The sequence below is a fragment of the Maylandia zebra genome, linkage group LG17 (assembly GCF_041146795.1).
Source record: "Maylandia zebra isolate NMK-2024a linkage group LG17, Mzebra_GT3a, whole genome shotgun sequence".
Classification (NCBI taxonomy): Eukaryota; Metazoa; Chordata; class Actinopteri; order Cichliformes; family Cichlidae; genus Maylandia; species Maylandia zebra.
This window is the reverse complement of record NC_135183.1, coordinates 4,535,098-4,665,605: the sequence shown is the minus strand read 5'-3', so window position 1 is coordinate 4,665,605 and position 130,508 is coordinate 4,535,098. Positions and strand designations below refer to the sequence as shown.

Here is a 130,508-nt window from a genome sequence, read left to right as displayed (position 1 = left end):
ATGCACGGATGTCGAGAGGAAGGTTATTCCACAGTACCGGGGCAGCCAGAGCAAACGCACGGTCACCCCGGGACTTCAGCTGAGATCTAGGTTGGGTCAGAAGTAGTTGAGTGGCAGATCTAAGTGTTCTAGCAGGAGCATGTGGTTTGAGAAGTTCACTAAGATAACTTGGCGCTAATTTATTAATAGTTTTGAATGTAAGGAGTAATATTTTAAATTGAATATGGTACTTTATGGGCAGCCAATGCAAGCTAGCTAGAACAGGAGTAATAGGGCAAAATTTCCTGGTACCAGTCAAGAGGCGGGCTGCTGCATTTTGGACTGTTTGCAGTCTAAGAAGAAGAGAAGAGGGAAGACCGTAGTACAAGGAGTTACAATAATCCAACCTGGAGGTCACAAAAGCGTGAATAAGCTTCTCCAGGTCCTCATGCGGAACATAATGCCCAGCCTTAGAGATAAGGCGCAGTTGGGGGAAGCTAGATATCACTACAGCAGACACTTGCTTATCGAGTTTGAGCGAGCTATCCAGCAGTACACCCAAGTTACTGACATAGTAACAGGAAGAGCTAGCAAAGGAACCCAGAGCAGCACAGAGTTGGGCATGAGGGATTTTACTGTTAAAAACCACAATCTCAGTCTTCTTATCATTTAAAACAAGATAATTACTCAGGAACCATTCTTTGACCTCCCGCATGCATTCTTGAAAGTAGTATAGGGACACAGCAAGGTCGTCAGTAAGTTCAAAATAGATCTGTATGTCATCGGCGTAACAGTGGAAGGCGATATTGTATTTTTCAAAGATTGCGCCTAGAGGGAGCAAATACAATGAGAAGAGAATGGGCCTAAAACTGATCCTTGAGGCACACCACAACGGAGGAAGAGGAGAAGGTGCCTAAGTTAACTGAGAAGGATCTATCAGCAAGATATGATTTAAACCAGTCGAGGGCAGTGCCTCTAATACCCACAATGTGCTCAAGTCTTAGTAATAAAATGTTATGGTCCACCATATCAAAGGCCAAAGAGAGGTCCAGTAAAACTAGGACCATAGAACATCCAGTAGCAGTGATTACAAGAATATCATTAAGAACTCTAACCAACGCTGTTTTAGTGCTATGCAATGGCTTAAAGGCAGATTGAAATTTCTAAGCAATATTGTTCGTGTCCAAGTACGCCTGGAGCTGGGAGAGAACTAGTCTCTCCAGGATCTTGGACAAGAATGAAAGCTTAGAGATCGGTCATAACAGTCAGAGTTTCTTTTTTTAAGAATCGGGTGGACTGCAGCATGCTTAAAGGCCAAAGGAGCACAGCCGGAGAGCAAGGAAAAGTTAATAAGAAATAGGATACTAAGCGAGATAGAAGAATGTCAAGCACAGTATTGGTGTTATTCATTTGAACAACTAGCCACTTAAGAGTCAAAAGTGACACAGGCTCAAACTGGTGGAAAGTTGAAATGCATTCAGGAATGGGGAGAGGATATAAAAAAGGGGGAAGGGGGGACTTAAGAGATGTGGTCTTATCTAAAAAGTGAATTTGAAAATAGCCTGAGAATAAATTAATGGCATGTCCGGTGATGGGTTAACCACAGAGTTAAAAATTTTAAATAAGGTACGGGGGTTATGGTCATTGGCCAGGATGATTTTGGACAAGAAGGACGCTTTGGCCGTTTTAGCAGCACTTTGGAATTTTAAGTCCGTAGCATGTCATGAGAAACCTGAAATTTATCTTCTTTTCCACCTTCTCTCAGCACGCCGACACACGTGATGTAAAGCGTGCGCAGTGTCACTAAGCTAACACTGAGAGTAGGCTCTAGGGCACTTCATCTTAATGGGGGCAACAGTATCAAGGATTGAAGAAAGTAGCGATAACAAGGTATTAGCACAGTCATCAACCAAGCGAAAAGAACAACAGTCGAGAGTGACAGATGCAGAATCCAAGAAAGACATAGAGAAGTTTGACATCACTTCAACATTAATTACACGCAGCGGGCGAAGGGGAGCCGCAGGATGTAGTTCATTAGTGCATAAGCCAGTATCAAATATAGCTGGGAAATGATCCAAGATCCCAGCGTCACTTATATCCTTGATACAAATGTCTTGATACAAATGTCAATCAATCAATCAATCAATCAAGGCTTTATTCGCCACGTGCAGGTTGCCCTGCAGTGAAATGAAATAGGACACCCCCCCACCCCCCACCCCCGACCTTACACACACAACACAGACATCACATGGGGATACAGGTCGGAGATCGGTAGCATTACAGAAAAATAACACTGAAATATACACTACAATGGGAAAGTACAAGAGGAAAAAAAAGAGACGTCTACAGGAAACAAAAAAACTCCTCTGCACAAAAAAGCACATAAATGTCCACAGCACAACAGTATGGAACACGTGTTAAGCCACAGGGTCAGGTGGGGGGTGAGGAGTAATCCGAAGCAAACACAGCAGCCATCCTGCCCAGCGCTACCATTCCAGCACGGGCTCAGGAGGGAACAAGCATTGAAGGCGTTTGGAAAGGGAGGGGGGATGAGTGTGTGCATATCAGTGTATATGTATGTGTGCGTGTCCAGAGTTCAGCTGAGACAGTGTCCTTCGCCCTGCTAGGCTAAGTAAACAGTCTTCCAGCCAACCCAGGTGGCCTTGAATGGAATGGGAAGGAACAGACTCAACACGTTATCAGGGTGCCTCACCGAGATGGTATCCAATTTGCGCTCAGAGATGTTATTCGGAGTGAGCCCTTCCAAGATGTATCCAGTCTGCACTCAGAGATCTTATTCTGAGTATTCACGGCAGCCGTAAGCCTTTCCAAGATCTTATCCGTGCTGCACTCAATGAGCCCATTTTGAGAAACTCACGCCTCTTCCCATTGTTCCAATCCCAGCGGGCAGCCTTGTGGGGGTTTGAACAGCCGGTTCCACTTTCTTAATTCTTCGATAAGTCAGGGCCAAGCCAGCTCCGATCAGCCAGAACCCTGTTACCATGGTTCCGAATAGGTAGATATCTTCAGCACTCAGGCTCACCCAAGCCCAAACTTCTCGTTGAGAAAGGGGTGTCAATTGCATTTAGGGACCAGTTGATCAAATCCATAATTCCTCTTTTAGGTTTTAGAGAACATACTGTGGGAGAGTGTTCCAGGGAAAAGTAATACAAAAAAACACGAGACTAGACAAGGACATAAGAGGCTAAGCAGGGAAGCTAAGGGAGAGGAGGAGAGGAGAAAAGTGCGACCGCCTTCAGGGGGTCATATGATTGTTGGGTTTTTCTCTGTATCTATGAAGTGCCTTGAGGCGACATATGTTGTGATTTGGCGCTATATAAATAAAATTGAATTGAATTGAATCAAGATCAAGAGCATATGTCCAGACCATATGAGAAAACCAAGTCCAAAGTATGTCCTTTAACATGCGTTCGGTCATTAACCCACTGAGCCAGATTAAAAGAGTCCGTTAAAGTAAGGAAGTCTTTAGCAAATGGGTCATCCTTACAGCAAGTGTGTATGTTAAAATCACCGGCAATGAGAACACAACCATACTTAAAAAGAAAGGAGCCTAGGAGATCAGCAAAGTCCGTGATAAAATATTTGCTATATTTAGGTGGTCGATAAACCAGAGTGTGGTCGTGGATGCAGTCATCTCCAATAATTGGACTTCAAAGCTAGAGTAGGTAGGTGAGGGTAGCTGCCGAACTGCATAAGAATTTTTAAAGACCGAGGCTACACTGCCACCCCTACCAGTAAACCTTGGTGAGCTAAAAGCGACACAGTCCGATGGAAGAAATTCGGTAAAAGGGATAAACTCTCCAGGTTTCAGTCAGGAATAAAGCATCAATCCCATTATTGGAGAGGAAGTCATTTAAGAGAAAGGTCTTATTGACCAGCGACCTGACATTAAGCAATACCATCCGTATCCTAGGGGCTAAGTCGCCACGGGTGGTGCGTCATAGGACACTTAGGTTGCTTCGGCAAACGCCGTGTCGGAGCGATGTCTGTGGCTCTGGCTTTAAAGTAGACCCTGAGGCGAACGCGACTGCCGCTCCTTCTACCGCGTTTCCTATAGCGTTTCTTGTGTAGATTCGGAATAGGTAGGTGGAGGAAGCCGGTTGGAGGGTCCGGTCGGAGGGTCCGGTCGGAGGGTCCGGTCGGAGGGTCCAGTCGGAGGGTCCGGTCGGGGCGCGGTGGCGTCACCCAGGTTCCAGCAAGGATCAGGCCGAGAGGAATGAGAGAGTCTTAGATTTAAAAGTGTTTTCCTGTCGTATGTAATCAGTGCACAGCCATTAGATGAGCATACAACTAAAAGGATAAAAAGATACAATGCCAAGGTCCATAAAGAGCATAGAGAGGGTAAAAAGCAGCGAAGCAGATATAGCCGAGGACGGCAAGCCATGTACACCGGCGCCATCTTGGAATAATACTACATTACTTGCTTTTCTCCAATAAGTGTGGCAATCGCCTGAAATGCTGGTTTTCTTTCTGTGAGAAAAATATCACAGCTTGCAGGGTGGGAAAAAATGCATGTAAACTTTTATTTATCCTCAGTAGACACAGGTGTTACGACTTGCAACAGATACTGCTTAGCGGTTCCTTAGTACTTCCAAATACGTAATCATGTTGGCTGCTCTTACAGCTACCTTTGCCAAGTTCTCCTACTAATATTATCCTTAGATGTACGTTGTTGTGACATCACAGATTAGTCAAGTTGGTGATGTACTTATAGCTCTGACTCTAAGGCAAGGAACAAAAGCACCAAGGTGTTGCTGATCGGCTCTACTCTGCAGCCTGACAAGTGGTAAGCTGCTCTTAGAATAAGAGATTACAGCCTCAGATCCCAGCTCTGCATGCATGTACATCTCCTTAAGCTAGCTTTACCTCTCAGTAAAACCCAGTGTCATTAGAAGTCACACATTCTGGCGCTCCTCTTTCCACTTATTTCACCTGCTACTGATTAATAACAAATTACCGAAGGGTGATGGGTAACCGTTGGCAGTCTAACTGCTGGGACTTTTAGTGAACACTTTTAGAGAGAAAGGATTTGCAGTGGATGACCTCATGACTTTATTTGGACTAGGTTCACCTGATTAATTCACCAGTCCTCCAGATCAAAAACCTGGAGGACTAATACTCAACAGCACTTTAAAAAAGTACACAAAATTCTTGCGCTTTGGAAGCAAAATACAACACAGTACTGTATTTGTGTTAAGAGTACGGTGGGTTTAAGCAACCACACGCTTTGTTTTGATGGGGTGAAATAATGATATAGGAAGTAAATTTTCTCAATACTCTAATCTCATTACCCTTTCTTTTCCTTTACATAAAGCCCACTGCACACCCAGTGTCACCAGAAGTAAACAGTCACACCACCAGTGCTGGAGTTGGCTGCAGAAAACATCTGATAATGACTCACACAGTTTCAATTTATAACACCAGAAGCCCTTTAGAATCAAATAAAGTTGAGCTGAATGAATGATATTCAGTTGAATTTCTGTGCCTTTTGGGCAAAAATCAAGGTCAGTCAAGGTAATTGATAGTAGTGTTTCTTATGTTATCTGTGACTTTTAAAACCTACCAGTACATTTTCCAAGTCATTTATTTCAAATTGACCACATTATGTATAATTAGTTCAAGTAATGATATTAGCCTGTCAATTATTTTTGATGAATGTTCAGCATCAGTACAAGCTCAGTATCACCTATCAATACTTGGAACAAATATCAAATGAAGGAAAAGTTTTGTAGTTTCAGTGTGAAATTCGAAGGGCAGCATTAGTGGGTATTATATGTATCATAATCCGTCATTTGCCAGTTATGAGAATAGTGACAGCAAGTGCAATATTAATCCACTAATATAATATATATATTTATTTCAGTTAACTTTAGAGAACACCAGAACTTGTGGGCTCCTGTCTCTCTTTTATCATTTCTTCATCATGTTTATAGTGCTGGTCTTCATGTCTTGCTGTTTGGTTGTCTTTTGACTGTTTCCTGTTTTATTTTGATATCTGTTTTTCTCAAGTTACTTTTTTTGGTTTTTATTTCCTGTCTTTGTCTTCACACCTAGTTGATTTTCTGCCCTGCTCTCTTTTGGAGTTTTGGAATACGCTGTGCACTATATATGCAGCATTATCAGTTACCACCCTTTTTGTTTTGTTATACGGAGTCTGCTTAATCATTTTATTCATCACAACATTAAAAGAAATGTTGCTTATCGTCTTTGTGTTTCTTTCTTTCTGCTTGTGGGCATGTTTTTGTATTGGTATCTCTTACATTTTTGTACCACTCATTTCTCTTTCCTTACCATTAAAGTGCAATTGCATCTTCAGCAAAAGGCTCTTACACTTTAATTATGTTTCAAACATCAGATTGTAATATTACATGTCCCACAGAAAAACCTTTAAAAACAAAATGTATGCAGCATCTAGTTTTTAGCCTAGCATCAACAGCTGTGACCCTTTAGCTGTTGGATTGCTTCATTACAGAATTGTTTACTCTAGAAAATGAGTCCAAGCCACAGGTAATGTACAGGATGGGCCATTTATATGGATACACCATAATAACATGGGAATGGTTGGTGATATTAAAGTCCTGTTTTTGGCACATTAGTATATGTGAGGAGGCAAACTCCTCTAGATGGGTGGTGACCATGGTGGCCATTTAGAAGTCGGCCATCTTGGATTCAACTTTTGTTTTTTCAATAGGAAGAGGGCCATGTGACACATCAAACTTATTGGTAATGTCACAAGAAAAACAATGGTGTGCTTGGTTTCAACGTAACATAATAAATAGCCCACCCTGTACTCTCACAGCGTATGCTTCTTGAGGTGGAATCTCTTTCTTATCATCTGAATCATTATGATTTCACACAACATACTTTTAGCTTTAGTATACACGTTCCTGTCTGCAGTGACCGCACAAGAATTTGATAATGACTGAGTCACATTTTTGACAATCACGTTGCCTCCGGTCTGTTTCTGTAGCGTTGCTTGATTTGATTTTTTCATGCCCTTGTTTTGGTGCCATTCTGTCTGTACTGATCTCCTGTTTATTATTTTCAGCATCAAGGCTGCAGATTGTTTGTATCAACTGTTCCTATAATTACCCTATGTTTAGTCTGAGGAAATAATGACTTAAAATATTTTGATCTTAAGTTTTTGCCCCTTAATACAGCCTCTGCAATGACTGTTTTTCCAGCCTCTGAATACTATAGATGATATCATATGGTGATAAGTATCAGATAATTTTATCCTGCATTTGTCATATCATTACGATTTCATCCATTGTGACACTTAAGTTGATTCTTTAGATATTTGGACCTGCATCTTTTTTTGTTTCAGTTCTTTAACAAATAATTTTGACTACCTTATAAATTTTGTTCTGCAATTTGAGTAAAACGGCTTAAAGTAAACAGATACATTTTTTTAAACTTTTAATGTCCATATTGTTAAAATCTGAACATTGACCCCACCAGATGAAGCTTTGATACCTTTGTTCTCTCTCTCTGCTGCAAAGGAAATGTAAAACATGTCATTAGTGAAAGCAATAACCATTTATTAAACCTTTACTAAACCCCTTTCTTTCCCCCTCTCTCGACATTAGTCTGTCTTGTGTGCACTGATTTGTGTCTAATTACACAAAATGCATATTTTTCAGTTTGGAGGGATTGGTCAGTCATTTTGCAGTTTAGATACACAGACACCAAAATTTGTGTCATACATGTCAGATCATTTTAACATATCCTTTGTATCATTTTTAATCAAATGCTTAAAAAACAACAACAACAACAACAACAAAACGTTTAGGCATTACCAATAACTTGGTTAGAATCTGGCATTAAAAATAAATTAGTTGAGGTTAGTTAGGTTAGAACTAAAAAAAAAAAAGATCTGTTTTTGGATAAAATAATTGTTTTTTTGTTCTTTTTCATACAATTTAATTTAAATTTATATATTAAAAATGCTGATCGTTTTGAAATTCGAGTCATTTCAAGTTACTGTAGTAGAGTAAAATATCCATTGAACTGGAAAATTTGCAAACTAGCTCTGATATAAAGACAAGGATAGTAAAAATCTATAGGCTTGCTTTTATTAAGACAATACAAAAGCTAACCATACATGTGTTTTAGGTTCCAGTTTGTGACACTCAATAGCTAACTTAAGACAATCATCCTTAAAGTGTGTCCTAAAAATATGTTGTAATTTTTCTTTTATAAAAAGGCTGAATAATTGTCTGTAACAGTGGTTCACCATAGTTTCAGCTGTACTCAACAATGTTACTCAATGTAACAATCTGATAAAGATCCAGGGGAGCCGTAACTGGTTTGGCGACACAGACATTTCCTTTTACTGGAATCAATCCATTGTTGGTTTTGTCGTTGTAACAAAACATTTTTTTAAAATGTGAAAAATACAAATGCTCTATCTTCAATCATTAGTGAATAAACATAACAGTCTGTTTAGTCTGAACTTCAGTTTTCTGTGTAAAAGATGACAAAATAAAGACTTTTGCCACGTTTTATTTCTTTTCTGGCTTCTCTTCTTAAGAGGGTGTTCTTCCTCCCCACAATCACCAAACTCATAGAGTTTCTCTTAATATTGCAGGGTTATGTTATGAGATGATTGGCATTATAAGGTGAACTGAATAACTATAACACTGAATCTTTTTATTTTTATCAAATTTTAGAGACATTACATATAATGCATAAATGCTAATAAATAAACCCAATTTCCCCCCTAAATTGAAGTAATTAAGGAAATGTTTATTTGGATAATTATAGACTCTTGTTAGCTCTGTGGGTTTACAACTAACAGTTTGGAATTGGCTGCATTTGTTGTAAAGAGGTAAATAATGGTATAAGTCAGAAAAACTGGAAGCGTTTCATATTAGCATTTAAATAATGAAAATGTTCCAACTTTAAGAAATATACATTTTTATTAAAAGGAAGAAACAAAAACAGCTCAAGATACCAGTTGAGATTAAAAATTGGTGAACAAAGCCAAGGTGGTCTGTGAATCTTGAATCTCCAGTCACTGCCAGCAGGTTCCACAAGAAGTTTTTTTTATTGGTCAAAATTGTCTCCCATATGAAAGAATGGGCTTGCTGTGCATTACATCATAAAAGTAGTGTCAATTGTGAATGCAGTGTACATGTCTATGATCACAAATGTCAAATCGGTCAGAATTTGGGCTCCATATTGGTCAGTAGGTCCCTGCTGTTCTGTCATTTTTTTAGGTTCGCTCACCAAACCATTTGCAGCAAATGCTGTCTGTGAGTTACCACGTCCTATTGCTCAGCTCTGGAGCCACACTGGTCAAGGCACACATAAAGTCTTACTGTGAAGCACCTTTGCAGCCCATCTCAGTATTACAGTCTCTGAATGAGTTCCTAGATTGTTTTGTTCCTTTTTATAAACATTTTATCCTTTTGAAGAAGACTTATTTCAATAAATAACACAAATATAGTCATAGATCATATATAGATAGATAAACATGTATAAACTACATGCATTTTTTATAATTTAAATAATTTATATATACAGTTCTCTCTCACACACTTATTGCCTCCCTCCCCACACCCATCCCCTTAAGTGAGTTCCTCAGTGCTGCACCAGCGTTTGGATTTAGAGCAGCACATTAATGTTGAAATATCATTTAAATGGACCTAAGATTCTTCAGTAGAAGCATCACTTTATAGCAGATTTTTGCTGGTCACCGGCATGACACATAATCCTGTGATGGGAAGCACTGTGAGCAGGAAATAAAATCCTATACAGGAAGTAGAATTCCCAACAAGTCTCTTACGTCCTGCGACGTTTCTTTGACAATGCACAGACACAGGAAGTGTTTATGCGTATCCACCTCCAGCTCACTTGATCTTGAAACTGTGTCAGTGCTCGAACATACGACTGCGCCGTCTTGCACTGTGAGTTCCAGTTCTTGTCGTCAATGCCCCTGCAGCCATCCTTGACAGGCTTGGAGGTCCGACAGTGTGTCTCATAAAAGAACTGTCTGATGTCTTTTGTGGCACTGGTTTTAAACTTGGCCAGAACAGTCACGCGCTGTCCCTTGATGTCGTATGCTAACGTTTTATTCATCACCCAGTCGCTTACACTGTCACAAACAGAATATTCCCCCCGGTAGCTCTTGTGCTCAGTGTGACGCTTCTTTCGTGTCTTGTTTCCTGCTACCCCTAAGACCGGTACACTGCTCACAAAATTATCAGAAAGGTACAATGGCGGTGGCTGCAGTGGAGGCCGGTCGCTCAGTAGCACTCGCGGTGAGTTATAGCGCTTGTGTTGCCTAAGGATGTCCAAGTTCAACAGCATCACCGGCTGATCCATCAGAAAATCATCACTGTGACGCGTTTCTAGCCACTCCTCTGCATCTCCTTTGTCCTCCAAAGGAAAGTTTTCAATCTTGACGGGAGGCAGAGTGTCCCGCGGCTCAGTGTCTCTGCTTTTCCCCTGCTCGCTCTGGTTCCCTCTGGTCTTCCCCCTTGTTAGGTCAGCCTGAAGTAGCTGGATTATGAGAGAGTTTAAAGGGTCTGGACTTGGCTGCTGCTGCTGTTGACTGCTACCCATGTTGGTTGCCTGAATACCATAGAGGTACACGAGGACCATCACATACAGCAGGATGGACATCACTAGATTCACCTGTAAGATCTGCAATGATAGAAAAAGAAGAAGAAGATACTATAAATGAAAGTTCTGTCCTCCTAAAACTCAGGACTTGATTGATTTGAAGTTTTATTCCTTTTCAGAGTGAAAAGATAGTCAAACAGAAATATATCCCACATAGCAAAATTGGTGTGGCCCGGATCTGGCCCACACAATGTGCTTACACATGGCCCACATACCGCAAAGAATGATGGCCCTTTGGTGGCCCAGATCTGGTTTGCCAGAGGTGGCCCACACATGGGCCAGCACAAAGCCAGTTGCAGACACACTGTTGGCCCTGCGCCGGCCCAGAACAGTTTCAGCTCTGGCCCCAGATGTCAGCCTAATGTGTACCTTAAACAAGCCATGTAATAACAACATAATAGTGCAAAAGTAACATGACAAAACTCTGTTCAGACAGTGAATCTCACATAGCACTTTTCTACTCTAGCAGATTACTCAAAGTGCTCTATACAGCATGCCACATTCACCCAATCACACACTTTCTTTAAACTGAGTGCTTCCTAACAACATTCATACAGAGTGGAGGAGCCAGGTATCAAACCACTAACATAAATAACATAAATATTGCCATCATTGCCAGACCTGGCCCACATCTGGTTGACATACACCCTGCCATGACACCAGTCAGTCAGAAGTGCCAGCTTGATGCCGGATCCAGGCCAGACCTGTTTTCTATGAGCCTGGGCCGCATAAATCAAACCACAATCGGGACAGATGTGGCATGTCATCACATAAACAGTGCCACCTACGCCAGGCCTGGCCCATCTGGATGACATACCACTTACCATGCCAGAAGTCAGCCAACAGTGTCAGCTTGACACCAGATCCGGGCCAGACTTGTCTGCTATAAGGGTTATCACTAATGTTTACCTGCGTTTAAAACTTGGGTTAGAAATCATAATAAAAGCTTTTCTACAAAGCTTGTCAAGTTATACCCTACAGCTAACGACAACCTCTTTCCTATTTATACAGAGCCAGTTTTGCCATGATGCCTTTTGAAAACCAATTCACACTTTGACAGGTTTAAGACCTGAATAGTAACACTAGCAAATTGACTGGTTCTTATATAATGCTTTTCTACTCGAGCACTCACGGTGCTTTCTACGATGTCTCATTAACCCATGCACTTTTTTCCAAATCTGAGTTCTGCTTTTTAAAATTCACATTATGGTGAACACATTGGCAATAACTAAGGTTTCAGTATGTTGTCCAAGGATACTTTGGCATGTAGATTGGAGCAGTCAAGGATTGAAGCACTGACCTTCTTAACAGATGACCTGCTCTACCTCATGAACCTCAGCCATTAAGAGAAGGACAAAATCTTTAAAAACCACCGCTGGGGGCTATTCCTAGCTCCAAATGGGCAGGGGTTATAAAAGTCTCCATGGACAACATGCACCAAGGGAAAGGGTGCGTAGTTTTCTTTGGGGGAATGTTAGGACTTCAGACTAATGTTAACTAGTTAAAAATGTTTCTGAAAACTTGAACATTTCAACAGTGTAAATAACAGCCAGTGTGCATGTATGTACGTGTCTCTAACTGAGCACATTACGGGAAATAACACGCCGCAGCATGTATAACATGTTTTTTTAGAAGTCCCATAATTGTCCTTTGACATAAAAAATGCCTGTAACATTCATTTGCATAATAAAAACCTCACTCCCATACATGCATTCATGGTTGTGTCCCCAAAAAGTGTCTTTGTCCTTTATAAACACATTAAACTAATGATAACGATCATGTAAAGAAAACATGAAACTATCAGTTGCTTTGCAGAAATGTAGAATAAAATTTAGTTTAGATGTTATTTGGTGGAGAGGCAGTTTTGTAATTGGATGGTTAACATTTTACCAGGAGAAAACACGCTGCTGCTTATTAAACAGTCTTGCATCACTGTCATATACTAACGAGCGATGACTAATTACAGAGATCCTTAAGGTCAAATTGTTTAGCATTATACTTAATTATGGGTTAGGCCTATGTGACAGAGGGCTTGGCTGTAAGAAACAAGTGAACTTAGTCATGATGTTGCCTTTCATTGTCAAATTATAAAAAGACAGAACTCTGTTTTCTGTCATCTCTTGGAGTCTTTCTTTATTAACTACGACTGTGGACTATATATTTTTAAAATTCGTGTGTAAATTTATGCATTTGCACCAAAAGCAGATTTTTCATCACCACATGACTTTCTCTACAAACAAAGCTGAAAGACCCTTACACGTATTAATAAAGTTCCTCATATGAACAGCGCTCTACTACAGCCACAGTCGTTAGCAGTTGGGCAAAATTTAAGCTAACACGTTTCAGCTTTTCATTTCCCCAGCTCTGCTCTGTAAAGTCATGGATCCATCAAACTTAAAAACAACAACAACAACAAAAAACTTTTAAAGAGAGAATTTAAAATTTAACATTTTCCGAAAAGTCATATTTTGGAATGACCATAAATACCAAAGTTGTGTGTAGTGAGTGGCTGAAGAAAGAGCAATTAAACTAACTTGCTGCATGCTCATCAGCTACAGTGTGATTGTGAGAATGCGATTAATATCTTTAAGATTAAGCAAAACTTTGAAGGACATGTCTAGATATTTCTTTATATATGCAAGTGCTGCCGAAAGGACACAAGCATGTTCACTAAGCCATCAGCTAATATTGCAATGTCTTAGAGGGAGAGGAGAAGAGGAAAAGGAAAGAATAGAGAGTAATTAGCTGACAGGTGGACCCAAACAAAAAGAGTTGACATGTTCCCATCAGCAATATTTTGCCCAGTTCATGTAGCTGTTGGAAGGTGGGGAGGAAGACGCACAGCAATGTCACCTTGTAATCACTGGCTCAGAAAAGACAAGCACGTGGACTGACACACACATTTCTTTGTTCTTACTACATCGCAGTTGTTTGCAGGCCCATTCAAAAGTATCACTGCAATGCTGCTGCAAACTCACACACAGATGACAGTCATGTGGGGACAAAGATGATCATATTTGTTTTTAACAGCAAACACTTTTTATTAGAGCTTCATCACAATATTCCTGTGTCCCCGGAACATATCTGAAATGCTCCTTAATGAATTAAGTGGAGTCTTTATTCAAAGAAACCTTTAGCTCTTGCACAGCCTTGAGCTATGGCTCCAAAATAGAACATGTATATTTCTAAGAAGCTGTTCAGCCTTTTCCCATCAGTCTCCCACTTCTTAATGCTGTAGCAAACTGAAACAGCTAAAACGACTATCATTACAAGAAGATTATTATTTCCACCTGTAGTAATTTATGTTAGTGGTATGGCTCTGTTTACAGCAGCATGAAAAGGAGAAGCTGGGGGTGATGTGGGTTGTATGGTGGCTTGCAGATCCAGAGCTTGCAAAGACACCCCCCCCCCCCCCCCCCCCCCCCCCCCCCAAAAGATAACACCATTTAATAACACATCTGGATACTCTATACAGTAATATTTGCTGGCGTCCTTTTTTTTTTTTTAAATGAAACTGTTTATACAAGTCAAAACCTCAGCAATTTGGTATTTGACATCACTTCCTTAAGATGCCATTCACTTAACCTTTGAGTTTTTCTTCCACTTTTCATTAGACCAAAACTCTGTGTGACTGGCCTGTAAACACTTGTGCATAAAAAAAATAAAAATGAACGTGAGAAATTAATCTTACCCCTGCTCTCATAATGACTACCATAAAAGCCCTGACTCTAGTAAATGAGGCTGCTTTAATGAGGTGCTGTCAGTGAGTGACCACTTTTTCAGCTGCTGGACTGATATGGAGACTGTGTGTCTGCTCTGTGTTCCTCTACAGGGAGTGCAGAATTGTTAGGCAAGTTGTATTTTTGAGGAATTATTTTATTATTGAACAACAACCATGTTCTCAATGAACCCAAAAAACTCATTAATATCAAAGCTGAATGTTTTTGGAAGTAGTTTTTAGTTTTAGCTATTTTAGGGGGATATCTGTGTGTGCAGGTGACTATTACTGTGCATAATTATTAGGCAACTTAACAAAAAGCAAATATATACCCATTTCAATTATTTATTTTTACCAGTGAAACCAATATAACATTTCCACATTCACAAATATACATTTCTGACATTCAAAAACAAAACAAAAACAAATCAGTGACCAATATAGCCACCTTTCTTTGCAAGGACACTCAAAAGCCTGCCATCCATGGATTCTGTCAGTGTTTTGGTCTGTTCACCATCAACATTGCGTGCAGCAGCAACCACAGCCTCCCAGACACTGTTCAGAGAGGTGTACTGTTTTCCCTCCTTGTAAATCTCACATTTGATGATGGACCACAGGTTCTCAATGGGGTTCAGATCAGGTGAACAAGGAGGCCATGTCATTAGTTTTTCTTCTTTTATACCCTTTCTTGCCAGCCACGCTGTGGAGTACTTGGACGTGTGTGATGGAGCATTGTCCTGCATGAAAATCATGTTTTTCTTGAAGGATGCAGACTTCTTCCTGTACCACTGCTTGAAGAAGGTGTCTTCCAGAAACTGGCAGTAGGACTGGGAGTTGAGCTTGACTCCATCCTCAACCCGAAAAGGCCCCACAAGCTCATCTTTGATGATACTAGCCTAAACCAGTACTCCACCTCCACCTTGCTGGCATCTGAGTCGGACTGGAGCTCTCTGCCCTTTACCAATCCAGCTACGGGCCCATCCATCTGGCCCATCAAGACTCACTCTCATTTCATCAGTCCATAAAACCTTAGAAAAACCAGTCTTGAGATATTTCTTGGCCCAGTCTTGACGTTTCAGCTTGTGTGTCTTGGAACACAATGGAAGTGTTTTGGGGGAAACAGTAACATACCGGACAAGCTGCAGACGTGACAAGCTAACACTAAACAGTATTATATGACGCATTTGAATTTTCAGGGTCACTGTACTTTCACGTCCTCGTATAGATTACCGAAAACATTGGTGCCTGTCTGTTTTCACAGAGGACAGGAAATTGATATATGTTGGCATGTGACATAGGACCGATGTAGTGACCGGAATGATGAGCGAGTTAAGGAGTGTATGAAAAACTCAAATAGGCCATCAATTTTGGTTACTAGTTTAGAATAGCCTACGTGTGACGTGATGACGAATTGTCCCATAGAGTTTTGAGAACGGGTTAATATGCCAATTTCCACTCAGTTTTCCTTTATTGTATCAAAGCACTACTGCTCATATATTGCAGTTTGACCAAACTGAAGGTTTTCTTGTGAATTAAATTTTTTGCCCGAGTTGCTAAGAAGGTGAGAACCCAGGGATGCAATCATTCAGCTGGCGGGCATAATCGCCAAACTATTGACTCACTGTGAGCTGGTTACCACTAAGTTACTGCACTGTGACATGCTCTAAATTATTAACGAAGCATGTTAGGACAAGAAGAAATAGCTAAGCCCTCGGGGAAGTTTCTGAGGAACCCTCACATTCATCTACATGTCACCAGAGCTTCTGTGTCACTGTGACAAAGCCATCGCTCATTACCAGTCTGTTTTAGGGTGAGATTATCATGAGGATCTTTTTGTAAACTTGCAGTTTTTCTTAGCCCAACCTTCACCCCTTAAACAAGAATCGCTTCTACGTAGCATGTTTACAAGAAATTCTCCGCGTGCCTTTGAGCACTGTACTTCACACTCAAATGGATAATTGCTCAACAAAAATACATTTTTCATGTGACATTCAGATGGTACTGTGCCCTGAATATAGTCAGAGAACTGGTTAAAGCAGGAATGCAGGATTTTGGGGCCTTGTTGCCCTGCACAACCACAAAAACCCCATGTGATTCACATTAATTTAAAATGAATATTGGCTAAATGTTCTGTTGTCTGTGAACCAGGCCACTTATCCTAAATAAGTATTCTAGGATAATGCTTGAGCCAAAAATCAGTCTCAGTGATAAATGGAACCATAAAATAAATTAATGTGTTTTTAAAAATCTGCTTTAGACACAAACAAAATGGAAAAACAGGATATTGCTTTTGGTGCTGGATTATTTTGTTTAAAAGTTCATGATCAAAATATATTATAAAAGGCATTAAACTTCGGTTTGCAGACAGGTTCAGAATCCAACAAACATGATACAGCTGGCTTTATTTCGATTGGTTCCTCTTTCTAAAGATGGACAAAGGAAGTGCTCATAGTTGTTAGGCCAGTCTGTGCAGTAGTTCTTTCCAAATGTCCTTTTAAAGCTTTTATAATCACAGTATGCCAAGTCAGCAGGGTCTGAATTGAGGCAGGATAAACTCATGAGGCCAATGTCACAGTTACTGAACGGATGTTGATCAAGTACGGTTTAAAATCTGAGTTTGTTCTGAGTAAATTAACAAATGATTATCAGCTTGTTTTGTATTTAGTTGTCATAACCTCTAGGCTGCGAAGTAAGAAAGGGTGTAACAAATGAGAAGAAATGAAACAAAACACCATTGAGGCTTGTGTTGAAGTACACAGTAGACGTCTAACAGCTCGAGAATTGTTTAGTCATCATGGAGATTTGTGATTTTATACGCAGTACATACAGTATCCCTATACAGTGGGGCAAAAAAGTATTTAGTCAGCCACCGATTGTGCAAGTTCCCCCACTTAAAATGATGACAGAGGTCAGTAATTTGCACCAGAGGTACACTTCAACTGTGAGAGACAGAATGTGAAAAAAAAATCCATGAATCCACATGGTAGGATTTGTAAAGAATTTATTCGTAAATCAGGGTGGCAAATAAGTATTTGGTCACCTCAAACAAGGAAAATCTCTGGCTCTCACAGACCTGTAACGTCTTCTGTAAGAAGCTTTTCTGTCCCCCACGCGTTACCTGTATGAATGGCACCTGTTTGAACTCATCATCTGTATAAAAGACACCTGTCCACAGCCTCAAACAGTCAGACTCCAAACTCCGCCATGGCCAAGACCAAAGAGCTTTCGAAGGACACCAGGAAAAGTATTGTAGACCTGCACCAGACTGGGAAGAGTGAATCTACAATAGGCAAGCAGCTTGGTGTGAAAAAATCAACTGTGGGAGCAATCATCAGAAAATGGAAGACATACAAGACCACTGATAATCTCCCTCGATCTGGGGCTCCACGCAAGATCTCATCCCGTGGGGTCAAAATGATCATGAGAACGGTGAGCAAAGATCCCAGAACCACACGGGGGGACCTGGTGAATGACCTGCAGAGAGCTGGGACCAAAGTAACAAAGGTCACCATCAGTAACACACTACAACGGCAGGGAATCAAATCCCGCAGTGCCAGACGTGTTCCGCTGCTGAAGCCAGTGCATGTCCAGGCCCGTCTGAAGTTTGCCAGAGAGCACATGGATGATACAGCAGAGGATTGGGAGAATGTCATGTGGTCAGATGAAACCAAAGTAGAACTTTTTGGTATAAACTCAACTCGTCGTGTTTGGAGGAAGAAGAATACTGAGTTGCATCCCAAGAACACCATACCTACTGTGAAGCATGGGGGTGGAAACATCATGCTATGGGGCTGTTTTTCTGCCAAGGGGACAGGACGACTGATCCGTGTTAAGGACAGAATGAATGGGGCCATGTATCGTGAGATTTTGAGCCAAAACCTCCTTCCATCAGTGAGAACTTTGAAGATGAAACGAGGCTGGGTCTTCCAACATGACAATGATCCAAAACACACCGCCCGGGCAACAAAGGAGTGGCTCCGTAAGAAGCATTTGAAAGTCCTGGAGTGGCCTAGCCAGTCTCCAGACCTCAACCCCATAGAAAATCTGTGGCGGGAGTTGAAAGTCCGTGTTGCTCGGCGACAGCCCCAAAACATCACTGCTCTCGAGAAGATCTGCATGGAGGAATGGGCCAAAATACCAGCTACTGTGTGTGCAAACCTGGTAAAGACCTATAGTAAACGTTTGACCTCTGTTATTGCCAACAAAGGTTATGTTACAAAGTATTGAGTTGTATTTTTGTTATTGACCAAATACTTATTTTCCACCCTGATTTACGAATAAATTCTTTACAAATCCTACCATGTGAATTCATGGATTTTTTTTTCACATTCTGTCTCTCACAGTTGAAGTGTACCTCTGGTGCAAATTACTGACCTCTGTCATCATTTTAGGTGGGGGAACTTGCACAATCGGTGGCTGACTAAATACTTTTTTGCCCCACTGTATGCAAAAGTAGCTAGCAGACCTGACATTAACAGCAGACATGTGTAATTCAAGGTTAAAAATGAACACCACAGACAAAAAGACAACACACCAGAGAAAGTTCGCTGGTCTATAGAAGGTAAGATCTTAGATTTAAGGATTCTTACAGAAGGAATTCAAAACATTTTCTATAGACATTGTTGGAGAAATAGTATATGTTGGACACCCTGTGAAGAACTTCGGCCTATATTTCAGCCTGTTTTATTGCTGTCTCACCCTTTTATTTACACAGCTCATGACCATAACTGAGTGCCTGAGCAGTAAATTGTTAGATTAGCCTTAAGATCCCCTATTATACTACAGTCCCTCTTAACAGAAATGACGCCAATTTATCCACCTAAACAGGCTGGATAAAGGGGCATCATTTCAGATGCTACATCAGTTCAAGCAAATCTTGAACTCTTTCACCTGAAGAAGCAACTTACCCTTTGCATTCAGAGCGGCTCGCTCTCGTGTGAGCCAAGTACATCATCAGCATACTGCAGAATACCACTGCTTTATTCCACAAGCTTTTTATTCTGCTTCTTGCGGTCATTGACACGTAAGTCAAAGTTTTGACAGGTAAGAGCTTGATGAAGACAAATCTACAAATGTGAGCTTTAACGTCCTTTAAAGAAAAATGGGGTGGGGTTGTGGGTTTAAAGTATGTGAAATGACAAGAGATTTTTTTAAAAGATTTATTGATTTTGGAGAAAGCCAAAAGATGTGAGTAGTTTTTTGTGTGTATCAGATAGAATGATTTATTATTCTTCCCTGACTGCCAAGTAGATATGCAATTGATAGTGAGTTCTCTATAGGTTCTCTGTCGTATGAGGTATTAGTGTGAGTATTAGTTGCCCTCACACATACAGTATTGTACAAAAGTCAGCCACCCTTCTACTGAGAGCATTTCTGATGAGGCTTTAGTGATAGACAAGCTGAAGAGTCACATGTTCTTTGTCAGGTCGGTCCTGAATCTTTTCCTATTTCTTAAGGATGCGACTTTCAGATTCTGGTCATTTGGTGCCATTTTCCCGAAAAGCTTAAGGACAGACTGCATACCATGCTGAGACATGTACTGTGTTCTTTGGGAGCAGCTTTTATGGTGCAAAACATTATTTTATATCTGTATAACTGTATAACAAAATAAAGTTGAACTTTTTCAATGAAATTAGAATATTTTGGGACTCTTGCCCTTGTATTGCAGTGGCTATGTAGGTTGCTGGTTTGATTCTAGCCAGAGAAACAAATTCCCTGGGGTTGCATCAGGAAGGGTTTCTGATGTGAAATAAAACAGGCGGTGCTACTTTGCAACAAATGAGCTGTTAAAAGTAGCTTTTAGAGCGACTGTAAGTTTAGCACCGGGATTGTGTGATTGATGTCGCTTCCTACCATGTTGTATGAGGTTTCTGTTTGCTATCTAAATACCTATGTCTTCTCTCTTTATAGCAGTGATAGAAGAATGTAATGACCTGTTACACACACAGAAATCACAAGACATCACTTATATCACAAGACTTATACAAACAAATAATTCAGAAACTTTTCAAGAAAAAAACCTTAACAATTATACAAGACGTCTGTAGGGACTTCATGTCCAAATCTAGAGAAAATTAGAAAATTAGATTTATCTGAATAAATCTGAGTAGGTGGATTTTAACCACTTCATGGTTAAAGGAGACCTTAGCGCAAGTGGAAAACATCCTTGGATTATAAAAACAAAATAAATTAATCATAAAATGATTTAGTACATTGTGACAAAAAGAAATATGCTGCTTAGCTTGGCAATATTAAAAAGAGTAAGCATTCAAGGAAGAAAACAGCGGCAGGTGATCACAGAACTGTTTCTATGGTAAGGAAAAGGTTTTTTTTAGCAAACATAGCCAAGTGACAAACACTCACTTTAGCAAGGAATTTTAGACGAGCAAGAAATATCGTGAATGATCTATACCTAATGTAAAAGTTTTGGCACTTTAAGCCCATAGATTGATGTGTCTTAAATATCTAAGCTAATCATTCCCGTAGAAAACACAGTGAGTGAAATTGCCAAGAACTTTGTTTCACCTGCTCTTCACGCTCACTGAAGCTGTTAATCTGGAACAAGCTTGTGTTGAAACAGGAAGATGCTGCACACAGAAAAACATGCTTATATGTTCATGCACAAACTTTAGAAATCTTGACAGGTACATGAGATTTTGCAAAAGATGCATGATTGCAGACAGTCTGACAGTGCAAAGGCAAAAGCCCATGGCTTTTGAAATTGTCACACCTTTGATTCAGACAGCCTCAGGCTGGCAGCATCTTAGTAAGACCACACACAGGTTTCGTGTGTTGATGTGTGACTGTGTCGCAATGGTTGTGATGGGTAATAGACTCTCATAAATATGGCGTTTTGTTGCATCAGGCAATGATAATTCTTGCCCGGTGCTTTGTATTATTGCAGATACTTGATGAATCAGATAAGAAACTTGCCATCAGGGAAGTACAGTTGCATAATTTCAGTGAGACGATAAAAACCAGGCAAAACACAAATTTTTAATATTTGCCTAGATTAATGCAAAATCTTCCCCTATCGTCTCCTTAATAAGTGGGCCAACCTGAACAAAACATTGCACAAACATCACACATACAGCCATTATTAACATCTATATGTTTTATGAATCCAAATGTTTTATGTTCATTTCATCATCCCCTTGTTAATGAAATGTTACATTCTGTGCTTAGATTGTCTCACGTGTTACCTTCACCTACATGTCCTGTAACTTAATGTTCACCAACATTTTTATCTGCTACTGAATTTTGCTCAGCTCACCACTGACTGTGAAATATGGCAGCACTTCCTTTTTGGCCTGGACAAAAGTCTGAGGGCTGGAAGAATTCAGTGTACACAGAAGCGGACTGTGATTGTGCATACAAGGTGATCTGTTCAGCTTTTGTTTTTGAGTGTGGAAACAACACACGGAGTGAAGAGCAAAGATAAAGCTCCAGTGCTACTCTCTCACTTCTAATATTGAATTTGAAGAGTTTTTATCAGCTTGTTTTCAGATTTCAGATTTCTCTTTTTTTCATTTTGATTTTCTAATGAAAGGTTTTGCAAAACAAGTACAACATTCAAAAAGTGTCACCAGTTATCTTAATAGATGCATCTAAAGTGTCCATGCACCTCTTTGTTGCTCACTGGCAAATGACAGTGAAGCCTGTTTATGTGCACCTCCTCTATCCAAGTCTACTGTTTGCCAGTAATTGTGCCAAGTTAACCACAGACATAAATACACTGCGTGTGTGTACACGATCGTCCAACACAAAACTGTCAGTGTGTTTGTCTTCTCCATGGTCTCTAGTATGTGTTCATTGGTGTTTCGTGTGTGTGTGTGTGGTTACATTGAGGTTCATGAAGGACATGGACCGTGACGAACTGCAAATTTATTTAATGAAACACAAAACTTACCTCACTGCTGGAAAAGACTGAAAACTAATATTCTGTAATGAAACACAGCCTTTGAAAAGCATTTACACATATAAACCACATCCCTGAACATTTATTGTGATTATTGTGACATGAGGTCTGAAAACACTACAAACTAAATACAGGGAGTGCAGAATTATTAGGCAAGTTGTATTTTTGAGGAATAATTTTATTATTGAACAGCAACCATGTTCTCAATGAACCCAAAAAACTCATTAATATCAAAGCTGAATGTTTTTGGAAGTAGTTTTTAGTTTGTTTTCAGTTTTAGCTATTTTAGGGGGATATCTGTGTGTGCAGGTGACTATTACTGTGCATAATTATTAGGCAACTTAACAAAAAACAAATATATACCCATTTCAATTATTTATTTTTACCAGTGACACCAATATAACATCTCCACATTCACAAATATACATTTCTGACATTCAAAAACAAAACAAAAACAAATCAGCGACCAATATAGCCACCTTTCTTTGCAAGGACACTCAAAAGCCTGCCATCCATGGATCCTGTCAGTGTTTTGATCTGTTCACCATCAACATTGCGTGCAGCAGCAACCACAGCCTCCCAGACACTGTTCAGAGAGGTGTACTGTTTTCCCTCCTTGTAAATCTCACATTTGATGATGGACCACAGGTTCTCAATGGGGTTCAGATCAGGTGAACAAGGTGGCCATGTCATTAGTTTTTCTTCTTTTATACCCTTTCTTGCCAGCCACGCTGTGGAGTACTTGGACGCGTGTGATGGAGCATTGTCCTGCATGAAAATCATGTTTTTCTTGAAGGATGCAGACTTCTTCCTGTACCACTGCTTGAAGAAGGTGTCTTCCAGAAACTGGCAGTAGGACTGGGAGTTGAGCTTGACTCCATCCTCAACCCAAAAAGGCCCCACAAGCTCATCTTTGATGATACCAGCCCAAACCAGTACTCCACCTCCACCTTGCTGGCGTCTGAGTCGGACTGGAGCTCTCTGCCCTTTACCAATCCAGCCACGGGCCCATCCATCTGGCCCATCAAGACTCACTCTCATTTCATCAGTCCATAAAACCTTAGAAAAACCAGTCTTGAGATATTTCTTGGCCCAGTCTTGACGTTTCAGCTTGTGTGTCTTGTTCAGTGGTGGTCGTCTTTCAGCCTTTCTTACCTTGGCCATGTCTCTGAGTATTGCACACCTTGTGCTTTTGGGCACTCCAGTGATGTTGCAGCTCTGAAATATGGCCAAACTGGTGGCAAGTGGCATCTTGGCAGCTGCACGCTTGACTTTTCTCAGTTCATGGGCAGTTATTTTGCGCCTTGGTTTTTCCACACGCTTCTTGCGACCCTGTTGACTATTTTGAATGAAACGCTTGATTGTTCGATGATCACGCTTCAGAAGCTTTGCAATTTTGAGACTGCTGCATCCCTCTGTAAGATATCTCACTATTTTTGACTTTTCTGTGCCTGTCAAGTCCTTCTTTTGACCCATTTTGCCAAAGGAAAGGACGTTGCCTAATAATTATGCACACCTGATATAGGGTGTTGATGTCATTAGACCACACCCCTTCTCATTACAGAGATGCACATCACCTAATATGCTTAATTGGTAGTAGGCTTTCGAGCCTATACAGCTTGGAGTAAGACAACATGCATGACGAGGATGATGTGGACAAAATACTCATTTGCCTAATAATTCTGCACTCCCTGTATAATACAGTTATCTTCACTTAAGCTACTGATGCTACTGTTGCAGAGATCGCAATATGTCTAATTCACACAAAAAATAAAGCTAGAATTGTCCCAACAGAAGGATGAGCAAAGAGAGAGACGGAAAAATTAAAGATGCCATTTAGCTTCTTTTAGCATGCTGTTTTGACTTCCCAGCCCAAAAACTTCACTCTAATGTGCCTTGTTTTCCAACAATAGAAACCGAGCAAATAATTTAAACTAATCTAAAAATAAGATCATCAAAATGCACCAACATCAGTAAAATCTAACACAATCTTTAACAAATTCTGATACAGGTTTTTAACACAACCAGAGGACTTGTATACGAGAGGCCTTTCTTTTCATTTCCACTGCTTCACATTCATTCCTGTGAGCACAGGTCCCACCTGTGTTTTCCAGGAACTGTTTCTGACAGTTTGGTCATGAGTAGCCTGCTGGAGGTCATTTTGCAGGGCAGTGCTCCTTCTGTGGAGAAGCTACCAGGAGGAGATACTCCCCTTGTGACATCTGTTCCCAGTTTGTATTAAAAATGAGGGCATGTGTGATTAACAAGGGAGCAGCTACCAGTCCTGCTGATGGGATGACTTCCATGCCCAGGTAATGTCCAGTGTCCTGGTATCTCTTCAACACTCTTGAGGCTGTGCTCAGAGCCATAGTATATATTGATATGCCATGTCAGAGGAACCAATACAAACACTAGCTAAGGACACTAGCAAAAATCAATCTGAATGGATGAGGAGAGAGTGGTGGTCTGAGGTCACTACCTTTCCAGTGCACCTGTTGCCACTTTCATCAAAGCAGGAGAAACAGATTCACAGTGGTTTATGCTTCCAAATTAGACAGACTGGGATCCCTGGAGTTTGAATTTCCATTATACTGTGATGATCACACGTTCCCTTCATTTTTCTAAATAGTGTATGTATGTGGATGTGTGCTTATGTGCCCAAAAAAGCACAAGACGATTTGTCTACCTGTCCCATGTCCCAGGATTCCGGAAAATAGGACAGAAAAGGAAAGTAGGGCGCAAAGACTGATTTCAAAATGACAGCAAGGAGCTCAAAGGGTCATCGCATATTGTCATTTTCAATACAAACTGGGAGCGGGAGTAGGAAGGGGAGCGACTGAAAAATGATCATGGCTGAGCAGTGATAGGAGGCTAAGGCAGAGTTGTGGGAGAAGATTAAGGATTTTTGAGAAGATGTGGTGAAAAGGACACTGAGAGGCACTCCACTGTGTAACCTCCGAACTGAAGGGTGATCTGCTTAGTGATCGGCTGACACTGATGCTTAAGAAGGAATGCCTGAACTGTTTTAAAATGCTACCAGAGGACAGAAAATCATAAACCCATAAACATTTGCATATTGGGTCAAATTTAACTTCACACACAACAAAGACCAAAAGCATTTCACTGCATATTTTGAGGCATGACAGCAGATATTTTTCTGACAGTAATTTACTCTCTTATGGTTTTATTTTCCACTTTCAGTCAACTTTCAAGCATTTAAGACTGAAACGTTTTTTCTCCAGGCAGAATGGAATACAAGAGAAAATATCAGTCACGCACTGAACTTTCAGCCTCTTATGAAGCTTGATTTAATTGGCCGTTTGAATACTTTTGCCTGTATAGACTCGACTATCTTGCTATAGATCCATCGACTGATCCACTCAAGTGATTAAACTTGTGCTTTGGCTGACAGGCTAAAAAGGTAAGGACGCCAGCTTTAAACTAATTAGTGATTAACTGCTGTTTGTGGAGAAGTAACAGGGTAGCAAAGAAAAGCTCTTTACTGAGAGTCGTAGAGTAAAATGAGGACTTGGGGAAACACCAATGTCCTGACCAGAACCTCCAATCAGGGTTTTTGCACCTATGTCGCACATAAAACCAGCATGGTGTTTAGTATCCTCACACCTAATTAATGCCAAATTATATTTGATGTCCTTTCTCACTGCATTTTCAGGTGGATGCAATGTCTCTATGTGCTCAGTTGTTCTTTAGTTTCTGTTACACAACAAATACTGTCAACAAAGCAACTAGATTACTAAAAGGACCTACAACTGTGTTATTTGTGAAGTAGAGCTATATGCATTGCACAGCGGCTCAGCCAACTTCTGCCGTTACTGTTTTTGTTGTGTGTGGTTTGTTCTTATGAATATTTTTCTTTTATTAAATTTTTATCCGTATGAAGGTGCTTACAGCCAGCTGCTTGCAACATCAAACGGCTCACAAACGGACACATTATTTTTGCAAAATGTAGTGGAAAGTAGAATTACTTATCATGACAGTAAGTATTGGATGCTAGACATAACTGATTTGTTAAAGGTATAAATGTTCTATTAAATTGGACCTCTTCTATTTTAACACATTTTCTTTCTAAACCTTTGCTTCCTGTGAACCTTATAACCGGAATGAATAAGCAGAAGAATATGGATGGATGGATGGATGGATACACTTTTGCAAATATACTGTGGATGATCAAATTAAGCATATAATAAAAAAACATGAGAATGAGAACTGTATGTACCCCTCTGAGCCAAAAGTCCCATATTCAGATAGTTTCTTCTTCTCTTTGCTCTGTGTAATGTCAGTGAGAATGGAGTCTGCCAATCTAAAGCAAACAGCGCTGCGAGCTCAGATGTCCCACCCACTTACTGTTCAAACCTATTGTTTAGAAGTGGCAGCCAATCAAAATAAAGCTGGCTGAAAGACAAAAAACCAGGAAGGAAAAAGCAGCTTATTTGAGATAGTGGATGAACCACTGTAAGGGGAAGCACTGAAGCCCAGTATTAGAGAAAGATTATTTTGAACTGTGACAATGTTACTCTATTGAAGTCCAAGAATAAAAACTACGGTGCTGGAAATGAGCGATATAGTTCATTGTATAAGTGTGTAAATCCAAAAATACAGTCAGACGGACTAAAGGAGCACAACTGTAGACATTCTAAAAATATCTTATTGAGCCACTGATAAGTTAAGGACCTGCATGATAGTGAGGAAAGCAAAAAGCCATTCGACCAACAGTACAAAAGCAGCAGTAGGATTTGTTGGATTTACACTTGTTTTTTTCTACACAACTCAATAGGAAAACTACAGCGGCAGACCGCAGAGCTAATGAAATACAAGGAACATCATTCTTCCACTTCACACAGGTACTGAGCGAGCCAATAGTTGAGAAAACAAGACATGAGCAGTCCCTTTGCATCGCGAAGTAATTTTCTTGGTGCAGTTACACTTGATATAAACACACCTGAACTAGCTGCAGAAGTGCACGAACAAAAGTTAGTAAAATAAAACCAGAAATAAGCTTAACCTTAGGCTAACCAGTTAGTCCTGCCTACTTGTCGTCAGATCTAAGAATAGGTTCTAACAGTAATGCAAACATCACTACCTGAAGTTGTCTGAATTCAACTTTAGCTTCTTGGAACTTTGATGTAAACAGCTTCAGCTTCTTTATGCAGAAAAATGAAATGAGTCAAAAGGGATAACTATCATTTTTCCACATTAGTGCTGTATTGTCCCAAGTCCATTTTGATTATCATTGCAAACTGTTAGCTAAAATAAACCCCCTTAATGCATTTAGTAGAACTTTTTCACCTTTGGGGCTCCAATCAGAACCAGTTAGAAACCTGTAGTCACCGTGGAGACCCCAGTGAGGTCAGGGACACTTATTGATGGGACTTAGTGGAGCAGTGTGCCAAACCAGCAAATCCTCTAGAGGGATTTTCACCCAGCAATGTCTGAGCCCTAATGCTGTCCAATTGACTCCAGATGTTGCAGGACACACACACACACACACACACACACACACACACACACACACACACACACACACACACACACACACACACACACACACACACACAGAGTGACAGAGGCATCCAGTCCAGTCTGCCGCTCAACTTCCATTCAAGTGTTTATTCATCTCTGCGTTCATCAGCGCAGAGAAACTTAACAAAATGTAGTGTGGACATGGAGGGGGATGAGAAAATCCCATTCCCATTTGTTACATAGGTGCAGATATGCTATGAAAAGCTCTGTGTAATCACTGAGCTATTTATGACAAAAGGCTCAAAGAGTAATCTGGAGCTCCGAAAGCCTAAGCAAAAAAAGTTTAAATAAAACACGAATAACGTGTGGAATGTTTGGTAGAATGTTCCAACTAATACACCAGGACTTTTATTTTAAAAACTCATATTCCCTACCATCTGGCCTGCTAGCATGGCAAAAGTAAGGAAAATGCTAAACAGCCAGAGAAACAGCAAGTGGAGTAGTGATAAGAGAATACCTGAAATGTCCCACAATTTTCAAGCATTACCCGTGATACGCTAAAAGCTGTGGTTCAAGCCTGTGATGATCAAGGCTTGGGGGGTTTGTTATATTCCAAAACTGATCGCAAAACAAGATCTTGAAAAATAGATTTCCAACTCAGCCATTTGATAACAGAAAACAGAAAGACGTGTTGAGGTCGCGCCAGGATCTCTGGTGCCGACGTATCTGAGCAAAAATGTATTTCCTGAAATGTAAATATATTTAAATAGTTTCTATCTTTTTTATTTGGGCTTTTTTAAAAACTTCCTATATTGTCATAATTCTCAGTACATTCTACCTGTGCAAACAAAGCGAATTTAAGATCGCACACTCATTTATGCTGTGAGGATCTGCCTTTGCCCTTTACGTTCTGCCACCTCCCACCTCGCTCTCTTTCAAGCATCTGAGCTGTTATGGTAAGTGCAGGGAAGGGCAGAATTCCAATCATAACAGTGAATTACCCTCTGAATGTTTTGTTGCCATGAGCCAGGTGAGTCATCCGCATTCACAATGATTATTTCTTAAGAATACTAGTTTGTGCCCGTGCGTGGATGCAAAAGCAAGCGACGCGGCCGCTGTAGCATGTATTTGTGTGTGTTCAAGAGAGGGAAAGTGATGTCAGTGTGTGTGTGTGTGTGTGTGTGTGTGTGTGTGTGTGTGTGTGTGTGTGTGTGTGGTTATAAAAGCTCTGTGTGAAAGAGAGGGAGTGGAAAGCTTCAAAACATTTTGAGGTCAAAGTGTTGTGTGTTTAGGAAAGTCTGCTGTCTGCGCACACACAGGTCGGGTGTGAATTCTAACTCAGAGTACATGTACATACCTACAGGTAGGCATTCCTTTACCTTTCAGAGGAAAAAACAAGCTTGAACACACACCTCGAGAAAATAAACCACAGACAGGAGAAAGACGGACTATTGCTCGTGATTTTCTAACCACACAGCAATGTAGTAAACTGTTTGTTGTGGATTTTGCACTTATTCATACAATAAAGGCACAAAACAGAGTCGTTTCAGTGCTTGCAGCTTGCCTTGGGGGCCAAAAATGACATGACAGCTGCTGGAGCACATGCTTTGCGAGCATGTGCTCTGGTGTTCTTTACGCTTGTTGTGCACCTTCCAATTTCGGTAACCTGCTGCAGCATGGCCAGGCTCCAGGCACAGGTGTGCGAACGGGTCAGTGTTTGCAAACATGGGATTCCCATGTGGCACTGAGGGAGGCTGCTGTTACCCTTGAAAGAGATAAGATTTTCCACAGAAAACCCCACTAGTGTTTTCTTTTCATGTTATGATTTCTCGCAGTGCTGACATTTCCATTTCAGCACCGCAGTGATGTTTACATCTGAGCTAAATTGCCTAGGAGTGCACGAATGCACCTCAACTGCCAGTGTAAATGGTTACAGGTCTGTTACAACATCACAGTCCCGACCGTCAAGCATAACCTTGACGTTAAGAGGTAGTGGCCGAGGTAGGTAGAACTGCAACATGTTTAGAAAAAATACTTTTAATTTTCTTTATATTAATTTTTAGGCTTAAAAGAGATCTTTGGGTCTTGAATAGCTTGCTTATCTTACACTAAGACTTGGTGCAACTCCTCAGTTCACTGCCTGTCTGAAACAGCACACTCTCCTCTCCTTAAGCAAACTAAAGGAGAGGAGAAAGGGCCATATGATGGATATCAGCTTTCACCGGCATACAGAGTGAAGAGTAGAAAAAACTGATCCTGAGCTTTTCTGGGGATTACTCAGACTTACACTGAAAGTCTTATTTAAAACTTTTGTCATGTTTAATATGAGCATCCACTATTGTAACTGTGTGTTCTATATAACAGAAAATAAGGGCAAACATAGTATTTCCTTTGACTTCTCCTGCTCTTTTTCCATTGTTTGGGCAGGTTTGTAAAAGAGATTGTGGTTTAGGTCAATGAATATTAACCTTATTTTTCAAAGCTTGACTTTCTGAGCGTGCCAATGAATTCGTCATAACTCAGAGGACAATCATGCTGCATCTGTGATATATACAATTTGCATGCATGATGCATGGGAATAGATCTCAAAACAAGATCTCAACCATTTGACGCAGAAAATAGAAAGGCGGGTCAAAGTTACTGTGGGATCTCTGGTTTGGACGTATCTAAACAAAAATGTGTTTCCTGAAATGTAAATATATCTAAACAGTTTGTGTCTTTTTCTTTTTTGTTGGCTATATTTTTTCCCACTTTCTGTTCAAAAAGGGTCAAGAAGAAAACAGCTAGAACTGTTTCTGAAATTGTCATGATTAGATGTTGATAGCAATAAAAGCTTGGCTGTGACTCTACCGAAACAGACGACTGCATGGAGACTGTGGGGCAAGGAAACCCTACTAGTCTTTGGTCTTAGATTTTTTTCACAGACAAGCTATAAATGTAATTTAATATGTAAATTATACTTTCATTGTTTTTTAAATTCTCTTGTTAGAACTGCTGGATGAACAGCAGACATCCTGGAAAACCCGTCATTGCTGGGCTGTCTGTCAGTAAGTCAATGCATTGGCTGAAATCTGCAATAAAGTATTCAAGCTGTTGACAGATTGTTCCCCTGGATGAGAAGAAGTGCCAGAGTGACCTGGTTACAAATTTAAAAAAGGAAAATCACCCAAGAAACACCTAAAACCATTAGAGAGTACACATGAGTTTCACTGCTGTACATAGAGAAAATGACACAAATGAAAGTGGTTAGCTGAATCTATCTGTTGTGGTGAAGCGACAGTGGAGCAGAGAAGTGAAGGTGTCAGTTTACTGGTCAATCAGCATTTCTCATCCTCACCTATGGCCACGAGGTCTGGGTAGTGACCGAAAGAATGAGGTCATGGATGCAATGACAGAAATGAGTTCCTTCAAAAGGTGGCTGGACTCGTCCTTAGAGATAGGGTGAGGAGCTCGGGCATTTAAGAGGTGCTCAGAGTAGAGCCACTGCTCCTCCACAACAAAAGAAGCCAGTTGAGGTTTTGCTTGGTGGTTGGACACCTCCTAGGTAAGGTTTTTTGGGGGGTATGGAAGAAGGCCCAGGCAGAGATCCAGGATTCACTGGAAAGATTATATATGTTGGCTGACTTGGCATCCCCTCAGATGAGCTGGAAGAGGTAGGCAGATGTGCCGGCCACAAACCAAACCCAGATAAGTGTTAGGATGTATTGACAGTTTTAAACTTTAAAAGTGCTCCTGTGGCTACTTCTTCAGCTGCACATCTTATTTGTGATTTAGCTAGATTGTTCAGCACTGATTTATTATTGCACTTCCAGAAAGTTGCAGGGTTGTAGGACATTAATGTGAAAATGTAGGCACTTACACGACCTGCTATTTAGTCCTAAGTGTGGCGAGATCCCACAATCCCCAAAATGCAAATCCCTGTCATCTTTTATTATGTCCATCAGGTGAACCTACAGGTCTTTTAAATCCTGTCTAGTTTGTAACAGCGAGCTTTAAATAGGTAAACCTGTAAAACTGATGATGTCCTGTTAGAGCCCTGCCAAGTGAAGCATTAAGACTGCATTAAATGTCAGATAAATGTGAGTGGAGCACTGAAACAGAATGTTACTATGCACTCCCAGAATGAGAGTTTCACCATTACACAGCGCTGTGTAACTAAAGTATGCTTCGGTTTATCAGAGCTTTCAAACTTAAAAATAAAGATTGAGAGCAGCTGTTGGAGTGTTTGGGTAGCAAAGCAAACCTGCAAACTCCTCACCCTCAGTGGTACGTTTGCCCCTCCCTACCCCATTGAATAAACGAGTGCTGCAGTGTTGACAGTTTAGTCCTTGTGTGAAAGAGAGAGGAACAAATGGAACGAGAGAGCCTCTAGCCATCTCTTTTTTTTTACACAACAGGCCATGCAGACACAACAGGGATGGTCAGAGTTGGATTTCTGTGGTTTACCCAAAGAGTAAAGGAAGGAAAAATCCTCTTCTACCTTGATGTGGTTTTTCATTGTGTCTTACATCTGATGAAGTCCACTTTGGCTGGAATTACACACAGCCAAACGCACTCACGGACTGAGCAGTGTTTCTGGTCTCTTCTACACCTGACCTATTTTTTAAAAATCAATTTTCTGCTTTTTTTCCTTTTGCCTCTTGAGCACTTTGTGACACATTTGTTTGTTGAAAGGACTCCAGAGTTACATTTAAGTAGATTTCATATCCAACACTTACCTAAATCCGCAGCTTCTCCGCATGCCTGGCATCAAGCCGCAGGAGAAGAGTGAACAAAGACTGAGCACAGGAGTAGCCTGACAGCTGAGAACTGTGTGATCTGATCACTGAGAAAAATACTGTATGTGTATGCAGTAGATTGATAGTCAGGAAACTGCAGTGTATAATGGAAGTATTCCCTGGATTAATGGTTGGCGAGAGAGACTACCAGCAAAACAGGTTAAATGTGCAGCTATGTGCATACGGTTCCTAACAATGACAAGCGAACCGTATGAGTGGCAGATGAGTTGTTTTGTTGATCAAACCTGTGTATAAAAGACATGGCCGCTGTGACATCACCCTCAAGTTAGTGAAGTACCATCTCAGAGCTTCAAGCTGAGTATTTTGGGTGTTCCCATTATAGCTTTTTTTTTTTAACAAACGTAACAAGCAAGAGGGCGGCTCAGACTGAGAAACCGAAGAATCAACACAATCAAACCCTAGCGGGTTGGGTATAATTGTCGGCAGCAACTGATGATGCGGTGATCCTGATATTTGTAAGCAAGAAAAGGGAGAAACTGAGGTCCTGAATTCTTCCAGTTGTCGCAAGAAGGCAGCAGCAGGGAGAATTTCATCCAGGAGTTGAAGCTGTATCCCAGCCAAGTGAGCCTGAGCAGCCTCTAGCTGTGTGTCCGACATAAAATACAATTATTTTACTATTTTCATATCATTATTCAGAACCAGTGTGTGTTTTGAGCTACAAGCGCAATTGTCAAACTCAGTGGTCCGATTGGTCAGATCTGTTTATTTGCATTTGCGAAAAATCTTGATCCAAAAATAAATAAAATGCTACAAAATTATGTGGTCGCTGTAAACCCCTGCATTAAGATAGATCTCTAACGCACTAAATATTTGTACGAATTTTACGAGTCTGGTGTGTAAACTAGAAACTGAAAGCTTTGTCCATTTTTCAATATACAGTTTATACCCAAACCACAAGCCATTTTTGTTAATGTTTGTTGTCATTTAGATGTAGGAGTGCACAGATTGCACAGCTGACTGCCAACAAGCTGTAATGGTTGTAAGATTATCTTGGTTAGATCAAGAAGTCTGTCTACTGGCTGCTGATTGAGACTGATGAGTTCAACCTCTCTCCTCTCCATCTCTTGTGGCCCCTAATCTCCATCTTTTAACATCACTGTGATTTCCTGATTTCTTGCATCTTATCCGAGTCTAACTGGAAGCAAGTCTTGCCTTTTTAATGTCTCTGGGTCAGAGTAAGAACATCTATAGGAAAGGTGTGGCAGAGCCACGGGTTTCATTTCACTGGTCACCAAGATGAAAAAACAACTGCATGATTTCCCCTAAAATAAGGCTTTTAAAGATTTATAGCACTAAAGCTTTACTTAGAGCATAATCCAGACTACCAACACAATCAACATATTTGATTCATTCCCCCCTTTGTACTGAACAAATGTAATGATAATGTCAAGAATAGAGTAATCCAAGATAGTAACCTTTGCTTCTAGTCTACCTGCTGTGAAAGTCCATTGTGGACTTCTCTCAGTGTGATTGGATTACTAGTTGTCTGTTTGGCCAACTGTGTCTTCAGTGGCCTTCATGTCTCTGCCTTTTTTATATGTCTGCAATTGTATCTGAAAAGCTGTCTCGTGTGTCAAGCACTTTGGCTGATATCACGTCATCTTGGAATTCCTCAAACAAAAGGACTTGTCCTGATCTGCAAAAGTGCAAGTTTTGTGATGCCTCTATGGTTTTTCTACAGTTCGTGTAAGATGGGCAATTGGAGTTTTGGCATCGTTGCACTACAGGATGTCTCAGCCTGCTCAAGCACGCAGACTCATCTGATATGCCAGTTTGAACCCTAATCGAAAGCAGACGTGTCCTCTTCTTTGCCCTAAATTGGTCTGGGACTTGCCCTGGAACAAGCAGCAGTTACAGGTGTAATTGGCACTTTTGTGTTAGTTTGTGATTTATAGCCTGCTAGACACTGAAGATGATGGCAAGTTATCATTATTGTTATTTAGGGCCCTCCAACAGACAATATTTGGGCCAAGGCTTCCTGTTCAATTTTGGATGATCGTTAAGTGTTTTGAGATGCCAAATGCAAGTGCATTCCCTCTTTTGCTCCTTAATCTATGTCTGCTGTTTTCTTACTTTTACATATGGCTGTCGATTGAGCTTGATGCCTTCAACCTCTCTCTGTTCTGTCTCTTCTGGTCATACTGTGATTTTCTAATTCCCATCTTTTTGTCCACTTGTTTCAAAGACGTAAAAGGCACAACTATCAGTCTTTAACTTTAAGTGACATCACAGTTTTAAAATCATCTCCTTTTTTTCCTCCTTTTCACCATGTGAGTCGGATTAGTGTTGCCAAGTCAGATTACGATTTGCATCTATACTTCTCTCCCTTTTGTGTAATTATCATTAAGTAGCTCTCAAACCATGATAAATTGGACAGACGACAATCAGATAAGTCATTAAGGCAGTGTGTCACATTCGGCGCACATGATCGGCCTTCCTCTTGGTGAGCTGTTCTAAATTTCTTCAAGCATGCCAGCAAAATCAACAACAAACTGACAAAAGCCATGGTGAGTTTAGTCACAATAGAACCTGCTTTGCTGTTTTGTTCTCGCAGGCACTATTTGTCATCTGACTTGAGATCCAAATAGGAGTGTTTTGCTGGCTGTGTGTCCCGTGGTTAAAGGAAAATTGGCAGGAGTTAAAGCCAGACTGATAACTAAATTGATAACTGTGTTTTACAGTCATTAGTTTTTGCCCTATTTCTTTGAAAGACCAATGCAGGCTTGTGTGAATGTGTTTATTGATTTGTTAGACGTGATCCAAGGCTATGTAACTTCTGAGGAAATAAATGCCACAGATGACACATTTCTCTCAGACTCACTAGTTTTGTGTACAGATTACAGAGTTCTGATTAAACTTTGGTAAATGTAAAGTTAAGGGTTTGAATGCTGTCATTAGAGGTCATCGTAAGTATAGTCATTCATCATGTGTTTGTTCCACCCTGGGTGCTGGTGCTTATTCTGCTGTCAGGCACTTTGAACACAAGCATTCCTAAACCCCTTTACAAAAAACAGAAAAAATCATTTTATTTGTATTCCAAGAGGTTACAGTTTCCAACAAAGTAATATTAGCTCAAAGGATTTGAAATGTTAAAGACACATGCCTAATTATTCTTGCCCAAATAAGACTGCCGTTGTTCTTGGACAGCAGAAACCACCACATACTGAATTATTAACTACCTCCTGTCAGTATTTTGGCTGTGGATTTGGTGTGGTTTGGCAAACTAACCGGACTGTAGAATTTCTAATTGCTCATCGCGTTATTTTCTTTCTTTATTTTTGAATTCTTTCATTCTGCCAAAAAAATTGTGCTGAATGAAAAGTGCTGATGAGCTGAAACCTGACACACAACCTGAACACCACTAAGAATGGCAAAGCAGTTGCCTAAATGTGGTTTAGGGAAAAAAGTCACATTTACATGCAATGTAAACGTATTCTGCAAACCATGTGGTTTTTGGTGAATGCGAAAAAAATTCTAACCTTGGTCTCCTCAACCTGTTTGTATTCCCAAGTCACCACATATGGATGCTTCTTCAGGACTCCTGAGTGTCACATTGCAACACACTTCGTAACCCGTTAGGATAATTTTTCAATATAGCGGTATTCTGATAGCACCAATAGGAGTAGATAAGCATTTGAAACAGATGCCTTGAGCAGTCAAAAGTACTCTCTTGGTGCCATTACCACTTCGGGACTGTTATCAGTGCTTACTGAGGATGTGTAAGTGAAATGTATTTTTACATAAATCAAACCACATAATTTAATTCAGAAACCTAACTGAGAGCAACAGAAAAGATGAAGTAAAGCAAAACAGAAAAATGAATGTTTAAAAAAGAAACTTCTGACAGTGACTTTGCTGTGAATGTTTCTTTAAAACAGAATCATTATCCGTTGGTGTCCAATTACGATATGACCAGAACACCAAACAACACCTTGTGCCAATGACATTTGATAAAATGATAGTGTTTGATGCTCTGGATATATAACACACACTCAGACTACCCACTGAAATATTCAGCTCGGTAGGAAAATTCATTGACAACAACAGTAATAACTTATTTTTAGAAATGTTACAGTGGAAAATTTCATCATTTGCTTGTTCCAGTTAATTGTTTTAATACAAAACATTTCAAACACTATATATATTTTTAAAAAACTATCAGATTTATGTAAAATAAGAGTAAGCCTTACTCATTTTTCTCTTCTCTCTTGGTCTGAGCTGATTGAATTTTGCATGCTGCCAAATCTAACACATTCTACCTTGTGGTTCTGTCACATTAGTTATCACGTTCCAAATGCAAATAACTGAGATAAACTACATTTTTGTAAGCACAATGGTAATACTGTACCAGGGGGAAAACACTGCTGCTGCCAACTGATTTTTGGTGTGATTCTTGCAAGAGGAAACCACTGGGGCAGAAAGATGAAGCCAGTGTAGAAGTGCCAAAAAGACAAACAAGCTGCATTTCCTTCAGAGATTACGGGAACCTGGTTTCAAAAGTGAGTTACTCACCATTTATTTGCATTAATTCTCATCTTAGCAGTGTTAGAAAGCACGTTTACCGCATGGTCTTTGTGTGTGTGTGCGTGCATTTCATCCATGATGTTTATGGATGGAGCTTGCAAAAACCAGGCTTGGCTCATGTTAATCAGTGCTGGGATCATTGTTCAAAAAAAGTACTGTATTACACATTAGTAATGAGGCACATTAGTTAATTACTCTCCAGAGAAAATAATTTGTTACACTACTCGTTACACTGTTTTCTTGTTGTTCTGTACATTAGCCCAAAACGCAGTATCTCATAATAACCAGTTAACAATATAACCCTGGGGCTACAATCCCACAAACCAACACTAATCCCTATCCTAATAAGGACACACATATGATCTTTCTTTTAGTTTTTACATATGAACAAGAACTTGATGACACAAAGCAAAGATGAAAACCAGCCCAAACAGAGTCTGCAAGCCTGACCACTGATCACTGCCTTTGTTACCTCTTCAGTTTAAGACTCACGCTTGTCTTTGGGCTAGATTAGCATTAGCATCCTGTCTGTACAGGTCTCAGCAAAGAGTTGAAGTTGCGTTAGCGGTATAATGACGCTGTTTCTGTCCTGGACACACTTTGCATTTGCCATCTGCTCTTAACCTTAATGTGTAATAAAAAATAAATGCAATGTCTATATCTCATCTCTAGAACGTGCTACAGTAATGTGTTACTTTGTAACGTGTTACACCCAACAGTGGTGTTTAAATGATAACTCCTGTCAAATATGGTCACATGCAAAAAGCATAGTGCCACTAATTGTACATGTTACTGGCATTAAGAAAAATTGTTTGAGAGTCATATAAAGACCTTTACACTCAGGGAAAACACTATGACAAATGACTGTTTTTTATCATTTGAAAGATTTGAGTCATTTGAATATCCCATGAAGTTTTTAATTTGCCTTCACACATCTATTGACTGCTGGGTTGCAGCACACCACATCACTTGCAACATGTTTCTCGAGGAAGTCAGGCATTGCCTAACCTCTGTTTTATCATTAGTTTTGCAATGCTTATTAGATGCAGGCAAATTAACCACTATTGTCCTTCCACATGCTTGCAGCAAGAAGTCATGATATTAGATACTAAATGATATACGGTATATCAGCTGGGCTGTCTTTCCCTTTGGTTTTACTAAACCCAAAAACTGAAATGAGTAAGTGCAACGCCTTTAATGTGTTTATCTTTCATTATCCAGACATAACTCAGACTGTTCATGTTTAAATGTGAAAAAAGGAATAGTATTGCAGAATCAGTTCAGGTCATGTTGTGTTTCAGATCTTAAACTGAAACAACTGAAAAGTGAAGTAGCTTGTAAAATCACTAAATGGTCTCGGAATAGAAATACAAGTGAGATTAAAGGCCTCAAATACTTGCAGCAGATATAGTGCAGATTACAGATTAAGCATCCAGTCAGTCTTGAAAAGGAACACAGGACCAGGGTTGGGAAGGTTACTTTTAAAATGTATTCCACTACCGATTACAGAATACATGCCCCAAAATGTATTTTGTAACGTATTCCATTACTTTACTCAATGAGAGTAACGTATTCTGAATACTTTGGATTACTTAATATACACTCAACAAAAATATAAACGCAACACCTTTGTTACTGCTCCCATTCCCCATGGGCCACAATTGACAATCTGATAGACTCCATGCGACGATGTGTTGCACTGCATGAGGCAAATGGTGGTCACACCAGATACTGACCGGTTCTGGGTCCCCAGACCCCCAATAGCGCAAAAAACTGCACATTCCAGGGTGGCCTTTTGTTGTGGGCAGTCTGAGGTACACCTGTGCACTACTCATGATGTCAGATCAGCATCCTGATGTGGCACACCTGTGAGGTGGGATGGATTATCTCAATATAGCAGATGTGCCCACTACCACACATTTGGACTGATTTGTGACCACTGTTTGGGAGGGATGGTTATATTGTGTATCTGGAATGAATTTTAGGTCTCTACGTCCATCACATGGGGAATGGGAGCAGTAACAAAGGTGTTGCGTTTATATTTTTGTTGAGTGTATTATCATGCTTTTTACAACTACATGAATGTACTATTGCTGTGTGATTTATTACTATTACTAAAGGTTACTTGCCATACCAATACCAACTAGATGTTTAAATTTTAATATAAATGAGTAACAGTAGTGTGGACATTAGGTAAGGCTGCACTTTTTGCAGCGATCTCCTATAGAAAACTATTCCGTGCGTATATAAAGGGACCTCTGGCTAATACGTCGGGTTCGTGTCGGGCTCATAGCCGAAAACTAGCTTTACTTTGTTGTCTGGGTCAACTTTTCTAATGAGAGACAGAGAGAGGGATTGAAAGGCTGCTTCAACGGAACTTTTTGTTTCGGAGGAAAACACAAACACAGCGTAAAGTTGAGTCTTAATAGCTCACTTACAACTGGGCTCATCAGGCACTCTTTTTGGCTGCAGTGGTTATTATTATATTTACATGCTTCCACCTCCTGTTTCTGTTACATGTATTCTGTTACTCCCCAATACTGCACAGGACTCTCAGGAAATAAACTTACTGTCAGGCAAACCACCAGGCAAAGCACAGACGAAGAGTGAGTCACCTTTATAGCATGCAAAGCCTGTGCAACTAGTACTAGAATTATGACTACATTGGACCATAAGAGGCCAGCCATCAGTGGAAGTAATACGGTGGAAGACAAGGGTATGGAAGCTGGTTTCATTCTGATTTAATACACACTGCACCATAGTTCCAAGCTCCGTATATTTCATAAATATTTAATGCAGATTTTTGAAGAATAGTCCAATTGTAGCGTCCTTGTCTAGTGATAGGGTTAGCGTGCATTGCTCTCATGTTTCCAACTGCCACATAAACACATCATTCAAACAGCCTTTCCAGTGCATTACCACCCCACATTTATACAAGCCTCCTTTCACTTAAAGTGTTCTTTGATTATTGTTACTTCACTCAGATGTTTGAATGATGGATTTAATGCTACACAAATATGAACCTACTGACCAGTTATACTGGGGAGTCAAACATAATGTGTGTGGTAAACCCAAGTCATAAATCCAAGCTTCTTCTTCTCGCTCATTCATCATAACTCAGTCAAATCTTGACACACAGACAGGAAACACATCGCATTCAGTGTGAGTTATAGTTTGCATCAAAAATGCACTTCACTTGGAAATCACAGAAACAAAACATAGTTCAGTACTTGGCTGAGAATGATTATGCTTTTGTTTTTTCTTCCCTATCAAGTAATCAAATCATAGTTGCCTGTACATTCAGGAGTACCCTGTAAACAGGAACTTGAATTGCTAATTTAGCATACAGTCAGAAATGTATCCACAGGGTGTGTTTGCCCCCAGCCAATGTCACTAATGCAACAGAGAGATCAGTAAAATCAGTCCTTTATTCCTGAGTGATAAAAGCATGGATAGGCCAACAATGGAATCCAGGGACGGCTGAAGAATGCTGAAAAATGAAGCCACAGTGGAAGTGGTAAAAACTCCAGTTCCTCTTGAGCCACTTGAGACAGTATTCATTTTCAGCCTCTATGAACAGCTTCACTTTAACTCTGAGGAAGTTGGATGTTTTTAAGTCATCCACCTAGATTACTGAGTTAGAGGTGTGGCCAAACTGATTATGGGAGTCCTGTCACAGGCAGCTGGAAGCCAGGCCAACGTCTGCTAGGCCTCAGACATTGAATTAGACCTCTTCACTAATTGTTCGTAGTGTTGATACCTTCAGGAGCATTTTAATGGGTTATTTGACTAACATTAAGGCTTACTGTTTTGGTATAGACCACCACAGAATTCTGTGCATAAATTTTGCTGACTTAATTTCTACCTTTTTGTTCGTCTGTTACTTAGTTTTAGCTTAAATGTGACAAAACCCATATTATGTCATACACTAATGATGGCTACCTAGAATTTAAAAAAAAGAAAAGAAAGAAAGATGGCAAAACATGTTAGTGTTAGTGCCAATGTGTTTCACACCACTGGAAACATTTCTTTGATGATTACCCCAAATTTGGGGTTTCTGGGCTTTGAGATAAACATTAGTTGGGATTAGTATTATGTTTGGTTTAGAATTAAACCATATGAGGGGACATGTATAGGGAACTGAGTTTGTGTACAATGACTATGAGTCTGTGTTAAAAACACCTGGCAGCAGGTTTCTCCCCGAGGCCACCTGAACAACTGCCAGCTCAAATATCAAAGGTGGCCACATCAGTCCTCACAGACGTCACCTATAGGCATTTCATTCTATACGGAGAAAAAGAAGATTGCGCATCATCTTAGACACATTGGACATGTGTGCTTTTTTTTCATTTTTTCAATGAAACATTAAAGTTGAGTGGGATCCCACTGCTGCTAAAAAGTAGAGAAAAACACAAAACTCTTCCTCCAAGGGAGTCATTTTTCATGGAAGTGACGTTAAGAAATGAAAGACAACATAATCTGTAGTAAAAGCAGCACCTCCATGTCATGTCTTGGCAAATCAAATAATGACTGTTAATTTAGCAGATGTGAGAAGCACCATAGATTACGCATGGGCCACTTGGGTGCTATAAATCTCTGCTGAAACTGACAGATTGGAAGAGAATGTGACCTGACTTTGCCTGCAGTTTTATAGTTTTAGCGGGGAAACCATAATCATCTTAATGGTGAAAGACCCCAGATCTTAATCTGATATAACAACTAAATGAAATCAGGTTGCAAATTGGATTAGTGTGACCAAAAATAATGAAAACGTGTACATAATCTTTTTAGACACCATCTGACCGTCAGACTCCTTTTGACGAAGGGAATAGTCGAGTAGCTAAATACAAAAGATATGGAATATAGCATAGAATTGTTATTTTTAGTTTAGTTCATTTTTTTTGTCTTATTTATTTATTTTGACCCTGTGAGATAAACAACACAGACAAATGGTTTCATAAAACAATCTGGCATTTAAAAAAAGTCACTGGTTAACTAATGGTTGTGTTTTGTAGCCAGGCTTGTCTGTGGTTGCCCCTCAATCCGACCCCTGCATCCCCTATTGAGTACTTTTACTACAGATGCCGATATATCTGTGCTACTGGTAAATGTAAGATATTCAGCAGAGCATATCTCCACATGATATGAATTTTTACTTGAAAAGCTCATAATCTTTTCTGTTTAATAAGGAACACTAAAAGTTAAACAAAAATTAAAAAAATATGGATGCAAATGTTACCTCTCAGTGCTGACTAGGGTGACCTGATGTCCCTCTTTATGTGGGACTATACGGCCTTTTGCCCCTGTCCCACAAACTGAGTCGATGTCCCACATTTTGACTGGCTCTGTGTGATGTGCGTCTGCACAGTTTAGTTCTATTTTTATTTCTAAGTTAGATAAGAAAATTTCAGACTACCTCCCAGCATTAGTAACAGGCCCCACATTGTTCCACAGAAACAGTTTTTGGCCCACATTTGTTTTTTGGGGATCTAGTCACCCTGGTGCTGGCATTGACCTCCAGAGAGGAGCTAAGCTATATTAGCTAAGATTGTGTATCAGATTTATGTCTCAAATTTGCATAGCCAGAAATAAATAAACAAGTTAAATAATTTGCCTTGCAAGTCCAACGGGAAGCAGTTGTTGTGATTAGTTACCTACTTCCCATAAATGTTCTGTGTGCAAGGTCAGATTAGGAGCGTTAGGAGATGTTTGAAAGGATTTCATTTAGTGCTTTCAGTCAGCCACAGTCTCTAAATTTAGTGACAAAAAAGTGAGGTATTTAGGTACTTCTGCTACTGTTTTAACTCCATTAAATAGATATTAATTTGTTCTGGAAAAACTGACATTTTGAAAGGTCATAAGACAGCAAAGCCGAATACTGGCTCTCTTATGTTTAGCCAGGCAGGTTTTATGTATATACATAAATAACCACTTAAAAAGCTTTTTATGGGAATTCATCACAGAGTTTCCCTCTTAATTTGGAATAGTGTGAGTGGAAAGAAAACTGTCTGGGAAGGAGACGTAAAGAGTGAAGAATGAAGGACATAACGATCTAGACAGTGGAGGTGAGGGAGATAAAGAAAATCGTTGAGACAGGGAGGAAGATTACCGTCTCAAAACTAACAGAAAGAGGACAGCTGGACTGTCATATGACTGCACTGCAAGGAAGGCCAAGCCTCACCTTGAAACCTCATGATCTCTATCTACTCTGACTCTCTGGGAATTGTGGGAATTACCGTTAAAGAAAATGAAGAAAAAAAAATAGACAAGCAAACAGAATTGTGCTAATGAGGATTTCCATTTAGAGCCTTTTATATCACAGCAAGACTCAAGGTTACAGGTCAAAGTAATGAACATCTTAAATGAATTGTGGAGGATGTATACGTGCATGCGTCTGCAACTCCCCTGCTTTGTGTCGTTTCTGTTCTACAGAGCAGAGCTGCCTAATCCCCATCCTTACAGTATGTTTTGCTCTAACTAGTCATAAAAATGTGCAGCGTAAACACTCTGCTAAATGTGTAAACCATGTCAGAGCAGGCGAGGCTGAGAATCTGTGACCATAGGATGAAAGAATCAGCTTGGTCCACACCAAAGACCAAGGGAAGACAGGAGGGAAATTAAAGATCGTGGTAAACCCACTAATACTTTGCTTTCCTCACCCTTTTGGTATTAAGACTGCTCTTGATTCATTTGCTTGACATTTAGGCTTTAACTGCATGTTGATGGGTCTTCGCTGACCAGAAATCTTTTAAGAAAAGTGCTTGAAGTCTCGAGTACTTGACTTTAATTACAAAACACTCAAAAAGCATCTCAAACCAAACATAGTCGAGGGCTTTTGGGGATGTCGGCATTATAGATGGACCTCTGGGACCAGAAAAGTTACTACTGGTCCTTGTGAAGGTGACATTTCTTCACTTTCACTTCTCCAACTATTTTATGGAATAGTAATGCTAGATTGAACATGTTCTGCCAACTTTCTGTTTAATCCAAGTCCATAATACTGCATTAAAGTTTCAATGGTTGACCAAAAATGTAGAAAAGATGATTGCAGAACACGATGTAATGAAAATAAATGAGAAATTAAATTCATAATTTCTGAATATTTTTCATTTGTTTTAATTTGCAGCTTCTTGTTGCATCTTTTTTTATTTTGAAAGTTTAATTTACAAACAGTAACAGGCTCAAACAGACCAAACAGAACCTTTTCAGATGTTTTTTTTTAGTACAGAACCAGAAACTGGAAAACACGGTCAGAAACCTGAGCAAGGACTTTGCATGATTTTTTGTGACTTTATTTGTTGTTTCAACTATCGGATTTAGGGGTCTGCCTTATTTGGAATTTATCTCAATTAATAATTAACTTGTAAAATGCAGTTGCTGAACAGCTCCATAAGGTGGTGCCATTTTCCTATTTGTGTTTGAGTTTGAGTTTTTAGTTGTACACAGACACTGACGAAGCGTATGTCGTAATGGCCTCCTATTGTGTGGTAGAAGTTGAGTACTGGAGAACAAAGCGCTAGTGTAGAAATCTCCATTTCCATAATCCCACAAAGTTCTAAGATAGGAAGCTGTCCCATGCTAGATAAGCTAGCCGACTTTTGCTAGTTTTTCCACAGGCACCATCGCATATTACAGGCTTTGTACCCTCATGATTTAATTGTTTAATTGTTTTTCCCCCTCAGTGTGGGAGGTTGTGCTGCACACATAAATGCCTTTGTGAATATATTGGTAATTAGCACATTTTCCAATGCTAGATATCAGAAAAGTGGCGTATCCGAGTACAGAAGCAGATACCTGTTGATATTCCTTTTTGGTCATCTATGTCCCACTAGTGGGACCCACAGTTTAAAAACCACTGCTTTAAACTAACTAACTTCACAACAAGAATATTTGAACATTAAGGCATTTTGGCTTCTGTGCTCTCAGCCAGAGCACTCAGCTCACATGTGAACGTACTGAAAAGAAACATGATGAATATAATGATTATTTTTTTCCTGCTGCCCATCACCCTTTGTGAATTTTGCATGGACCTTAAGCTGAGTACGAGCAGTAGGCCCATCCTGAAAGAATACCCTCATCACTGTTAGTTAATAATAACTGAATTAAAACAAGTTTATTTCAGGAAAATATACCAAATGAGCACACTATACATGTTTTTAAATAATTTGTTTTTTAGCCAAAGTATGTTAATAGCACAGGACTTGTCGGTAGTGATTTCTGCATAACTCTAAATGAATTTGAAATTTGTTACAGCCACAAAAAGCTGAGAATGGGATCCAAGATTGATTCTCTGGGTTTGTCCCACTAAATATATCCCAACACTGATTCTGTAAAAGCCTGCTTGCATTTAAAAGATAATGTACTACTTTCATTTCCATGGTAAAAGTTGTTAACCCTCTCAAGGCAGGCGTTGTCGATTTGCAAGAGTTAAAAACTAACAACCCCACATACATATTTTATGAGTGTTTTTTTACTCAGAAGTACCACTGCAGGACTTGGTTGTGCATTAGCAACAAAAAGTTTAATTTGAGCCTGAGAGGGTTGCATTTTTTGATATATACATTTTCGCTTTATCCTTCCCTCATACATCTGTTGGATTTTTTGTTTTCTGTGATCTAATAAAACTAATTTGCCATTTTTGGAAAGATTTAATTGTACAGTTTCTGGATATGTAGAAAAATGTCAGTTGTAAAGTGAATTATACATAATCCTGCAGCACGAGGAGAGGTGAAAAAACATCACATGTTGAGGGGAACAGATTTCCAGAAGAAGAAGGGGGTTCGGGGACACTACAGCTTCTGGTCAGTCCATCTGGAAATGTCACAAAACATCTGTGATGGGATAACACTGGTGACCCACCCAGACTGCCTTTTCCTGGCTGATGCTCCAATCCAACTCCATTGGTCAACAAGAGACCAATTAAACAGAACGAGTGATTTCATCTGTTTCTTTATTTAAGTTTCTATCTGGTGAGGAAAAATGTACTAAGCACACTTTTTGGTGTTGTATAGTTACAGTCGCACATTTTTACACCTCCAAACTTCTTGGCACGATCTCTGCCATTTTCACTGTGCACATTCGTTAAAGTTGATTTTATGCCTCATTACGTTTGTTTCTGTTGAAATAAGCTCGCTCTGATTTTGATCTTTGGTTGTTGTGTTTTTGGCGGCAGTCCTTTGATAGCTGCGCATTCATAATTTCCCGACATGTTTTCTCAAGCTACTCTTGGAATTTAAACCAAGGTGATTTAAAAGAAAAACTGCCACAAGAAATGAAAGTAGAACAAAAACTATACAAACAAGTTATGAGATGAGATGCATAAACAAGAGAAAAAAGTTAAACTATCCACAATAAAAGTATAGTGTTTTTAACCATATCTACTGTACTTCATGTTCTTACACTGAGCACCGCCCCTACGCTGTTCACAACCCTAACTCCTTATTTTTTCTCCATTCTTCCTGCAGTAAAGCACAAAATGAACGCTGTTAAACTGCAGCTGCATGGCATGCCCGCACGCAACAGCTCACAGCTGGAGCAGCAGCTTCTCTCAGGATTCCTGGGAGGCCATCATTGACTCAAGTGCCCATAAAGTTACGGAATTGAGCCGGTGTCTCCCTCTCTCGCCTCCTTCCATGTGTCCTAATTTCCCAGTCCTGCTGTGTGTCTGGATGTCAGGAAAGGCTCAAATCCGCCACCGCAACAGCTGCTCCGGCGGCCTCTTGGCGTGCATACACACTTCGACGCACGCACGTACTCAGAAAAGTGTACGAGAAGCAGCAGCAGGGACTCATCCACCAAAAAGGCTGAATACGCCCACAGATGCGCGCCATTACACAAAGCTGCCCAGACCACAGATCCTACAATACACGCGCCTCATCGGGCCATCATGTTAGTCCACGCACCCGCTAACAGCATCAGTATTTCTGGGAGGATTATGCGACTCATTTAACACCTGCCAACAGTGAAATCTGAAGTCTGAGGTGGTTTGATGGAAGGGAACAAGGTTATACAATGTACCCACGTGCACCTACTCCAACCCCAATTCAAATATTTTAAGTATGTTTTCACATTCATTTTAAACGAGTTGGGAATGTTTCTTGCATGCGCATTTTTAACAAAATACTAATTTAAAGTACTGAAGTTCAGTACGTATGAAGATTCTGGAGAGGGTATCTTTGCGCCCGGAGAGCTCTCACTTTTTCTTTTCTTTTTTTTTTCTTCTTAGGTCTAACAGGTTTTAGTCTGCATGCGTATACAAACAACGGGCACGCACACACACGGAACGAGCAACAAGCAAAGAGGGAGAGCAGTGCGCACAGGCCACCTTTATTGTAGGAGTCATCCGTGACACATCAACTTTCACAGCCACTAACCGCGATCTGAGGAGCAATTAGCGCGTGGGTAATCCAGAGGCACATCGTTCTCGTGCGCATTCGGCCAGATCCGCTGGTAAAACTCCCGCGTGTGACTAAACAACAGGAGTTCCAAACATTTGTATGCGTAAACCAACTTTGTAAATAGCCAACCTTCAAGTCTACCTGTTCCAAACTCCGAGGAAAACGTGCAACATGCGTTACTTTGTCCATTCTGGGTAGTTTCCCTTTTTACTTGGTTTTACTGACCAAAGCTTAAAGTTAGAAGGTGAAATAGTCGGTGAACACAAAATAACACAGTTTTTTTTAAACTAAATACGAAATCTTCAGCACATATTTAGACGCGATTCTCTACCAAATTCAGGATTTCTGAAACTTTTTAAAGCCATTTGTACAAGTTGTAAATCCAGCAGCTCTGAGCATCTGAGTCTGTTACCATCGTTTAAATAATGTTGAGCAAGTCGCACACTTTGGCTTATACCTGGTGTCAAAGAACCAAAGAGTTTTGCAGCGACAAAAATACTCCACTAAGTTCCCAGTTAAATGAAATCAGTTGTTCCTACCGTAATAAAGGTAACCATAGCATCGGCGGGTTAGTATCCAACAGAGTCGACATGAAGGTGATTAATTTTTACACTGAATCCTTCGGCGAAAACTTCCCACTTTGTGAGGGCTGCCGCTTGTCTGTGCGCCACACTAGTTCTGTGTGGACAAGATCAGGGTGTGCGTAATGCTCTCTCTCTCTCTCTCTCTCTCTCTCTCTCTCTCTCTCTCACACACACACACACACACACACACACACTCGCTCTCTCTCCCTCTCTCTCTCTCTCTCTCTCACACACTCTCTCTCTCTCTCTCTCTCTCTCTCTCTCTCTCTCTGGACAACATAATCTACGCCGCTCTTTCTGTTACAGGACAGATGGCTCTTGGCGCATGCAGCAGCAAAGAGCAAAGACCTGCATGCATGCATGCGGCCACTGTCTGTCAGCGAAGCAAGCCTACTGACATGAATTAGGACACAGAATTAGGAGCGTGTGAGTGTGTGCGTGCCGCGCGTGTGATTAATGCTCTCTTTCAGTTTGTCTGTATGTAGTTCTGGCTTTTATTGGTCAAATTCTTCAAAGCCTAAAACTAAGATTAAACTGCAGTCTGAGTAACAGTACAAGTTTTAGACAGAAAATTTCATTCAGATTGTTTTATAGTCTATAAAAACTGGTAAATCATTGTAATTTGGGCAACATTAGTGTGTCAAACTTTTATTTGCAAGTTCCTAAAAAATCTGACTCAGCTTCTTGTAAGAGTCAGTTTCAAGCACTTTATTTAATTCTAAAACACATCAGACTTTGCTAAAGAGGACAAAGTCCTGTTAGTCCTCACAGGAGAATTATTGTTGGCCGCCTGTCCAAGGTGTACCCCGCTTCTCATCCTGTGGCAGCTGGGATAGGCTCCTGACACCATGGATAACGATATCGGGACACAATGCTTAATCTTGAAATTCAGGTGTTTTCAGTGCCACAGATTTATGAAATAAATCACCAGAGCTGCCAGTTTAGCTTACTGGCTTAGCATCACTCATATGTCCTGTGGCTAAAATGCAGTTTGAAGTTGACCTGTGGGCCTTCGCTGTGTGTTCTCCTGCTCTTTCTCCCCCTCTTTTCTCCACTGCTGACCTATCAAATAAAGGCAACAAGCCTATAAGTAAATCTAAAAAAAGAAATCACCAAACATCTAGCCATGCAGTCTGCCTTTACAAACATTTCTAAAGAAACAAATGGGCCATTCTACAGAGCTCACTGAATTTGAGCGTGGTACAGCATTAGCGTGCCAGCTCTATAACAAGTCAGTTTCTTCCCTCGTAGATATAGAATGATCAACTGTAAGTGCTATTATTTCAAAGTGGAACCTTTTGGAACCACAGGAGCTCACCCACGAAGTGGCAGACCACTAACTTTAATTGTTATGTTGTACAGCACTTTGGTCAACGCTCTGTTGTTATTAAATGTGCTTTATAAATGAATAAAATGAAATGAAATACCAAGTTACAGAGTGCTGTAGCACACACACCAAACCGCCAAACATCAATTCAAAAACTGTGTGCCAGGAGCTTCATTGATGGCACTGTTGAACAGCTGCTGTAGGTGTGATGTGTCGGTGGCCCAGTAGTTTTGTTCATATACTGCACATATTATTGTTATATCATTGTCATGTTTACCTTGAGTGAACACGGTATAATATTATCAGTATAATATGATAACTTTCAGCATTTTTGCTATGCATTTGTAGAGATCAGCATAATGTAAATAAAAAATAATTCTTAAATGAGGAAAATAATAAAACTCAGAGTTGGATTAGGCCTTGGCTATCTCCTAGCTTCAGTGTCTGTAGGATAAGGCATTCTACTTAAAGGCTTGTTGTAGTTTCTGTGTCCACCAGTCTACTACAAAGTTACTCAAACTTGCACCTGCATAGATTCAACCTCATTCGACAAGATGCTACCCTGCATTGCCAGCAATGACACCAAAGGATCTCAGTGGATGTTTGACTGTAACCAAATAGGCTGTAGACTACACTATTACTTTGTAATTTAATTCAACCAACCATTGACAATGCCCTGCCCCACCCAGTAACCGGTGCTATACCTGTTTTGCTCTCCATTTTGGCAAAGACGGATAATATCGCTCAAGATTATTTTAACCCCAGAACAGATAAATTATCTTCAGCTTTAGCCAGCAAGCTAACTAAGCGTAATTTTGTCTTCAAGGAGTTTGTGTACATCATCCTCATCCTAAGGGACCAGACCAATAACATCGGGTTGTTTAGGAAATAATAATAACACATTAAAAAAACTAGGAGATGAATAGAAATGAATAAATAGAGATACATTACAGCATATTTAGTTATGGCGGCATCGCCACGTCACAGCAAAAAGGTCCATAGTTTTCAATCCAGTCTGAGGCCTTTCTGTAGCTTACAGGTTCTCTCCGGGTACTCCAACTTTATTCCACCACACTGTTAAAAAAAACATCTTAAAAAAACGGTAATATTCCGGCAGCTGGGGCGCCAAAATACGACCGTAAAATAACAGAAAATAACTGTCCCATAAAAATACGGTTATTTTCAGTAATGAAAATAGAATTTGTTGCGCTAATTTTACATGGGATTCTGCCTTTTCCAAGTGCTTTTAGACATTAAATTAGGAACATTTTAACGTGATCAAACAATGAAATTACCTATAAACAAGGTCAATGAATGTGGCAATATGAATCATAATACGTATATGTACAGAAATATACAGTTAACAGTTGGTTTAAATAATAATGGATTGCATGCCCTGGGACAGACTGACAGAGGTGAGGCTGCCATATCGCACCATCGGCCCCTCTGGCCATCACCAGTAGGCGGTAGGTGAAGAGTCTTGACCACGGACACAATACCGAGAGTGTCAGAGCCGGGGCTCGAACCGGCAACCTTCTGATCACAAGGAGAACTGCCAACTCTTGAGCTACAAACGCCCTAAATAGCAAAGATAATAATACTTATGTGATGTAACACAAGCTTATAGGAATCATGTTATATACTTTTCCATAGCATTACATTTGAATTCAATGTTGTGAATACTTTGAGATTTATATTAATTGCAATTCCTACCTCTACATTTATTTTTTAAAATATATAATTAGCACAGCGTGTCCGTGCAATGTTTTATATGTTTTTTTTTTAGTTTTCATTCCTATTAATTATATTTTCACTTGTTACCTCTGAATTATTGAATCAGACCTAGATGACATGAAATTTTCAGCAAAATTATGATTCAAATACTCCTTTAATTATTGATTATTCTCATTAATTTTCAACCATTTTATATATTTTTCCATAGTATTACATTTGGATTTAACAGATCCTTCTCTCACATAACAGACAAATATTTGTGAAATTATGATACATTTGTGAATGTATTTTTACAATCTAAATATGCATATGTACAAAAAAATATATTTAAAAAACAAGTAAATTGTGTTTTACTATATTTACAGTGATGTTATGTTACCTTCGACATGTAAAATCACAGTCTACTTATTGATATTCTAGAAAGACAGTACAAAACTGTAAAGATACTTTGACATTACTATTTTTTGGAACAGTGCATCCAAAGACATGGATTGGGTTAGGATAATTGGTGTAAGTGTGTGTTTTAGTGGTTATCTTTGTGTTAGCCCTGCTGAGCCGTACAGAGAGTGCATAGAGCATCTCTTGACTTGCGACAGCTGGGATAGGTTTCAGCCTATCTGTGACCCTGATCAACAAAACACTTCCAACTTCCACTCATTGAATATTTTCTCTTTTTTGGACTATGTGTAAACTCTAGAGTTGGTTGGTGACTGTACATCCAAGTTATTTTTTAGATATTTACATCAAAACGTTCAAAAGGCACCATTGATTGAGAGGTCCAGTTCCAGGAAACAGCTAGCATATCCACCTGTCACTCAAAGCAGCAGTAGGTCTATTGTTAAGACTTAAGAATGACTGAGTTACATCAAAATGTGTACAGTTGTTTTGCTGAGAAAAAACAGAAATGATAAATAGCAAAACCAATTTTGTACCGCTTCATAAACCTGTTTATTTTCCTATAAATTGGGGTGTTTTAACATAAGATTTTGGGGGAATTAAGTCATTTGTTGAGTTAGCCTCTAGTGTCCACCTAAGGAAATGCAAATGTTCAGACTTACACCGTGTCTTCATTTTTCAGCCGTGGAGTTTGACCCTTGATTTGTACACAGGCAAATTTGTAACATGTTAAAGTTTAAATTTGAAGTTTAAATTTTTACTTAATATTAAAGCAGAAAATAAATAATAAAACCAGCGATTTGATAACCTTGTAAATGATGACACACAGCTGCTCTACTTACTGTAACAGGATTGGTGATTACCAAAGACATTTTTTATGTTTATTTTCTGCTTCACAAAGAAAACAGAAGAAATAGTAAAAACACATTTATTTGTATTCCTGGAGAGAAAAATTAGTCCAGTGTGCTGGCTCAAACTGGTGCATAAAACATGACTTCACTTTGTTATTTGCCCGATACATAACTATGTCAGTTTTAGTTTTAAGCACAATTCCTAATATTTTTTGTTTTTATGACAGGTGATGTAATAACTTCTTTAAACCACGTGTATGTTTTATGTCACGCAACAACATTTTTGTTGAGGATATTAGGGAGAAATAGGTCTCTACTTTCCCCTCCTTGAATCGCTACCTTATCGTGGTGGAGGGGTTTGTGTGTCCCAGGGATCCCAGGGGCTATGTTGTCTGGGGACTTTTGCCCCCTGGTAGGGTCTCCCATGGCAAATTGGCCCTGGGTGAGGGACCAGACAAAGAGCGATTCATAAGACCCTTATGAAAAGGACACCGAGGGAACAGTTTACCCTGCCCGGGATAGGGTTACCGGGGCCCCGCCCTGGAGCCAGGCCCGGGGAGGGTGCCCGAGGGCGAGCGTCTGGTGGCCGGGCCTTAGTCCATGGGGTCCGGCCGGGCACAGCCCGAAGAGGAGACATGGGCCCATCCTCCCGCAGGCCCACCACCCGCAGGAGGCGCCATAGGGGTCGGGTGCATTGTGTGCCGGGTGGCGGCCAGGAGCGGAGGCCCTGGCGGACTGACCCCCGGCTGCCAAGACTGGCAATAGGGACATGGAATGTCACCTCTCTGGTGGGGAAGGAGCCTGAGTTAGTGCGTGAGGTTGAGAGGTACCGGCTAGATATAGTCGGGCTCACCTCTACACATGGCTTGGGCTCTGGAACCAGTCTCCTGGAGAGGGGCTGGACTCTGTCTCAGTCTGGAGTTGCCCCTGGTGAGAGGCGGCGGGCTGGGGTGGGTATCCTAATATCCCCTCGGCTTGCTGCCGGTACGTTGGGGTTTTTCCCGGTGGACGAGAGGGTTTGTTCCCTGCGCCTTAGGGTCGGGGAACGGGTCCTGACTGTCATCTGCGCTTATGCGCCAAGTGGCAGTTCAGAGTACCCAGCCTTCTTAGAGTCCCTGGGGGGGGGGTGCTGGAGGGTGCTCCACCTGGAGACTCTGTTGTCCTGCTGGGAGACTTCAATGCTCACGTGGGTAACGACAGCGAGACCTGGAGGGGCGTGATTGGGAGGAACGGCCTCCCTGATCTGAACCCGAGCGGTGCTCTGTTATTGGACTTCTGTGCTAACCACAGTTTGGCCATAACGAACACCCTGTTCGAACATAAGAGTGTCCATAAGTGCACGTGGCACCAGGACGCTCTAGGCCGTAGGTCGATGATCGATTTTGTAATCGTATCAGCAGACCTGCGACCATATGTTCTGGACACTCGGGTAAAGAGAGGGGCTGAGCTGTCAACTGATCACCACCTGGTGGTGAGTTGGATCAGGTGGCGGGGGAGGACGCTGGACAGACCTGGTGCACCTAAACGCGTAGTGAGGGTGTGCTGAGCCGGAAAAGGGTGGAGTGCCCACTCCGGGTCGGGGATGAGTTCCTGCCACAAGTGGAGGAGTTCAAGTATCTCGGGGTCTTGTTCGCGAGTGATGGGAGAAGGGAGCCGGAGATCGACAGACGGATTGGGGCTGCAGCTGCAGTAATGCGGACGCTGCACCGGCCCGTCGTGGTGAAGAGGGAGCTGAGTGTAAAAGCGAAGCTCTCAATTTACCGGTCGATCTACGTCCCTACCCTCACCTATGGCCACGAGCTGTGGGTAGTGACCGAAAGAACGAGATCGCGGATACAAGCGGCAGAAATGAGCTTCCTCCGAAGGGTGGCTGGCCTCTTCCTTAGAGATAGGGTGAGAAGTTCGGCCATCCGGGAGGGGCTCAGAGTAGAGCAGCTGCTGCTCCACATCGAAAGGAGCCAGCTGAGGTGGTTCGGGCACCTGACAAGGATGCCCCCTGGGCGCCTCCTGGGTGAGGTGTTCCGGGCATGTCCCACCGGGAGGAGGCCCCGGGGCAGACCCAGGACACGCTGGAGAGATTATATCTCTCGGCTGGCCTGGGAACGCCTTGGTATTCCCCCGGATAAGCTGGAGGAGGTGGCTGGGGAGAGGGAGGTCTGGGCCTCTTTGCTTAGGCTGCTGCCCCCGCGACCCGGCCCCGGACAAAGCGGATGAAGATGGATGGATGGATGGAGGTCTCTACTTATTTTAAGTTAAAACAATTACATGTCCGCAAAATTAAAGATTTTATAACACAATTGAGAGCTGTAGCAAAATTATGACTATACTGTGTGTGTGTTTTTTTCCTTTGTATGACTAAGCACTAGTCATACATCACAAGAAGTCCCTTTTGTTCAGCATCATCACTGTAAAGCAGTCTGTAAATTTTTAATCAGAACAGTGGCAACACACATCTCCTGCAGGTCCCACAGGCCCCCCACGTGACATGAAAACTGTGTAATAATTATCCTGGACGGCAGTGAAATCATCAAATATGCACAAAGTTGGGTGATTTGGAAGAGTGACATGGATGGAGAGGCAGAGAAGTAGAAAAGGAGTCAGTAGAGAAAAGAGAGGCCGATGAAAAAGAGGAAAAGCACGAGTGAGGACAGGAGGTGAGAGGAAGAAAGGGTTGAGTGAAAGTAGAATCTATTGAAGAGGAATTATGTGAAAGTGGAGGAGAAGTAGATGAGGCACAGAGTGAAAAGTAACCTTGAGATATTTTCAGAAATGTCTCTCAGACATTTTTCTGTGATGTCGTAAAAGATCTTCATCTGACCTGCACGAATTATCCACTATTGCAGCAGGAGAGGAAGTTTCCATCCTCTCCTCTGTGTTAATGTTAGTTCACATTTGCTCATTATTATTATTATTATTAATGTTGTAATATTATTTCGTTATTGCACCAACAACAATTCAATTTATTTATTTCAATTCAAGTTTATTTATCACAAATCACAACAACAGTAGCTTCAAGGGACTTTATATTGTAAGGTAGACACTTTATGAAGGGAGCACTCTTTAATCAAAGCATCAATTAAACTTGGGGGTCAATTAAGCGGCAGTATCAGTTTCAAGTTCCAAGGAGAAGAAACAACACAGTTTTCATCCAGGTCATGGAACACTGGACCAGCTCTTTACCTCTTTGTGGACTTGGAGAAGGCAGTAGACCTTGTCCCTTGGAGTATCTATGAGAGGTACTTCGAGGTGTCTGGTTCTTATGCAACCATTGCAAGAGCTTGCTTCGCATTGCCAACAATAACTCGGACTTGTTCCAGTGAGTTTTGGATTCGGCCATGGCTGCCCTTTCTCACCGATTCTGACCATAATTTTTATGGACAGAATTTTTAGGCATATCAATTTGGCACAAATCTTCCACTTGGGTGGTCTCAGAATTGCGTCTCTGTTTTTCACAGATGATGTGGTTCTGTTGGCTTCACTAGGTGATAGCCTCCAGCTTGCACTGGAATATTTCATAGCCAAATTTCAAGCAGTGGGAATGAGAATCAGCATCTCAGCCAGGAAAGGGTGGCGTGCAATACATTGTCTTTTATATTTTTTTTGTTATTTTTGGGAGAACAGCTGTTACAAGTCACTCCCTAGCTTTGTTGTTTCATTATGGATAATTTCCAGAACAGTTTTCTATTTGTGGATGTGAATGTAGTACTGGTGGTGAGAAGCGAGTGGGACAGTTTGTAAAAATTCTTAAATTTGTAGTTGAAAAAAAGAACAGACATGCTAGTCGTTCACCGAGTGGGCATCCTCCAAGCTTGGAAAATATCCCCTTTCAACAGAAAACTGCTAAAAACTGCTGCATAATAAACCGCAATGATGCTGCTTCACAAAAAAGTCTAGCTGGTGTGACACAATTCAATTAAATTTTATTTATATAGCACCAAATCACAACAACAGTCGCCTCAAGGCGCTTCATATTGTACAGTAGATCGTACAATAATACATACAGAGAAAACCCAACAATCATATGACCCCCTATGAGCAAGCACTTTGGCGACAGTGGGAAGGAAAAACTCCCTTTTAACAGAAAGAAACCTCCGGCAGAATCAGGCTCAGGGAGGGGCGGGGCCATCTGCTGCGACCGGTTGGGGTCAGAGAAGGAAAATAGGATGAAAGACATGCTGTGGAAGAGAGACAGAGATTAATAACAGATATGATTCAATGCAGAGAGGTCTATTAATACATAGTGAGTGAGAAAGGTGACTGGAAAGGAAAAACTCAATGCATCATGGGAATCCCCCGGCAGCCTACATTTATTGCAGCATAACTAAGGGAGGATTCAGGGTCACCTGGTCCAGCCCTAACTATATGCTTTAGCAAAAAGGAAAGTTTCAGCCTAATCTTAAAAGTAGAGATAGTGTCTCCTGAATCCAAACTGGAAGCTGGTTCCATAATGTGCAAAACAGAGTGAGTGAAGTGAAGGTAAGCAACGTTTTTCCGATGTCTTGTCAATGAGAAAGCTACATTAAGGTTACCAAATCCCTCTGAGAGACGTGAACCGTAGTGATAAGTGACTGAAAAATGACCTCTTCCCAATGAGAACCTACCACTAGCCACATAGTGGCTATACATTGCTGCATCGGTTTCTGTCAGTGTTTGTATGGATAGCATATAGGCATATATGGGAATGATATTTGGGGATTCTAAACATCATGTTACTTTGGACCCCTGACTTCACTTTTACAATTCACATCTGCCAATTCAGTTTAATTCAGTTTTATTTATATGGCTCAAAATCGCCAACACTGGTTGCCTCAAGGTGCTTTTTATTGTGAGGTAAAGACCCTATAATAATACAAAGAAAAAGATTATGTTAAATACATTAAAATGGGATTGAACAGAGCAAATAACAAAAACTTGCAGTTTGCAATTTGTTTTACAGCCTTATAAAAGGAAACAAAATTAATGTATATAAAATACAAAACTGTTCCATTAAAAGTAAACACTACCCCAGAGTGAGCGGCCTTGTGTAAGGTTTGCACTCTTGGAGTGCTTCTTGTTTATAATGGAGCAACAAGCTATGCCAGAGGCTGCGTTTGGGGAAGGCCTCATTGAGGATTGGCAATAGCTCCTGGGCCTGGTAGATCCCCCTGAAGCCTTTGAGAGAGGTTGGATGCGGTCCAAGAGGACCTCCTATGTCCCAATCCTAACCTCTTTTCCTTGACCACAAGAACATAATCCATACTCATGTAAGTTTTGTTCTACAGTGAAATTCCTTCAGGGAGCATACATTTACAGTACTTCCGGTGGAAATTAGAGTCTGGGTGCTTTTCTTGCTGTCCCTGCTTTGCTTTTGTGTTGTCTGTCCTTAAGATTGTTTGAAACTCCATCCATCCATCCATTCGCTTCCACTTATCCTTTTCAGGGTCGCGGGGGGCGCTGGAGCCTATCCCAGCTGTCATAGGGCGAAAGGCGGGGTACACCCTGGACAGGTCGCCAGTCTGTCGCAGGGCTAACACATAGGGACAGACAACCATTCACACTCAGATTCACACCTAGTGGCAACTTGGATTATTCAATTAACCTAACCCCACAAGCTGCATGTCTTTGGACGGTGGGAGGAAGCCGGAGTACCTGGAGAGAACCCATGCAAACACGGGGAGAACATGCAAACTCCACACAGAAAGACCCCGGCCTGATGGTGGAATTGAACTCAGGACCTTCTTGCTGTGCGGCAACAGTGCTAACCACCGTGCCACCGTGCTGCCTAAGTTTGAAACTCCCCATACATAAATATGACTTGTATTAACCTGACTGGAATCCAGATATTAGTTGTGAAGCTGCTACATGGAGGGTGAAACACAATCCTACTTTGGGATCCCCGTCAGTCTTATCTGACAGGCTTATTCCGGACACAATCATGAGCAATGTCCTAAATTACATGATCTTGATTAGTTTTTTTGCACAGTTAATTCTCCAAGAAAGCCTGTTCTTAAGCGCAGTGCGTTTGTTTTTGTTTGGAGTGTGCTAGGGCATCAGCGAACAGTCCTGATCACCAATAGCAAACACTTCTCCTGTTGAAAAATATCAACAACAGGTAATTGATGGGACAGTGGTTTCATCACAGCCTTCTGGGTAACATGCCACCCTTTGCTTCATGGAAAATTAAACAGCAGTGCTGATGAATGCATTTATGGAAAGGGATGAATTCAGCACATGCAATCTTATTTAAACAAAATAGGATGACAAACACGCACATAATTAACACAGACAGATGTCTGCAGGCGGACAGGGAAAACACAACATGAAAACGCATGAGGATGGAGAGCTGAAAGTAGTGTAAGGAGCGAGTTTGGGATAGGATGGAGGAAGAAAGCTAAATGACAGAAAGGAGGCACTAAGGAAATTGAGCACAGAATGGAGAGAAGAGGTAAGGTGGAAAGGGAGCGAGGGCACTGAAGAGAAGGTGAAGAGAGTTACTGTAATACTGAGTTCTACAGCTTCCCAGACATGTAGACAAATAAAACAGCAGAAGAAGACAGTGATGGCTTTAGGTTACCGACACAAAATGTGTGTGTATACTAATCTTCATAAAACCTGTGGCTTTGACAAAGTGGAACACTTTGAACACAGACCCCACACTGAGTGTATTTGTGTTGACATAATGTCTCTGCTGATTGTGGTCTTGAGAGACAAGTGAAAAGAATGCATGTTTAGTGTGTAAGGTTGTGCAGTTTACAAAGAGCATACCTCCATTATTTCCTGTAAAATACATGCTATTAAGGACTATAAAAGGTAATATGTGTATGCATTCATGGAAAATAACAGCAGAGAATCAAATTTGACCCAGCTGTGGCTTTAATGTTTGTCTTTATGAAGACAGGTTATAGATGGCTAGATAGTGAAGGCACACAACAACCTGTGCTTGTTTTGGTTTGGGGGTTTTTTGTTTGTTTTTTTTGATTGAGTGCCATTTAGACTGTACAGGTCAGCGTGGACCTCAATGGATATGCCTCCTCAAACCATAACTGAGCCAACAATTAAACCTGTCATGCTAAACAAGGCAGCACAACGTTCTCCACTGCTTCTGCAGACCCTTTCACGTCTGTCACGTGTGCTCAGAGGGAACCTGGCAATTTTGATATTCTATGGCAAATGCCAATCAGGCTCCATGGTGCAAGGCAGTAAGCACAAGGCCCACCAGAGGATGTTGGTCTTTTTTGGTCACAGACATTCACACCAGTGACCTGCTGGAGGTAATTTTGTACCTCTGGCAGTGCTCATGCTGTTTTCTCCTTGCACAAAACAGCAGGTACCAGTCCTGCTGATGAGTTAAGGACCTTCTACAGCCCTGTCAAGCTCTGCTAGAGTAACTGCATGTCTCCTGGAGTCTAATCCATGCTCTTGAGACTGTGCTGGGAGACACAGCAAACCTACCAGTATTGACACTGACCTTAGCAGAATGCAACACTTGTGAGAAAACACTCAGAAAAGATGATGAGGGGAAAAAAGTCAGCATCCTCCACCTGTAAAACCATTCCTGTTTTGGGGGTTGTCTCTGCTGCTTCTCCTACTGCACCTGTTGTTAATTTCATTTACACCACAGCAGCAGAAACTGATTAAAATCCTCCCCTGATACATAACTGACCAGATCAATATGCTAAAATGATAAATGATTTGATGCTATACTCTGATTAAACAGTTTCTCTGTAATTTATATGAGCATACCATAAAAATCTTGAACATTGCAAGGTTGGGGGTGTCAGTGAATCAATTTCAATGCATTTTTTGTGTGACAGAACAGCGATTAGTACTATTCAGTATACACTACACTCACTGTGGTGCCATTTGGTTTGGAGGTTCCGTGTCTCATTATGGCTCTAAGGACAAGTCCAGCTGTTGAAAAAGAGAGTACAGATGACTAGATCTGGGTCAGAAATGTCAGATGGCACACATCAAAGTGACTTTGCGCAGTCCTCAGTACCCGATCTGCAGTAGTTTCACCTGCAGGGGCTATGCAAACAGCAGTTTTGATTGCTCATACCCTTCTTCTACACCTTTCCAAAGTAGAGTGTGTGAGGCTCAACAAGCCTCTTGTTAATACTTGACATAGATTATGGAATTAACTGTCTTAGGTAAATTTTATACTGTTGGAGCTTTAGATAGCATAAATTATGAGTAATTGTAAAGTGTCACAATGAATATCAATGTACTGATCACATGACTATGAGTGCCAGTATAGTCGTTGTATTTGATTCCTCTTCATTACTACTCTTCATTACAGGGTGGGCCATTTATATGGATACACCGTAATAACATGGGAATGGTTGGTGATATTAAAGTCCTGTTTGTGGCACATTAGTATATGTGAGGGAGCAAACTCCTCAAGATGGGTGGTGACCATTTAGAAGTCAGCCATCTTGGATACAACTTTTATTTTTTCAATAGGAAGAGAGCCATGTGACACATCAAACTTATTGGTAATGTCACAAGAAAAACAATGGTGTGCTTGGTTTTAACGTAACTTTATTCTTTCATGAGTTATTTACAAGTTTCTCTTTGTTTACAGCCATTGACATGTCGAAGAGGTTAACACGTGAGGAGCGGATCGAAATTGTGTTGATATCTGGTGAACGCAGTAACCGAGTCATTGCAGCAGATTTCAATGCAAGACAACCAACGAGACCACCCATCTCCCATGCTACAGTTAGCAAACTGCTTGCTAAGTTTTGTGAAAATGGTTCAGTGTTGAATTTGCCAAAATGTGGACGCAAGAAAACGGTCACTAATAAAGAAACATCAGTGGCTGTCCTAGCTTCATTCAGCAAGAGCCCACAGCGTAGCACTCGCCGCATGTCACTGGAGAGTGGCATTAGCCGAACATCCCTTCGGCGGTATTTGCTACTCACAAATGGCACCCTTACAAACTCCAGCTTCTGCACCATCTCAACGAAAACAAAAATTGGAACAGGACCCTCAGTTCACGCAGAAGATTTTGTTCAGTGATGAGGCAAACTTTTATGTGAATGGTGAAGTTAACAAACAAAACCACCACTATTGGTCTGACACTAGCCCACATTGGATGGATCCCTCCAAGACTGTTGGAACAACAAAAGTGATGGTTTGGTGTGGTATATGGGGTACAACGATAGTGGGTCCATTCTTCATCAATGGAAATCTCAAGGCCACTGGATATTTGAAATTACTACATGATGATGTGTTTCCCTCTTTATGCACTGAAGCTGGCACGTTCCCTGAGTTTTTCCAGCAAGATGGTGCAGCACCACATTATGGGTGCCAGGTCCGAGCATTCCTAGATGAACAGTTTCCTGGAAAGTGGATTGGTCGTCGTGGGCCAGTTGAATGGCCCCCGAGGTCTCCCGATCTGACCCCCTTAGACTTTTATCTTTGGGGTCGTCTGAAGGCAATTGTCTATGGTGTGAAGATACGAGATGTGCAGCACCTGAAACTACGGATACTGGATGCCTGTGCTGGCCTTTCTCTTGCTGTGTTGCTATCAGCAGACGCGTTACTGTAATCCGATTACTTTTTTCAAGTAACGAGTAAAGTAAGGGATTACTATTGCAAAAACGGTAATTAGATTACCGTTACTTTCCCTTAGGAACGCTGCGTTACTAAAACCGTGATTTTTTTGCGAGAATGTCTCATAACATAACAGTGACGTAAGCAAGTGCGACGTTTGTGACAACAGCTGTCTGCAGATCAACATATATCGAGTGCGGGAGAGAGTATGAGCGTGCAGCGTTTAAAGCGTGGAAGTACTGACCTTCCTTTAAGTTTGATTCCATAAAAAGTGACAAAAACATTAGCGTCCATTGTGCGTGGGAAGAAAACTTCTTTTTACAGCGAAAAAACCCCCCCTAAAATTCCAAGCAAGCACCGAGTGCGCAACGACGTAATGGAAAATTCACAGAGAAACTCGCGGATTCGTCCACTGACCGCCGCGGCACACCTGCACCAGGGTAAACCTCTGCCTACCCTACTCCTGCTTTACAGGTGAAAATAGAGCAAAAGGACCGCTAGTCTTTGATTTTATTTATTTTCTGCTGTGTTTTACTTGCATCTATTTGAAAGAGTGAGTGTAAACACACACGCAAAAAAAATGATGTGCTGGAATGTGCAGAAAATAGGTTTAAATATTAAACAAATTTCTTCCAGTCAGAGAATGTTGCATATAATTAAATTTTTGCTTGATGCACAAAGTTAAAAGGTTAAAACTAATAAAACAAGTTTTAAAAAGAGACTTTTCCATTTGATTACATTTTGTATGATGGATTATGTAGAAAAAGTAGAATTGGGCTGAAAGATCTATCGCTTTATCACCTACTCAGGTTGTAAATCGTGTTTTTAAAAAGTAACTAAGTAACTAAGTAATTAATTACTTTTGAAAATAAGTAATCAGTAAAGTAACGGGATTACTTTTTTGGGGAAGTAATCAGTAATTAGTTACTGATTACTTTTTCAAGTAACTTGACCAACACTGGCTATCAGTGTGTGAAGAGTGGGAGAAGAGGGTTGCATTAACAATCCAACACAATGGGCAGCACATTGAACACATTTTATAAGTGGTCAGAAACTTGTAAATAACTCATGAAAGAATAAAGTTACGTTGAAACCAAGCACACCATTGTTTTTCTTGTGACATTACCAATAAGTTTGATGTGTCACATGGACTCTTCCTATTGAAAAAACAAAAGTTGTATCCAAGATGGCCGACTTCTAAATGGCCACCATGGTCACCACCCATCTTGAGGAGTTTGCCCCCTCACATATACTAATGTGCCACAAACAAGACTTTAATATCACCAACCATTCCCATGTTATTACGGTGGATCTATATAAATGGCCCACCCTGTACTTATTATGGCAGATGGCAGGGATTCTTTATGAAGGTTACTGTAAAATGCATTACTGTCCTCTCTTCTCAGATTGTTGCACAACTGTGCAGACATAGAAGAAAGCTTTACCTTTAAAGCTTGCTGCACCCTCATTCTTGGTACAGCTTCATGTTTTAGTTTCATTTTTAAAGTTGCTATGGTACTGTTTACTGACTGTGAAGTCAGTGAGTAAGCGGTTTGAATTTGCCACCCTTTATGTCAATACATCAGAAGTCTTTGGTGTGGTAAAGGAAATATGGACAAGAAAATATTTATTTAACTTTATTTTTTTCACACCATTCTAAACACAATAATTTCAATTTTTAAAATTAACAATTATGGGAAGGGCAGGCTATGACTGGAGTGTGGCCTCGCACGTCACCAAATGAGTCAAGATGGGTGAAAACCTCTTTGGTCTGAACGGTAGTGTTCATAGCACATGAATGATGTACTCCATAAGGAAAAAGTCAAAGACTGGGAAGTCTAAGGGTTTAAAATAAAGACAGTAGGTACTTTGGAGCTTAAAGAGGAAGCAGCAAAATAACTGAGTAAGACATGTTTGCTTAGCCAAACCAAGATGAGTGGAAGTGAAGGCTTCCTTGATAAGGAATGTATTTAAAGGTTTAGAGCAGATAAGATGTTAAAGGTTTCAGTCCCTTTGCAGACCGTTTGTACAACAAGGAAATACTACTCTGTCAAGCTAAAAGTAAGGACCAGTAGCACTGTTCTTTGGGATAGTGTTGATTTCAAGTCCAAGCTCATTAACGCTGTAGAATTACACAGTTTTTGGAGGGGTTTAGAGCTTCAGGCAGAGAAGAGGAGGTAAGCGACTTGCAGTTGGCGTGTACTGCACTTTGCTCACAAGCAAACTGCAATTAAAAGTTATTGGTGAGATTCCAATTTGTCATGCCTGCAGGGGTTAGCTGAGGAATTCAGGGTATACAGTTAAGTTGTGTTTTTTGTTGTCAGAGTATTGAACTGTGGATTTTGGTTTGCTGCGTTCACACTGAAAGATTGAAAGATAGCTGTTGCATTTATTAACTTGTATGATCACCAAATGACACACGGCTGCAAGCCAAATGGGAAATTCAGGAAGGCTGTACAAGATTCCCCAATGAGTAGAATAAGCACAACAAGCATAACTGGCAGCATGCTCAGCCAGAAGGTTCCACACATGGAAAGCACATGCTAACTATGTTTGTCCTGCTGTGATACCCAAAGATATCAGCAAATGAACCACTTCTTAAATTCTTCTGGGAAGATTACTAAACCTTTGGGAATCAAGAGCACTGGGAGGTAGAAGCGATTGGATGGCACTGATTACCACCTGATGAAGTTAGCCAATAGAACAGAAAGCAGGGCATGGAGCTAAGGACCTGCCTTTTGTTCACTCATGCCATTTCCACCTTAATCCAAATACAAGACAGAGGCACTGAAATTTAGTTTGAGATGCTCACAGCATTTAAAGATATTCATTTGTTTTTACAGAAATATAAAAAGAAAATCTTGGGAAATACACTTGCACCATAAAAGCACACATAAAAAATACTTATATAACAATAAATAAGTATATAAGAATCTAAATATATGTACCACAAATTTACCTTTCATATTAATTCACCTTTACATCATCATGGTCTGCCGTCTTTTTTTCCATCTTTAGTAATTGTAGACTTAACAACTTGAAAATCCAAACTTATAAAGCAAGCTTTAGTTTTTTAGTTCTTAAAGAAATACCATGATGATGATAATACGAGCAGAACACAACATCTTGCTCTGAGAGAGACAGAAGCAGGCAAAGTGAAGTGAATGAGGAATGTGAACACCAGGGAAGAAGAAGGGATTGTCAGTGATTCCAGACGACAGAGGCAGAAGGTGAGACAAAAACTAAAGTAAATAAAGCTGAGAAGAAAACAACAGTGATAGTAGAGTTTAATGCTTAATGTCGCAATATAAAAGCTTTGTTCTGCTTTAAATGTAGGTCATTTATTCCTACTATCTGACATAGCCTAGCTTTCCTGAAATGAGATATGGGAGGCACTTCTATTTAAATAGGCTGTCATATTGCACATTAGGAAGAACATGGGATGGATATTGAAAAACAATTATGACTGGAGACTTTTAATGGGGCTGTTTAGCTGTTCTTAGGACTATACTCTTCTGGAAAGAGACCTTTGATATTGTGCCTGGAATCTGCTAGAGTCAATCTTCTACTTTTGGGGTAAAGTTCCTAATGCTCCTGTTACCACTGGGAATACCTTGGACTTTACCTCCCACATCAGCTTCAATTGTTCCTTCAGCTCCTGGCACTTCTCAGTTTTGTCTTGCTCCCTTTTCCAGATGTTTCTGTCTACTGGGATTGCCACGTCTGTCAGAACTGTGGTCTTCTGCTCCTTGTCAGCCACCACAGTGTCTTGTTAGTTTGCCTGCACCTGCTTGTCTGTCTGGAACTTGAGGTCCCACAGGACCTTACCCCTGTCTTCTCAACCACCATTGGCGGTGGTTGAGAAGCCACTCCCATATAGAGTTGGGAACTTCAAATCCATATGTGGCACACATGTTCCTGTACACTATTAAAGCCACTTAGATGGGCCTTTCAATGCATGTAGCCCCAGCTTGGATCTTACATCTTGCTGTTATGTCTGTATCCAGGGCACATTTGCATCTTTCCTTTGTCATCTTGTTACTCCACTCCTAAATTTATATCCATAATAACTGTTAGTGAAAAAGCTGGCTATGGGGATTAAGGGCTAAGCAGCAGGGACAAATCAGCATTTGATGCTGATTTGATGCTGACAAATCAGCATTTGATGCTGATTTGTGTGATTGCCTTGGAGTTGGCATCCAATATTGTCTTCTCCACTGAATTCCTGATGAAGACAATTAGTCCGCTATTAGCCTTGTACTGTATCAAGCACTCCAGTATCCGCGTGTGGGAATTGAGTTGTAGGCTTTCATGTAGTTAACCTAGAGTTAACCTAGAGAGTCCTTGTCAACACGTAGCTGGTTCTTTGGTCCTCTGGTAATATTTCCAATGCCCTTTTCATCATGTGTTGACTCGCATACCTACTCAGCTTGGTTGGTGTGATGCCTGACAAAATTTTCCATGTCTAAATTCTTTCATATTTGATAAAATGATCAGCGTTGCTGCTTTACCAGGTGCAAAAATTAAGTTTAACATCCAGGCATCCATGAAAACAGAATTTATTACATTTAACAGAGTTAGAAGTTAGCAGGAAGTTAGCTTGCTAGTTTCCACCTAAACATGATAGACCATGTTCTGACAGAGAGATTTCTGAAAAAAATTAAAAAGTCTGCTATCACTTCCAACATAAAGGAAGACAGAAAACTAAACAGTAGTGACATTTGTAGGGTTGCTGAAGTTGGACTAGCTGGTATATAATGATGTGCTACGTGATCGCTAGCGGCACAGCTATGTTAGCATAACAAATACAGTGAAGCTGGAGGATTAATGCTAACTTTCCACTCGATAAAAGTTAACGTGAGGGTTCCCAATGCTTGTAAACGGACCAAACTTTAGTCAGGAGAACAACTGAGATAATCCATCCACAATACGAGGTTAGTCATTAATATACTGCAACAACATGGGAATAGAGCAGCTGTGAGAGAATTTAACATTAATGAATCAATGGTACGTAAGTGGAGGAAGCAAGAAGAATGAGTTGAATAAAGTCTGACTTATCTAAGTGTTTTGTTTCGCTTAATGCGCCTTATAATCCGGTGCGCATTATGGTCCAAAAAATAACAACTATATACAGCTATATAGCAGTACAGGTTCAAGGGTTCAAGGTTCAAGGTTCTTTATTTGTCACATGCATAGTTATACAAGTATAACACACAGTGAAATGTAGCCTGACACGCTCCTCGACATGTGCAAAAAATTGGGGGGGGGGGGGGGGGGGGGGGGGGTGTAGAGGAAAAACATTATATATATATATATATATATATATATATGTAGTATATACATTGGGTGAATGTGCAGCAGTAGCAGCAAGCAGGTGAATTCTGTACATTAATATGAATAGACATCTGACTATTTTACAGGATAGACAATATAAACATATTTAAAATTAAAGGAGTTGAAATGTACATTGTGCCTTGGTTTAGTGTCTGGAAGAGTCCTGACTCAGTCAATTATAGATGATGTGAGAGGGCGGGTGTGTGTGTTTAGGGCCCGGATGGCTTGGGGATAGAAGCTCCTCTTGAGTCTCTCTGTCCTTGCCCGGAAGATGTGGAGCCTTCGACCAGATTGCAGAAGTTGGAACAGTTTGTTGCCAGGATGGGACGGGTCCTTCAGTATCTCCGCTGCTCTAGTCCGGCATCTCCTGGTGTAGGTGTCCTGAAGCGGGGGGAGAGCAATCCTGCAGCAGCGTTCTGCTGTACGGATCACTCTCTGGAGAGCTTTTTGGTCCTTCACACAGCTGTTCCCAAACCACGATGTCATGTTCTGTGTGAGGATGCTCTCCACAGCGCCTGTATAGAAAATCCTGAGGATCTTTGGAGAGACCCTGAACTTCCTCAGTTGTCGTAGGTGATACAGGTGCTGCCTAGCCTTTTTGGTCTGGACCTGAATGTGGGCAGCCCATGTCAGGTCTGAGGAGATGTGGACACCAAGATACTTGAAGGACTGCACCCTCTCCACTGGAGCTCCATTGATGATAATGGGCTTGTAGTCTCTGTGCTGACTCCTTCTGAAGTCCACCACCAGCTCCTTGGTCTTGCTGACGTTCAGCTGGAGGTGGTTGTCCTGGCACCACGATGCCAGATTCTTCACTTCATCCATGTAGGCCGTCTCATCGTTGTTGGAGATGGCACCCAACACCACTGTGTCGTCAGCAAACTTCACAATGGTGTTGGAGCCATGGGTGGCCATGTTACACCCCTGAAAACAGGGGGAAAAGAATCACGAGAGTGATTATGACTTGCGTCTCTCATGCAGTAGTTTATTGCAGTCAAAATGAGCAGAAACGTTTCACATTCTGTACTGCTAAATGTCACATGGTGGAAGAAAAACACCAAACAATAAACCGAAACACCAAAGTGCTTATCATACATATACTTGAGCAGGCCTCCTGATAAAATGGCTGACAACCGCGGCGTTCTTAGCTCCTGCCGTTATCACAATGGCCATTACACAGTACAAAACACAGCTCAAAACCGCCACGTATATGTGCACAAAACTGCAATGTAATGCTTCTAACGCTTACAAAACAATGAAGGATTACCTCTTAAATATCTTAACAGTGTACACATTGGAAATATATCAACTTTTAAACACTTTTACCTGAAAACAGGGGGAAAAGAATCACGAGAGTGATTATGACTTGCGTCTCTCATGCAGTAGTTTATTGCAGTGAGGAGAACGCGCGAAAGCCCCCTAGTGGAGAATAGAGACACTACTAATCGAGCCCAGAAAAGGCTTACTAGCCGATCACTGATGTATAGATTGTAGTTCTCTTAAGTAACATGAAAGCCATTAATATAACATGAAAAATAATAAACTCTTAACCACTTTCTTACCATATTTACATTATTTTCATCCTTATATCAACAGATATGAATTAGTATTAACTGAACAGTTTTATATGCAGTAGTCCTTCAACCTGTCACACTCTCCCCCACTCAAAAAATGTCGTCCCGACATTATACCAACAAGATGCTTTTCAGTCTATATTCTCTTGTAGTCAGGACATCAACAGTAGAGTGAACCAATGTCCTCAATTCTGTAGGTTTAACACCTGTTTCACCACAGTCCATCACTGGTGACTGAAGACAAAGTCTATAACCAGTCCATATGTGAGTCTTCACAAAGTCTATTGTCTATGGTTATAATCCACAGATGGGGAAAAGTTCATGTCTTTTTCTTGATGACAGTCTGTAAGTACAGTTCTCAAGTCATCAGTGAAAAAGTGTCAACTTACATTTGCTGGAGTCCATACAAACCAATGGGCTGGGTGCAGTATGACTGCACAGCTGGAAACCATGGAACCAGGCCCGGGTACACAGGAAGCAGTTGCGGTGCTGGCTGAACACTGTAGCAAGATGGGGTGCCCAGTTGGTCATACGTCATCCGTCTTGGCGGGTGTCTCTCTCGCTGTGGCCGCTGAGGTGTCTCCTCCTCAAGTACAACAGGTGGAGGAGGGGCAGGTATGTCACCTGCAGTGGGCTCTGCCTCCTCACAAGTTGTCTCCACGGCAGCTGGGTCAGGCGCCTCCAGATGGTCTCCAGCAAGAGGCTCTGGTGTTGGTGCAAGAGCAGGGACTGGAGCTGCGGGCTGAGAAGTTGCTGTGAGAAGTTCTTGTTCTGATGGCTGGGACACAGGTTGAGGTGGTGCGTAATGACAGCGGTATTCATCAACACTGCCCTCATCATCAGAGTCTGGCACAACAGCGACGGGTTTATCAGTCTTTTTCTGTTCATGTCTTGTACGATTATCCTTTTCAGGCACTTTTTCAAAAGGTAAGTGGTCACATGACATAAGCAAGTTTCTGTGAAGCACTCTAGAGCGCCCTCTGCCTCTCTCCGGTCTTACCTCATAGATAGGGAGGTCAGGCCCCATTTGTCTGACTACTGTGTGAACAGTGTCCTCCCAATAGTCTCTCAGTTTCCCTGGGCCTCCTCTAGGTGTCAGGTTTTTGACCAGAACTCTCTCGCCAGGTTGTAACACAGAACTCCTTACTTTTGTGTCGTAGTGTCTTTTGCCCTTTTCAGCAGCTTTCTTTGCATTCTCATTTGCTATAGAGTAGGCTTGTTCCATGCTCTTTCTCCATTTTTCAACATAGTCTCTGTGGTCACTAAAATCTGTTTCTGAGTACAGTCCAAAGAGCATATCTACTGGTAGCCTGGGTGACCGTCCAAACAGTAGGTAAAATGGGGAGTAGCCAGTGACTTCACAACGTGTGCAATTATGTGCATACATTAGCTTATTGATAGATTCCTTCCAGTTTGACTTTTGTGTTTCAGTTAGCGTTCTAAGCATTTGCAACAATGTCCTGTTCATACGTTCAACTTGACCGTTCCCCATTGGGTGATAGGGTGTTGTCCTAGAACCGGCCATGGCACACAGTTTCTTGAGCTGACTGAATAGCTGATTTTCAAATTCACCTCCTTGGTCATGGTGAATGCGACAGGGGAAGCCAAACTTTAGGGCATAGTCATTGAATATCAGGTTTGCAGCAGTTTTGCCTGACTTGGAGGTGGTGGCATAGGCTTGGGCAAAACGTGTGAAGTGGTCAGTTATCACTAGTATATATTCATAACCGCCTTTGCATTTTTCAAGATGGAGAAAGTCTATACACACCAGCTCAAAGGGCTGCGTAGTTACAATGTTTGTTAAAGGAGCTCTTGTTTCATGGCTGGGCTTTTTCTGCTTTACACAGGAACAAACGTTGGTCACATAATGCTCGATGTCTGCCTGCATGTGTGGCCAAAAGAAGCGTTCACGTATCAAAGACACTGTGCGATCAACACCTTGATGGCCCATATTATTGTGCAGCTCTTCAAGTACAGTCTTTTTGAACTGATCTGGCAGGACTAGCTGTTTCCGGGCAGAAGTGAGTCTGTACAAGATGCCATTGTTATCTAGTCTTAACTTGCCCCACTCTCTGAACAAACATTTTGTCTTAGGGTCAAATGTTCTTAGCTCTTTGGGCAGTGGTTTTGAATCTGTCTGTTTACACTGTAATACAGGGCTTATAACAGGATCAGACTTTTGCGCTTCATTAAGCTGTTCTTTTGGTATGGGTGTGAATGTTGCTTCTGCTGGCTCACCGTCTGCTGTGACTGACATTGCTGCAGCTGAGAGTGTCCATGCGGCAGGTGTGTCTTTCTGTACCTCAATGGCCTGGATAGCAGCTGCGATAGTGTCCGGTGGCACTTCCTCAGAGCAGTCTCTCATTAAGGTTTCGACATCAAGTGGCATTCTTGATAAAGCATCTGCATCACTGTTTTCCTTCCCTGGTTTGTACTTAATGGTGAAGTGAAAATCAGCGAGCTCAGCAACCCATCTTGATGTGGTGGCATTCAGTTTGGCTGTTGACAGAATGTACGTTAGCGGGTTGTTATCGCTGTAGACAGTAAATGTTGGGGCATAGTACAAATAGTCTCTGAATTTGTCAGTGATAGCCCACTTCAATGCTAAAAATTCTAGTTTTCCTGCATGGAAGTGGTAGTTTTTTTCAGCCGCTGTTAGAGTACGGGAGCCATAAGCAATAACTCGCAGCTTACCATCTTGTCTCTGGTACAACACTGCGCCTAGCCCTTTGTGTGAGGCGTCTGTGTGTACGATGAACGGCTGTGTGAAATCTGGGAACCCCAGCACTGGTGGGTGGAGCAAACAGTCTATTAGTTCCTCAAGCGCACGTTGATGCTGGTCAGTCCACACGATTTGTTTTGAGGAGGGCACAACTTGACTGGCTCTCTTTGGTCTTGCCCTTGTCCCTTTTGTGGTGTCTGAGTTCTCTGTGGTTTTGTCAGCTTTTAACAGTTCATACAAACAACCTGCTTTTCTGGAGAAGTCTTTTATGTATTGTCTGTAGTAGGAGAGAAGGCCTAACATTTTTCTGAGCTGACCAACATTTTGTGGTTTTATACCTTTGAGTGCTTTGACTGCTTCAAAATCTGCAGGATCCACTTTACTGCCCTCTGCAGACACTATTCTGCCCAAATAGCGCACCTCAGACTTAAACATGTCACACTTACTTGGCTTAAGCTTTATACCAAAGCCTCTCAATCTCTGGAGCACTTTTCTCACGTCCTCCAAGTGATCTTTGAACGTTTTGCTGTAAACTAATGTGTCATCCAGATAGGGGATGCAGATGTTGTCGCGCAGCCCATCCAGGCACTCTTCCATACAGCGCTGAAATGCTGCAGGGGCATTCATAAGTCCAAAGGGGATGCGAATCCACTCATATAATCCCCAGGGGGTCACAAAAGCAGTGAGTGGACGACTTTCTTCTGACATGAACCCCTGGTGGTACGCTTTCCCCTGATCTAAAAGCGAAAACCAGGAGTTTCCACCCAAACTGTCCATAATGTCCTGGACGCGTGGGATGGGCTGGCGATCAGGATGGGTTTTCCGATTCAGGTCTCTGTAGTCTATGCACAGTCTTAAAGTACCATCTTTTTTTCTAACACAAACAACTGGTGAGGAGTATGACGAGTCTGACTTCCTGACCCAGCCTTGTGCTATTAAATCATGCAGGTAACTTTTCATCTCTTGGTAGAGCGGCCGTGGCACAGACAGGTATGTGCGTTTGACTGGTTCGTTGTCTTTGAGTGATATGGTCATTTTCAGTTTTTCAATACAGCCTATATCATTGTCTGTTTTAGAGAAAGACTGGCATTCCTCTCTGAGCATCTGTTTTGCTAATACTCTCTGCTCTTCACCCAGGTGGCTAAGATCTACAGGTGGGTCCCACTCTTCGCTAGCGCTACACTGGGCTTGTGTATTTGTCTGGTTAACAGTAGCTACAGATGTGGCTTTTTCAAACACCTGGGCAGGTAAAACAGCTGTAATAGTCTGAACCGAGCCAACTAATGTACGGCCTGGAATGACAATTTCATGGTCAGTTGGGTTAGAGACACCTAGTGTTATGACAGGTAAAGTACCCTTCTTAACTTTAACCAAAGTGTCAAAAAACTCAAGATTGTCTGGCCACTGGGGGTTTAAGTCTGGCTCAAATATCATGACCATGTCTTGTTTAAATGGTCCTGCTGCTATACGACCCTCAACATGCATGTGGCTTTTTTTTGGTACAGTAATACAGTCTTTCTTTGTCATCACTTTGTACTCGTCAACTGCATCTGCACTAACAGCCTGTATAAAAGCTTTCACCTTGTGTCTTTTGAGGCTGGGAAATGCTTTTCTCACTGTGCTGTACAGTTTAGCTTGGTCAGTCTTATTCACAATGTATTCAATTACATTGTAGCCTATAATAGGGCATGTGAGCTGGAAGCCTTTCATTACCAACATGGGGATGGTCAATTTCTCAGTTTGTTCAGTTCCGGAAACAAGTTGGAAGGTTGTCTCAACCCACCCAAGATATGGCATGTTGGTCCCATTTGCTGCGGTCAGGGTGAGTTCAGATGTGTCCATAATATCTGCTACATCTCTCAGCTCTGTGTGTGGCAGATAGTCCTTTTTCCACTTCTCATCGATGATTGATACCTGTGAGCCTGAGTCCCATAGAGCTTGAAGCCTGTGGCCGTCCAGAAAACACTCAACCAGACATTGCCTGCCCACCAGAGATGTGACTTTGTGAGGGGAATTTACATGAGCTGGCGACAGTGGTACCTGGACAGTCTCATTTTCTTTCTTAGTCTTTAAGCCAGTGCATTGTCTCTTATGTTGTCTCCAGTGTTGTTTCTGGCATGTTCTTGAACAATAAAGTGCGTTTTTACATGCTGAACACTGTCTCATGCCTGACTTTTCTTGTTTACAGTTGGAGCAATGTTGGGACTTGTGGATGATGGGCATGGTTAACACTCGTCCCTCGGTGGTAACCATTGCTGGTTTAAATGTTTCTCTTTATATGGTCTCATACCTCTGCTTCTACATCCAGCCTGAAAGTGTTCTCTACTCCCACAGAGGTAGCAGTGGGTGCAGCGCTCGTTGACTCCATTCTGCTGGCAGATGTGGCACCTCCTCTCACGGCGGGCTGGACTACCTGTGTAGTGCTGTACAGGATACTGAGGGGGTGGTGGCCTTTGACGGGGGCCCTGGAAGCTATAATACTGCTGGTCCCTATCATACTGCATAACTGGTGGTGGGGCATATGACTGAGGACCAGCCACCGGCTGCTGTAGAGTCTCTTTAATCTGAGCTATCTCTGCACTGAGACCTTTCAGGGAGGCTACACCTGTCTTAAGCTCCGCTAACTCAGTTAAAAGCTCGGGTGGTATCTTAGCTTTAACTTCTTTCACAGGGTTCTTAGCTGGTGACACATCATCTGACTGCACTGCACTCACACTTGTAGCAGTCTGTGATGCTAAACATCTCTTCTTGTTTTTCCTTTCTGCCTCATTGGCACAAGCCATATTTAACCTCTCTAACAGGAGTTCATCAGGTGTCTTAGAGTCTAACAGGAGTGGCTGCATATCTATCCTGACACTGTCACTCTGGAAGCCTGTGAGTATGGTGTGCAAACACATACGCTGAACTAAAGCTGGGTCGTATTTGAGTCCTGACTCAGATTCTTGGGAAGCAAATAAGACTTTCTGCTTTAGATCCAAAACTCTCATCAGGAAGCTTTGAGCAGTCTCTTTTGGGGTCTGTACCTCAGAGGCAAGTTGTTTATACAGTTCGGTGGCGCTCTTCTCCTGGAAATGGGAGCGCAGTATGCGGCGTAGAGTCGGAAGGGTGAGTTGAGCTTTTCCCTCCAAATAGCTGCGTAGTTGTAGACCTGGCAAGATAGCTCTGATGACAGCATCTACAATGTCAAGCTCTGAGTAACCTCTGCTCAGTCCATTTTCGATCTGGTGAGCAAGACTGGAAAATGTCAGTTTGTCTTTTTGACCTGGTTCGCCAATCTGGCCTGATATTTTGAAATCTTTCTGCCAGTAAGGGCTTGGTCGTTGGGTGGTACTTGACACAGATGAGTTAGGGACAAAGCGATTACCTTGGGAGTGAGAAATAATTGCTGTGTTAACTGCATTAGCTGTCTCTGTTACCAGTGAGGTTGCAGTATTTGGTTGCTCTCTGTGTCCTGAATCACCCTCTTCATTTGCATTTGGTTCAGTCTCAACAATTGTCTCTTTCATTATTTCAGCAATCTTATCATTAAGCAACAACAGTTCTGACATTCCTTCATCCTCAAGTACTGTTATACCTTCTCTCTCAATGTGTATTTGGATGTGTGTTAGCAGTGACAGTCGTGTTTTTCTGCTAACATCTATTTTCTCTGCAATGCCAAGGAACTCGCAGATTGACACTAGTTGGTCTTTGGACAGAGTGTGCATTTCACGCACAACCTCTTCTCGCAGCTCTTCCACCGAAGACATTGTGGCAGTAGGCTGGAAGAATTTTGCATGTACGGGTGACGCTGAGCTGAGTCGCTTTTGCAGCCCCTGATGATCTCTGGCTGGCCTCAGGAAACATGCGCTAAAACACAGCTACCAGTTCGCCTCGACAGCAACACTTTCCTCACTGCAGTCTGCCTGGGTTGTAGTGGGGGGGATGTAGCTGGCTTGGACTACGATGTGCAGATTGTGGACACCGGACATCTAAGCAGCTATCCCAGCGGTGCCTCCAAATGTTACACCCCTGAAAACAGGGGGAAAAGAATCACGAGAGTGATTATGACTTGCGTCTCTCATGCAGTAGTTTATTGCAGTCAAAATGAGCAGAAACGTTTCACATTCTGTACTGCTAAATGTCACATGGTGGAAGAAAAACACCAAACAATAAACCGAAACACCAAAGTGCTTATCATACATATACTTGAGCAGGCCTCCTGATAAAATGGCTGACAACCGCGGCGTTCTTAGCTCCTGCCGTTATCACAATGGCCATTACACAGTACAAAACACAGCTCAAAACCGCCACGTATATGTGCACAAAACTGCAATGTAATGCTTCTAACGCTTACAAAACAATGAAGGATTACCTCTTAAATATCTTAACAGTGTACACATTGGAAATATATCAACTTTTAAACACTTTTACCTGAAAACAGGGGGAAAAGAATCACGAGAGTGATTATGACTTGCGTCTCTCATGCAGTAGTTTATTGCAGTGAGGAGAACGCGCGAAAGCCCCCTAGTGGAGAATAGAGACACTACTAATCGAGCCCAGAAAAGGCTTACTAGCCGATCACTGATGTATAGATTGTAGTTCTCTTAAGTAACATGAAAGCCATTAATATAACATGAAAAATAATAAACTCTTAACCACTTTCTTACCATATTTACATTATTTTCATCCTTATATCAACAGATATGAATTAGTATTAACTGAACAGTTTTATATGCAGTAGTCCTTCAACCTGTCACACTCACACAGTCTGAAGTGTAGAGGGAGTAGAGCAGTGGCGAGAGGACACATCCCTGAGGTGCTCCTGTGTTGATGGTGATGCTGTTGGAGAAGCACCTGCCCACCCTCACCACCTGAGTTCTGCCAGTGAGGAAGTCCAACACCCATGCACACAGACGGCTGTTAAGTCCCAGATCCCTCAGCTTTGTGAACAGTCTGCAGGGCACTATTGTGTTAAACGCTGAACTGTAATCAACAAACAGCATTCGCACATAGTTACCCTGTTTCTTGTCCACATGGCTGAGAGTGGTGTGTAGGACGTGGGCGATGGCATCCTCTGTGGATCTGTTGCATCTGTAGGCGAACTGCAGCGGATCTGTGGTGTCTGGGATGGAGGAGGAGATGATGTTCTTCAGCAGCCTCTCAAACACCTTCATTACTACCGAGGTCAGTGCAACTGGCCGGTAATCGTTCAGGGATGAGGGTTTGCTGTTCTTGGGCACAGGGATGATGGTGGATCTTTTGAAGCATGTGGGGACCACAGACTTCGCCAGGGACTAGTTGAAGATGTAAGTGAACACACCTGCTAGCTGGTCAGCACAGCAGCGCAGCAGACGGCCGGTGATGCCGTCTGGCCCCGCCGCTTTCCTTGTGTTCACTCTCCTCAGTGTCATGCTTCGCGATGCTGGTCACCGGTCTCTCGCTGATGACGTCACTGTCCTCGGTAGTCAGGCGGTAGATAGCATTAGCCCCCTGGCTAACCTCGAAACGGGCGTAGAACTGATTCAGCTCGTTGGTGAATGCAGAGTCAGCGTTGATCAGCGCAGTGTCCCTGGCTTTGTAGTCCCTAATCGTGCGTAGTCCGTGCCACATACTCCGTGTGTCGCCCTGGTGGAAGTGGGACTCCACACGTTCCCGGTACCGGCGTTTGGCATCTCTCACCGCGCGCCGCACGCCGTATGAGGCCGCTTTGTAGGCGCTCATATCGCCAGTGGCGAGAGCCGCGTTGTAGGAGGCGGTCCTGGCGTTTACTGCAGTGCGGATCGATCTGTCCATCCACGGTTTCTGGTTTGGGAATGTGGTGACTCTCGCAGTGGGGATAATCTCCTCCGCTAGCATATTGACGAAGCATACTGCTACTTCCGTAAACTCGTTGATGTCGACTGCGCATGCTCTGAACATGTCCCAGTCGACGTTGTTGAGTGCGTCCTGTAGTGTAGCTTCTGATTGGGCAGTCCACCGTTTTACCTCCCTCGTGGTTACTTCTTCCCTCCGTATGCTTTGTTTATACTGGGGGATGAGGAAGATGGCGTTGTGGTCAGACTTCCCAAAAGCCGGGTGTGAGACAGCTTTGTAGCCCTGCTTGTATGGCGTGTAGCAGTGATCCAAAATTTGATCCCCTCTCGTTGGACACGAGACATGCTGGTAAAAGTTTGGCATGACTTGTCTGAGGTTCGCTTTGTTAAAGTTGGACATTTTAACATGGGAGTCTATGGGAATCTAGTTTATTTAGTATTGGCCACTGACCTCAAATGGCCTCAAATTAAGGAGTATTTAAAATGTTTCTAGGTTTAGGCTCATGCCAGCTTTCAAATGACAGATGATTGTGAAAATACTGAAATAATCCCATTGGTTTATTTTGCTTCCTAGGCCCTACCTTAGATTTGCATATAAGGACAGCTGGTTTGTAACGCTTGAGTCACTAACAGCTGTTAGACTGTAATGACTGTAATGACAGTTGAAATGAAATCCAAAGAATGTCATAAGGAAGGAATGTTAAAGGTAGAGAAGTAATGTGAGGAAACAATGTCATATACAATGGAGCCAATAAATATTAAACAAAAGCAGCAGGGTCTTTTACATATTTTAAGTGAATCTGAAAGTAATTAATACAGATTTTTTTAGTCAGATTTTAGTCTGAATAGTCAGATTTTTTTTCTGGAATTAAAAGTTTCACTGGAGTTTAGTAAGATCCCCAGTAGCTGCAGTAATGCAGCAGCTATTTGTCCTGGGGTCATAAATGTTGAAATGTTGAAAATCCCAAGGATCATTTTGACAGAAACGTTATATTTTATCAGAGGGCTAATAATTTTGTCCTCATCTGTGTATATTATATTTCTCCTAAAATATTTTTTTAAACAGTTATAACATAAAACATTAGGACAGATCCTCTGTTGTGTAATGCCGTTATTAAAGTCTCCATCAATAATAAATAATTGTATTGTCCAAAGTTTAGTTTTATGTAGTAACAGATGTTGTTGTAGAAATAGCTGCTTAAGTAGCTAAGCTAAGATATCTAAAAGAAATGTAACTTCAATGCAATGCAAATGTAATGCAAAACTTAAACCACTCTTTGGTAAAAATATAATGCTATAATGCATTGTGGTATGTAATTTGAATAAACTTTGAACAAACAAACAAATAACTTTTTTTTAGCCCACTTGTTATGCAAAAGTGGGATATGCTAACAAACACTCTACAAAGAAGCCCAGTTATGCGAGGTTAGCTTTTAACCTTTTATCTAGAACTGCTCATTGACTACAGCCCCACCATCGCCACAGATTCATCAAGCTTTTGTAGAAATGTGTAAGAATCTGACTGTGCTATTAGCTGGTTTAATCAGGCCTTTCATAACTGGGAAATGAACAACTTATAATATTTATTTATGTTTGAAATACACTGTGACTGTATGAATACAACAAATAAAATCTCTGCAAATGAACAAGGCACTATAAATGCTTCATAGAAGTTTCTCCAGTTATATAGAGTTATGTCACACTAGTCCTCCTGTATGTACAAATGTAAAACAGGGCATTGCTAAAAGGCATCGGTGCTGAACAACCCTTCCCTGAGTAAATACAGGTTAATTTAATGCAATATAGATATGCAAATACACACACGCACATATAGAGTACACAAAGAGTGAACCAGAAAGCAAAGGAAAAGCTACTTTTGTCCTGAAAACCTCTATAAATGACAAAATGCAACTGTATATATATTGTGGTGGGCTGGGTGGGTGTGCACGTCTGCGTATTGGTAATCAGGTGAAACTGAATACAAGCATTTGACATACTTGATTCTTATTAAGCATGGCCTTCTGCAAACTGAAATCCTGCCAAAGGTGTTCCCCTGCCTTTCACCTATAGTTCATACTGGGAGAGGCTCCAACAGGAATAACCAGAGACTAAATGAGTGAACAAGCAGTTCCAATGTATTTGAATTTGAGTTTGAATTTCTGCCAGTAACTCTATCAATCTGATCAAAAGTTTTAAAGTGAATTTTTTCACAGTTATATGAGAACATATCTCCACAGTTGTTAAAAATAAAAATTAAATGATCCATTTAACACGTTATTGACATTAAAAAAACATCTTAAAAAATTAAAATCTAAATAGGCTGAAAAGGTCAAATACATATGTTTTATTATATCCCACTGAAACACTTCATATCCCGAAGAATGCCTGTAACTGTGAATAAAAAATAAAAATTCAACATACCCTCAAACACAAATTCATAAATTCTTAGTATGTGAGGTGGAAAAAGCTGAGTTCAAAGTCATTTTTTTCAAACCCTCATGTTACTTTGCAATTATGCAAATAAACAAGATGATCCAGACCAGTGTCAGAGGAGTGTTTTTTTTCCCTTGTACAATAGGAAAAGACATGTTCTATGCTGAAGCTAATCTGCAATTCAGAAGCAACAAAAGATGAACAAAAAGGGAAGATCATTCTCCTTGCTCCGCCTCTCTTTTTGTCCAGTCAGACAAGTTCGTTTAAGACACTCTTTGCAAAGGAAAAAAACAAAACTTTGCTTCTTAGTAAGATCTGTTTATCAACCTCGAAATAGTTTTTGGTTAATGGTTCTTCCTGGGTTTCAAGGTGTCTGTGCACAGGAATTTTTTCCTTGGATAAATTTTACCTTCTAGTCACAGAAGAGACCTGGTAGAGTTCACAAAAGATGTTTCAAAAAGGCTGGACCAGGGACAACAAGATGAAAATGTGCTCCAAAACATCTCCCAACAAATACTTGTGCTTTTGTTATTGCTGTTTTTTTTTTTTTTGTTAGCCAATTAATTTTGTTAGCCAATTAATTTCAGAGTAACAGAGTCCAGGCCTTCTAGTCCCGAACAGCCACCAGCTGTTCATATTTATGTTTGTCATATTATGAAGAGGTCCTGGGTCCAGAGGCGGGGTACTGGTCGCCGATCTGTCACAGGCTCCACTGGAATAAATAAAAGGTTTTGGTAGCACTTTATAAAAATGTTACGCTATTAAGCAGTGTAAGGTATTAGCAAGTGCATAATTAATAATGTACATAGCTTCACTCCTTTTTAATATGTAATTTATAAATACTGATATGTTTATCTACCCGTTACTGTTATACCATGTAGAGCTATCACTGCTACTACTGCTACTGGCAAGTAACAATCATAATCATAATTACAGTAATAAGCATAGTCACAATAGCATATGTGTATTTATAAATGGCATACAAAGGAGGAGTAACGCTATATAAATGATGAATTAAGTACTTGCTGATAGCTTATTAATACCTTAACAATGCTTCTTAATAGTGTGGTGTTATTATAAAATGCTACCAAGTTGTCTGACTACAATGAGAAAATAAACCAAATTTCATAATGATATTAAAAGTAACTCAGTTCAGTCTGAGAGGAAGTAGCTGGACAATATTTACATCTTCATTTACCTTTTCCTTTTTTTTGTAGAACTGGATGTCATCAGTGGTTGTTGATGTTAACATGTTTATTGAATCATGCTGCATTGCAGAAAATGTAAAGATCATACCTCTGACAGTTGATATACGTTCCTCTTTTACCCCATGAGAAAGGTAAAAAATACAAATTGTTTAGTCCAATAAACACTCAGTAAGCAATCGCAAAGATGGTGCGAGGGTGAATGACATAATAAATTCTATTCGTTTAGTGATGGAATCGTCCAGTTGGTGTGAATTTCATCCAGATTAACTCTTGTCAAACTTTTCTTCTGTATGTAATTACGGGCTGGATGTTTGGGTCACATAGGCCCAGATGTTTGTGTGTTTGTGTGTTTATACTGTAACAGCCAAGAACAGAGTTTTGTGCTCTGCACAACCTGATTTTTCAAGTTTGTGTAGGTGTTTTGCTTCCTGTGCTGTGGAAAACATCTTGCACTTACAGACATACAGTAGATGTTCTGTGTCAGTCAGCATCTGTAACCAGTTAAAAAGCTAAAACAGACCATTTTTGATGGATAAACTGAGCCTGTTGGATTGTTGTGGAATTGGATGGTGGTGGATGGAAAAGAGCTACGATGAGATGAAGCCACTGAGTGTGTGTTAGTTAAAATTTTGTTCGAGTTCACACTCATGCCTCATGGGACAAATGCATGATCAACACCACTTAAAAAGGTAATAAAAGCCCACTTAGTCTACAATTAAGTGTTAGAGACAGTCTGCTAGCAACTTGTAATAGTAGTATTACTTAGAACAACTACTGAAAGCCATTTAGCCAACATTCAAAGCTAAACTTATCAGCTGGTTTCAGTAGCATGCTGTCTGGGTGCACTTTGAACAACCAGTTCTGTGACTTACCTCACACGCTGTATTGTGTGTCTTTCCAAACAATAAGCACAGAAATAGTAGCAAGAAACAGCCACGATTTCCACCGAGGGAAGAAATTGCTTGCTTTTTCCCCCCCCTTTTTTTGTAGCAGTTTACAGATTATTTGCCCCCAGCCCTCTTCTCCTGTTACTGCATTCTTCTGTGTGCATGTATGTGACAGTGATCCTTAGCCTGGAGCTGAATGGGACAGGAGGAGTTGACGTGCAGGAGAGAATAAAGAAGATAACAGGAAGAAGCTGGTTAGAGAACCTTGGATTAAGCAAGTAGGGAAAACAGAATAAGAGATGGGAGGCGGGGGGGGTTCAAAATGTCATGTAACGCAAAAAGAAAAGATTATCATTAAAAGAGGAAAGGAACAAAAAACAGGTGAGAAAAGGAACGAGTGGAGGATAATGAATTTTAGTGGTGCGTGGGTCAGATTTCTGCCTAGTTTCAAGGGTCATTGCTTACGTGTGTGTTCACATGAAACAAGCAGACAAAACAGTCAGCTATAAATAAGAAACTGAGGAAACCAGCCACGCAAATGTCTAACAAGCCAAACTGGGCAGAAAGGAACAAGATGAAGAACAATTTTGATGAAGACTTAAAAGGACCTTCGGGTTTATGGTTTGAATTTATAAACACATTCATCTAATTAGAAGCAGAAAAAGAGATTAATAAAAGAAAAAAGTACAATAATGAAATGCATATACAATGTGACCCAGCTGCTCTGTTTTACGTTTTCCCAGTGAGAAGGTTGTGACTTTTCCCCGGGGGCCTCTCAATTCCTTGGCTCACTAGTTGGCTCAGTCTCATGTTTACACTCTTCAAACACACTCTGCCTTTATCTCTCTATCTCAGCCTTTCTTTTTTTACTTAACTACACATACTCTCACTTACATGAGCAACATTTACTCTGTGACTAAAAACACTAGCTTGCTAACACTTGGGATCTCATCAAAGGCTGAGAATGTATTCATTTGCTCTTGTTTGCATGTCTATCATGTAGCGACCTTATACAGGAAGGTGCACACAAAGCCAGAACTGGAACACAGTGTTCAAGCACACAGTGGCACTCATTAATTTTTTTTTTTTTTTAACTGTATAGCTTTTTGTTTCAAGCTACATACAAAAGCATCAATGGGCACCTACTCATATGACCCTCTCACAGGGATCTTCCTTTCCCATGGGGGTTTTGCGGCTTTCAGATCAGCATATTTGTACAGAGCACTCTCTCTTGGGCATTGTGCACACTCGTCATCAAAACTTCTGGTTCAAAAAATGTAAACCTACATTATGAAATGATTCTTAAACTTCCTAGAAGTACGTAATCGCTGTGGTCATGTGTTACAGTTACACATTATACAAACTATAACCACTTTTATTGGGTTTTTTAAATATATTTTTTGGTCCTTTAAATTTTTTTAATCCTTGGCTTTATTGGATATAAACAGCAATGATCAACAGGAAAGCAGAGGGAAAGCCACAGGCTGGCCACTTTCAGCCATGCAACATATTGCCTGTTAATCCGACTGAGCTGACTTTTATTTTTTTTATGTTCTATTTTGGACCCTACATTTATGTGAAGGAAACGTACAGTAGTACATCATTTCCCCTTTAGTGGGAAACACAAAGGGCTGCACTTTGAGAACACTGAATGGAAATCACAAACTGATTTCCAAAGAGCGTTTAGCTGAAACCTTGGCATATCTTGGCATAATATGCAATGTGTCCTTTAAAAATGAAGGAAACTGGACAAGTAAAGGACAAAAAAAGACATGGCCGACCTAAAACACTATTAACAGGAGATTAACAGTTCCTGAAAGACACATTTGGAAAAACAGACTTTAAATATCACTTGACAGATGCATCTGGTCCTTCAGTTTGATCCATCTACTGTTTGCTGAAGTCTAATTTCTGATGAGAAAATTTTGTCACAAATCAATTCTTAAAGAAGAGAAATGGGGAGAAAAGACAGAGGTATGCCAAATTACACAAGAACTGGACTAAGAATCACTGGCAACAGGGCTTATTGAGTGAGGAACCAATATTTAGCATAAGGATAGGCATGGAGGCTCTGTCAGAGTTTGGGGCTGCATAGTTTGGGGTTGGGGATCTTGTTAAAACTAAAATGGAGTTCTGAATTAAGAAAATGGAAAATGTCTTATTAGATTTTTAAGCATGGCAGTGACCTCAAACACACTGCCAGGGCATTAAAAGGATACCTGGATAGAAAAACACACAATGCCCCCCCAGAGCTTGGACCTCAAAATTACTGAGAACAGGACAAAAGACCAACATCCAAAGAAGAACTTTCCAGCATCCTACAAGAACCCTGGAGAACTATTCCTGAAGACTGCTTAAAGAAATAACAAGAAACACTGTTCAGAGGTCTGTACTACAAAGCAACATACAAAGGATATCTCTCCGTTATCTTGTTTCACTTACTGTAACACTGGCAATCAGAACAAGCGGTTACACAAAGCTGGTGAGCAAATTAACCAAGGGTTTCTCCTGGTCGTTTACTAAGGGGTGACATTGGCCAATCACAGTTATGGATATGATTATTGGCAGCAGAGAAGCTGATTTTGAAACTTAAAAATAACCATAAAATAAGATACAAAGTAATTCTCACAAATGAGTCCATTGTTAAAGTCTTTGCACTGGCTTCTGGTTAGGTTTAGATATCAGTTTAAAATCATGACTCTTACTTTTACGGCCTTACACATCTGTTTAAAGACGCATTTGGATAATGTTTTTGTGTATTATGATGTTTCTGTGTGAGGTATTTTTAATATCCTTGTAAAACACTTTGTGACAGATTCTCGTCTTAAAAAGTGCTATTTATAAAGTGCTGTATAGTCATTTTTACTTACTTACTACTTGCTTACAATCTTTTACAAGTTTTTTTCCCATACAGAGTGTACAGCGCACGCTAATGTTTTTGTCACTTTTTATGGAATCAAACTCACAATAATGTCAGCACTTCCAGGACGGAACCCCAGCTGTGAAACGGATTAGAGCAGGACCACCCGGAGCCTAGAAGCTGGTGGTGGAGATGATGGTGGCTTGAATGGAGCTTGTGTGATGAGAGGTGGAGATGGGTTGCACAAAGGCACCTGCGAAGGAGAAAGACAGAAGCACAGTGAGATTTCTAGTACGCGGCATGAATGCTGATTGGCCTGGAGAAGGCAGGAACAAGGTGATTGGACTAGACCAGTGATGTCACAAACAGCCTGACAGCATGGGAAAGTGGAAGTGATAAAGCTCAGATTTAGCCAGCAGCACCTGGGATTGGACAGATGTGAGACCTTTCTTACTGAACTTACACATAAGCTTCATTAATGAGGTTTAGCCAATTTGGAGCCTGGAAAGAAAAAAAACAGCAAGAGTGCATACCGTGTAGGTAACAGACTTATCAATATTACAGTTCTATCATTAAGACGTGGGAGAATCTGATAGATTATACTCAATTATTTGATACAATGTAAGTTTAAGTGACAGTTTTATTTAGCTCAGCTTATTAAGATCAAAGTGGGCTGTATCTGGCCCACAGTACAAAATGAGTTTGACATCCCTGCTTCAGACCATCCTGCTATCTGCACACAGAGGTCTGAGGGATCCTTCAGTAATGGTGACACTACGAAACTAACTTGTTCCAGATGTGAACCTAACTTGGAGGTTAGGTTCAAAGTGTAAGAGACCATGCTGCTGTAAGATGTGTGCCACCTCTATAGTACAGAAAACCCAGGACTAATCTGAAATTACCTGGATAAAATAAATGAATAATAAATATTGACTTTCAAGCTTGAGATAGCAATAAATTACCACACCTATTTCCCATTATCCTAGCAACTCAATAACAGTTGTTCCAATTGTTGCTATAGCGATGTTAAATTCCCGTAGAGGTCTACGTCAGGCTGTGGCTTGGGTCACTTTTATCATCACAGAGTGGGCTATAGCACAGGCTTATCAATCAGGCACCAGCCATAGCTGGTTCGTTGAAGACTGACACTATAATCCATAGTTTTCAGTTATGAGAGGTGTGTTCACATGCTGTTGCCATACTCTATACCAACTGGCAGCTGTAAATAAACCTTGATAAATAGCACAGTAACTATCTGGTTAAACTTGAAGACATTCAATAGATTGCTGGTGGTCAAAGGACCATAGCACTTTTTTTGTCCTCTGGGCAGGCATGTCCCAGTAGCTCTGATGTTATGTGAAAGTAATAAATTGCAGTGAATAAAAAGTAACAGTAACTGTATTTCCACAGTCAAATCAACCCATAAAACCTTCACCCCCCTAGAAGTAGCTCTGAGTATTGCACCTTATGAATGGTGGCTATCTTGATCCTATATTTCTCTTTTTGTTCCTTTTATTAAACTTTTATTTTCTTATAAAGTAGTACGCTTAAGTTTAAGCTATACCAATAGAGCAGCTTGGTAACATTTATGTGTGGGACCTGTAGCCAAATAGAAAAGAAGACAGTTGGAGGAAGGGAGAAGGAAGAGGGCACAGTAAAAAGAGGAGTAATTCAAAGCCACAGGTTTAGTTTACCAGTCATGGCAGCCAGACGGCAGGAAAGCTGCTGCATTAGATCACTCTGCCAGATAGGAGACGGAGAGAGTTTTTTCTTTTTTTTTTAATTATTCGTGTGTGTGTGTGTGTGTGTGTGTGTGTGTGTGTGTGTGTGTGTGTGTGTGTGTGTGTGTGTGTGTGTGTGTGTGACAGAGAGAGAGAGTGTGTGTGTGAGTGTACAAGAGTGCTACAGAGTTGTTGGGTTAGATTGCCCAGTCAGATAAGTCTGCAGTTCCCATATGGGAGTAGGGAGGTAACAGGTAACACTAGAATAAGTGGTCCTCCTGGAATAAATAAAGGCCTCTCTTCAATAAAAAGGGAAGGGAAAATGGGAAGGCAATTGAAACATTTACAAAGCCAAGGTGATCTGATGTGGGAGCTTGTATCAGCTGTAAACATGAGAAAAAACAATCTTAGACATAGAGCCACAATCAATATTTGTGTTCGGTTTTGCCAGGTCATAGCTGACATGAGTAATTTAAGTTTCCAGGTAGTCTGAGCAGGGACAAAGTGATCACACATACTGCCCATCATAGAAAAAGAAGCAGTGTGTAAGATGAGGCTCTGGAGTTTGAGAGTTTAGAAGGATGTTTTAGTCAACACAGGCATACAAAATGATTTCCTCAAACTTTGCCCTGTTGATTTACATAATTATTATTTGCTAGAAGTGTATTCATTATTAAACTAGCTCTATCTCCTTTCTTCATTAATTTAGTTTCAACTATTGTGAAGGAGAAAATTTGATAGGGCTCCATTCCAAGAAGCAACTCCAAGCATAAAATAAGACTGACTTCATTAACCCGAAGATCAGCAACTGAGTTTTAGGTTCCACAACAGTTGATCACCTCCAATGCCGTTACTCACCATGGCAATGGGTAAATAAAGAGCAGTCTCCATTTTAATCCAGTGGACTGGGGGAGTAAGAACACATGTTAACACCTAACATGATATTTACCTTAAAGAAAGAGGGAAGAGTCATTTTAATCACTTTGGGCCATTCTGTCATCATCATACACTGAACAGAAATGTAAACGCAACACTTTTGTTTTTGCTCCCATTTTTCATGAGCTGAACACAAAGATCTGAAACATTTTCTACATACACAAAGAACCCATTACTCTCAAATACTCTTCACAAATCTGTCTAAATCTATGTTAGTAAACACTTCTCCTTTGCCGAGATAATCCATCCCACCTCACAGGTGTGGCATGTCACGGTGCTGATTAGACAGCATGAATATTGCACAGGTGTGCCTTAGACTGCCCACAATAAAAGGCCACTCTCAAATGTGCAGTTTGATCACACAGCACAACGCAACAGATGTCCGCTACCATAAGCCGTCTCCAAAGGCGATTCAGAGAATTTAGCAGTACATTCAATCGGCCTCACAATCACAGACCACATGTAACAACACCAGCCCAGGACCTGGTGTGGTCAGTCATCATAACCTACTTGAGTGGGCAAATGCTCAAATTTGATGGCGTCTGGCACGTTGGAGACGCAGACATCGTGTGGGTGAGCGGTTTGCTGACGTCAGCGTTGTGGATCGAGTGGCCCATGGTGGCGGTGGGGTTCTGGTATGGGCAATGTTATGGACAATGAACACAGATGGATTTTATTCGTGGCATTTTTGAATGTACAGAGATACCGTGACAAGATCCTGAGGCCCATTGTTGTGCCATTCATCCACAACCGTCACCTCATCTTGCAGCATGATAATGCATATTGCAAGGATCTGTATACAGTTCCTGGAAGCTGAAAACATCCCAGTTCTTGCATGGCCAGCATACTCACCGGACATGTCACCCATTGAGCATGTCTGGGATGCTCTGGTTTAGCATATATGACAGTGTGTTCCAGTTCCTGCCAATATTCAGCAACTTCGCACAGCTATTGAACAGGAGTGGACCAACATTCCCCCACAATCAACAACCTGATCAACTCTATGTGACGAAGACGCGTTGCACTGCATTAGGCAAATGGTGACCATACCATACTGACCCCCCCTCCCCAAACAGCAATATTTATGCAGTCTAATCAGCACGTTGACATGCCACACCTGTAAGGTGGGATTATCTCAGCAAAGGAGAAGTGTGTTTACAAACACAGATTTAGACAGATTTGTGAACAATATTTGAGAGTAATGGGTCCTGTAGAAAATGTTTCAGATCTTTGAGTTCAGCTCATGAAAAATGGGAGCAAAAACAAAAGTGCTGCATTTATATACAGATTATTTATATATTCTTCATATCTGTGGTCATCATTCATCGAACTTGAATTTTCATTAAATAAAGCTAGAATCCTCATTTTGCATTTGATTTTCTTTGATAGCAACTTTATGAATGAGCAAATGGAAATGGAGTGTCAGTAAGCTCGTTCAGATGCAGCAGGAGAGGAGTCTCTGACCCCGGCGACTGAATCAGAGTTTAAGTTAACTCTGCAACAGAATTTCCCCCTCTTCTCAAAGTTAACAAACTCAGCGATGCTGCTTCCTGTTACAGCGCCCAGGACAGTGCTGGCGACAATCATCAAGACTGGAGGCTCTCTAATGACTTTACACCACACGTTTTTGAAAAAAATGTCAGAGCAGCCTTAAAACCACTTGAGAGGGGCTGAAAGCATTCTTTGGCAAATCTGTGTACAAGGTATGTCTCCAGGAGCCAGGTCTACTGGGTGGCAAAGATAAGGGTGCTAGTTATAGCTAATTCAATGTGTCGAGACAGCTTCTTTGAGACTAAGCAATCCATCAAAGTAACAAACAATCGGGATATCTGTGATGAGCAGAAAAAGAATGATACCCTCTGGAAGATGAGACCTCTACCTTAAACAGATTGCAACAAGGCTCCCTCAATGTGGCAAGACTGTATGCCTGTGTAGATGAGGAAATGATTCCCAGTACATGCCACTCTCCTGTACAGCAGGGTGTGCCAGGGAAACCAAATCTTGCTCACTAGTCCCAATGATTTACAAGGACTAGATTCACTGACCACCAGCTGAGAAATTGAGGAAATGCAGTTGCTTGGATGTCACAGTCCAAGAGGAACCTGGAATACTGGATATGCTTTAAACAAAAGGTCTCCTGGGAAAAGGGACCAGTATAAAAAACAGAATCCCTCTGTTGTGCAATACACCAAGATGGCAGATGATGTCAAATTGCAAAAACAAGAAGCTTTCAGCAGGTTTTAGTATTTTGACGCTAAGCTAAAAAATACTCCCCAGCAAAAGGGTGGTCAAGGTCAACAAGGTGACCAGTAATTTTGAAGTGATGCACACAGAGTACACTGAAAAACAGAGCCCAATGATGATGTCAAAAAATATAGGGCACTTCATTTGTCATACGATCATGGAGACAACACACATCGCAGTGAATGAGAGCTTATGACATGTCAAAGACACACAAAATGCTTCCTGCCATACAATGCATGATCAATAGTTAATGTCATGTGTAACTACAAATGAAGCTTCAGGTGTCCTGTAGATGTGCAGAGTGCAGTTTAATCAAAAAGCTCCCCTAAGAGATCTTATTTGTTAAGCATTACTTCGATGTTAAGCTTTAGTTCCTAGGATGATATATAGCGCTCTCTTCCCTCCTTTTCTTGCCAGACCATTTGTTTATGTTCTGTGTTTGTTCCGCATGTTTTCCTAGCTGCCAGTGGTTAGTGGTTTTGATTCCTGTTTATGTGAAATGTACCTCAGTCAATAAATAACTTACCCCCTCTTTTTAAACATTGTCTGCTTCCATGTCCGGCATTTCAGCCTTCTCTCCACCACATATTAACTTATAAGCAATCAAAGGATGCGTGACATTATTAAAGAGCACAATTAGATTGAAATTTAACTGTTAGTGGGAAAGAGAAATGATGTACTAATTGACTACTCGAGTTCATGCAGGTGACACAAAGTGAACAAGGAAAATCAGACCCTAAAAAGTTAACATGGTGCAGATGTCGTCTCTATTCCGTTGAGGCATTTCACCGATTTGTCCCACACAGGGCGGCACTTCAGTTAACATATGGATCACAGCTTGTGTAACATTGCAAACACATTGTTGACTGGAAGAAGAAAGTAACAACAACTGAGAAAAAGCTACGGAGATCAAAGCTGGTCATTTTTATTAGACACACATAAAATTCATTTTTAATTTTTTTAATAATATAAAAGTTTTTACATTTAAAAATAAATGAAAAAATGAAGTTCTAATGTTCTCATGTATGGAAACAGTTTCCCTGTTTATGATGGTTATGTTGGAAAATAATGTACTGCACCTGCAAACTGTCACTTGGTTTCAGTTTACTGAACTATCAAATTTAATACTTCAGAACAAAGTCACAGGTTTGTTCAGGTGACTGTTTGACAGGCTGATGTTAGGCTGATAACAGAAAGCAAAACCCTGATCTGTTGCTTCATACAACATGCAGAAACTGCACCAACACTGACAGGCAAGAAAGGTATGCCTCCGTAACCAATACATTAGTCAGACAGCACTATGACTTTTGTTTTTCTGAGATGTGAGCCAAGCCGCAACATGAGTTCTAAATACTTTTTCCTTATGAGGTTATGCAATGAAAGTTCATAAGAGAAGCCCGAGTAAATATGTAAATAATAAAATTATTAATTTTGGACTCTGTGACTTTGTGCTTAGCAGCCATGACAATTTCTGGATAACCACCAGTACATAAAGAAAAGTGCCATAAAGAGTGATTCTTACTGCATGGCTTTTCAGTCCAGACTGAAATATACCAGCGTTGGCTTTCCAACACAAATCTGTGATGCATTCATGGTCCTCAAATGTTGGAAGCTCATTTCATAAGGATGACATTGTGGCTTTGGGTAAATTATCTCAACAACTATTGGATGGATTTCCAAGGAATCTACTATGAACACAAGTTTCATTGGTTTAATTAGATTTCGTGATAAGTTGGAGCACTTGTTTCGTGAGGGGGTGACTCCCACTATACTAATGACAGCATAATGTAGTCCTAAAGAAAAACTGTAGAGATTGTGTTCTCTGGAAATACATCAAAGAAGAAAAGTAGTCCTGTTTCTACAAAGAGATCACTATTGAATTTCCTGTAATTTTATATTGCTTAGACAAATTCCAGTCACCTTTACTATATTGTGAAAGTTGAGAGACATATCTCAAATTACTGTTACTGACAGAAAAGAATTTCCAAAATACAATAGTCAAAATTCACTAGCAGTGTATTATATTTGTTGTTACTGTTGTTGGTGGTTTCAAGAACAGGCATGTCTTTTCACCAAAGCATCGCCAGTGTCTACTGCAACTAAAATTGCAGTATTCAGAATTATACGTATACACAGAGTGTTTAATCCTGTTTTTCACAGTTAATTCAGTTTTATTTATATATGCCAAATCATAACGACAGTTGTTCAAGGTGATTTAAATTGTAAAGGCCCTACAATAATAAAGAGAAAATTTCAAAAATCAGATGACCCCGTATGAGTGAGTACTTGGTGAAAGTGGGAACAAAAAACTCCCTTTAAACAGAACGAAACCTCCAGCAGGACCAGGCTTAGGTTAGGGGTGAGGGGAGTAAGACAGGACACTCTGTGGAAGAGAGCCAGAGATTAATAATAATTAATGACTGAATGCAGAGTACAGATCTGTAGAGAGCGAGAAGAGGTGAGGGATGAAGACAAATGCAGTCCATCATGGGAAGCATAGGCCGATTGTAATGTAACTAAGGGAGGATTCAGGGTCACCTGATCCAACCATAACTGTAAGATTTATCAAAAAGTGTATTTGTACAGCTGTCTGTTCCATCAGTGTAGTGGCTGTCATCTCATACTTACTATAAATGCAGAGCTGCAACCTGAAAAATATGTTTTGGTTTACTTTTGCCAGTTTTGCATTGGACTCCTAACACTCACATAACACAAGTGACAAACACTCAACACAGTAGCTGACAGTAGCTTCAGTGCTGACCATTTAATACACGCACAAACACAGATTCATTTTGATTGTGTCATTACAGAAGAACAGGTCTGTCTTACATGCAGGCAGTAGGCTCTGTTGGATTGTTTTGTTGTTTTAAAAATAATTATTAATGCTGTATTTTTCATTTTAACATTAGTAGCATTTTTTTAAAGCAGCTGTAGCTGGGTTGATAGGGCTGCGTGATTCAAGCAGAGTCCTCCTTGCAACTAAAAGGAAGAGAACTATAAAATTGTTCCATTGGTCTGTAACGGCATTAACTGCATAAGGCATACTTTCATACAAAGGGTCAGATTAAGCAACAGGCTATAAAGCACTTGCTGAGAACAGGAGAAATATACAATAGAAAGGAAAAGGGTGTAGTCTGTGGAGAATTAAATGGGAATTTAGAGTGACAAAACAGTAGGCAATCAACAGTAGAGGTAAATGCAGACAGGAAGGGTGTAATGTACAAGGTTAAATTATGTTGTGTAGCCATGGCCCTTGAGGACAGACAGGAAGGGATATATTAAAATTTCCTCTCCCAACAACCTGAGAAAATGTTTCATTTCTTTGAGTAGTAAACAGTAAAGTTTAAGGAATAATTTGAAAAATCTCAATATCACCAATTTGTTCTGGCCATGTCAACAAAAACTGGCCTTGTGGTCTTCATCAGAATATGAGACAAAAAAGAGCTAATGTCATTTATATAAAGCAGGTGATTGGCTTAAAGAGTCACATAGTGATTCACAGTAATTCTCCTCCTAATCTCATGGAAAAACACATTCCCCTTCTTTCGTGCTTCATCTGAAGATAAGCAAAACACTTAAAGTGACAGCAATCCCAAATCTATCCCTGCACAAGCTGATTCTTGTGCCAGTTAAGCAATCCAGCTATCACTAGCTATCTGGGATCTGTTGCATTACCCTCAGCAGAGGTGTGTTAGTGGGATGAATGGTGTTAGAAAAGGCCAATCACATAGAAAGCCAGCATTAGACTTTAGAACTACAATTGGCCCTATTACACATCTTGGAAACAAAGGGCAACCACAATGGAAATATGGCACCAGTAACAACAACAGTGAGCTTTTAAGTCACAGCCATGTTTGAACCTGGGCTCATTTTGATCTGTCCTACACGCATAACATTTAATTTATATTTCAATCATTTGATTGACAAAATCATACATGTCAAAAAATGGTCCTAGAAAACAGAAAAAAGGGAAAAATAAAGAACCGCCAACACTGACCTCAAGGAAAAAGGATGAAAGTAATGAGCTCATGTCAGCTTAATAACTATGTCATTTCCACCTTCTACGCGTTCACAGGAGTAGCAGGCTTCCTCTCGGGGTATAGGAGGGTCACAAGTCGGAGCCAGCACCTAGAGTGTGTTAGCATTGAGACCATGTACATGATACAAAGTATCAACATGTGGCACCAGGAACGTTCTTTAGGTATACTTTGAATTTGAAATGGCCAATCATGGTCAGTAGGTTTTGTTTGATACATAATACATCAATACATCAAATGGATGACTAGCTAGCTAAAGAGCCACTTCAGCTAGACATATACATGTGTGGATTATATTAGAAGCCACCATTGTGTCTGTTTTTCCTTTCACTCACTTCCTGTCATTCAAGATGAGCAGCACCATAGTATCCCTAATGTAAAGAAATTATGGATTTCCACTTTGATATGCTCAGGGTACATGCAGGAATTATGGGGAGCTGTAGCTCACAGGTGTACACACGGGGACTTACACACACAAACTACACCCTTTTTGGCTCCTACCTCAAAGCACACTGTGCGCTGTCGATCTTACGTGCTGCACAACTTTCTAACAACGTTAATAAGCGCTACAGTGACTCAGTATCGCATCTTTTGGAACAAAGTGCCATTAACAGGCTCGCACTACCTGGTTTACCTACTAATGCTAAAAGATATTTCTATAACCTAATTATGAAGTGATATGAAATGTAAGAAATAAATCTCGGTTTGCATGTATGCTTAGCTCTTGTTTTATTTGCTTAGTTTGGCAGGATGCCATGCAGGTCTTACTTGGAATCAATGAGATTTATCGCTGCATGTCATTACCCTGGCCTGTACCAAAGAAAAATGAAAGTGCAAGTTGCTTAAACAACAGCATTCGTTTAGTTGCATGAATCTCTCCTTTGTTATTTTATAGCAGCTCTAGAATCAGCTTTTGAGTGATGCCATCCACACAGTCAAAGAGTTGTTTTCCAACTTTGTAGAGTTCTTCAGAGGGTCTGAACTTTTAATTTCATCTGACAATGTTGGTACTGTTGTTTGGTTTCTTCAAGGCTTAACAAGCATTTAACCACCTGGTTGACTCGTGTCCTTAACCACTCTGTACTTATGTAATGAAGTGAGAAAAACAGGAAATGGAAGTGAAAAAATTACATCTAGTGGAAAAGAGCAAAAATGTATAAGTTTAGAGTGGAAGCTAGTTAGCACACCATCTACTTTTGGTCCTTTATCTCAGGTTTGTTTAAATAACATAAACAATGGGTCCTTTTTTCCCTCCAAGCATCCCACATAGCCATAGCTGTTCTTGCATACAAATCTGTAATAAAGATTACAACCAGCAAGAAGTTAATGCAGGTTAATGCAAGTTAATTGCCTTTGTTTGCATACTACATTTTAATTTTTTAGGACTTCTGTTGAACTATAAGAACTATGAAGATAAATGGCTGCTAAAAAACTTATTCTAAACCAGGATGTCATTTGATCACTACAGAGATAGAGGGTGCAATTATTTCGAGTCAGACCTTAAGAGATCTAAAACAAAAAGACGCTGTCTTACATGCTGATGTTGCCCAAAAGGGCAGTGAGGATCAGGCCTTTAATTCAGTCTATTAATCTGTTGAAATTAAAATTAAAGACAGAAGAAGAAAACAAGGCAGTCATTGACACCAGCACATTAGGTCATAGAAGTTAATAGAGGACACTTTGAATTTCAAGATCCAGTTCTTTGTGGGGCAGGGATAGCTCAGTAGGTAAAATCCACTTAACGGCTACCCTGAGGTACCCCTGAGCAAGGTACCGTCCCTACACACTGCTCCCCGGGCGCCTGCTTAGTGGGCTGCCCACTGCTTCACTGAGTGAATGGGTCAAATGCAGAGAAAAACAAGTAATTTCCCCATGGGGATCAATAAAGTATCCATTATTATTCTTATCGACCACATGAATCGAAAAGCTAAATTTGAATTTTTTTTTTTTAAATCAAGGGGGTTCTGGAGTATAAAGAGATGCAATAAAAATAACTTTTATTAGAGAGCTAAAATGTGGGAAAACACATGGAGAAATGGAGTTATGGTCTGAGCACGTGTAGTGGCCTGTAGAACTGTTTTACTCCTCCTTGCTGATGAACAGATGATAGTTGCTGCTGAAGGCCTATAGGTTTTTGGACAATGGCATATTTTTCTGTATTTGACCTCCATACGCATCTACATTGAATTTTAAATCAAACATCCAGACTTTCAGGTGTAATTCAAGGGCTTTTACAGAAGTACAGCATTAAGTATTCCTTTTCAAACTCCTTAAAATGAAGCTGAAAGCCTACACCTCATTCATATCTTGGTTCACATCCACTATGAATGTGCACAGAGACAAAATTATCATATTTTTCTTTCACTAGTACATTTTCATTAAAGCAAAATTGAATATGCAGCTATTTCATTTCTGTGCACAAATTGGTGAATGAAGCCCAGTGGACCAAAATACAAAGAAACCCTTGTAACAAATGTTAACATAAGGGAGCTGCTTTAAGGGTCTCAAGAAGCATTTGCTACACAATATCAAACATTTAGTTATGTCAGTAAGCCACTGACCTGAGGTGTTATTATGTAACAGGGCTAAGCAATTAGGTATTAATATTCTGTATATTAATATTCTGTTAATTTTGGACATTTGAAGAATAAAATAACACTCCCAAACTGTAGAAATAAAGTAAAAGGCTTCAGTAATGTGTGTGTGTGTGGATGTGTCTGCACCTGTCAACCTGTTTAGCAAGTTCTAGCAAAAGATTCAAATAAGACTAATTGCACATTTGACATCTTAATAAAGTTACATCCTGTTCTCTGGATCCAGGGTGGTTTACTGCTTCTGCTATTGTTAACAATGCCAAGAACAGTCACTTAATATAACCCTTTAAACATGAAAGGCGACGGTTTTATAGCTTTTAAAGATTTTCAGATTTATGTGACATTTTTGTGTTGTACATTATTGTTACTTACATTGTAAGTTTTTGAATAAATTCTCATTTATACATTATACATATACAATTATTCAATTATTCAATTCATTTCATAGACTGTGTCCAGTAATTCAACAAAACTTATCCAAGTTTTTTTCCAGCACTGTACTGTAGTAGTAGCAGTTGTGGCAGTGGAGTACACCCAAGGTCATATTTTAATTGTCGATTAAGTGCGTGTGTGTGTGTGTGTGTGTGTGTGTGTGTGTGTGTGTGTGTGTGAGAGAGAGAGAGAGAGAGAGAGAGAGAGAGAGAGAGGAATTCCTTTAGTACACAATGCACCTGGTGACTAAGCTAAAAAGCATTTTTGCTATGCTTTCATCAAGCCAGCAGGTTTTCTTTATGGATCATTATCTGTCATTTTGTTTTTTCTGCAGTGACTTTGCTACTGATAATATCTAGTCCTCTCCTGAGTTTATTTTCTTTGCACTTACTGTCTCTAGTTGCCTTTGATGACACAAGAAGTTGCTCCCCCCCTCCCCCTTTTCCATAATTATCTTCATATTCTGCACTGTTGTCCTTGCCTGTGTCGAGTGTTTTTGTGTCAGATACATTTTCAAGTTTTATTTACTCTGAGAAAGTTTTCCACCACCGCCCAGTTTCTCACGCAGAGTTACCCCCACAACACCAAACACCACAGTCTAACTTGGGCGTGAGCAACACGTAAGCAAAGCGTATTAACGACTTATGTAAAAAACACAATCCGCAACCGTCCATACAGGTAAAATTTTCAAAATGAGCATTCAAGAGAATCATCCAAATAGAAATGCAAAGATTTTATGGAGCATCTTCCAGAGGTTTAGCAGTTATATGCAGGAAATTATCCATGTACTGTAAATTTAGTTAAGACTATGGTTTGCTTTACATTAGAGTCAGCCTCAAGTCAGCCTCTTACTTAAGGCTGTAGGACGGGAGTCAGCGTTATTATTTATCACAACTTCATCATTTTAATAATCCTCTGAGGTCTCAGTTTTCATAGTTGATAAACCTAAACTTTATATTTTGGAAAAAGGCAACACAGACAACTTTTTTTTTGTTTTTGTTTTTTTTTTTTTTGGGGGGGGGGGGGGGGGGGGGGGAATACTAAGACTTTGGAAAAGTGAATACAAACAAAATTTACACATTCTGATTACGCAGGGTTACGGTTCGGGCTACTACTAACTTAAATTTTAGAGGGTTCATCATAGCAGTAAAAAGTCAATGAAGAAAAATCCTCTAATGGCAAAACAGAAATTGATTTATTTACATAACTGGTATTGGTAAGCAAATGATAAAGAACGATAACTCTTTATTGCCCCTGAACAGTCATACCTAGTACAGCAGTAAAATGAAATGAGAGGAGCAGTAAACCCGCTGCGTCTGTGTGCGCCGCCAACTTAAAGCTGATATGAATAAATGATGGTAAAGTGGATGTCCTGTTGTCTTTTTTTCTGTTCTATCACCTCTCATTGCTCATTGATTACAGCCTCCTGACCAGCAACTATATGTCAAATGCCAAGAATCCAATCACTCAGCATCATATCACAGGCTATGATTCATGTAACACAGGATGGAGATTTCACGAAATTAAAGCAGTTTGCACTGGGTGAACTTCAGGCCAAATTCCCTGCAACTATAAGAAGGAATATGCAGGAATATGGTGTTGGTAAGGTCTTGGCTAACATGATTACTGGGATGTGCAGCCAAGCTTTACGACATATGGCAACAGGGCTTGACGGAGTACTCTAAACAAAGGACAGAAAATCCATTTGTATCTTGTATTTTATATATTTATATATAATAGACGACCCCTGTATTTGAAATGCAAACACAAGACTTTTACATACAAACATGACCCTTGCTCATAGAAAGCGTCTAATTGTTGAGGTTTGTTGTAACATAAAGCACATTAAAGCGAATGCTGTTGTAATTTGGTGCTATTTAAATAGAACTGAAGTAGAATTAATTTAATTCTGCTTCACTGAATTTACGTGCAGATTTTTCCCCTGGTTGAGCTTTTAAGACATCCAATTAAAATCACTCCATTACCTACTGACTAACTGCCCTTGAATAAAACACAACATGGGGATGTAATGACACCATCCTCATGGGATTTAGACAGGGAAAGCAATTTTCTTTTATTTTGTTTGGAATTGGAGCTGGACAGCAGTTTTTTGCCATCCTTTAATTTATAATTGTCTTCTTGAATCGCAGCTTCAAATACAGCTTTATCCTTAAACATCCCATTTTGTCATTGCTATCAGTATGTAACAATAAAATATCCTTGGCCTTAACTCTTGATGAACTCTATTTTAAATTACTGATAGATTTGCTGAAAATTCCATTAACTGATACACATCTGAATGTCAGCTATTTACTGATTGGCAAAGGGAATGGAGCTTGAGGTGATGGGAGGGATGCTGAGATAGAGATGCAGGTTCAAGAAGCAGAAAGAGATCATCATTGAGTCATTGACCTTGGGCCCCACCAACCCACATGTTCACACACCCATTCACAGCTGCAATGCTGGTCCTTATTGGTGGACAAGGATGAGGTATCATGCATTGTTTCCTTCTTGTTGATAAAATAAGAATCATTTATTTCCGATAGCTTTAGCCAAGGAGTTGGCTAGGAAAGTTAAATTTAATGTAGCAGGCTCACAATATTACAGCCTCATTTGTGAAAATACAACATTATGGAGCAAAAGTTTATTATGTTATTGTATTTCCCCACATGACTGATTTGTATCGAACCATTACACATGAACTCTCCAAAGAGACACAATGTAAATACACACATGCAGCATGTCTATTCATAAATCCCCACAGGTATAGAAAAACGTCAGCTGCCTTACAAAAGTATTGGGCCACATTCCTGCCAAAATGCATTTTTCCTAATCTGTGTTACTTTATTTGTCAGAAGTCTGTATTTTCTTGTTCTTTATTGCAATTTAATGACCAAAAATTGCATTACATACCTAAATAAACCCAAAGTAGCACAGCTGCTTAAAACTGCATCATTAACATGGTGAATTTCCTTTGGCTCTGGCTAAAACCAAAAATACCTCTTTGCAGGAAAATCCTATAAAACAATCAGACCAAACCTTGCCACCCATGTATGCATACATCCACAAAAATGTGTTTCTCTGGCTCATTGAGAACTATACGCTGTGGCTCAGTTTGGTTATTGTTATCTTGTCATTTCAATCTATAAACCAGAAGGAGCAGAGCGTTTCTTTGGTGCAGCTGAACGCTTTGTCAACTGCTGATGAGGCAGAAACACTTAAAAAAAACACATGTGAGCAGCTTACTTCCCAGACATATGTAGTTAATGGCCAAAAACTCGAAGGGTAAGTTGAGAAATAAAGTCACCCTGTTGCAGCCGCCTACGAACAGACATATGCGAAGACTTAATCTGCTACATAAACATCAAACTGAATTAGCCATCGCTAATTGTTCTTACTGGAAAACATTTCTCCGTGGGAAGGGGTATGCACGCACATTTGTATTTGGAGAGCGATCAGAAAACGACATGACTAAGTCTTATGTGTCACATACATTTTCTTAGGTCACAACAGCTTTCAAATGTTCAGTTTCCACTTGGAAATCATTACATTTCAACTGAATCCCTGTGAACCCAAACTAGTAAAACATGCATATTCTTTAATTTGGGCTTTTTTAAATATTAGCAGAAAATCTTGAAGCTGCTGACACTTGCAGGATCAGCCAATGGCCAAAACCTTATTAGCTACTGAATAACCAGGTTGTTCATTATTACTGTATAGCAGAGGTGTGGACTCGAGTCACATGACTTGGACTCGAGTCAGACTTGAGTCATTAATTTTATGACTTTAGACTTGACTTGAAAAAATGTTCTAAGACTTGTGACTTGACTTGGACTTTTACACCAATGACTTGGGACTTGAATTGGACTTGAACCGGTTTACTTGAAAAGACTTGATATTTTACCCCAAATATAAAATTTAACATGCATATTATATAGAGATTGAAAATGTGACGTCATTCACGGGTAGAACCGCAAAGGATTCTGGGAACTCGTGGCAAGCGGTACTAGCGCACGCAGGCTTTCAATTGAAATCTGTTACACAGCGATAAAAAGAAACACAAAAATGTCAAGAAGCCGTTGTATTATTAACTGAAATAGCCGGTCGCATGACAGCCACGGGAAGCCGACGGGTAAAGAGATCGGTTGTTATCGGATTACGTCGTTGAAGAGAAATTGTTCAAGCCATGTTTCCGAAGTAACAAAGACGCGACGGATGGCCTGGATTGCAGCCATTCAAAGACCAAATATAACGTCCCAGAACACTCCAGCTCACAGGTTAGTCTGCTCCAAGCATTTACATGAAGGTCAGTCTGCTGTTGTAGTTAATGCGTCATTTTCATAACATAATTAGTGATATAGGTTACAAGCAAGTCTGGCGCTGAACAGAAATTGTCACGGTATGCTCCTTTATTTATTGTGTTTATTGTGCATAAATAGTGAATTGTCCTGACACAATATTGCGTTTCGCTTCTGTTATTATGGTACATTGACAAAAACATATACTTTTATTCACAGGATAAAACAGGTTTTTTGTATCACTAATTGCCCAGTACGATTAAATGGCCTGTAAATGGCCTGTATTTATATAGTGCTTTACTAGTCCCTAAGGACCCCAAAGCGCTTTACATATCCAGTCATCCACCCATTCACACACACATTCACACACTGGTGATGGCAAGCTACATTGTAGCCACAGCCACCCTGGGGCGCACTGACAGAGGCGAGGCTGCCGGACACTGGCGCCACCGGGCCCTCTGACCATTACAGCATACAATATTATTGTCACTGCTACATTTCTGTGATGGGTACCAGAAATTATTTCCACTGCTAATTAATTACCGTTGAGCTCAAAGGTCCTATTAATAAACGGTTAAGGAATGTGTATTTATGACGACAATTTGTGAGACTGGTAAACTTATGATACGTACGATGGTCTTTCGTTCTACACGGTGCATTTCAAGGTCCTGCACCCATCCGTCGGTAAACTGTACCTGGGCTTGTTGCAGTGACCTGAAGTTACTAAACTTCATGAGTGTATGCACTCACTCCAAGAACCGTATGCTTATAAATATGCATATAAATATGCTAAGATGAGATAGCTGACTTCATCTAACTAGCAAATGTTGTCCAGGCTACGTTGGTGATACAGTTTTTTTTAATGTGTATGATATTTTTGTCATGCGATTTTAAAGCTGGTCCTACAAACGCATCCAAGAATAACATGCAGCTTATCTCAGAACTGTCGGTGAAAATTATTCTTGGAGCTAGGTTTAATTGAGCTGCATTTTAAAGAGGTGCAATTTCACAATTTGTGTATATTTTCAAAGTTCACTATTTTGTCATGTGTTGAGAAAAACACAGATTTTAAAATTACATGGTCTAATATTTACATTTAGCATAACTGCAACATTATTTTTTCGTTTTTGTTTTTTTTTAAAGACTCGAAAGGACTTGAAATTCAAAGTTTCAGACTTGTGACTTGACTCGGACTTTTACACCAGTGACTTGAGACTCGACTCTGACTTGTCTGACATTACTTGAGACTTGACTTGAGACTTGAGGATAAAGACTTGAGACTTACTTGAGACTTGCAAAACAATGACTTGGTCCCACCTCTGCTGTATAGTAGAAATCCTACAGCCTTATTTTAGGAATTTCTCTTTCAAACATTTTTCACTGCATGAGAAGGAAGCATATGTTTTCTTAGTCACGGACTGGCTTCAGTAAAATACTAAGATTGGGTTTTGCTGATGCATTTGCACCTGCAGGAAGTTAATTTCCCAGGCAAAGACAGCTGACAACAAGCCTATAACCAAAAAGGAAAATAAGAGAAAGGAAATATTAACCACATTTCCAAAGGGAGCTATATTTGCTCTGTATTCATCAGACTTCATCATTTCAGATGAGTACTGAATATCCTCACTGGGATTTGTGCTTACATTCCAGTGGTGGAACTGCAACACTTATTTCTAGCCAGACACTTTTGTCTTGAACTAAACTTGAGCAATAAAATCTTCAATCTACCACATTTAATATCAGATTTTATTGCTCTCAAGTTTTGGCAACACTGTGCTATTTGTCAGCTGTTTTCTTGGGTCAGTGCTGTTTGTAGATGCAGCCTTTGTAGATAAATGTATGTTCACCTTCTGCCCATAATAAGCAGTAGCATTTTTGGTTTGTCTCCAGAAAAGAAATGGTTTTGGACGTTGCACTAAATGGTTTGATAATTGGCTGTTTCTGCGCCATAATGAAACGGTTTGGCTCATGATGTTCAGTAAAGCTCGCCTGCCATCATAAAGTGGGAATTGATGGGGCCTACACTGAAGATTTTATTGTGTTTCATTACATTCAGCAAAAAGAGGGACAGACAACAACTGAGAAGTTAAAAGTGATGCGTCCTGGCAGAGAAACCAATAAGAAAAGTACATTTTAAATATGCTTCACCAGCAGCAACATCAGTCAGTAAATGATCATTTGAAGGGAGATCGTAAAAGTTAAAACCAGCCAATGAAAATGAAAGAAACAGTACCCTAAGGTAAACCTGTAGATCATAAAACTTGGGTCTGTTTTATATTAGTTTGCTTTTTATAAGCAGCAGCTACTGTGTATCCACAGTCTTTATTTTTAAGAGCATAAAAGCTGTTCTTGGCACTTAAAAATGGCACACTCAGCAGAAAGAGGAGTATGGAAGAACTGATGTGTGATTATTGATATTAGACCAAGACTGTGGTCTTCAATTCCCTGTACAGCCAAAATCCACCAATAAAGAAACCTCTAAATAAGCATTAGGTGTGTAGCTACAGCCTGATGTAGCTGACAAAAGCAAAAAAACACACCATGAAGTGGCAGCAAAGTCTTTTCTATTATTGTAAGGTTACTGTATAACATAGAGAGAGATTTGGCTCGATATAAATAACAGTGAATTGAATTTAACTGAACTTTTTCATAGACAAGAAAACTGAAATAGGCCTCCAGCACTTCAATAAAGACTAAACTATTACAGTTTTGTACAATCCAAGATTGTTTAGCTGAGTAAGAATTGTGTAGAACTTACTTTCTTAAACATTTTAATGTTCAATCCATTTTACAGATCACATATGAGACCAAACTGGACATGCTGGTCTGTAATATAAAAAATACTACTTCAAACGCTCAGTTTTTCACAGTAATGTATAGATACTTTTGAAAATGTTATTTTTCATGACTGCATGTGTTCAGAACAGATAACAGGCATGATAACATCAACTAAAGTATTGATATTTTACTGTTTTGGTTGATAAAATTAATTTATTCATTTTAGGACCATATGCCTAATACTCCATGAAGTGATTTTTGATCATTGAACATCAGTGCACCTGTGTATGTCTTTAGAGCAATTATTGTATTGTTATCTTTATAACTGCAAAAATCATCCACTTACCATAAATTATTAATTTTGAAATGAAACGCCATTCCCCATAACTAAAGATGTTGTCAGGTGATCAAATATCTATTTAAGTTTTCATTACTACAGTGTTTCTCATAGCTTTCATCTCTTTTGCTTGTACAGCATAATCCTGTGTCTGTGCCTTTTGTTTGTTAGGCTTAATAACCGCTCCATTAACTTTTAAAAGCATCTGCAAGGGCTATAAAAATAAAGACTTTATTATAATTTAGTCCGGAAAGTGGAACCACTCCCAAGGGCAAAAGTTCGACGTCTTAGACTTAGACAGCTGCTGAATAAAGACGAGGGAGTGGTGCTAAATGGACCAAAGTAATCCATCTTCTTGCTGCACTTGACCAAACAATACTATCTGACTTACATTAAGCATTAATAAACAAGTAACCACATTGTTTCCTTTTTCAGATGACCAGGTTGGCTGCTGTTCCACCTGGCAACAATAGCAATTGAGTAATCTCTGTCCAACAAACATACATGCACACACATAACAGCAAACACACACGTGCACGCGCACGCATGCATGCATGCATGCATGCACATGCGCGCACACGCACACAAATACACACATATACACACAAAACAAATAATAGGGTGAATATGGGGTCAGTCCACCTCATAATGTGTCTGCTTCCTGTAACACTATTCTTTTTATTACCCAGAAATCAGATTATACCTAATAATCTGTGCTAGGATGTTCACAGCTGGAAGTATTTCTAAATGTTGTCCAGAATGCAAAAAACAAAAACCAGGCGATGCAGAGTAACACACTGGCAGCTGGGAAAGCAGTGCGACACAAGCAGACACAAACGGACTATCAAATAAAACAGGATGCAACCAAAACACAAGATGAAGCACAGAGACGAATACAACAGGACAATGACAAAGCTAAACTGAAACAAGTAATCCCACGCTGTAAACTGTAACTAAAACTAGTACTAACAATCAAAATGATATAAATGAATTAAAATTACTTAGAAAACAAATGCAGAACTGTAAAAACTCAGCACCACAGTTTACTTCGCCTGAGGCCTGTAGTGTCAGTGTTATGCCTCCAGAAATGTGTTCTTATGTGTTCTTTTTATCTCGTTATCGCAGCTTAGAGCGACTTGTGTATTTTCGTAACCATGACAACATGAGAGCAGTGCACGCTGGGAGTCAGGAACTAAATTTACCGTGTGGCTCTGGATATTGGTGTGTGGGCTCACGCAGTCGCCAGCTCCACCGTTACAGGTTTAATCCTTTTCCCTCCGCTAAGGCATAGTCTGTGAGTATAATTCATTTTGTACAATTAAGCGGTGAAGCGTTTTGAACTGTTGTCTGTTATTCAGTTGGCTTTATTGTGTCTCATATAAGCTGTGCGGCTAGGCTGTCAAGCTGTAATAATTAGCCAGATGCTTTGAGCTTATTGCATCTATAATACATTTCATATATTTCATTGTATTGTGTTTACAGTATATTTCATTGTATTGTGTTTACAGTTTCACAAAAGTGCCCAGTAAAAACTCCTGGAGTTCAACCGTCTGCGTCCTGGAGATTTTTTTGGGAGTGTTTAAGCTGAATGGAAACTTAGCCCATTACAGTGAAAAAACTGCAACGCAGCTAACAGGGCATACGAGGATCGCCACCATACGGAGCTACTCATTACCAAGAGATAAGCAGCTTCCACTAGAGCTTTTGGAGAACTTCGCCGCAGCCTTCCTCTCCCGATACTGGAGACCCAACGACACGCAATGTCACAACGTAGCAATGCTGACAAAGGAAATGGAGACAACCAGTCAGAGTGTGTGCGCTCAAGGAGCAGTCGCTCATCTGGTACATCGTCTGGCTCAAAAATCAGCATAGCCATCGCCATGGCAAAAGCAAAGGCTGAAAGCCGCGCAAGCTAGAGCGGCACATTCAAAAAGAGAAATCGAGCTTAAAGTGGAGCAAGCACGTATTCAAGCCAGCCTCGACGCATTAATCGACGAAAAGGAAAGGGATGCCGCCGTTGCAGAGGCGAACTCCCTAGTAGCTGGTCTACAAGATATGGGTCTCGAAGTACGCAGCGAAGTTAACAGCCCGGTCTCCCAGTCTATCAAAGACCAGCGCATGGCTGCCTTTATCTCCGAGCAGGCCAGCCTATGCAAGACCCAAGCTGCTGGTTCTGCTGCTATTATGCCACACCAAGCTCTTCAGGGCCCTTGGAAAAGCGATGCACCGTTACGACAGAGCTCTAAGCCGCCCTTCTACCCCCCTCCAACTCCCCAATTTAGCGGAACACTTCCGCAGCAGAACCCCAAACAGGATTTTACGTCTCCCGCGCACCAGCCCGTTCATGGGACGCCTTACAGAGGTGACCACGACCATTCTACAACCAACGGCCTCATCAAATATCTTGCTCGCAACCACTTGGTGACTTCAGGTCTCACCACATATGACGACCAGCCAATAAATTACTGGGCCTGGAAAACATCGTTCCAGAACGCCATTGCCAATCTAGACCTGTCTGCCGCAGAAGAACTCGACCTCCTAACCAAACACCTGGGAAAAGAGTCAGCAGAACAGGTAAGAAGAATAAAAGCGGTCAACATCAGGAATCCAACTACTGGACTGTGCTCGGCATGGGGGCGCCCCGACGAAGTATATGGCTCGCCAGAAGCGGTCGAACAAGCTCTGTTCAGCAAACTAGAAAGCTTTCCAAAGCTCACAACAAAGGATCCACGGAGGCTCCGGGATCTAGCCGACCTGTTGTCAGAGCTACAAGCCGCCAAGGAAGATGACTACCTCGCAGGCATGTCGTACTTGGATACCTCCAGAGGAATTAAGCCCATCATCGAGAAACTTCCATACAGCATACAAGAAAAGTGGCTATACCACGGGACGAGATACAAACAAGAACATTTCGTCAGCTTCCCACCTTTCTCCGTGTTGGTGAACTTCATCCGCACCGAGGCGAAAGCACGTACGGACCCAAGTTTCAACCTCTTCATGCCAAGCCCTCCAGCCGAGAGAAGGAATAAATGGGAGAGGCCTACGAAGACGTCCGTTCACGCCCACAAGACACAGGTCTCAGGCACTGCCAAGTCTGAGTTTAAAGAAAGCAGGGAATGCATCAACCCGAATAAACATTGCCCCCTGCACAAAAAGCCCCATCCTCTGAGGAAATGCAGAGGTTTCCGTGAGAAGAGCTTAGACGATCGCAAACAGCTTCTGAAAGAACACTACGTCTGCTTTCGCTGTTGCTCGTCAACAGAACATCTTGCAAAGAACTGCACAGCCGAGATAACATGTACTGAGTGTGGGAGCGCTGCTCACGTAACAGCTCTCCACCCCCACCCACCTACCTGGAAACCCAAGTCGTTCCCCTCCACCTCAGAGGATAGCGGGGAGGAGGACAAAGCGGATAACCAGGAGGTCAAGTCAACGTGCACACAGGTATGTGGGGAAGGTCTGAGTGCCAGAGCGTGTGCTAAGATCTGTCTCGTCAGGGTGTTCCCAAACGGACGCAGAGGGGAAGCCAAGAGAATGTACGCTATATTGGATGAGCAGAGTAATCGCTCTCTCACGCGGTCAGAGTTCTTCGAAGCCTTCAAGATCTCTGGGCGCTCATACTCATACACACTAAAGACCTGCGCGGGACGTACGGAGACATCGGGGAGGAGAGCCAGCGGCTACACCGTAGAGCCATTGGATGAGAAATTGAGTATTTCTCTGCCTACCCTCCTCGAGTGCAACCAAATCCCTAATGTCCGTGCGGAGATTCCCACCCCCGGTGCAGCCTACCATCATGCCCACCTAAAATGCATCGCTGACAAGATACCACCTCCGGACCCAGACGCCAACATTCTTCTCTTACTGGGCAGAGATATCTTACGGGTCCACAAGGTCCGAGAGCAGATAAGTGGCCCAGGAGATGCTCCCTTCGCCCAAAGGCTTGACCTGGGGTGGGTCATTGTCGGGGATGTGTGCCTCGGAGGTGCTCACAGACCACTGGAGGTGAGAAGTTACAAAACAGCCGTTCTAGGAAACGGTCGTACAAGTCATCTCCAGCCATGTAACAACCAGATCAAAGTGACAGAGGTGTTTGGACAAGCACGTGACTATCAACATCATCCAGCGCTAACCTCGACGATGCTAATTGGAGACAATTTGGGGCAAACTGTCTTCGCTCGCACTCCCAACGACCACAAACTTGCTCCATCCATGGAAGATCTAGAGTTTCTGAGAATAATGGAAGCCGAGTGTTGCCAGGACAGCTCCAACAGTTGGGTCGCACCTCTGCCGTTTAGGTCACCGAGACGGCGACTCCCCAACAACAGGAAACAGGCTCTCGAACGCCTCGTCTCACTTCGGCGCTCACTGGAAAAACGACCACGGATGAAAGCTGACTTCCTAGAGTTTATGGAGAAGATGCTCAAGAAGGCGCACGCAGAAGCCGCCCCTCCCATGCAACCTGGTCAGGAGCGTTGGTACTTGCCCCTGTTCGGTGTATATTACCCTCGGAAGCCGGACAAGATCCGCGTGGTCTTCGACAGCAGTGCATCCTATGAGGGAGTATCGCTCAATGATGTTTTACTCACTGGTCCGGATCTTAATAACAGCCTACTAGGTGTTCTTATGAGGTTTAGGAAGGAACAGGTTGCAATCACTGCTGACATCGAGCACATGTTCCACTGCTTCATCGTGAAAGAGGACCACCGGGATTTTCTCCATTTCCTGTGGTATAGAGACAACGACCCTACCTCTGACATCGTGGATTACAGGATGCGGGTCCATCTTTTTGGTAACAGCCCCTCGCCTGCCGTCGCAGTGTATTGCTTGCGGCGGGCGGCTAAGGCAGCAGAGGCCGACTACGGCAGCGATGCCAGGAGATTCATCGACCGCGATTTCTATGTCGACAATGCCTTAAAGTCCTTCAGCACAGAGGAAGAAGGCATCGCAGTTCTCCAACGAGCGCAGAAGATGCTTGTGGCTTCCAACCTCAGGCTGCACAAAGTTGCATCAAATCGCTCTGCGGTCATCAGAGCATTCCCCCCCCCAGGATCACTCTCAGGATTTCAATGGCCTAGATCTCTTCATTGATGATCTGCCTATCCAGCGTAGCCTGGGACTGTTCTGGAACATGCGCACGGACACCTTCACGTTCCAGATCGAGATCGATCAGAAGCCGTTCACCCGCAGAGGGGTACTCTCGACCGTGAACAGCCTATACGACCCCCTAGGGTTTCTCGCACCCATCACAGTTGACGGAAGACGGATACTCAGAGAACTCACCTTGCAAGCGGAGGATTGGGACGCACCCCTTCCCAAAGACATGGAGATCGAGTGGACTAGATGGAAACAGTCTCTCCAAGACCTGGAGGGGCTCCAAATACCACGCCCTTATACGTCCCTCTCCACCACAGGTGCCCTAAGGAGAGAACTCTGTGTCTTCGCCGACGCATCGGTCAAAGCAATAGCAGCCGTAGCCTACATCAGGGTAACTAGCAAGCAGGGACAGACCGAGATTGGCTTTGTATTTGGGAAGGCAAAGTTGGCTCCCCAACCTGGCTTAACTATCCCTAGACATGAACTTTGCGCTGCCGTGCTCGCTGTCGAGATCGCTGAGATGATAGTTGCAGAGATGGACACAACGTTTGACAACATCACCTACTACACAGATAGCAAAGTCGTACTGGGATACATCTACAACCAGTCAAGGAGATTTTATGTCTACATACACAACAGGGTCCAACGAATCCTTCAGTCACCTTGTCCCGGCCAGTGGAAGTACGTCCCAATGCATCTCAACCCAGCTGATGTTGGGTCAAGAACTGTAGCATCAGCCCTGCTCAGCAGCACACCATGGCTCAAAGGACCAGCCTTTCTCTGCGACGCATCAGGGCATCCATCCGAGCTTCAAGAGACATACAATCTTGTCAACCCCGACATCGATGCCGAAGTGCGTCCACAGGTGACGACGAAACTCACCCACGTCGCCAAAGGTGTGGTACACCCTCATCGCTTTGAACGCTTCTCCAAGTTCAGCACACTCCGTGCAGCCATCGCACATTTGATCCACGTAGCTAGCTCTTTCGCTTGCTCGACGCAGAGCGAATGTCGAGGCTGGCACATTTGTCGTCCTACAGAAGAGGAGCTGCTGAGAGCCGAAGTGTGCCTTGTAAAGAGTGTCCAGGGTGAGTGCTACGCAGAAGAGCTCAAGTGCATCAACTCGGGAATCAACATACCATCTTCTAGCAGCTTGTGGAGATTGCACCCCATTATGGACCAGGATCGACTACTTAGGGTAGGAGGTTGGATCGAGCAGTCAGGCTTAGGCATGAACGAGACTCATCCCATCATCATTCCTGGCCAGCATCACCTCGCCACTCTGCTTGTGTCCCACTATCACGAAGCAGTAAAACACCAAGGGAGACATCTTACTGAGGGTGCCATTCGGGCTGCAGGGTTTTGGCTCGTGGGAGCCAAACGCTGTATCAGCAGTCTGCTTTACAGATGCATCACTTGTAGGAAACTGAGAGGGAAGGCCGAACATCAACAGATGGCAGCCCTGCCGGCAGAACGGCTACAAGTAGCACCTCCCTTCACCTACGTAGGTGTCGATGTCTTTGGACCATGGGACGTCGTTTCACGCCGCACAAGAGGAGGAGTCTCGAACTCCAAGCGATGGGCGGTGATGTTCTCATGTATGTGTTCCAGGGCGGTGCACATTGAGGTGATCAAAGCCATGAGTGCTAGCAGCTTTATTAACGCCTTGAGGAGATTATTTGCGGTCAGGGGCCCCGCGAAGCAGATACACTCGGACTGCGGAACTAACTTCGTCGGCGCTTCCCGTGAACTGGGGATGGACAAGGAAAACCCAGGGTTTGACAGGGTGGAGAAGTACCTCAGCAAACAGAGCTGCACCTGGGTGTCTAACCCACCCCATGCATCTCATATGGGTGGCGCATGGGAGAGGATGATCGGCATCGCCCGCCGTATCTTGGACTGCATGCTGCTTGAACAGAGAAAGTCTCGCCTGACACACGAGGTTCTGACCACGCTTATGTCCGAGGTAGCTGCAATTATGAACGCAAGGCCGATCATCCCTGTGTCATCCGACCCGGAGTCGCCCTGCATCCTCACACCGGCAATGCTCCTGACTCTCAAAACAGGTTCCACGCCTCCTTTGCCGTCAGGCAAGTTCGAGGAAGCAGATCTTTTCAGAGAGGAGTGGAAACAAGTTCAGAGCTTAGCAGACATGTTTTGGAACAGATGGAGGCGTGAATACCTCAAAACACTGCAACTTCGGCACAAGTGGCAAGGGAAACAGCCGAATCTTCAAGAAGGGGACGTAGTTCTCTTAAAGGATAATCAGGCAGAGAGAAATGAGTGGCCCATGGGCATCATCACGAAAACCTTTCCAGGGAAGGACGGATTGGTCCGAAGAGTCAAAGTGGAGGTCGTCAAGGATGGAAATAGAAGAGGATTCTCTCGTCCCATTACAGAAGTAGTTCTGCTTCTTTCTCCAAAGTCCGATTCCGCCAATTGATGTGGGCTCTTTAAAGATCCCAAGCGGGGAGTGTTATGCCTCCAGAAATGTGTTCTTATGTGTTCTTTTTATCTCGTTATCGCAGCTTAGAGCGACTTGTGTATTTTCGTAACCATGACAACATGAGAGCAGTGCACGCTGGGAGTCAGGAACTAAATTTACCGTGTGGCTCTGGATATTGGTGTGTGGGCTCACGCAGTCGCCAGCTCCACCGTTACAGGTTTAATCCTTTTCCCTCCGCTAAGGCATAGTCTGTGAGTATAATTCATTTTGTATAATTAAGCGGTGAAGCGTTTTGAACTGTTGTCTGTTATTCAGTTGGCTTTATTGTGTCTCATATAAGCTGTGCGGCTAGGCTGTCAAGCTGTAATAATTAGCCAGATGCTTTGAGCTTATTGCATCTATAATACATTTCATATATTTCATTGTATTGTGTTTACAGTATATTTCATTGTATTGTGTTTACAGTTTCACAAAAGTGCCCAGTAAAAACTCCTGGAGTTCAACCGTCTGCGTCCTGGAGATTTTTTTGGGAGTGTTTAAGCTGAATGGAAACTTAGCCCATTACAGTCAGGCAAGTTCAACGTACGGGACAAGTGCTCACATGAAGCTGGTTATCATGTCTGTAGCGCATTTTACGATGGCTTTTACTGTAACATAATCCCTTTTTAATTCAAATGCAGAGGAATGTTTCCTTTTAAAAACTGTTTGTCAATCATCATTTATTTATTTGGATTTATTTTACGCAACTTATTTTTATGAAATCATACATTTTATAAGTCAGACAACTCTGAAATTAGTGGCCCCAGTGTGTCTCTTTCACCCTCATCCTGCACTACACATACAGGGTATCTCAGTGAGGGAGGCCTGTTATTAGAATCACTGTTATTCTATTTTCTGATTTATTATACTGGTAAACTTAAACATATTTATTTTTATTTATTTTATTCATATTCAAAACATCAGTATTGGGAAACCCTAACCATAACATTAGGGGAAACAAGTGGGAAACCCCAAGAAAACATGACTAAACACTAGGGGAAACAAGGGGGAAACACCAAGAAAACAACTTCACCAAGTCACATACCTACACACACACACACACACACACACACACACACACACACACACTTAGCCACTCCCACACCACTTGCTGACCCGACTACTTACCTCCTCTCTAGCTAGTCATCGTGATACATTGACCCACTGAACCAGGGTCTCACTGACTAGGGTCCATCTGACTCAGACTCACACTACACCAAACAAAACACACAGCAGGCACGTTGTCCGGGGAGGACCATCCGACCGTGACACCGGGTCACTCGACACCAGTTACAGTTATTGAAAACTGTATTAACAGTAGAGCAGCTGATTTTGCAACAGAAGATAAAATATGGACACAGGAGTGTGTGTAAGAGGAAAAGCACTGTAACATTAAAAGTGTGTTCTTTAAGCACTTTGGTCAATAAGACTTGAAAAATTCACTATGTTAATAAAGCTGAGTATATCTGAAGGCACGAAGGAAAAGTACTAAACAGCTGCTGATTGTGTGAGTTATAAACTTATCAATAGCACAACTCTATCATTTAAAAACAGAAGAATTTGATGGATTAGTATTGAATATTGACTGATTCATTGTTTGAAAGTCAATTTTTGTTTTTATTCTCTACTCTTCTACAGCATTGGTTTAACCTCTGTGCAATAACCTATGAATTGATATGAAACAAGAGCGGGATGAACTACCATTTCATTGATGTTATTGTTTTTACTGTAGACAAATGTGCTGCTGTAAAGATATTTACAGCATAAGAAACTACAGGGACTGACTACACTTTTATAGCCAGCCTTAAGTGGCTATACAAACTACTGTAGTTTTGGAATTTGCACATTAGTCCCAGAGGTATTTAATTTATCCAGATCCATTTTCATTAAACAAATACTAATAATCCTAATATAGTATTTTACTGTATTTTGACCTCAATTTTTTTGTATAATATTACATTTTTTGCACCCATAAAAAGGGGAGATCAGAATGGTACATTGCAATACTTTCAATAGAGCTAGTTGTGTGATGTAAGATCTCTTGCAATTTTATTGCTGGCTCGGTTTGCATCAGCCTAGTCACTGATGTCAATTCTCAGCTCATCTCAGTGGGATTTTGGAGCTGATGGTTTGACCGGGTGCTGCTTTCTGCTGACATTTTACCCCTCAGTCCAGGAGGACAAAAATCGGATCCAGGCCAACGTTAGAGCTGGATTGATGAAAAGCAGACATTTCTCAGATCTGGGGTTTAGCTATCCAAAAGCATCTCAGACTTTTTCCACCATATGTCTGCTCTTCTGCTGTTATCTTAAATCCCATTTGAACATTGTGCATAATTTATACACCCATACAAGGAACTGAATGAATGCTCAAAGAATTTTTGTCCCAAGTAAAACAGCCACCATTTAAAAAGACAACATTCATAAAAAATTACTGACTATAAAACATCAGCATTAAAAACATTCAAACAAATTAAGGCATTAGGTCATGAAAAGGAATGGATTTTATATTCAGCTGCAAAAATAATGAATGTCTTTATTTATAAGGGTGCTCTGATTAGCAGAAAGAAGAAAAATAACGATGTTTTCAGCCTCACAAAGATCACAGTGACATCACTAAGCTGAGGCAGTGAACTGCCAGAAAAGACCATGTGCTTGTTGTTTAACTTATGTTATGCATGTGAATGTGAAGCCTAAACAGTACTTTTCATTTCTGACCACCATGCTTGCTTCTGCCGTCTTTCAAGATTTGTTTTTTGTTTTTTTGTTTTTTTGTCTCTCACTCACACACACAAATGTTAGGCAATACCAAAAACTGATTTTGGGGTCAGTAAATTAAAAGCAGAATACTAATCATTTAATCTCCATTGTCATCGCCCCTTTCTTTTCTCCCTTTCTTTTGCTTTTTGGTTATTTTGATATGCAGTTGCTCGCACAAACTATAAATGTTCAATGAGCAAAATTTGTAAAGTTGCTACATAAAATGATTTCAGTAAAGTTATGTGTACAAGGGAAAGAGTTTGAACATCATCTTCACCCAGTTTGTGCCGTGCAGGTAAACCACACCTTTGCGAACTCTATCCCCTAGCATGAATGCTAACCCTTCCTGGCCCTCTGAGAGTGCAAACAAACTTGCCTCAAATCCCTCACACTTTTACAGAAGCGCAAGCAGAAATGATAAACCCCCTCTTACTCTGCTATTTAACCATTTACAGTTTCATAACTATGTGCTGCCAGTTTTTTTTCTTTGCTATATGCAGGATGTCTTTATTTATTTGTTTATTTATTTATTTTTAAGTCATTTGGACGTGGCTCTGCTGGTGTATTTTGGATTATTGACCTGCTGCATAACTTGAGCTCGAGCTTCAATGCATGAACTGATGGCTAGACATTCTTCTTCATCATTTTCTGGTAGAAAAGAAACATGGCTCCATCAATTACAGCAAGTTGTCCAGGTCCTGAAAGCAGTAAGGCAACCCCAGAACACCACACTACCACCACCATGTTGCTCTCTTCCTCAGTATGTCTTTTTTCCTGTCTTCTTCCCTTCTCCCCTGCCCTGAGCCTAGTTCTGCTGGAGGTTTCTTCCTGTTAAAAGACTGTTTTTCCTTACCATTGTCACCAAAGCAGTCGCTCATAGGGGATCATATGATTGTTGGTGTTTTCCTTAGTTTTCTTTGTATTGCTGTAGAGTCTTTACCTTAAAGTGCCTTGAAGCAACTGTTATTGTGATTGGTTATTGCACTATAGGCCAACTTTTTGTTCCAGTCCTGCCCTGCTGTCATGCTACCCATATTTCCAGAATCATTATAATTCACACAACTTTTGCAACTCCACTCTGCTCTCTGCTTCTCTCTGTCTTGTTTGCACTTGTCTGTAGTTTTAACATTAAATCTTTCACCCAAGTATCTTCCATAGCAGAAACCTCTCTCATTCTCTGTGCAATTTCCTCCTCTACCTCTTTATGTTCCCAGGCGGTGACCCTTCCTCCTCTTCCACATCCCTGATTCAGAACAAGAAGGGCTGTAACCCCAGTCATACACACACACACACACACACAGTGTAACTTCAGTGCAGCCACTCAGGATCAATTACTGAATTAGCATCTCAGACTGGAGGAGCAGGAACAGAATGGAAGAGAGTTTTTTGTGATTCTTAATTCTTTCCCTTCCACTATCATTTCCCTCATGACTTCCTTTTCATTGTCTATTTTATTCTTTAATGTATAGTGTCACATGCTATAGAAGCTGTGTTGTGCTCTGTGTGTGTTGGGTGTGTGTGTGTGTGTGTGGGGGGGGGGGGGGGGGGGGGGGGGAGGGCTCAGGCACAATTGATTGTAGGAAAAAAGGTAAGGAGAATGCAGCACTGAAAATCTTAGAAATATGGTATCTAACCAGATTCTTATTCTGGATGGCATTACCTTGGCCTCCAGTAACGCTGTGAGGAACCTTGGAGTCATTTTTGACCAGGACATGTCCTTCAATGCACATATTAAACAAGAATGTAGGACTGTTTTTTTCCACTTGCGCAACATCTCTAAAAGTAGAAATATCCTGTCACATAGTGACGCTGAAAAACTAGTTCATGCATTTATTACTTCCAGGCTGGACTACTGTAATTCATTATTATCAGGATGTCCTAAAAACTCCCTGAAAAGCCTTCGGCTAATCCAAAATGCTGCAGCAAGAGTCCTGATAGGGACTAGAAAGAGAGAGCATATTTCTCCTGTTTTGGCTTCCCTTCATTGGCTTCCTGTTAAATCCAGAATTGAATTCAAAATCCTGCTCCTCACATACAAGGTTTTAAATAATCAGGCCCCATCTTATCTTAATGACCTTGTAGTACCATATCACCCTATTAGAGCACTTCGCTCTCGCTCTGCAGGCCTACTTGTTGTTCCTAGAGTATTTAAAAGTAGAATGGGAGGGAGAGCCTTCAGTTTTCAGGCCCCTCTTCTGTGGAACCAGCTTCCAGTTTGGATTCAGGAGACAGACACTATCTCATCTCTACTTTTAAGATTAGGCTTAAAACTTTCCTCTTTGCTAAAGCATATAGTTAGGGCTGGACCAGGTGATCCTGGATCAGTTATGCTGCAATAGGTGTAGGCTACTGGGGGATTCCAATGATGCATTGAGTATTTCCTTGTCAGTCACCTTTCTCACTCAACATGTGTTATTAACCTCTCTGCATTGAATCACATCATGTCTTTATCCTGCTTTCCTTCTCTGATCCCAACCAGTCACACCAGATGGCCCCGCCCCTCCCTGAGCCTGGTTCTGCCGGAGGTTTCTTCCTGTTAAAAGGGAGTTTTTCCTTCCCACTGTCGCCAAAGTGCTTGCTCATAGGGGGTCATGATTGTTGGGTTTTTCTCTGAATGTATTATTGTAGGGTCTACCTTACAATATAAAGTGCCTTGAGGCGACTGTTGTTGTGATTTGGTGCTATATAAATAAAATTGAATTGAATTGAATTGAATTGAATTGAATTGAATTGAATTGAATTGAATTGAATTGAAAGCAAGTTACGGTTCAGTATCTTTACACATTTAGGGTGTAGACCCATTAGGTGATCGTTGTGTGTAAAATTTGAATAATAGCGTAGGAGGAGTAGAAATGTAAAGTAGTAGAATGGACAAACAAGAGAAGCCTCACCATTGCATAACCTCATCGATCCTTCAGCTGGATGATAATAATGATTGTTTTACTGAGTTCATTAAAGAGTTTAAAGACTTGAAGGTGCTTCACTGAATGTCTTCAAATATATACACACATAATCACACAAGTTCTGGTTCAGCTATCGGGATTTGAGAATGTGTGTTATCTATTTAAAACATCAGAGTAAGGCTATCTTTCAACTATCTTTCAACAAAAATGCAGTGACTATCATGGGGAGATTTCACTGCATCTTTTATGACTGCTTTGAGTTATCTGTCTGATGTGTAGCTCATGTGCTGTATATCTGTTTTTCAGTTCTGAGTATGTGTTTATCTTCTTTTTTCTACTTAAGAATGCACTGACTTGCAGGAAAACTAGAAACCATAAATTGAGTATTGCATTTGAGATAGCAGGAGGTGCTGATTCCTAGCATGCAGAGACACATACACTTATACCCCACTCTGAATACGCGTAAGCAGCATGCTAAAAGGAGTTGGCAAAGCAGCAAAGAGGCCAGGTTTTGACAAGTCTCTCACAGTCCCTCACACGATCTTTTCTTCCTACCTCTTACACTCTACCCATCCATCTCTCCCTCTGTCATCCCCTCCTCTATTTTCAGACGTCTTTCTCCTCCCATCTCCTTTCGTCCTAGACATGTCGGCAGCATTTTTTTTCCTTCCCAAGGACGAGGACACACAACATGAATTATTTCCATGGCCCTGTCCTGTATGGAGAGGCATGAGGGAAAGATTTAGGACAGCAGAGTCACTCCACATTCTCCATCTCACAGCAGGAAATGTGTCTTTTCGGTTAGCAGCTGATGGAATTAAAAAAGGTCTTAACGCATAATGCATATTCACATGCCTCGCAGCTTAAAGGACGCTATTGTGATAATGGTTTTCAAATTGCTTTTTAAAGACAACTGATTTTCAGTTGACCACAGATGGAGGCGACACATCACAATCTCATTTTTTTATTCATGTAACCTTCTCTTTCAGCATTGTCAATTAAAAGAAAGAGAAAAATACTCAATAGAGTTGCAATGTAAAAGCTGTCAACTTTACTGTCATGGTCAGTGACCTCTAGGGGCTCTCTTCATGTGTAGATAGAGCTCTTTCTCCTCCATTGTTTCAGGTTTTCCTTATTCCCGCAGCTGAGATGTGTTGCAGCTCATCAGCCATCTGAACATGTCATGCCTTTTGTTCTCTGGGCCTTGATCTGCATTGATCCTGCCTGTGACTGTACAACCTTGTGCAGCTTGGTATGACTTCTAAGTGGCTAAATGTGTACATTTACAAAGGCAAGTGTATCGGGTCACAGTGGAAGCTGGTGGGGGTTCCCTGTCATTTTTGTTCCAGCACTTTTTCTAATGTTTTGTGGTTAGACAGACCACTCAACAATTCTACTGTTTTTCTTGTAGCTAGCACTCCTTTTAAGCTAGAAGGGGATATTTTATTTGTTTTGGCCTTGGAGAGCCCAAAGCTTAAAGCTTCCCTGTGTTTATTTTTGTCTTGCAATTGGTTGGTTTTCCTCAATGGTAAAATAAATACTACTTCTACTGACATTAACTATCTGGTGGTAAATAGTTTTTTTCCTTGCTACACCCAGTGCCAGATAACGTCTTTGCTGCTTAGGGGGTTATAACACTTGCATATCTGTTTTTTCCCAAAGGAATCTTGGAAGAAATCTCCATCTGTTTTCATTGGTTTTCAAGAATCTCCTCCTAAGACAGCTGAGGAATAACTTTTTATGGCTGATTAACATTTTTAGGCATTTTTCTACTTCCTTAGGTTAGGGAAATGCTATTGGCATCATAATGTTTCCTAAACTCTTAACATTGTCTAACATTCACTCTCTTTTTGGCTTTGGTGTTGTCTTACACAAGCCAGAAACTGAGACTTTTCACCCTAAAAATAAAAGCTGATCCTTTTGACAATTGGTTTAAGTTACTTTAAGTTTCAGAACTACTGAGTGATTACTGAGCCAGTGTTTTGCTTGCAAACTGCATGCACATTGCTAGCAACCAAAAAATTTTGTGCCACACCCTCATTGTGTATGATTTCACCTAGCCATAACCACAAGCATCCACCTCCAAATCGATCAGTTAATATTTTTCGCTAGTGACCAGATACTGCCAGAGTGTTAATAAGTAAGCCACAATATTAGTCGGATAACATTCCCCCAAGAGTGCACACAGCCCTTTTCCTCTAGTTCCAGCTCAGCTGAACTCTGGTTTTCAAGTTTTCCATTAGGTGGGGTTCCAAGCAATGTTCCCTCTAATTTTTCATGTGTCTGAGCGAACATACAAACTCCCTGAGCGGACACTTGGACCACTGTGAGCAACATTAGACATGTGCACTGTGGTCACGCCAGCATCGAATCCATCCAAGTTACATGGTTTATTAAAATAATCAAATTACAGCATTTATGTTAGACTACTTTTAATTAACTGCTTTAGCCCACTTACAATGAAAAAATCTTGTTCATGACCTGTGTAGTATATTAACAATATTGGAAGTAAAACTTAACTTTAACTCCAGTTTTGAAAACACAACTTTCTTTTTTTTTTATAAAGTTGACTTGTATTATGAGTATGAGTCTGTGGTCTGGGAGAGAGTCTGTAACTCTCTGTCTGCAAAATACCGTATATAATGACTAATGTTGGCAATTAATTATATAGTTACTTCTTCAAAACAAGTAACTGAGTTATGCAAACAACAAAGTTTTTTGCAGCTGTTTACCTAAAAATGCAGCCAAGGCGTTTTTTTAAATAAACATTTCAAACTATTTACAGAACAATCAGCTGTTCTGCATCAAATCTGATGCCACACAAATTATTTGTGCCACTCCAAAAAATAATTTCTGTCCACTATGAGATGTCATATAATTTTTTGATTGGTCGACATGGTACATTTTTCCACCAATAGGAAAGGGTGGGGTTTTTTGGCGTTGTTTTTGCTCACAGGCTTTCGAGCGCTTTCCTTATAAAACGCCGTTTTTACCGTTTCTTCCCGCAGTAAATATAAACAACGACAGTATTCAGGAAGAAAACCAAACATTGCATATATTTTTATCATAACTCTGGTTTTACGTGGCCTATCAACACAATTTAAAAACTGATATAAAGTCCACACTTTTTCCATCAATTGTTCCGTCTGTCCTGCTCACATCTCCAATGGTTGTACACGTTCCACATCAGCCGCGCCGCTTTGCTAGCTAAAATACGATATTATATATACGAATGTGAATCGCATCATTGGCTGGACTATGGGATAAGGTGGCATTGTTCTAATCCCATATGGGAGCAGCCAGTCACTTACTGACTAACACTGCAAAACAGAATTGTTAAAGTTTTAATTTTAATTTCAATTCAAGTTAGATTTTTTTTTGTGCGCAACGCAGATCTTCTGTGCACAGAGACCGTGCCAGCAGTGCGCAATTGCGCACGCGCGCAGCTTAGAGGTTCCAAGTGATCTGAAAATATGACATCAAGAGACTGCATGCCACTGAGTGGTGTCACTCGACAAGTCAGAGCATCTTGTTCATGAAAATCAAAACCACCATTTTTGAAAGCTGGCAATGAGGTAAATGGCTGGACCAAAAAAAAAAAAAAAAAGCAAATGGTAAATCAACAGATTCTTTAAAAGTGCTTTGTACAACATTACTCATTCATACAAGAGCTTTTTCAGTGCAGAACTACTTTCTATCTACCATTTAGACACATTCATACTCCGGTCGATGCATCAGAGAGCAGCTTGGGCTTAGTAGCTGCCCAAGGATATTAGGCATCCAGACTGGAGCAGCCAGGGATGAACCACCAACCTTGTGATTAGCAGATGACCTGGACTTCTTGCCACATTGCTATAAGAACCCCATGCACATTATGTGGTACTTGACTGTAATAGAAAACGTCCAAAACTAAGTTGAGCCAAGCTGAGTAGATACTAGTGGAAAAGGGCTAATAGTGAAGAACAGTCCATTCTAAAAATGTATCTGTCATTATGATTCATTTTGATGATGAATACAGAAATGCACATTCTACATACTACAGTTTAAAAGTCCCCTGAGTGGACCATCAAGACTGAAGAGTGAACGAAGCGGGGGAAGAAAGGGAAGTGACAGCATGTGACGGCAGGGACATAATGAAGGAAGAGGAAGATGATGGAGAGGCGTTGAGGCAGCTGGCACACAGCAATGTCAAAACTCTGTCTGATGGAGAAATGATGAATAGAGAGAGAGAACTACAGTGATTATGGCTCCCACTTCGTAGAATTGGAGGGGGGTTTTTTTATATACATTAAGTTTTACACATTCATCTTTCAACTCTTTCTCAATCAGCTGTGTGTGAAAGTGGCTACATTTCTCTGTTTCAAGTCCCATGAGTTTTTGGTTTCACTAAAAATATCTGCTTCTCCTGGTGTGAGCAGTTAAGCTTTCATGATTAAATAAATCTGCTTGTTTTTCATCATCAAACCAAGTGCTTTTGCACGCCACATGATGACAGAGAGACAATTTGATTTGAAGACAAATGCCAAAACATAATTTTCCTTTACGGTAAGAATATGGCAACAAGAAAAACTTTTTGCGACAGACAGACTCTTGATTGGGCCATCAAGGGGACTGCACAAAAGTTCTGCTCTTTGACATGATTTCAGATAGGTATTAGGTTTTTGACCTTTCAGGGCAGAACAAACATTAGCTTAGATCCCTGAAGGAATTGTTATTGCTGCTGTGTGTTTTTTGTTTCTTCAAAGTAAAAAGAAGGGCTGGAACTAAATATTGGCTGATCCTTTCCAACATCACTATCATAAAATCTTACTTTTATTATAAAGTGTGTTAAAAGTCGGGGAACAATCCAGCTTTGTTTAAGGTAAAAAATAGAGTAAGGCCACCCTAGCATAAAACAGTCAGCTAAAGATGATGGAGGCTGTTTAAAAAGGGAGGAGGGAAATGAGTTTACACACACTGAATATGACCATAATTCTAAAAACTGGGCTGACCAATAAAGAATTTCAATGAGTCAGATAAGGATCAGGAAGTTCACATTACTGTCTGAAACATCCATTCAAAGCCACAAGAACACTAACTTGACATGTTACGATCCCTCCACTGCTTCCCATCCAGAAACTTCCAGCACTTTCAACACTATTACCACTCGTGTTAGCAGCCAAACATTGTTGGGGCTACTGTGGTCCAGAACTGGAACCTGATCCTTTTTGCCGTAGCTGCTGAGAATTTTGCTCTCATGTGTAACCTATAAATCTGCCGTTTCTTTTAATAGTCATCTAGTGGTCTGTGGCAGTACTTTTAATTAATCAAAACTATTGAATGAATTGTTTCATTTACATTAATCTCTAGAATGCACACATAATATTCACTTCAACTTGCACATAATAATCTTCTGTAAAGCATACATAAGACAGAAGGCTCCAAGGGAAAAGCTTTATTGGAGAAAATGGCAAACTCACTCCCAGGAGAGGCATACTACATTTAGGAATAAGTTATGTCACCAACAGCTAAAATTAGTCTTCTCACTGTTGAAGAAAATCATTTGGAATCCACAAAAACATGACTTTGATACAAAAAGTAATATATATATATATATATATATATATATATATATATATATATATATATATATATATATATATATATATATATATATATATATGATGCCTGACAGGAGCTTCCATGTATATATATATATATATATATATATATATATATATATATATATATATATATATATGCTAAAAAATTGTAGTATACACACATACAGTTTTTTTTCTTTCCAAGTCAAATCTTGGAGCTCTGTCAGTTTATTTGGATGCGGTCACCCTGTTCTGCCCCTGCCAGTTGTGAGTGTATCAAAACTTTGACACATGGGAAAATCAATAATGTGCCTGGGAATAGCTCTTAAATTCTTTCCCATGTAGATGGGATGGAGTTCTTCTGCAGTTTCTAAGCAAATGCCAGTGGAGCACTGATTTCTGTGTGCAACAGTGCCAAGCTTGCTGCTGTCGTGCTATCAGTGAAATACAAAGATTCGGACCACTTTTTTCATTTGAAAAGAAAAATTAAGTTGCTGCCAGCTTGGTTTCAGTTTTGTGCCCAGTTTGGTTTTTTGGTTGTTGTTTTTTTTGGATTGTCAGTAAGGGCTCTTTTTGTTTTTTGCCTTGCCTACCTTCTTTATCTCACACTTTGATTTGGTTTTCACATTCAAAACAGTACATCATTTCCATAGTGAACTCAGCAGAGAGAGATGAAGAAGGGCTACATAATTAATCAAATTTTAATCTTGATTACGATTTTGGCTTCCCATAATTATAGATCGTGATCAAGCAGTCACTAATCTCCATGGGCCAGTCACACCTGTTCCCTGCACTGCACAGCTTTAACAAGTAACACTAAATTATAAGACAGATATACAACCAAATTCAGATGTTTGGCACATCAGAAAGTAAACAGTAAAAGTGACTTTAACCAAGAAGAAATCATATTTAAAGAGTGTTGCAAAGTTGTATCTGCACCGCAAACCAACGTAACTTTTTCAAACACCTGAAAACACACCGAAAATTGTGTTCCTGTGCCTGAGCTGGAACACAGATGTTATGGTGTACCCAAGTTTTTAAGCCACAGAAGCCTTAGGAAATTTGGAAAAAAGCTGCCACATTCGCTGCATGTAATCCTGGGCCAGCCAGCACAACGATCCCTGGTCATGCTTGGACTGCTTGACTGGTATTTCTCATTTGCTGTGACTGTCTTGATTACCGTCACCTATGTATTACCCCAGCTGTGTCTTGTCTGTTCTTTGACTTTGGTTTTTACTGCTAGTAAAGGCTCTATTAGGTTTTATACCTCACCTGCATCTGGGTGAACACTTACAGTGGGGCAAAAAAGTATTTAGTCAGCCACCGATTGTGCAAGTTCCCCCACTTAAAATGATGACAGAGGTCAGTAATTTGCACCAGAGGTACACTTCAACTGTGAGAGACAGAATGTGAAAAAAAAATCCATGAATTCACATGGTAGGATTTGTAAAGAATTCATTCGTAAATCAGGGTGGCAAATAAGTATTTGGTCACCTCAAACATGGAAAATCTCTGGCTCTCACAGACCTGTAACGTCTTCTGTAAGACGCTTTTCTGTCTCCCACTCGTTACCTGTATGAATGGCACCTGTTTGAACTCATCATCTGTATAAAAGACACCTGTCCACAGCCTCAAACAGTCAGACTCCAAACTCCGCCATGGCCAAGACCAAAGAGCTTTCGAAGGACACCAGGAAAAGTATTGTAGACCTGCACCAGACAGGGAAGAGTGAATCTACAATAGGCAAGCAGCTTGGTGTGAAGAAATCAACTGTGGGAGCAATCATCAGAAAATGGAAGACATACAAGACCACTGATAATCTCCCTCGATCTGGGGCTCCACGCAAGATCTCATCCCGTGGGGTCAAAATGATCATGAGAACGGTGAGCAAAGATCCCAGAACCACACGGGGGGACCTGGTGAATGACCTGCAGAGAGCTGGGACCAAAGTAACAAAGGTCACCATCAGTAACACACTACAACGGCAGGGAATCAAATCCCGCAGTGCCAGACGTGTTCCGCTGCTGAAGCCAGTGCATGTCCAGGCCCGTCTGAAGTTTGCCAGAGAGCACATGGATGATACAGCAGAGGATTGGGAGAATGTCATGTGGTCAGATGAAGCCAAAGTAGAACTTTTTGGTATAAACTCAACTCGTCGTGTTTGGCGGAAGAAGAATACTGAGTTGCATCCCAAGAACACCATACCTACTGTGAAGCATGGGGGTGGAAACATCATGCTATGGGGCTGTTTTTCTGCCAAGGGGACAGGACGACTGATCCGTGTTAAGGACAGAATGAATGGGGCCATGTATCGTGAGATTTTGAGCCAAAACCTCCTTCCATCAGTGAGAACTTTGAAGATGAAACGAGGCTGGGTCTTCCAACATGACAATGATCCAAAACACACCGCCCGGGCAACAAAGGAGTGGCTCCGTAAGAAGCATTTGAAAGTCCTGGAGTGGCCTAGCCAGTCTCCAGACCTCAACCCCATAGAAAATCTGTGGCGGGAGTTGAAAGTCCGTGTTGCTTGGTGACAGCCCCAAAACATCACTGCTCTCGAGAAGATCTGCATGGAGGAATGGGCCAAAATACCAGCTACTGTGTGTGCAAACCTGGTAAAGACCTATAGTAAACGTTTGACCTCTGTTATTGCCAACAAAGGTTATGTTACAAAGTATTGAGTTGTATTTTTGTTATTGACCAAATACTTATTTTCCACCCTGATTTACGAATAAATTCTTTACAAATCCTACCATGTGGATTCATGGATTTTTTTTTCACATTCTGTCTCTCACAGTTGCAGTGTACCTCTGGTGGCTGACTAAATACTTTTTTGCCCCACTGTATACAGTGTATCAACATGGTTGCACAAGTTTTTTTAAAGTTTTTTGAAAGTGAAAGTAGAAAGCATTCTTTCATCACCTCATGCTAAACTGATGCATCACATTTAGCATGAATATTAGCAGTAAAATATTTCAAGCTAACTTTTTATTAGCCTTTTTTTTTTTTCATTATAATATCCAAAGGCAGCACAAGGGTTGGGCCTATTTTCTCATTCCAGCTCTCCAGAACCTCACTTTACATTTGGCACTGTCATTAAAACACAATTACAAAATGAAGCCAAATTTAGACATCATGTTTGAGAGAGGAGTAATATAATCTTACAGTAAGATCTTTCTCCAAAATCAGTTTTCTTTATTTAGATAGAGGGAAAGAGAGACAAACTAGTGATATCACAACTGAAACTCAGTCCCTGGCCAGTGGGAGAAAATGTGTGTCTCAGTCCACATGGTTGGATACTGGATGCTTTTCGACCAAACTCCAAATCCATGTTACAGTAATAGTCTAACCTCAGATCTTTAAGTTCTTGCCTGTTTTCCTTACTCTTCAGAGCACGAAGAACAAAGACCTTCACAACCACTATTACAACAGTATCATTATACAAACGGGCTGCTTTACTCACAAAAGTAAACTCTCTAAATTCCCCTAAATACCAGCACATACAATATTCAGTTTGTCACGATAGAAGATCTGGTGACTTCAAGCTTCCTAAAATTGCATGCAAACCACTTAACAGCACTTCTGAGGAGTTTTTGTGAAGCTCTTTTGTGTTGTGTCAAAATTAGTTTGGTCTTAAATTGCTGATACCAAATGTCTCATTGTTCTTTGACATCTTAGCAATAAAAGAAGCCTAAGATTTTATTTTTCAGAGCCTCTAGCTAGTCCAGTTCCTGTTATGTAATCAAAACTTCAATAGTGAATCTCTTTCATGCACGCGTATAGAGCGAAGCAGTGTGCTTAACTGAATCAGAATGAAATGTCTTTCCCTGCAGAGGTGATCTAAGGTTCACTTCATAACTGCACAACATTCAAAATTTGTTATTTCTTATGATTACATTTTTTAAGTTGGAATGTTGTTTAAAATGGAAATAAAACTAAAATTTAATGGCTTATAAACCTCATAAACCCATATGTTAAAAACACATCAAATATTAGTTCATTTTGAATTTAATGGCAACAGCATGTCTCAAAGTTAGAATTAGAATTAGAATTCAACTTTATTGTCTTTGCACATGCACAGGTACAGGGCAATGAAATGCAGTTTGCATCCATCCAGAAGTGCTTTAGTGATATAGATATATTACAATATATATTAGCAATAATATAGATATGTCAGTATATTACAGAAATGGGTCTATTATGGTATGTCATAATGTACACGGTATGAAGTATGTTGTGAATATTCTATAACTATAAGTATGTACAGGCTGTAGTGAGTACAAGCTATGTACAGGCTATGAACAGGATATAAATATGAAAAACTATACAGAATATGAAATAAATAACTTTACAGAATCTGAGATATACAGCTATACAGAAATGGGAACTGTGCAAGTTGTAAACAGTTGTAGGATTAAAGATTATCGAATGTACAGAATGATTATTTACACAGAGCTATACAGTAGTGCAGTTAAGATAAGTGAGATATAGTTTCTACACAGGCTATATAAAGTGCTAGTGGTTGTGAGTGGTGGTTCAGTCCATGTTATTATTGTGTGTTTGAGGGTACGGTTGTCCATTGTGTGTGTGTGTGTGTGTGTGTATGTTCAGTCCATGAGTTTAACGTGGGTCAGATGTCAGGATGCAGAGTTCAGGAGTCTGACAGCTGTGGGGAAGAAGCTGTTCCGGTACCTGGTGGTCTTAGTCCGGAGGCTCCTGTAGCGCCTCCCAAAGGGCAGGAGGGTGAAGAGTCCATGTGATGGGTGACTGGGGTCTTTGATGATTTTCCCAGCCCTTTTCAGACACCGGTTCCTGTAGATGTCTTTTATGGCAGGAAGTGGTGCTCCGGCGATGCGCTGGGCAGTTTTCACGACCCTCTGCAACGCCTTCCGGTCCGAGGCAGAGCAGTTCCCGTACTGTTATACAGTTGGTCAGGATGCTCTCGATGGTGCAACGATAGAAGTTCACCAGGATGTCTGAGGACAGGTGGTTCTTCCTCAGAGTCCTCAAGAAGAAGAGGCGCTGGTGAGCCTTCTTGACCAGCTTGGAGCAGTTGGTCGTCCAGGTGAGATCCTCGGAGATGTGAACTCCCAGGAACTTGAAGCTGCTCACACGCTCCACAGCCGTCCCCTTAATGTGGATGGGTGGATGTGGGTCAGCATTCCTCCTGTAGTCCACGATGAGCTCCTTGGTCTTCTCGGTGTTAAGCAGCAGGTTGTTTCTGTCGCACCACTCAGCCAGACGATCCACCTCCTCCCTGTAGGCGGCCTCATCGTTGTCACTGATGAGGCCAATCACCGTGGTGTCATCTGCAAACGTAATGATGGTGTTGGAACCATCAGCAGGTCTGCAGTCGTGGGTGAAGAGGGAGTAGAGGAAAGGGCTCCTCACACAGCCTTGTGGTACACCAGTGTTCATTGTAATTGTAGATGAGCAGCAGTTATCCAGCCGGACATGTTGGGGGCGGTTGGTCAGGAAGTCCAGTAACCATTTGCAGATGAGGGAACTGATGCCCAGGTCTGTCAGTTTCCTGATGAGTTGTGAGGGGTGGATTGTATTGAATGCTGAACTGAAGTCTATAAACAGCATTCTGGCGTAGGTGTTGTTGTTGTCCAGGTGTGAGAGGACAGAGTGCAGTGTGATGGAGAGTGCATCCTCTGTGCTCCTGTTCTGGCGGTATGCAAATTGGTGGGGGTCCAGGGTGGGGGGGAGACAGGATTTGAAGTGTGCTAGGACCAGTCGCTCTAAGCACTTAGTGATGATGGGAGTGAGTGCTACTGGGCGGTAATCATAAGATGGGAACAACCAAAAGCTGAAAAAAGAAGTGGTACTAAAACAAAACAGCTGAGGGAATATTTTGCAGCTAATTTGCTTAATTGGCATAAAAGATGATCATTTGATTGGTTATAAAAAGACCATTTTAGAGAGACAGAGTTTCTCAGAAGTAAACACGGCTCTGCTCAGATTCGATTTGCAAAAATGCCACAAAAAAAACATAAAAACCAAAGAATCCAAATGGTGGAACAATTTAAGAAAAATGTTCTCCATCATAATATTGTGAAGACTTTTAACATCTCATTATCTACATTGCGTTAGACCATCAAATGATTCGGAGAACTGGCAAAATCTCTGTGCACACGGGACAAAGTCAAAAATCATTATTGGATCCCCATGATCCTGAGTAAGAGATGACTGCATTAAAATCAGGCATTATTCTGCATCACTGCTTGTAGATTTTGCAAATTGCAGTTGTGTAAAGACAGCATCAATGTTTAATGGTATATATAGACTTTAGAGCAGCATATGCTCCCATGCAGATTGTCTTTTTCATGGAAGGCCTGAAATAGCAACCTGGCTGTGTGTTAAAAGCATCCGGGTGCTGAACCTCCAGAATTTCATCAACTGAAATCATTTGGTTATGAGATGAAAAATATGAAAAAGAAGTCCCAGGACCGTTGACTACCCTATTTCAGACCAGAATGGATCCACAATTTCCCCCAAAATCAATTCCTAGACGTGTACAGACTGTTGTTAAAAGTAATGTTGCCATCAAATTCTATGTTACCCCTGTTTCCTCTTTTACCTCTTTATTTCATGACAAATTATGCCCATAAATGCTTTGGAGATTATTCCGAATGCTGAACATGCATTTGGTATATGTATACCATGTATGTGGAAATGTACAGTCTGGTACATTTCTAAAAATGAATGAATGCAGTAGTCAGTTTAGCAACGCTATTAGTTCCTAATGGTTAAAGAAAACAGCTTCACCAAGATAAGAACACTAGAGTGTCGTTTTCTACAACCAGGAGACATCTTTACAGCAGGATGCAAACTACTGGTCACGTTCAAGAACAAGAAGGCCAGCTTAGCTATTAAACATCTAAAAGAGCCTGCCCATATCTGGAAGAAATTGTTTGGAAAGATGAAACTGCTCAGATTCAGTAAAATGCTGCAAAACTGATCAGACAGTGCTTCACACTTAAAATGGATAATGAACCAAAGCATACCGCAAAAGCAACCCTAGAGTTTGTCAAGGCGATGAAGTAGGATGTACTTCAGTGGTCAGGTCCAACCCAAAAGAGCATGCTTACTGAAAGCAAATCTGAGCACAGAAAGGCACACAAACAAGCAGCAACTGAAGGTAGCAAAGTAAAGTAATAAAGCAGTAGAGGCCTGGCTGAGCATCTCAAGGGGTGAAATGTACCATTTGGTAAAGGCCATGGGTTTTAGACTTCAAGCAGTAATTGAATGCAAAAATGTTCATCTAAGTACTAAAATGAATACTTACATTTAAAATCGGGTTAGTTTGCTCAAGTACCCCAGCGTCTGAAATTTGGAGATTATGTGTAAAAATGCATTTATGTTGTTCCTGCATCATCATAATAATGTTGGCTCAGGATCAACATTGCAACTGGCCAGTCATGTTGTGATATCATAGCCATAGTCAGTTGTCATGACCACTGATCATCAACCACTGATCAAAGCCAGTTGATCAAAGACCATGTGTACCATTCACAGAGAGTTGGGGAATGGCTGCAATTGCAGAAATTTAGTTATTGTGCAAGTTTACTGTTTATAAGTTTGGGGAAACCTGCAG

The 130,508-nt window shown here is 41.0% G+C and overlaps 1 protein-coding gene across 1 annotated transcript; it reads right to left on the bottom strand.

The window, feature by feature from the left end:
- Positions 1 to 8,902: 8,902 nt before the first annotated feature.
- ntf3 (neurotrophin 3) lies at positions 8,903 to 48,135 on the bottom strand. The gene is made up of 2 exons (XM_004568854.6): positions 48,006 to 48,135; positions 8,903 to 10,650 (listed from the first exon to the last, which is right to left on the bottom strand). Exons 1-2 carry the CDS (start codon positions 48,021 to 48,023, stop codon positions 9,787 to 9,789), a joined length of 882 nt encoding a protein of 293 aa, XP_004568911.2. The 5' UTR covers positions 48,024 to 48,135; the 3' UTR covers positions 8,903 to 9,786.
- Between the last annotated feature and the right edge of the window lie 82,373 nt (positions 48,136 to 130,508).